Source organism: Pleurodeles waltl, chromosome 8, assembly GCF_031143425.1.
Source record: "Pleurodeles waltl isolate 20211129_DDA chromosome 8, aPleWal1.hap1.20221129, whole genome shotgun sequence".
In the NCBI taxonomy this organism is placed as follows: domain Eukaryota; kingdom Metazoa; phylum Chordata; class Amphibia; order Caudata; family Salamandridae; genus Pleurodeles; species Pleurodeles waltl.
Window position 1 is genome coordinate 428,641,465 of NC_090447.1, and position 144,179 is coordinate 428,785,643.

The window sequence follows — 144,179 nt, forward strand, 5'->3', positions numbered from 1 at the left end:
CAGAAACAAAAGAAATAAGGTAAGTGCTCACCTTATGTCCTGTTTACACCCCTAGTCCCATCACGGAGCCCCTCATCAAGGCTCTCCCTTTGCTGTAAACACTTGTTCATGAAGAAAATGCACACCCTTGGGGTCAACTCCCAAAACCTTAACTCTGCTCCTCTTGGGAAACAGTTTAGCTAGAACTGTCAGCCCAAGTTCTAACTGAACTGGAATATAAGCAACCCAGGACCAGTTTTGCCCATATTATGGGCTCATCAGCCAGGTATAACTTGATTCTAGTGTCACAGTGAGCGTGGACCCACATCTGGGCATTCCTGTCACACACAGGGCATCAAAAAACGAAGTGATGGACAGAATGCTGGAATTAATCTTAGCCACTGGTGTTCGCTTTGGGCTACATACAAATCCATTGTTTTTCACTCACCATGTCACTGAAGTTTGGACCCTGCCATATGCAAATCAACCTTCACGTGCTCTTCATGGGAACAGTGCAGCCAAAACTGCCGGTACAGTTACTCACTGAACTAGAATACAAGCAACGCAGGGCCATTTTCACTTTTACTATGGGCTCATCAGCCAGGTATAGCTTTATTCCAGTGGCACAGTGATCATGGGGCCCATGTTAGAGCATACCTGTCACACTCAGGGCATCAATAAAACAAAGTGATCAATGGAAGGTTTGAATTGATCACTGCCATTGGCAACTGCACAATGCGGCATCCCAATTCATTGTTTTTTGCCACCATGTCACCTCAGTTTGGACCCAACCATTTGCAAATCAGCCATCACCCTGCTCTTCATGGGAACCGTCCAGTACGGACTGCCAGGCCACATCCTCATTGAACCAGAATACAAACAACCTAAGACCAATTCCACCCTTAATATGGGCTCATCAGCCAGGTATGGCTTGATTGCAGGGGCACAGTGAGCACTGTACCCATGTCTGGGCTTACCGGTCACTATTAGTGTATCAAACAACTTTCACTATGTTAGGTTATTCCAATGCAATTTTCTTTTCACATTGTCCATGGACTATTGGTTTATTGTTTAGGAGTTGATTGTGTTTATTATTGTAGCTATATAGTGTAACCAAGCATTAACAAAGCCAATAAATCTGACCACTGTTGATATTATTTTTGTAATTTTCCTTAATGCAAGCTTATGCCACAAAATAAAATGAAAAACATGCAGCCACATAAATGTGTCTGCCACATGCCTGCAATAACATTTTTAGTATTAGAAAAACATTCACTCATGTAGTCACTTTACTAGTGATGTTTGTTTTAAATAACAACCCTTTCAGTTGTGCCATTCATTTTATTACTGGTATTTGTGAAGGAGGCTAGAATACACTTCCATCAAACCAAGCTCTCAAATTGAAGGCAACTACAATGTTACATTGTGTTTTAAACACTTTATTACAGTAACGTCCTGATTTAAGTTTCATGGGACGGGTTACCCCGTCACAACAATGACAGATATGCTGTCGGCCAAAATATCAATCTCATAGGAAATAATGGGATTTATATTTCGGCAGATGGGATATCCGTTACCGTTGTGACAGAGTAATCCGTCCATCAAAATCTAAATAAGGCCCTAAGTCTGAAAAAGAGATGTACTAAATTGGCACTCAAAATGCAGGCAAATTAAATTGTGGGTAGTCAAATTCAATATAAATAAAATAAAGCACACTCTGAACCAACTTTGTCACTGAATACAAAGGGTCTATTTTTAGGCAGATGTGAGTAATATGTACAGGCTTTGTGCAGTCACTTAAAGTGAAGGGAGGCAATGAGTAAAGTGGCTGACCCAGTGCCCCATCCAGTATACTATAAGTGGCAGAAGCAAAATCTGAATGATGGTTTAACATACCGAAAGAAAAAGCTCTCGGGCCAAAAGACCTTCCTTATATGTGTGTTATGTATGATTTTTGGGAAAATCAGTACTCTAGCGAGACAGCTGCAGCTGTCCAAAGGACCAGACCTTAAAAGGATTTTGAGGATTTTCTTTTACATTTCTGTTAAGTCAAAACACTCTGATTTAAATTGGTTATGTGAAACTGATTAAATATGCGCATTTATAAAATCTACATATATGTACAAATGAAATGAATGGAAATCATGCAACTGATAAGTGATACTGTGAAAAGGATTTCCCTTGTGCCACACGCAATTAGCTGTTAATTTGGAATTTGAATTAAATGTGCTTGACATTTACTTTTCTGCAATTGGCAAGCCCAACACAGGTGCGAATAATTATGGATATTGCACTACTAATTTTTTGACATGGAAATTTCTATGCTGCTTGTAATTTCTTCAATTACTTCATATTTATTTTTAATTCAATGCCAGTTTAATTTGATCTACTGAGAACCAGCTATTAATTTCACCTGAAGACAAGATAGCAGACGCATTTACACTAGTATGGATCCTATGGATGTATACTAATGATAAAAAGATGAAAAATGATCAGTAGGTCCTGCAATTTTTCTGCATCCCATAGTCAAACATCGTGCATGCCCCTCTTGTCCATTCATCTTCTTTTTCATTTAAAAAATTTCAAAACAGTCTTCCACTTATTCAAACTAAGGGGCTGATTATGACTTTGGCGGTCTCACCACAGGAACGCCAAAGCCGCGGGGAGGGGGCCATGGCAGTGATATTCCCTCCGGGCGTACTACAGTGTTCCCACCAGACTGACCAGCGGGAAAATTGTAATGCTGGGCTGACTGGTGGGAACAGTGCTACGATATTGGTCTCAGCTCACTTAAGGGAGCCAAGGCCAACATCGTAGCACTCCAGCACCCTCCCTCACAATGTGCACTGTCTGAAAAGCAAACAGTGCGCATTCTGACGGTGTTGGGCGGGGGGGCCTGCAGTGCCCATGCCATGGGCAGTGCATGGGCCCCCCCTGTGGACCCCTGCACTGGCTTTCTGACAGCCTTTTCATGGTAGGGTCCCTGATATGGAAAGGCTGGTAGAAAGTGGAGTTGTAATCAGCCATGTAGCACTGAGTTCAGCTCTGCCGAGGCTGGTTACAACACTGTCTGCCTCCCTGTAGGGAGGGCAGTCCCCTGGAGGGTCGGCCCTCCAAGGTTGTAATGTGGCAGTCAGACCTCCACATTTGTGGTGGTCTGACTGTCAGTGCGAGGCTGGCGGTCCTGGGACCGCCAGCCTCGTAATGAGGTCCTAATTGCTTCCAAATTCCTGAACTACAAGATTGCTTGTTCCAACTCAGTGCTACTTCCACTGACCCAGTTCCAGTCTCCATGGCCCTCTGCTGCCTCCTCCGGCATGGACCTATGCTCAGTGAAACATTGCCAGACATTGCTCCAGATTCAACATGGCCAATGTAGTCATGTAGTGTCTCTATATGCCAACATAACCTCTACACACCTGAGGTACGCTCCTAAGGTAGCATTTCACTACCCAGCTTAATAGCCCCCAGAAATTGGGGTAGCCTCCGCAACCTCCTGTAAGGACCTTTCTTACCTGTGACACTCCGATCTCTGCCATAATAGTGCTGCATCCAGGTTACAGACTGCAGTTGTGGACATGCTTCAGCCAGCAATGCAGGAACTGGCATGCAAGTACCACCAGTCACAGACCCAGCATATTGCTCAGAGTGACACTGTGTGGTGTAATATTCTTCCAGTGACAGGGGCCACTGCACAGGGCTGTATGTCAGAATATCATTGTCAAAAATGTCAACCTACAAAAGTTTCTATTGCAGAATATTCACAACAACTGCATCGTCAAGTTAAGTATAACAAGGTAGTATAGATTTACTATTCTTAAGTTCACATCTACTTATCTTGACAATGCTATGCATTGAAAAAATATGCAGACATGGAAATATAGGGCTTAATTAAGAGTTTGGCAGACGGGAAAGACCGTCTGTGAAACTCCCAACAGAGTAGCCACTGCCTTCTTGGTGACCAGACTGCCAGAGTAATTAAGAGTTTCCTGCTAAATCGGTGGGCTGAAACCTCAGTGTCCATCTGCTGTCCTAGCAGGAAACAGGCTACAGCATTGCTTCCGGCTCATAATCGAGCCAGCGGCAATGCTGTAGCCCACAGGGTGTACCAGTGACAGTGCCTGGCAGGGGGGCCGCTGCACCTGTTTTCCGCCATGAAAAGGCTGGCGCAGAACAAAGTCATAATCCACAGGGCAGTGCTGATCTCCGCCACCGCCAGGCCGCGTGATCATGGATCCTGGTGGTGCTGGTCATTCCCTGGCGGTCTAACTGCCAGGGTTTTAATGTGGCGGTCAGACCGCTGCAACAGCAGTAGTCCTGATCACCACCGTGAGTGTGGCAGTCTGAAGACTGCCACACTCATAATGAGGCCCATAGTGTCAAGGTAAGTATGTATTAAGTTAAACATAAGAAATCCATTCTTATCTACATATACTTACCTTTATGATCTAGTGGTAGGCAATATTGTGCAGTTGATATTCTTATAGGCCAATATTAGGAGCGCCTTATTGTCGTAAAGCACCATGCACATTCTTTCTCTTTCACACTCTGTTTACCTTATATTCTTCCAAATCAGTATGAAGCCCAATGACCAGAGGTAGTAACAAGTTCATTTACATAGAAGGGACACAGTATACTCGTCATCTTAATCAAACCAAGGGACAGTGGGTCTGCAATCCTTCGCAAAATTCTAGCAAACTCAGTTATAACACTCATGTGAGCCAAGAATGAAATTGAGACTCAGTGGTAAATAGTTAGAGATAAGGTGATCGTTGATGGTTACATTTAATAAAGCTGACTTTTAACCCCTTCGCTGTCCGGCATTTTCCTCCTCAGGTGCCAGGCCTTTTTTTGGCTATTTGGGACAGTTGACACTTAGACCCTCAAAACATTTTGTCCACATATGGACATGCCAAATTTGTGTCCTTTTTTTCCAACATCCTAGGGATTCTAGAGGTATCCAGAGTTTGTGGTTTGCCCTGGAGGAGACCAAGAAATTAGCCAAAATACAGCAAACATTTAGTTTCTTTTTCACAAATGGGAAAAAAGAGCTGCAGAAGAAGGCTTGTGGGGTTTGTCCCTAAAAATGGCATCAACAAAGGGTCCACGGTGCTAAAATTAAAATTTTCCCAGCTTTCAGGAACAGGCAGTCTTGAATCAGAAAACCACATTTTTCAACAAAATCTTGGCATTTTACTACGACATACCCAATTTTTACTATTTTTTTGTGCTTTTTGCCTCCTTCCAATTAGTGACAGAAATGGGAGTGAAACCAATGCTGGATCCTGGACAGCTAAACATTTCTAAAATGTAGACAAAATGCTGAATTCAGCAAGGGGTCATTTTGTAGATCCTACTAGGTTTTCCTACAGAAATGAACAGCTGAAATAAAACAATATTGTAATTGAGATGAAAAAAACAGCCATTTCTCTCCACGTTTTACTCTGTAGCTTTTCCCTGCCATGTCAGAATTTCAAAAGCAATAAACTGTTATGTCTACTGGACTCTTCTGGTTGTGGGGATATATAGAGCTTGTAGGCTCACCAAGAGCCCTAGGTACCCAGAGCCATTAAAGGAGCTGCAGCTTGCAATGGGTTTTCATTTTATACTGGGAATATATAAAGAGTGGAAAATAGGTATGAAGGAAACCTTTGTATTTCCAAAATGGGCACAAGATAAGGTGTTGAGAAGCAGTAGTTATTTGCACATCTCTGAATTCCAGGGTCCCCATACCAGCATGTGAATTACAGGGCATTTCTCAAACAGACGTCTTTTTTACACACTGTCTTACAATTTGAAGGAAACAATGTAGAGAAACACAAGGTGCATTAACAATTGTTCCTCTATTCTGTGTTTCCCCAAGTCTCCTGATAAAAGGGCTACTCACTTAAGTGAGTAGTCCTAATACCCACGACAGGAAATGCAACATGGACACATCACATTTTTACATTGAAATCTGACATATTTTTGGGATGGCTGTGGATTTTGGCCTCTAGCTCAGCCGGCACCTAGGGAAACCTACCAAACCTGTACATTTTTCAAAAACAGATACATAGGGGAATCCAGGATGGGGTGACTTGTGGGGCTCTCATCAAGTTCTGTTACCCATAATCCTTTGTAAACCTCGAAATTTGACAAAATGAAAATTTTCCCTCACATTTTGGTGATGGAGAGTTCTGGAATCTAAGAGGAGCCACAAATTTCCTTCCACCCAGCGTTCTCCCAGGTCTCCCAATAAAAATGGTACCTCAGTTGTGTGGGTAGGCCTAATAGCCAAGCAGGAAATGCCCCAAAACACAACGTGGATACATCAAAATGATCTATTACAAAACAACCTCTTTTTCTGGGGGGGGAGGTGTGGCGGCACCTGCGTTTTTGTTCCTGGGTGCAGCCTTTATCTAGGGAAACCTACCAAACCCAGATATTTTTGCAAACTAGATACGCGGGGGAGTCTAGGGAGTTGTGGCTTGCATGGATCCCCCAACATTTTCTTACTCAGACTCACCAACAAATACTCTGCACAGACACAGCAATCACCAATGATATCCAACTAAAAAGAAAAAAAAAGCAATTTAGACATAAGACAACATAAATATCACTGTGCACAAATCTAAGGACAATATCACACACAATCCTGCATTTAATACACCACCTACAAGCATGTCATTCATGCATGGCAACAATACTCCTTTGGAGTAAATTGTTTTTACTTACCTAAAACATGCAACTACGCAAACCACAGGTCAATCACTGTCAAAACCGGAAGGAGCCACAGCAAAGGAAGCAAAAGCTTTGAACCGGAACAAAAAGGAGACATAAACTGTCATAATCACAAATGAAAATACTTCGTCAGTTGACAAACACCCCGCCACCAAGCATTTAGAAATGTTCCCTGGTGCCTAAGTGGATTCCCGCCCCCCCCTTGGGGGTATATGGGCCTAACCAAATAGGCTGATCTGCCCCCAAGGGTGGCAGAACTGGCCAACAGTGCTTTGCCACCTTTGGGGGCAGCGACCCTTGCAAAAGGAGGCAACCCCAACACAAAAAAACAAAAGAAACAAAAAAAAAATCCCTGGCGTCTTGGTGGCTTCTTTCCCGCTTGGGGGAAGATGGGCCTGAAAAAAATAGGCCAATCTGCCCCCAAAGGTAGGGGGGGCATTATAGGTGTAAATAATATTGGCCCCACTTGGGGGAACGACCCTTGCCCAAGGGTCCACCCCCCCACATGAAGCACACACACACACAAGATCCCTGGCGCTAAGTGGATTCTGCCACCCTTGGGGGCAGATGGACCAACAAAAATATGCCAATCTGCCCCCAAGGAGGGCAGAACCGCCCAACAGTTCTTTACCCCCTTTGGGGGGGGTGACCCTTGCCCAATGAGCCGCCCCCACACAAAAAAAAGAGCAAAACATACTTGGCATCGCTGGGGCTTCTGCCCCCCTTGGGGCAGATTGGCCTAAAAATAATAAGCCGATTTGCCCCCAAGGGGGTAGAAATGGCATAAAACCTATTGCCCCCCTAAGGGGAGCAACCCTTGCCCAAGGAGCCATTCCCCGCAACATAAAACAAGCAAAACACAACATAAACAACAATCCCTGGTGTCTAGTGGGCATTCCTGCCACCCAATCGCATCGCGATCAGGCAGCAGGAATGCTGAAGAGACATTGAGGGAAAGGAAAACCCTTTCTTTCCCCCAATGCCTTTTTTAGAGGAATCCCCCCAGCCAGAGGAGAAACTTACCTCCTCTTTCCTCGATGCCCTGGAGGCAAAGGGCTTCCAGTGCGTCTGGCGGCCTCTAATGACATCAGCATGCGCTGACGTCATTAGATGGGTGGGTCGGGGTGGAGGGGAAAGCGATTCCCCTTCCATCCCTGCCCTGGAGAGGTGGGTGGGAGGCTCCCCCGTGAGCAGGTGGAGGACGAGCTGGTCTCGTCCTCGGCATACGGCGACCGTGGCCGAGGGCAAGACCAGCTTGTTCACAGCACCCAAGGGGTTAAAATGTTGACTACATTAAAGTCCAGTTAAAACTGTCGAGGTAATAAGGTTTTGTTCTTCCTTATTTACTATGACAGTTCCAAAAATGTTGATTTTTAAAAGATGATTCTGTTTCATTCATTGTTTAATTTATCTAACTGTAACCTCATATTCCCTCGGTTCCATTTAAAGCTACCCTTTCCTGAACCATAAAAATCCCTTATTACCCTTTAAGGCTACCCTTCCCTGAGCCCTAAAAACTGTTACTACTCCCTTACACTACCACCCAAACCCTAAAACCCTTATTACTCTTTAACACTCTTCTTCCTTGAACCCTAAGAACCCCTTACTACTCCTTCATGCTACCACCCAAACCCTAAAATCCTTATACCCCTTTAATACTATGCTTCCTTAAGCCCTAAGAACCCATTTTTAGTCCTCAACACTACCATGTCTGCACCCTAAAACAGCTCTTACAACTCATTAATGATATCCTTCCTTAAAGCTTAAAAACGCCTTACTACAATTAACACTTGCTTCCCTGTGCCACAAAAACACCATACTAAAGCTTAAGCTATAATTTGCTGAAGTCTGAAAAACCCTTAACTACCTCTCAATGCTGTCCTTTCCAGAACCTTGAAAACCTTAATGTTACCCTTCCCTGGACCTAAAAAAATCTTACTTCTCCTTACCGCTACCCTTCCCTAAAATGCCTTACTAACTCTTTCACTAACCACCCATAAAACCTGAAACCCATAAACCACCCTTTAATTCTACCCTTCCCTGGCACTGAAAAAATCTCTTGCTAGCTCTTAACACTACCCTTCCCAGAACCCTAAAAGCACATATGTTCCCCTTAACTCTACCAATCGCTACACTCTACTAGCCCCTTACTACCACTTGACGTTACTCTTTCCTGAATCCTAAAAAACTCTTATAAATCCCCACCTCCTTCCCCACCTCACAGTAAATGCTCCAGTCTCCTTTAGCAGGAGGCTGCAGAAGCCCCTACTTTCTGTTGACTTATCTTTGCCCATAATGCACAACATTTTTCAGTGCTTTTGTCGCCACTTTTTTCATTCTATTTATTCAGTAGGTGACAATTCTTAGACACCTTTTTAGTTTACTTTTTTCCCCAAAATTTCAGTTTTATTAGCCTTGGTGCTTTGATTATTTTACGGTCAGCCCATGGATGGGGCAATCAAAAGCCAGTAATGGTTTTGTTTCAGAAATGTATATACAGTATTTTGGAATAGAACCAGCATATTTAGAAATGTATCTGTTACTCCTTTATTCAGTCAATGTGTTTAAATCCTTGGGGACTAGATACAAGGGTCTTCAAGACTGGAAGTCTATATGTAGCTGGAATATTTTTATTATTTTGAAATAATTTGGATAAACGTACTGGGGAAGCCTTCCCTGCCTGGAGGCTGCTGTTGATTAATGCAGACACAGTGGTCAATGGGATGAACCCTGATACTTCTCAGAGGACCTATCCTTGAAGTTGGTGTATACCTTCAGTGCAGAAATTAGGCCGCTTTTGCAGTTTTCTAGTGGAAGACAGGAGCATGAAGGAACAAACTGGAAGTTATTACAGGTCCGTGCCATCCTCCCTCTTCAAGGGTCACTGTGAATAAGACTGCAACCAACCAGTGCATCAGGGCTTGGTAGGAGTGCAACCAGGATATGGATGTCTTTGTGTCTTAGAGTTAGTAAGTGCCAACCTAAGAAGCTCAAGAGAGTAGTATTAGAGAAAAACGTACAAGAGGTAGAACAAAAGCCACCTGTGTGACAGAAAGGTGACTTGGGCACATAAAAAGACAAACTTAAATGGTACTAGGTTAAAAGTCACAGGTAGTCACAGGTCAGTATAGAATGCGAAATAATCTGTAGTTTGTCGAATGTGGGATCGGGTTGGATCACACTGTCAAAGGGAGTCCACATCAGTGAAAAGAAGAGGGGGGCGGAGAAGGTTTACCGAGCTGTCAGGGAGTTGTGCAGCAATATCAACCCTGCACTCAGGCATCCGCATGAGGCTAAAAGCAGAATTGGCGTTTTAGCTCTTACCAACACCTTTTTTTATTTCTTTGACTGAGAGAGCAGGACTGGGCCCTCTGTGACAACAAATGGACATTGATCTGACTGTGCTTACTACTGAGATCCCAGAAGGATTCCTCTCGAGCAGAAATGCTACCCATTGAGAGTTGCTAATCTTCTGATTAATATAATGAGCTCAGTGAATCACTTTAGCTTTGCAAATAAGTCAGCACGCAGGGTCCCGAAGAGCGCTGTGGGTCTGAGCCAATCCCAAGAGAAGATAATTGACATCCGTGGAGGCTACTAGATCGCTTGGTTGGCCTGACATCTTTTCACACCTGCTCACTCGGACCCTGAGGAAATTCAGAGAGGCTGCAAAGACTCAAACGTTAATCATAAGCAGTAATCCCCTCTGCGATGGCGAAACAGCGTATGCTGCCTGTATGTGCATCGACACAAAAATGTTTGTATAAAACATGTTTAAATGAAGTGCTCGATCAAACCACAGCCCATATTGCTAAATTCAGCATGTAAAATGCTTTGGTTATTATTTACTAATGCTTACCTGCAGTGTCTCACCACAACAGTCATGACTACTGATACTGATAGTAATTAGTAAGTAAAAGCAGGCAAGAATTGAGACTTCATTTTGTTTGGGACTGTGACTAATGCAAAGGTTGTTTTAACTGTGTTTTATAAAATAGAAAGAAAAGTCGCGTTTTATTTTCCATTACATTTTATGAAGGGGAACGGCCTTTTATAGATAGTTTTTGTCTTACTCATAAGGCTGTGCAATTAGAATCACAATACAGCCTGGCATTTTCCCGCCGTTTCTTCAAGAAATAATGCCTGTGAATGATTGCAAAAATGGATCATGTGTGAATTTCCATAGGACATGAACACTTTTTCTCCATGACCTATTCTCACAGCTCCTTATTTCTAAACATTCTAGGCTACTTTATACAATGGGACATCTCACAGACATACAATGTGGTGAGTGTCTTCGAAGGTCTTTTCATTAACTTGTGTTTGAAAAGGCACGTTCATTTGGAACTGCAGCTATTTACATGTCTTGTGACATTTTGCAACCCTGGTACCTATGCACAAAGATAGATTTCTGAGTAAGTGTAGATTTATGAATAAGTGTGGTACTCCTGGATTACATACGAACGTCTGGACTACTACTAACAGTAAGTCACAACAAAATGTTTGTGAACTGAGACCTCTCATTTTTCAGGCTACAGTTCAACTGTGCTAATCGAATTTAGCGTAACATTCTGGTCAGATGCACTTAACTTGGTATTAGGGAGTCCCCGTTTGAATAAAAATATGAGGAAAGGCATAATTGAGGAAGCAGGAAAACAGAAGCAATATACACTATTGATGCCTAAAAAGCAACCATAGAAAGCAGTTGGACTACAATGGAATAGTGATTATGAAAAAGAAGAGTTAGATATAAATCTAAACACAGTTGGTAACGTGACGTGTATTTAACCACCTGCTCCCAAATCAACAGACAAGTTGAACATAATAGGGAGCAGCATGTCCTTAATCTCTCCAGTGACAAAGGAAAAGCAAATTCATGTCATACCCTCGCAATAATGGCTGTAAACCAAAAATGACTATTTTCAAGATGGTGACTGGCAGTAAACTACAGAACATAGGGCAGGATCCTTTATCCACAAACATTCAATGAAGAGATTAAAAATGTAGATCATTGGGAGCAAGATGAGCCTGGAAAATGCCCCTCTTTCATTGGATCTTCCATGAAGCAGAGCCCGCGGGATCTCCATTATTAAAGCTCATCTTCTAGTTGATCTGGCCATGGGATTCAATGGGCATGTGAACCCAGCAACGGGCCGAGGATGAAATTGAGTTTTCTGGGAAGATGTATCAGAGTTGAATCAGTGCTGGATTGCCATGCTTAACACATGGCTGCTCCCAGTGCTTACTGGTGAACCTAAATGGTGTAGAAGATGAAGGGCCTTTGATACTGCCTCCATGTTACAGAGAGATATGACAAGCTGCAAAGTTTTAAAAAGTGGCAGCGTGAGGAGATGCTTAGTCCTAGGGACATGTGGGGGTGGGTCTCAAAGCGGCACCCTTTTGATTGGCTATCCACAACATGGAAAACATGTTGAGGCATTGATTACAGAGCTCTGGGAAGTGGTCCCAATTGAAACTCATGTGGTGAAAGCCTATTTAAGAGGGAGCACATATAAAGGGCAATAACAGATTTTAGTCACAATATGTTGATGGTACAATATTTTCAGGAACTGTGATGTGTGTTTTCTAACGTGATTTTACCCTGTGGAAATGCTGATCCTGTGCTGGGATTTGATCAAACATATTTTGAGAGAAAACTGTTTTCTCTAGTGATTTTCCTATAGAAGGTATAGAAGGTGCTCCAGAGAGTAAAACTAGAGGATCTTTTATATAGGATCAGACTACATTTGTCAGCCATGTGAGAATAAAGTCTGATATTCTGAGTACAACTTACACTTCCAACAGCAGCAGCAGTCTGTAAGTTGATTCCCGGTGTTCTGCTGCAACTTCCAACAGTGTTTTAAAGAGCAACTAGAATGCTATCTTTATGTATGTATGACAAAACTGCGTTACACCTGAAGCCATTATGATGGAATTAAATCTGTAGAACTGAAAGCATTTCCTTTAGAAATGAAATACATTGACATGGTTTGTTTAGTCATTGAAATGATGTCTCATGCTCTAGAAAGGTAAAATGAGGATACATTTTCTAAGCATTCTCAAATATGTTCCTCATCCATGTCTGTAAAACATTCTGATATGCAGACTGAGACATACTTTCAGCACCAATCTGCCATTTCACTCCCTGGTGATCAACTGCCCCAACACAAAGTTCAAATGAGCAACTACAGCACTAGCATCCTCTCTTTAGGTAAAGAAAAAGTGGCACACTTGAATGCCATGTCGATAGAATTAAAGCTGTGAAACTGAATGCATTTCCTACATGGAAGACTTCAGTAAAGTAAAGAAATGAAAAGGTACTTTTTGTTTTAGAGATTCTTGTAAGAATCCTAAAAAAGATAAAACGAGGGCACATGTAGCTTCATCAAAGAGTTCTAATGGGCAGCTAGAGCCCTAACATTCTCCAATCATGATAATAGTGTGGCACACCTGAATTCCATCCTGATGGAATCGGTTAAACTGATAGGAATTTAATACAGACGATACTGTAGCAAATGAACAACATGAGAGGTTTCTTTTTTCGTAGAATTTATGGTTCGTGGTCTAGAAAGCAAAAAGGGACACACATTTTCTGTGCGTTCTCAGATACCTTCTTCATCTATTTCCATAAAACATGCTGATATGCAGGGTGAAACAAGTACTTCCGACACCATTAGAAGTCTGTCAGTTAACTCCCTTGTAATGAACTGGAGACGCTCTCTTTGAGTCTCCATGACACTCTGCCAACCTTATCATATGAGTTTTATTGTGATGAACTACTGAGCTACATGCTATTGATATCTTGATTGTCCACAGGTTCAGATATTATTCCATTATCCTTTTGGTTTGATGTGTAAACTGCTTTGACTACCGCATTATGGATTTTTAACTTAAATGAGCCCCGGCACTGAATTTTCCTCTGCCAATTAAGGATCGCAAATGGCTTCACCCGATCACATACTAGCATACTTATATGCTCATACCGTATTATAAAAATCCCTTTTTTCATTAGTTGTACTTTGGGAAATCATTGAATCTTGTGGTTTTGAATTTACGAAGATAAAAGACATATAATAGAATTCATTAAACTTCAATCCTGGATTTCTTCTTGACAATATTGAGCCTCAAAAACGTTGAGTGAAAACAATATAGAACAAAGAATTTTCCTCCAATGTGAACACATATGAAGTTATGTACACACCTTGAAAAAGTGACGGATGTCATGAAACATGTGTTGGCTGTACGAACATTAATGTATTTACCGTTTGAATATTTATTCTGTTCATTTTCCTTTATATTGGTAAACATAATCACTGCTACAGAAGGAAAAGCTGTCCCCATCTCAAATTAACTAGCTTTAAACTCTGCCTTACTACTATACTTAATTTTTACAACAACAACAAGACTTGAAATTTGGAACTGCATTCTGCATTTCTATAGGTGCCTCTCAAAACATTGTATTTATTTTTTATAACCAACTGCAGCATCACCATTGAGTACTTATCAACAACTAGAGTGCTAATATTTCAGAGTCAAGACAAAAGTGAGATACTCCTGAATGCCGTTTGATTGGATTCTGAGCCAATGTTAGGTAATGTAATGTAAAACCTTTCCTGAGGAGCAGCCCGAGTACTTGACCATAGAGATGTTAATTCAGGTATGAAAGCACTAAGTTAAAAACGTGAGGCGCTATGGGTTTTTAGTAATTTGAGCCGTAATATATTTTTAAAGGAGCTAAAAGTAGTTCAGGAGATGTCTGCATAAGTACAGCATCCCCTTTCTGCATCTGTTTACTTATCCTAATCATCTTCCCACTTTTTCAATCACTTAATAGTTTAATAATTTTAAAACAGTAACATTTTCGTATATATATGTACAATTAAAGAAATTAATTTAAATAGTTAAACATTTAAATAAATACGATTTCATTGTAAAGAATATAAAAATACTGCACATTTTTAATGTAATTAGCTAATATGTTAATAACATGTTTGCATTTAGCTAATAATGTAACAAGTAAATTACAAATATAGGTAATAGTGTTTTAGCATGTTTTTCTTTATCTCTACATGAAAAATAAATATGAATAATTTACATCAATATTTAACACAAAAATATTTTTACAAACTTTTTACACATTGAAAATATGTTTGAACTTTTGCCTATACTACACCCTGGTGAGATCTCGATCACCGGGGTGGAGATCTCAATATGGTAAAGTATCCAAAAAAATTCCAATTACTTTACCACACAGAAATCTCTGCCCCAACTGTGGAGATCTCCTTATGGTAAAATATAGGAATATTTCTGTGTATTTACATTACAAATCTCAGCCCTGGCTCAGAAGTACCTTTCTCTAAAATGGAGTACAGCTCCAAGCTATTAAGGAACATGTCTTTGCGGTATAAACTGGGGTAAAAAGCAACAAACATCAGAAATGAGGTGCTTTAGGTGCTTGTCTGCCAGGGAAATATGGAAATGCTCAAGACTTAAAATGTCTTTGCCATTGACGATTGATGAAGTGGTCAGGTCCCTCACTGCCCAGGATGTCAGCCATGTCAATCATTATTGTGTGATCTGAGCAAGATGTTACCTGATCTCATTGGGTCCCTCATACAGCTGGGCAACACTACTACCTTGATTGGGCAATGCGACTCAGATGTTGTTCAATCCCCTGATTTTCTAACCTGGGGAGGGCTTCTGCTTGGTGGGTCAGAGGATGGTTCCTGGATTTCCCAGTCCCAAATTTCACTCACCTGTCGTGGTAAAGAGCTGTCCCCATGCCAAAGACTGCTGAATCCCGAGGGGCAGAGCTGGCTGGACGAAGAAAATGGCCGCGTAGGCCAAGTGCTCCTCCGGTCAAGGACTTGATCCTCGATAATCCTGGTGTCCTAGACGCAACACACACTAGCCACGGCTCCCAGAATATCTCTTTGCACCATAGGCCCCCGCGGACAAGCATATGCCCTGAGACCAGGGCTATACTGCAGGCCCAAGAAGAGATGTGGGTGCCATCGGCCCCTGGAGGTATGGGGCCCAGGTCGGGGTCAGAGCTGGTGGAGCTGCCTGGGAGACGTGCGGTGCAGATCGGGACTGCTGGCTGCCGCAGTGGTGGGCAGGGCTGACGTCCACGTGTATTGAGAGATTCCACTCCCTGTCAGTTTGGAAGTGCTCGGCAGTTAATCGAGGCCTGCAGCCTGGGTTCAGCTGAGCCAGAGGAACGCCTGACACTTGCTGTGGTGGACCTGTTCGATATGACGAAGGAGCGTAGCGGAGAAGAGGGAAGTGCCTGCTTGGACAGCGAACGACCAATGGGACCTGGTGAGAGCAAGGTGCCGCCTGCTTTTTTTGTTGGCTGTCTTTGGATCAAGGTGTGCATAGTGGGCAGGTTGCTGGGCCTCACGGAGCCTCTGAAGCTCGATGGGTGGAGGCTCCTTGTGCTGGGGTAGTGTGAACTGTGAAAACACATGCATGATGCTGCCATGAACTGAAGCAGGACTTGCACTGCGCTCTTGGGGAGTGCCAATGTAGAGCTTTTGTGAGGCACACGGTTGCAACGAGATAGGCGACTGTGAGAACGGGAAATAGTCACAAACATGGGGAAAGTAGACAGGGTTCAGACTACACTGCAGTTTGACCAGCAGAAGACACCAAAGGCCCACGGTGAAGGGTCGCAGAACCCTGAGGAGACACTGGTGGAAGCTGCTGAGGGGTGGGATGCAGACTTAAAGCAAAAACTGGTTGCTATGTAGCACAGCCTAACAAAAATGGACAGGAAGATAGATGCTCTCACGTACAGGATAGGCGGCATGTCTGAGAGGATGGACAAGCAGGCGGAGAGACTCAATATGGTGGGACGGAGGGTGTCAGAGGCCGAAGATAAGCAGAATACGCTGGCAGCAGCACAGAAAACCACAGAAAAAGGCAGACAAATTACTCCTTGCAACACAGTCCAAAACAGAGAATTTGGCCGAGCGCTCCAGTAATGTGAGAATTGTAGGGGTGGCGGAGTCTACCCGCATCAACAACATGGAGCGATTTGTGGAACAATTACTGATTAACTTGTTGGGCAGCGACACCTTTTCGACTATATTTGTGGTGTTGCACTTGCACATCATTCCCTGGTGCCATGCCCGGTCCCTGGGGTCCCTCCGGTCCCTCCGTGCCCCATAGTTGTGAGATTGCTTGATTACAGGGACAGAGATGGGGCCCTTCGGAGGGCACAAATGTTGGGGACTTTGAGGCATGAGGGAGCAGAGATCTCGCTATTTCCAAACTTTACCCAACAGGCACAAGCGGAGAGGTGCCAATTTCTGCGGGGTAAAAAATGTCTCCGGGAGTTACATATTGAATATAACTTGCTGACCCCAGCTCGCCTCAAGGTACTGATAGATGGTAAAGCCTTGATTTTTGTGGAGCCAAAAAAACTACGGCAATTCCTCGTGAAAAGAGAGGTGCAGGGGTGGCTGCAGCCGCGGCAGCTGGGAGGAGGAGATGAGCAGGGTACAGCCATGGATGCCATAGAATAAGGCTACTGAGGTGCACTGGAGGGGGCTCTGTCTTCTCCTACACTAGGTGGTGGGAGGACCTTGATGGATACATCTCATTGTTGTTGGACTTCAATGGAGGTGATTTGTTCCCTTTATCCATGACTCAGCTATGAGTCATGCCAACGGCATGGGGCGCTTCTGGATTCTCCAGTGGCATCGTCTCAGTGTACGACACAGGATTGTACTGGGGGTATCATATTGGCCTGGGAGCCGTTGCATAATTTTGAACTGTTCTAAAAGCGGTCTAGGATGCAGTATAAGTGTATATATGTTCTTCTAGCCAGTGTATCACCTTTGAAAGGTATGGCATCTCGGCCCCCAAGTGTGAACCACTTTTTTTGCATATGAGTTTATTGTGGGGTGTTCAGCGTGGGCTAGGTGGAGTGTTTGCTAAGCTGCGCAAATTGTGGGTAGCGTACTGTGGGTGGGGAGAGGTTGTTTGGGCTATTGGATTTCAGCAGCATGTCCAATTACAGTAGTTGCATAGAGCGTACTGCCCACTGTTTGTTATGCAACACACATTACACATTACATGTCTCACAAGGTACCCCGGGATAGTTACAAATGAGTGGGTAAGGCTACAAAGGTATGTCTGATTACATGGAATGTCAGGGGGATAAATAAAGGCTGAAAGCCAGGAGGAGTGATGGCCTATTTGCAAAGACATATGGCAGATGTGGCCATATTGCAGGAGACTCACCCTGCTCCTGACTGCAAGGAATGGCTGAAACGGAGAGTGCAGGACCAACTATGTATGGCAGGGCTCACCTCACATGCAAGGGGATGCTTTCCTGGGCCACAAAGGGAGTAGGGATCCATTTGCGGGAGTTATGTGTGGATCAGAATGGGTGGTAAGTTGTTGCTGAGTGCAACATCAACGGGCAGTCAATGCCATTGGTGGGAATATATGGCCAAAATTATGACAAACACAGTTTTTACTTTGTGCTAAATGCTAAAATTAGTCAATGGGGCAATTTGCCCCAGTTATGAGGGATCTTAATTGTGTTCTTAATCCCGAATGGGAGAGATCAAAAGGCCATCTGAGACGGTGCTCGGTGGCAGCTCATGCTATTACTGACATTATACAGTGCAAGGATATGATAGATGTTTGGCCTCAAAGGTCTTTGGAGATATCAGGCTACACACACCATTTGACCACTCACGACATACTCACCCACACTAACTACTGGCTAATATCTCAAGGGTTGGCCTCGCGCATCAGGGAATGTGAAGTGCTCCCCCGTACATACTCAGACCATTCCCCTAATCTTATGGGAATGGATCGTGCTGTTTTCCCTCCTCCTTCTTTCTCTTGGCGGTTCCATCTGAATTCACTTCTAGATGAGGCCTTCCAGATTGAGCTGGACTGAGACATTGAAGAATTCTTCACATTAAATGTGGGTACAGTGGCAAAATTTGCCACAGTCTGGGAAGCCTTTAAAGTCTATATATGAGGTGTCACAGTCGCAAAACATGCTGGAGTGTTATAGTCGCTGCACATCCAGTTTGGCCACTTGGAGGCCGGAATAGCAGATTTGAAGTCTAGATTGAGGGGAGGGAAGTATGACGCTGTATAAAGCTCTCTCCAAAGCAAGTTTGTAGAATTCCATTAGACAGCACAGAATGAGGTGACACATACGGGAAAATAGGCAGTGGCATGGGTTTATGGAGAGGGTGAACAGCCGGGAGCTACACTTGTGGTGTTGTTGGATCCCAAAAGGGAAGACGAGGTAATCTTGCAGGTACAAGACGATACTGGTCAGCTTCTGAGTGGCAACGGAGAGGTGGTGAAGCAATTTTGCAGCTATTATGCAGACCTACATAGGTCATGATTACAGTTTGATGAGCCTGCAGTTACCGATTACCTCACGCACATAGCAGAGCCCTGGCTCTCTAACGACCAAACGGAGCATTTAATGACCCCGCTTGACTCCCTTGAGATCAAACATGGGCTGAAAGACATGCCATCCCGCAAGGTGCTGGGCCCTAATGGGTTGACCGTTGTCTTCTATAAAGCATATCAGGAGATACTTATCCCTCATTTAGTGGCCCTATTTGCGGAGATTGCAGCAGACGGTGCATGCCGAATACCAGGAGTGAGACGTTATTGGTTGTCCTGTTGAATCCAGGAAAGTCGACTGCCCAATGTTTGTTATATAGACCGTTTTATTTTATGAATGTAGACACCAAATTGTTTGGAAAAATCCTAGCAAACCGGCTGGCTCCTTTGCTGTCTGGCCTGGTCGGAGTGGAGCAAACAGGTTTGTGGCTGGGCTGAGTTTGTCCTTCAATCTTTGGACCCTCTTCGGCGCTATACAACACGTAGACTGAGAGACACAAGCGATCGTAGTCTTTCTCAATATAAAAAAAGCCTTTGACTCTGTGGAGTGGGGCTTCCTTGTAGCGGTTCTGCACCGAGTAGGAGATGGAGTCATGTTTCTTCAATTTGTTACGGTGCTCTATACAAGACCTGCGGTGCGCCTCCACCTGTATGGTCGGGTGACCACTCTCATTTCCATAGAAAAGGGGACCAGGTAGGGTTGCCCCTTCTTTCCCCTCCTGCATGCCCTGGTTTCCGAATCCCTGCCTGCGCACTGCAAGAATACCATTCACATTGTGCCTTATGCTTTCCTTTACATAAACTTTTAGTTTCAGCCTATGCAGATGACACACTGCTGTATATTAAAGATCCGGAGTGCAAATTGGCTCTGGTCCTGCAGGAAGTGGTGCTGTTTGGGAGACATGCTGGGCTCTGTGTCAGTTGGAGTAATGTTCCCCCTCACCCCCACTATGAAACCAATACAAATGGACTATCCACTACAGTGGACTGACGATTCTGTTTGTTTTCTGGGCATACTAATTCATACGAACCCAGAAATAGTATTGCGGGACAACTATGGGAAAGCGAAACAACGTTTCACTGAAGCCATGGAATATTGGATTAAACTGCCTCTTCCGCTCGCGGGGTGAGTAGCTATCATGAAAATGGTCGTGCTGCCTGTTTTTTATTGTTATTTCAGAAGGTCTTGATAATTCTCACAGGGCAGTATTTGTCAGTCTGTGGACTCTTATGTGCAGGTTGGAGTGGCGGGTGGACAACCCAGAGTGGGGTGGCAGACCCTAACTCTACCATAAGACATGGGAGGCTTTATTGTACCTGACCTGGAACTACATTATCTGGTGGCACAGGCTCAGTTTGCACAGTATTGGGTGCACGGTCCGCACAAGCTTCCACATGTCAGGTTGGACAGTGGGATGGAGGCATCATGCAGGATGCTTAGACTCCTCCTTGAGCACCCAATCCAGAAATATGGAGAGCTGGACTCTGAGTGCGACACTGTGCGCATGGAATAGGCTTCGCGATAGGCCAGTGGATTCTTTGCTATAGTCTCCTGAGGTGCCCTTGCATGGCTCCCATTGTCTAAAGAGCAGGGAACCATACTGGCGCTGAGAGAAATGGGAATCCATGTAGTAGGGCACATGTTTATGGATGAACATATGTGCAGGTGGGAGGAAATACAGATACAGGAGCTACATACCACTGACGCAATCCTACTACCACAGGGTACCGGCTGGGATGTGCACCCTTCTGGGTGATGAGTTGCTAGAGCCCCCCACTATTCCCTCCTTGACATCACTTCTACAAACCACTACACCTAGTCACTTTATTTTGCGACATTATGGTCATGCGCAGATGGCGGGGGCAGGAAGTGCCTGGTGCTAGACTGGCATGGCAGAGTGAGTTGGGAATGTTAATAGATGATAAGAAATGGATGTACTGCTGTTCAGTGACTAGGAGGATTTCTTTAAATAGCAGGAACAGATTAATCCATTTTAAGTACATTTATTGGGTGTATTATACCCCAGACCGTTTGCACAGGTTTGGACTTAGAGAGAGCGCGGCGTGCAATAGATGCTCAGAGGGGGAGCAGACTTCTTGCATTTGGCTTGGGACTGTCCTGGTGTACAAAGCTTTTGGCGAAGAATATTCAGGAAGCTAAGCACTATTGTAGGTGAATCATTGGTAACAACCCAAAGGTGGCGGTACTAAGTTATCATACAGATATACCGGCAACGGTGCGCAGATTGACTGCCACAGTACTCCTGCTGGCAAAGTGAAGGGCAGCGACACAATGGGTTTGGGGCCCCTTGCCAAAACTTAAAGATTGGGTAAGAGCTATGACATACTGTAATGTACAACCTGATATTTTTGGCGAACTCCTCCCTAGCAGCAGTTTCCCCCGTGATATTTGGGGCCCATTCCAAGCTTATCTTTTAGAGAAGGGGGCAGACAGGCAGGAGAGTGAAGGGGATGTCGTGGAGGATGAGGGGGTAGTGCGGGGTTGGGGGAAATACCAGTAATGACGTGCCTGACAGGGATTGATAGCTATTGGTCAAAATGAGGCCACTTGTACCTCTGCAACTGATTATCTGTGGACCCTAGCATGGCTCTATTGGTGATGTGAACCCTGTGGATATGGCAAAGCTGTCTAAGTGATTGGTTAATGTAAACTACTTATAGTGACATGCTGTCTGATTAAGTTTGTATAACTTGTATTTGTTGTGCTGAAAACCAAATAATAAATACAAAAATGAAAAAAATAAAAAAACTGCTGAATCCTGGCCTGTGATTCACCTGCCACGAGGCTCTAATATTGTGACTCTTCAGGACAGCACAAAGAAGTAGGTTTGGAGCATGTAATACCACATGATCCAATGAATTAACCCCTTCTGTGCCCAGGACGTAATGGTTACGTCCTGAGGCACAGTGCTGCTGTGCCCAGGACGTAACCATTACGTCCTGTGCACAGAGCCCAGAGGGAGCGCTCTCGCTCCCTCTGTGGGGTTCCCCCCCACCCCCCCAAGTCAGGGATGGAAGGGGAAGCCCTTCCCCTCCCACCCCACCCCGACCCCCCCCAACCCCCGCGCGCGCTGATTAGTCACAGGGTCTCCCCCATCGCGCTGGAAGCAGAGCTTCCAGCGCGATTGAAAAAGAAATGCTTTTGCATTTCTTTTTCAATCCCATGGGGGAGGCCCCGAGAGGCTTCAAAGGGAAGGAAATGTATTTCCTTCCCTTTGAAGTCTCTCACAGGTTTCAAAAGCCGGATTGCTTGCAATCCGGCTTTTGAAACCCCACTAGACACCAGGGATTTTTTTTTTTTTCAGTGAAATTGGCAAAAGGGAGCGACCCCTTGGGCAAGGGTCGCTCCGGGGGGGGGCATTTTTTTAGGAAGGCCTTTTCTGCCCCCCCTGGGGGCAGATTGGCCTATTATTAGGCCAATCTGCCCCCGGGGGGGGCAGAAACCTCTAGGCACCAGGGACATTTTTTTTTTTTTTTTTTTTTGTGATGATTTCTTTTTTTTTTTAGGTGGGGAGCGATCCCTTAGGCAAGGGTCGCTCCCCTACGGGGCAATATATATTTAGGCCATTTCTGCCTCCCTTGGGGGCAGATTGGCCTATTTTGATGAGGCCAATCTGCCCCCAAGGGGGGCAGAAACCATTAGACACCAGGGAGTTTGTTTTTGCGCGCTAATTTCACGCAACGGGAGCGACCCCTTTGGCAAGGGTCGCTCCCAGGGGGGGCATTTTTTTGGGAAGGCCTTTTCTGCCCCCCCTGGGGACAGATTGGCCTATTATTAGGCCGATCTGCCCCCGGGGGGGGCAGAAACCTCTAGGCACCAGGGATCTTTTTTTTTTTTTTTTTTTGTTATGTTTTCTTTTTTTTTTAGGTGGGGAGCGACCCCTTAGGCAAGGGTCGCTCCCCTAGGGGGCAAATTATATTTAGGCCATTTCTGCCCCCCTTGGGGGCAGATTGGCCTATTTTGATGAGGCCAATCTGCCCCCAAGGGGGGCAGAAACCATTAGACACCAGGGAGTTTTTTTTTTGCGTGAATTTCACGCAAGGGGAGCAACCCCTTAGGCAAGGGTCGCTCCCTGGGGGGGGGGATTATTTTAGGCCATTTCTGCCCCCCTTGGGGGGGGGTAGATCAGCCTATTTTGATTCGGCTGATCTGCCTCCAAGGGGGGCAGAAACCACTAGGCACCAGGGATTTTTTTGTTTTTCTGTTTTACAGATGGGGAGCGACCCCCTTGGACAAGGGTCGCTCCCCTGGGGGGGCAAATTGTATTTAGACCATTTCTGCCCCCCTTGGGGGCAGATTGGTCGATTTTAGGTCAATCTGCCCCAAGGGGGCAGAAACCACTAGGCACCGGGGATTTGTTTTTTGGCGCCAATGTCACGCAAGGGGAGCGACCCCGTAGGCAAGGGTCGCTCCGGGGGGTGGAGGCGGTGGGTGTTCGGGGGCAAATTTATTTTAGGCCATTTCTGCCCCCCCTGGGGGCAGATCGGCCTATTATTAGGCCGATCTGCCCCCAGGGGGGGGCAGAAACCTGTAGGTGCCAGGGCAATTTTTTGTTTTTTTTTTGTTTTTTTTTTTAGAGATGGGGAGCGACCCATCAGACAAGGGTCGCTCCCCTGGGGGGCAAACTGTGTTTAGACCATTTCTGCCCCCCTTGGGGGCAGATTGGTCGATTTTAGGTCAATGTGCCCCAAGGGGGCAGAAACCACTAGGCACCGGGATTTGTTTTTTGGCGCCAATGACACGCAGGGGGTGCGACCCCGTAGGCAATGGTCGCTCCGGGGGGGGGGGGGGGTTTCAGGGGGCAAATTTATTTTAGGCCATTTCTGCCCCCCCTGGGGGCAGATCGGCCTATTATTAGGCCGATCTGCCCCCAGGGGGCGCAGAAACCTCTTGTTGCCAGAGCAAATGTTTTTTTTTTTGTTTTTTTTTTTGTTTGTTTGTGTTTTTTTTAGAGATGGGGAGCGACCCATCAGACAAGGGTCGCTCCCCTGGGGGGCAAACTGTGTTTAGACCATTTCTGCCCCCCTTGGGGGCAGATTGGTCGATTTTAGGTCAATCTGCCCCTAGGGGGCAGAAACCACTAGGCACCGGGATTTGTTTTTTTGGCGCCAATGTCACGCAGGGGGAGCGACCCCGTAGGCAATGGTCGCTCCGGGGGGGGGGGGGGTTTCAGGGGGCAAATTTATTGTAGGCCATTTCTGCCCCCCCTGGGGGCAGATCGGCCTATTATTAGGCCGATCTGCCCCCAGGGGGGGCAGAAACCTCTTGTTGCAAGAGCAAATTTTTTTTTTTGTGTTTTTTTTTTGTTTGGTTGGTTTTTTTTAGAGATGGGGAGCGACCCATCAGACAAGGGTCGCTCCCCTGGGGGGCAAATTGTGTTTAGACCATTTCTGCCCCCCTTGGGGGCAGATTGGTCGATTTTAGGTCAATCTGCCCCAAGGGGGCAGAAACCACTAGGCACCGGGGATTTGTTTTTTGGCGCTAATTTCACGCAACGGGAGCGACCCCTTTGGCAAGGGGTCGCTCCCAGGGGGGGCATTTTTTTGGGAAGGCCTTTTCTGCCCCCCCCTGGGGACAGATTGGCCTATTATTAGGCCGATCTGCCCCCGGGGGGGGCAGAAACCTCTAGGCACCAGGGATCTTTTTTTTTTTTTTTCTTTTTGTTATGTTTTCTTTTTTTTTTAGGTGGGGAGCGACCCCTTAGGCAAGGGTCGCTCCCTAGGGGGCAAATTATATTTAGGCCATTTCTGCCCCCCTTGGGGGCAGATTGGCCTATTTTGATGAGGCCAATCTGCCCCCAAGGGGGGCAGAAACCATTAGACACCAGGGAGTTTTTTTTTTGCGTGAATTTCACGCAAGGGGAGCAACCCCTTAGGCAAGGGTCGCTCCCTGGGGGGGGGGATTATTTTAGGCCATTTCTGCCCCCCTTGGGGGGGGGTAGATCAGCCTATTTTGATTCGGCTGATCTGCCTCCAAGGGGGGCAGAAACCACTAGGCACCAGGGATTTTTTTGTTTTTCTGTTTTACAGATGGGGAGCGACCCCCTTGGACAAGGGTCGCTCCCCTGGGGGGGCAAATTGTATTTAGACCATTTCTGCCCCCCTTGGGGGCAGATTGGTCGATTTTAGGTCAATCTGCCCCAAGGGGGCAGAAACCACTAGGCACGCGGGATTTGTTTTTTGGCGCCAATGTCACGCAAGGGGAGCGACCCCGTAGGCAAGGGTCGCTCCGGGGGGTGGAGGCGGTGGGTGTTCGGGGGCAAATTTATTTTAGGCCATTTCTGCCCCCAGGGGGGGGCAGAAACCTGTAGGTGCCAGGGCAATTTTTTTTTTTTTTTTTTTTTTTTTTTTAGAGATGGGGAGCGACCCATCAGACAAGGGTCGCTCCCCTGGGGGGCAAACTGTGTTTAGACCATTTCTGCCCCCCTTGGGGGCAGATTGGTCGATTTTAGGTCAATGTGCCCCAAGGGGGCAGAAACCACTAGGCACCGGGATTTGTTTTTTGGCGCCAATGACACGCAGGGGGTGCGACCCCGTAGGCAATGGTCGCTCCGGGGGGGGGGGGGTTTCAGGGGGCAAATTTATTTTAGGCCATTTCTGCCCCCCCTGGGGGCAGATCGGCCTATTATTAGGCCGATCTGCCCCCAGGGGGCGCAGAAACCTCTTGTTGCCAGAGCAAATGTTTTTTTTTTTTTTTTTTTGTTTGTTTGTTTTTTTTTAGAGATGGGGAGCGACCCATCAGACAAGGGTCGCTCCCCTGGGGGGCAAACTGTGTTTAGACCATTTCTGCCCCCCTTGGGGGCAGATTGGTCGATTTTAGGTCAATCTGCCCCTAGGGGGCAGAAACCACTAGGCACCGGGATTTGTTTTTTGGCGCCAATGTCACGCAGGGGGAGCGACCCCGTAGGCAATGGTCGCTCCGGGGGGGGGGGGGGTTTCAGGGGGCAAATTTATTGTAGGCCATTTCTGCCCCCCCTGGGGGCAGATCGGCCTATTATTAGGCCGATCTGCCACCAGGGGGGGCAGAAACCTCTTGTTGCAAGAGCAAATTTTTTTTTTGTGTTTTTTTTTTTTTTGTTTGGTTTTTTTTTAGAGATGGGGAGCGACCCATCAGACAAGGGTCGCTCCCCTGGGGGGCAAATTGTGTTTAGACCATTTCTGCCCCCCTTGGGGGCAGATTGGTCGATTTTAGGTCAATCTGCCCCAAGGGGGCAGAAACCACTAGGCACCGGGGATTTGTTTTTTGGCGCCAATGACACGCAGGGGGAGCAACCCCGTAGGCAAGGGTCGCTCCGGGGGGAGAACGGGGGGGGGGTGTTCGGGGGGCAAATTTATTTTAGGCCATTTCTGCCCCCCCTGGCCGATCTGCCCCCAGGGGGGGCAGAAACCTGTTGTTGCCAGGGCAAATTTTTTTTTGTGTTTTTTTTTTAGTTTGTTTTTTTAGAGATGGGGAGCGACCCATCAGACAAGGGTCGCTCCCCTGGGGGGCAAACTATGTTTAGACCATTTCTGCCCCCCTTGGGGGCAGATTGGTCGATTTTAGGTCAATCTGCCCCCAAGGGGGCAGAAACCACTAGGCACCGGGAATTTGATTTTTGGCGCCAATGTCACGCAGGGGTAGCGACCCCGTAGGCAAGGGTCGCACCTGGGCAGGGGGGGTTTGGGGGGGTGGGGGGTCAAATTTATTTTAGGGCATTTCCCCCCCCCCCTGGGGCCGGCTGAGCTAGAGGCCAAAATCAACATGTAGGCACTTTGCAAAAAACACCTCTGTTTTCTGTGAAAAAATATGTTGTGTCCACGTTGTGTTTTGGGCCATTTCCTTTCGTGGGCGCTAGGCCTACCCACACAAGTGAGGTACCATTTTTATGGAGAGACTTAGGGGAACGCTGGGTGGAAGGAAATTTGTGGCTCCTCTCAGATTCCAGAACTTTCTGTCACCGAAATGAGAGGAAAAAGTGTTTTTTGGCCAGATTTTGATGTTTGCAAAGGATTCTGGGTAACAGAACCTGGTCAGAGCCCCGCAAATCACCCCATCTTGGATTCCCCTAGGTCTCTAGTTTTCAAAAATGCGCTGGTTTGCTAGGTTTCCCCAGGTGCCGGCTGAGCTAGAGGCCAAAATCCACACGTAGGCACTGTTTTCTATGAAAAAATGTGATGTGTCCACGTTGTGTTTTGGGCCATTTCCTTTCGCGAGCGCTAGGCCTACCCACAAAAGTGAAGTATCATTTTTATCGGGAGACGTGGGGGAACGCTGGGTGGAAGGAAATTTGTGGCTCCTCTCAGATTCCAGAACTTTCTGCCACAGAAATGTGAGGAACATGTGTTTTTTTAGCCAAATTTTGAGGTTTGCAAAGGATTCTGGGTAACAGAACCTGGTCCGAGCCACACAAATCACCCCATCTTGGATTCCCCTAGGTCTCTAGTTTTCAGAAATTCACAGGTTTGGTAGGTTTCCCTAGGTGGCGGCTGAGCTAGAGGCCAAAATCTACAGGTAGGCACTTTGCTAAAAACAGGTCTATTTTCTGTGATGTGTCCACGTTGCGCTTTGGGGCGTTTCCTGTCGCGGGCGCTAGGCCTACCCACACAAGTGAGGTATAATTGTTATCGGGAGACATGGGGGAACGCTGGGTGGAAGGAAATTTGTGGCTCCTCTCAGATTGTAGAACTTTCTGCCACAGAAATGTGAGGAACATGTGTTTTTTTTAGCCAAATTTTGAGGTTTGCAAAGGATTCTGGGTAACAGAACCTGGTCCGAGCCACACAAGTCACCCCATCTTGGATTCCCCTAGGTCTCTAGTTTTCAGAAATGCACAGGTTTGGTAGGTTTCCCTAGCTGGCGGCTGAGCTACAGGCCAAAATCCACAGGTAGGCACTTTGCTAAAAACAGGTCTGTTTTCTGTGATGTGTCCACGTTGCGCTTTGGGGCGTTTCCTGTCGCGGGCGCTAGGCCTACCCACACAAGTGAGGTATCATTTTTATCGGGAGACGTGGGGGAACGCTGGGTGGAAGGAAATTTGTGGCTCCTCTCAGATTCCAGAACTTTCTGCCACAGAAATGTGAGGAACATGTGTTTTTTTAGCCACATTTTGAGGTTTGCAAAGGATTCTGGGTAACAGAACCTGGTCCCAGCCACACAAGTCACCCCATCTTGGATTCCCCTAGGTCTCTAGTTTTCAGAAATGCACAGGTTTGGTAGGTTTCCCTAGGTGGCGGCTGAGATACAGGCCAAAATCTACAGGTAGGCACTTTGCAAAAAACACCTCTGTTTTCCTTCAAAAATTTGGTTGTGTCCACGTTGCGCTTTGGGGCGTTTCCTGTCGTGGGCGCTAGGCCTACCCACACAAGTGAGGTATCATTTTTATCGGGAGACGTGGGGGAACGCTGGGTGGAAGGAAATTTTTGGCTCCTCTCAGATTCCAGAACTTTCTGCCACAGAAATGTGAGGAACATGTGTTTTTTTAGCCAAATTTTGAGGTTTGCAAAGGATTCTGGGTAACAGAACCTGGTCCCAGCCACACAAGTCACCCCATCTTGGATTCCCCTAGGTCTCTAGTTGTCAGAAATGCACAGGTTTGGTAGGTTTCCCTAGGTGGCGGCTGAGCTACAGGCCAAAATCTACAGGTAGGCACTTTGCAAAAAACACCTCTGTTTTCCTTCAAAAATTTGGTTGTGTCCACGTTGCGCTTTGGGGCGTTTCCTGTCATGGGCGCTAGGCCTACCCACACAAGTGAGGTATCATTTTTATCGGGAGACGTGGGGGAACGCTGGGTGGAAGGAAATTTGTGGCTCCTCTCAGATTCCAGAACTTTCTGCCACAGAAATGTGAGGAACATGTGTTTTTTTAGCCAAATTTTGAGGTTTGCAAAGGATTCTGGGTAACAGAACCTGGTCCCAGCCACACAAGTCACCCCATCTTGAATTCCCCTAGGTCTCTAGTTTTCAGAAATGCACAGGTTTGGTAGGTTTCCCTAGGTGGCGGCTGAGCTACAGGCCAAAATCCACAGGTAGGCACTTTGCTGAAAACAGGTCTGTTTTCTGTGATGTGTCCACGTTGCGCTTTGGGGCGTTTCCTGTCGCGGGCGCTAGGCCTACCCACACAAGTGAGGTATCATTTTTATCGGGAGACGTGGGGGAACGCTGGGTGCAAGGAAATTTGTGGCTCCTCTCAGATTCCAGAACTTTCTGCCACAGAAATGTGAGGAACATGTGTTTTTTTAGCCACATTTTGAGGTTTGCAAAGGATTCTGGGTAACAGAACCTGGTCCCAGCCACACAAGTCACCCCATCTTGGATTCCCCTAGGTCTCTAGTTTTCAGAAATGCACAGGTTTGGTAGGTTTCCCTAGGTGGCGGCTGAGCTACAGGCCAAAATACACAGGTAGGCACTTTGCTAAAAACAGGTCTGTTTTCTGTGATGTGTCCACGTTGCGCTTTGGGGCGTTTCCTGTCGCGGGCGCTAGGCCTACCCACACAAGTGAGGTATCATTTTTATCGGGAGACGTGGGGGAACGCTGGGTGGAAGGAAATTTGTGGCTCCTCTCAGATTCCAGAACTTTCTGCCACAGAAATGTGAGGAGCATGTGTTTTTTAGCCACATTTTGAGGTTTGCAAAGAATTCTGGGTAACAGAACCTGGTCCCAGCCACACAAGTCACCCCATCTTGGATTCCCCTAGGTCTCTAGTTTTCAGAAATGCACAGGTTTGGTAGGTTTCCCTAGGTGGCGGCTGAGCTACAGGCCAAAATCTACAGGTAGGCACTTTGCAAAAAACACCTCTGTTTTCCTTCAAACATTTGGTTGTGTCCACGTTGCGCTTTGGGGCGTTTCCTGTCGTGGGCGCTAGGCCTACCCACACAAGTGAGGTATCATTTTTATCGGGAGACGTGGGGGAACGCTGGGTGGAAGGAAATTTGTGGCTCCTCTCAGATTCCAGAACTTTCTGCCACAGAAATGTGAGGAACATGTGTTTTTTTTAGCCAAATTTTGAGGTTTGCAAAGGATTCTGGGTAACAGAACCTGGTCCCAGCCACACAAGTCACCCCATCTTGGATTCCCCTAGGTCTCTAGTTTTCAGAAATGCACAGGTTTGGTAGGTTTCCCTAGGTGGCGGCTGAGCTACAGGCCAAAATCTACAGGTAGGCACTTTGCAAAAAACACCTCTGTTTTCCTTCAAAAATTTGGTTGTGTCCACGTTGCGCTTTGGGGCGTTTCCTGTCATGGGCGCTAGGCCTACCCACACAAGTGAGGTATCATTTTTATCGGGAGACGTGGGGGAACGCTGGGTGGAAGGAAATTTGTGGCTCCTCTCAGATTCCAGAACTTTCTGCCACAGAAATGTGAGGAGCATGTGTTTTTTAGCCACATTTTGAGGTTTGCAAAGAATTCTGGGTAACAGAACCTGGTCCCAGCCACACAAGTCACCCCATCTTGGATTCCCCTAGGTCTCTAGTTTTCAGAAATGCACAGGTTTGGTAGGTTTCCCTAGGTGGCGGCTGAGCTACAGGCCAAAATCTACAGGTAGGCACTTTGCAAAAAACACCTCTGTTTTCCTTCAAACATTTGGTTGTGTCCACGTTGCGCTTTGGGGCGTTTCCTGTCGTGGGCGCTAGGCCTACCCACACAAGTGAGGTATCATTTTTATCGGGAGACGTGGGGGAACGCTGGGTGGAAGGAAATTTGTGGCTCCTCTCAGATTCCAGAACTTTCTGCCACAGAAATGTGAGGAACATGTGTTTTTTTAGCCAAATTTTGAGGTTTGCAAAGGATTCTGGGTAACAGAACCTGGTCCCAGCCACACAAGTCACCCCATCTTGGATTCCCCTAGGTCTCTAGTTTTCAGAAATGCACAGGTTTGGTAGGTTTCCCTAGGTGGCGGCTGAGCTACAGGCCAAAATCTACAGGTAGGCACTTTGCAAAAAACACCTCTGTTTTCCTTCAAAAATTTGGTTGTGTCCACGTTGCGCTTTGGGGCGTTTCCTGTCATGGGCGCTAGGCCTACCCACACAAGTGAGGTATCATTTTTATCGGGAGACGTGGGGGAACGCTGGGTGGAAGGAAATTTGTGGCTCCTCTCAGATTCCAGAACTTTCTGCCACAGAAATGTGAGGAGCATGTGTTTTTTAGCCACATTTTGAGGTTTGCAAAGAATTCTGGGTAACAGAACCTGGTCCCAGCCACACAAGTCACCCCATCTTGGATTCCCCTAGGTCTCTAGTTTTCAGAAATGCACAGGTTTGGTAGGTTTCCCTAGGTGGCGGCTGAGCTACAGGCCAAAATCTACAGGTAGGCACTTTGCAAAAAAACACCTCTGTTTTCCTTCAAACATTTGGTTGTGTCCACGTTGCGCTTTGGGGCGTTTCCTGTCGTGGGCGCTAGGCCTACCCACACAAGTGAGGTATCATTTTTATCGGGAGACGTGGGGGAACGCTGGGTGGAAGGAAATTTGTGGCTCCTCTCAGATTCCAGAACTTTCTGCCACAGAAATGTGAGGAACATGTGTTTTTTTAGCCAAATTTTGAGGTTTGCAAAGGATTCTGGGTAACAGAACCTGGTCCCAGCCACACAAGTCACCCCATCTTGGATTCCCCTAGGTCTCTAGTTTTCAGAAATGCACAGGTTTGGTAGGTTTCCCTAGGTGGCGGCTGAGCTACAGGCCAAAATCTACAGGTAGGCACTTTGCAAAAAACACCTCTGTTTTCCTTCAAAAATTTGGTTGTGTCCACGTTGCGCTTTGGGGCGTTTCCTGTCATGGGCGCTAGGCCTACCCACACAAGTGAGGTATCATTTTTATCGGGAGACGTGGGGGAACGCTGGGTGGAAGGAAATTTGTGGCTCCTCTCAGATTCCAGAACTATCTGCCACAGAAATGTGAGGAGCATGTGTTTTTTAGCCACATTTTGAGGTTTGCAAAGAATTCTGGGTAACAGAACCTGGTCCCAGCCACACAAGTCACCCCATCTTGGATTCCCCTAGGTCTCTAGTTTTCAGAAATGCACAGGTTTGGTAGGTTTCCCTAGGTGGCGGCTGAGCTACAGGCCAAAATCTACAGGTAGGCACTTTGCAAAAAACACCTCTGTTTTCCTTCAAACATTTGGTTGTGTCCACGTTGCGCTTTGGGGCGTTTCCTGTCGTGGGCGCTAGGCCTACCCACACAAGTGAGGTATCATTTTTATCGGGAGACGTGGGGGAACGCTGGGTGGAAGGAAATTTGTGGCTCCTCTCAGATTCCAGAACTTTCTGCCACAGAAATGTGAGGAACATGTGTTTTTTTAGCCAAATTTTGAGGTTTGCAAAGGATTCTGGGTAACAGAACCTGGTCCCAGCCACACAAGTCACCCCATCTTGGATTCCCCTAGGTCTCTAGTTTTCAGAAATGCACAGGTTTGGTAGGTTTCCCTAGGTGGCGGCTGAGCTACAGGCCAAAATCCACAGGTAGGCACTTTGCTGAAAACAGGTCTGTTTTCTGTGATGTGTCCACGTTGCGCTTTGGGGCGTTTCCTGTCGCGGGCGCTAGGCCTACCCACACAAGTGAGGTATCATTTTTATCGGGAGACGTGGGGGAACGCTGGGTGCAAGGAAATTTGTGGCTCCTCTCAGATTCCAGAACTTTCTGCCACAGAAATGTGAGGAACATGTGTTTTTTTAGCCAAATTTTGAGGTTTGCAAAGGATTCTGGGTAACAGAACCTGGTCCCAGCCACACAAGTCACCCCATCTTGGATTCCCCTAGGTCTCTAGTTTTCAGAAATGCACAGGTTTGGTAGGTTTCCCTAGGTGGCGGCTGAGCTACAGGCCAAAATACACAGGTAGGCACTTTGCTAAAAACAGGTCTGTTTTCTGTGATGTGTCCACGTTGCGCTTTGGGGCGTTTCCTGTCGCGGGCGCTAGGCCTACCCACACAAGTGAGGTATCATTTTTATCGGGAGACGTGGGGGAACGCTGGGTGGAAGGAAATTTGTGGCTCCTCTCAGATTCCAGAACTTTCTGCCACAGAAATGTGAGGAGCATGTGTTTTTTAGCCACATTTTGAGGTTTGCAAAGAATTCTGGGTAACAGAACCTGGTCCCAGCCACACAAGTCACCCCATCTTGGATTCCCCTAGGTCTCTAGTTTTCAGAAATGCACAGGTTTGGTAGGTTTCCCTAGTTGGCGGCTGAGCTACAGGCCAAAATCTACAGGTAGGCACTTTGCAAAAAACACCTCTGTTTTCCTTCAAAAATTTGGTTGTGTCCACGTTGCGCTTTGGGGCGTTTCCTGTCGTGGGCGCTAGGCCTACCCACACAAGTGAGGTATCATTTTTATCGGGAGATGTGGGGGAACGCTGGGTGGAAGGAAATTTGTGGCTCCTCTCAGATTCCAGAACTTTCTGCCACAGAAATGTGAGGAACATGTGTTTTTTTAGCCAAATTTTGAGGTTTGCAAAGGATTCTGGGTAACAGAACCTGGTCCCAGCCACACAAGTCACCCCATCTTGGATTCCCCTAGGTCTCTAGTTTTCAGAAATGCACAGGTTTGGTAGGTTTCCCTAGGTGGCGGCTGAGCTACAGGCCAAAATCCACAGGTAGGCACTTTGCTGAAAACAGGTCTGTTTTCTGTGATGTGTCCACGTTGCGCTTTGGGGCGTTTCCTGTCGCGGGCGCTAGGCCTACCCACACAAGTGAGGTATCATTTTTATCGGGAGACGTGGGGGAACGCTGGGTGCAAGGAAATTTGTGGCTCCTCTCAGATTCCAGAACTTTCTGCCACAGAAATGTGAGGAACATGTGTTTTTTTAGCCAAATTTTGAGGTTTGCAAAGGATTCTGGGTAACAGAACCTGGTCCCAGCCACACAAGTCACCCCATCTTGGATTCCCCTAGGTCTCTAGTTTTCAGAAATGCACAGGTTTGGTAGGTTTCCCTAGGTGGCGGCTGAGCTACAGGCCAAAATACACAGGTAGGCACTTTGCTAAAAACAGGTCTGTTTTCTGTGATGTGTCCACGTTGCGCTTTGGGGCGTTTCCTGTCGCGGGCGCTAGGCCTACCCACACAAGTGAGGTATCATTTTTATCGGGAGACGTGGGGGAACGCTGGGTGGAAGGAAATTTGTGGCTCCTCTCAGATTCCAGAACTTTCTGCCACAGAAATGTGAGGAGCATGTGTTTTTTAGCCACATTTTGAGGTTTGCAAAGGATTCTGGGTAACAGAACCTGGTCCCAGCCACACAAGTCACCCCATCTTGGATTCCCCTAGGTCTCTAGTTTTCAGAAATGCACAGGTCTGGTAGGTTTCCCTAGGTGGCGGCTGAGCTACAGGCCAAAATCTACAGGTAGGCACTTTGCAAAAACCACCTCTGTTTTCCTTCAAAAATTTGGCTGTGTCCACGTTGCGCTTTGGGGCGTTTCCTGTCGCGGGCGCTAGGCCTACCCACACAAGTGAGGTATCATTTTTATCGGGAGACGTGGGGGAACGCTGCGTGGAAGGAAATGTGTGGCTCCTCTCAGATTCCAGAACTTTCTGCCACAGAAATGTGAGGAACATGTGATTTTTTAGCCAAATTTTGAGGTTTGCAAAGGATTCTGGGTAACAGAACCTGGTCCCAGCCACACAAGTCACCCCATCTTGGATTCCCCTAGGTCTCTAGTTTTCAGAAATGCACAGGTTTGGTAGGTTTCCCTAGGTGGCGGCTGAGCTACAGGCCAAAATCTACAGGTAGGCACTTTGCTAAAAACAGGTCTGTTTTCTGTGATGTGTCCACGTTGTGTTTTGGGGCGTATCCTGTCGCGGGCGCTAGGCCTACCCACACAAGTGAGGTATCATTTTTATCGGGAGACTTGGGGGAATATAGAATAGCAAAACAAGTGTTATTGCCCCTTGTCTTTCTCTACATTTTTCCCTTCCAAATGTAAGACAGTGTGTAAAAAAGACATCTATTTGAGAAATGCCCTGTAATTCACATGCTAGTATGGGCACCCTGGAATTCAGAGATGTGCAAATAACCACTGCTTTTCAACACCTTATCTTGTGCCCATTTTGGAAATACAAAGGTTTTCTTGATAGCTATTTTTTACTCTTTATATTTCAGCAAATTAATTGCTGTATACCCGGCATAGAATGAAAACCCACTGCAGGGTGCAGGTCATTTATTGGCTCTGGGTACCTAGACTTCTTGATGAACCTACAAGCCCTATATATCCCCGCAACCAGAAGAGTCCAGCAGACGTAACGGTATATTGCTTTCGAAAATCTGACATTGCAGGAAAAAATTACAGAGTAAAACTTAGAGAAAAATTGATGTTTTTTTCACCTCAATTTCAATATTTTTCTTTTTCAGTTGTTATTTTCTGTAGGAAACCCTTGTAGGATCTACACAAATTACCCCTTGCTGAATTCAGAATTTTGTCTACTTTTCAGAAATGTTGCGGTTTCCGGGATCCAGCATTGGTTTCATGCCCATTTCTGTCACTGACTGGAAGGAGGCTGAAAGCACAAAAAATCGTAAAAATGGGGTATGTCCCAGTAAAATGCCAAAATTGTGTTGAAAAATTGGGTTTTCTGATTCAAGTCTGCCTGTTCCTGAAAGCTGGGAAGCTGGTGATTTTATCACCGCAAACCCTTTGTTGATGCCCTTTTCAGGGAAAAAACCATAAGCCTTCTTCTGCAGCCCATTTTTCAATTTTTTTTTAAAAAAAACGAAATTTTCACTGTTTTTTGGCTAATTTCTTGGCCTCCTTCTGGGGAACCCACAAAGTCTGGGTACCTCTAGAATCCCTAGGATGTTGGAAAAAAAAGGACGCAAATTTGGCATGGGTAGCTTACGTGAACAAAAAGTTATGAGGGCCTAAGCGCGAACTGCTCCAAATAGCCAAAAAAAGGCTCGGCATAGGAGGGGGAAAAGGCCTGGCAGCGAAGGGGTTAAAAGCCGTAATTGTGCTGGTTGGAGGCCATTTATAGGGTATTCATATACAAGATGATGAAGGATCAGGACGGAGCAGTGTTAGGATGTATTTGACATCTTTGCTGCTCTGAGCACTCCCATCCTTCCAGAAGGAGGTTGCATTATATTAGGTTGTTACTAGAGGTCCCTTGAGTTAAATACGTGTTTTCTGTGGTATGCTGCTGTACCATAAACCATTACTAAAGGTCCCATAGACAGAACTTGGCCCTTTTCGCAACACTGCCACCTTAGGAAAGGTGCATGCTATAAACACTGCAAAGGTAGAGGCAAGTTAGGTATCTTAGGTTATGATGACAAATGGAAGCACACTCCTATATTTACAACTGTACAATTCAAACTGACTAGATCAACTAATGTATATATTTGTTTGTTCATATAAGTCACTTTGATCGTAACATTTTTGTATTTTGAATAAAGAATTGCACCCATCAGGAACTTTCTTTAGACACCAATAGCTTTGGTCAAAACAGGCCAGCTACTTTGGAAGAACAGGGACCTTCTCATTAGAGGGTTCAATTAGGAGAGATTGGGAAGACACAATCTCGCGTCAAGCAGACGATGTCCACCTTCCAACCCTTAGAACCCCTAGAACAATCCTCATTCATGTTTATATTAATGAATAAGGCAGACACTTTGGTGTGCAGGTAGATTGCCAAAATTCAGTCCTTTTCATCAATCATAAATGGGAGAAGAACCATCAAACTGACTGCCCTTTTCAGCTTGTGAATAATAAATTCCTATAGCTAAGTGTGGTTCTCACGAAACGTACTGACAACTTTTGTAACAAAAGTTACATAGCAGAGTTTATTAAGAAAGTGAATAATAAACCTCTAACCTGTTGAATAACACTATATCAAGGTTGTTTATATCGACCTAAAATAAATCACATCCACTATGTAGCCTACCACTACATCATTATGTAGGCATATATTTGCTTATCTTAATTCCAAAATAGACTTACCTTACAAGTTAGTAGTTATGTCGACTTGATGGATGCAATATTTTTATCATGGCGCATGCTCACTACTCTCTGAATCTTGCTGTAGGACTGAGAAGATACAAGTAATCGTCTTCGACTCACTACTCAAACTACACCCCATTACCTTAGAAATTTCTGTGAGGGAGAAATCATTCGGGGTTCAAGGATAGTCTCCAGCAGTCTGATGACCAACCACTCGCTCCCTAAACATGGCTCTGCAAGGGCACATACATATACTGAGCAGATTGAAATACTGAAGGGAATGGGGAATGGGATAGAAGCAGAAAACAGATAACAGCCTCGTCAATGTAATTTTTCTCTATGTTCTGTTTTTTAAGAATAATAATTTCACAGGCTTGTACTTTCACACAAATAGTGTATACTATAAGAAAAAATAAGTAAAATGGGATGTTAGCCCAGTAAATAACCAGATGTACGTTTTAATCTTGTTTGGAAAGAGTAACGTATTTTGCTTTCCGACTTCGGGATGGCAGGCTTCTATAAACCTAAGCCACAGACGTGAGAGGAAAACCACAGCAAGGAGATGTAACATGCTTAGGAAGGTAGTAGCTCTGAAAGGAAGGAATTAAAATGCAACCTCACAAAACAAAGCCAAAGCAATAGAGATGTGGAGTCAGAACTACATGCCAAGCAGATAAATGTTAAGGGGCAAAGTAAGAAATGTGTGGGACACTGCCAGTGATTGTATTAGGATGACGAGTGGTAAGGCTAACACAATACAGGAAGCTGCCATGCACCATCCTAGCGGAAATTACATCCTTAAGAACACTGCTGCTTACATTGTCCCAGACGTTCCACACTGTCAAACTGCCTAGCTACCTTGTGCCTCAGTTTCCATTGGTCAGCCTGGCATGACTTTACAGGGAGATGGTTCCTACTAAGATAATACTACTACGTATTAGGATGACAGTACTTCAGAATGTGAGGGACTGAGTCCTTTCACACCATCAGAGGCTGTTGGCCCAATTCCTGGTTAGCTCACAGTAGCACACCAAAACCCCTAAACCTACAATGGTGGAAGGTGACTATGGCAACCTAAATAGGACACTCTGATTTCCAAGGAAGTTGTGAAAACAGATCTTACTCTTTTGCTGTATTATTCATGTATGCCCAGGTGAAAAGTTATGAGATAAGTTTATTGAAACAATTGTATTCTTGCATAGAGAGAATTAGCTGCAATAATTAGGGAGATGAAACAAAACAAAGTGACCAGCACAGTGAACATGGTGAAGTTAATGAACAACCCAACCATGGAAAATGAGTTTGAGAAATTCTGGAGTTTCCCACCTAACCCTAATACTCAACTGAGAGCATGGGGGTTACCCTTCTGCCTTGCCTGATCTAAAGAATTAGCCTTTGCCCCGTATCTAGAAAAGGTGTTAGGAGTCAGCCTGTAGTGTGGATGGCAATTGTCTTGGGAAGCTGGTAGATTAGGTCCAACGGAGCTGTATGTTGAACACAGAACAATAATACTTACGGTCCAGAAAGGAGGCACCGATGAGTCACTATAATAGTAATTGAAGACCGGAAGCAGAACTGTGACCAAAGTTCTGTTTCCCTTTTTATGATTGAGATCGGGACTTCGTCTAGGCCCATTGCATCAGTAGACCGCTTTGCCCTAATCATAGTCTCAATCTCTCTTAAGAAGGGCAGACCATAGCTTGTTAGCATCAACTCAAAGTCAATGGGGAGGCGTTAACACCAGGATTGTCCTCATATAATTACCTAATAAAACTGCCCCGTACATTCTCACTAATGAAGGTGGGGGAGATCTCACTCTTGTCCTTCTACAGTCAATGATGACTTCCCAGAACGTTCACACATTATTCCTAAATGCAGCTTCTCTTAAGTTGATCCACAAACAGTTAAAATTTTGTTTCCTTAAATTAATCTTTAGGCCCGGTCTTCTCCTTTTAAGCAAAGATATTGACATGGCTCTTTCTTTTGAGAAGGAGACAAATTGAGTTCTAATGAATTTATTTATTCTTTGTTAAAGGTGAGGAGCAGCCAACAATGAACTATGGGAGGGGGTTTAGAGTGACTCTGGGAATAAGTATGAGGAATAAACTCCATAAACTCACTGGTGGTTGCATAAATCATCTTTCCAAAGGCCTATTACAATACCTTTCCTTTTCAATAAGTGTTTTAGGTTAGAAATCCTAGAAAGGGGCAATGACTTTAATCCATCAAATCTCCATGATCCTACTAACGAGATGCTGCAATTAACAGAAAATATCAGTGTTTTATGATAACTAAGCAGAGTATTTACAACTTTCAAATCTAATTTAAATTTACAGGTGGAGTACAAAGTGATAATTGTAGGAAAGTACCATCTTGCCTGGCATGTTACCCCAATATTTCACTGTATAAATGTTGTTTTAGTCTATGTGTCACTGGGACCCTGCCAGGCAGGGCCCCAGTGCTCATAAGTATGTGCCCTGTATGTGTTCCCTGTGTGATGCCTAACTGTCTCACTGAGGCTCTGTTAGCCAGAACCTCAGTGGTTATGCTCTCTCTGCTTTCCAGATTTGTCACTAATAGGCAAATGACTAAATTTACCAATTCACATTGGCATACTAGTACACCCATATAATTCCCTAGTATATGGTACTTAGGTACCCAGGGTATTGGGGTTCCAGGAGATCCCTATGGGCTGCAGCATTTCTTTTGCCACCCATAGGGAGCTCTGTCAATTCTTACAAAGGCCTGCCAGTGCAGCCTGTGTGAAATAACGTCCACGTTATTTCACAGCCATTTACCACTGCACTTAAGTAACTTATAAGTCACCTATATGTCTAACCTTCACTTGGTGACGGTTGGGTGCAAAGTTACTTAGTGTGTGGGCACCCTGGTACTAGCCAAGGTACCCCCACATCGTTCAGGGCAAATTCCCCGGACTTTGTGAGTGCGGGGACACCATTACACGCGTGCACTACACATAGGTCACTACCTATGTATAGCGTCACAATGGTAACTCCACACATGGCCATGTAACATGTCTAAGATCATGGAATTGTCACCCCAATACCATTCTGGTATTGGGGTGACAATTCCATGATCCCCCAGGTCTCTAGCACAGTACCCGGGTACTGCCAAACTGCCTTTCAGGGGTCTCCACTGCAGCTGCTGCCAACCCCTCAGACAGGTTTCTGCCCTCCTGGGGTCCAGGCAGCCCTGGCCCAGGAAGGCAGAACAAAGGATTTCCTCTGAGAGAGGGTGTTACACCCTCTCCCTTTGGAAATAGGAGTGAAGGCTGGGGAGGAGTAGCCTCCCCCAGCCTCTGGAAATGCTTTGATGGGCACAGATGGTGCCCATCTCTGCATAAGCCAGTCTACACCGGTTCAGGGATCCCCCAGCCCTGCTCTGGCGTGAAACAGGACAAAGGAAAGGGGAGTGACCACTCCCCTGACCTGCACCTCCCAGGAGAGGTGCCCAGAGCTCCTCCAGTGTGTCCCAGACCTCTGCCATCTTGGAAACAGAGGTGTTGGGGGCACACTGGACTGCTCTGAGAGGCCAGTGCCAGCAGGTGACGTCAGAGGCTCCTTCTGATAGGCTCTTACCTCTCTTGGTAGCCAATCCTCCTTCCTTGGTAGCCAAACCTCCTTTTCTGGCTATTTAGGGTCTCTGCTTTGGGGAATTCTTCAGATAACGAATGCCAGAGCTCACCAGAGTTCCTCTGCATCTCCCTCTTCACCTTCTACAAAAGGATCGACCGCTGACTGCTCAGGACACCTGCAAAACCGCAAAAAAGTAGCAGGAAGACTACTAGCAACAGTGTAGCGCCTCATCCTGCTGGCTTTCTTGACTGTTTCCATGTGGTGCATGCTCTGGGGGTAGCCTGCCTTCACCCTGCACTAGAAGCTCCGAAGAAATCTCCCATGGGTCGACGAAATCTTCCCCCTGCTAACGCAGGCACCGAAAGACTGCATCACTGGTCCTCTGGGTCCCCTCTCATCCTGACGAGCGTGAACCCTGGAACTCAGCAACTCTGTCCATGTGACTCCCAATGTCCAGTGACTCTTCAGTCCAAGTTTGGTGGAGGTAAGTCCTTGCCTCCCCATGCTAGACTGCATTGCTGGGCACCGCATGATTTGCAGCTGCTCCGGCTCCTGTGCACTCTTCCTGGATTTCCTTTGAGCACAGCCAGGCCTGGGTCCACGGCACTCCTTCGTGCAGTGCACAACCTTCTGAGTTGTCCTCCGGCGTCGTGGGACTCCCTTTTGTGACTTCGCGTGGACTCCGGTTCACTTTCCTTCCAAGTGCCTGTTCAGGTACGTTTGCGGGTGCTGCCTGCTTCTGTGAGGGCTCCCTGAGTTGCTGGGTGCCCCCTCTGTCTCCTCCTCCAAGTGGTGATATCCTGGTCCCTCCTGGGCCACAGCAACACCCAAAAACCTCTACCGCAACCCTTGCAGCTAGCAAGGCTTGTTTGTGGTCTTTCTGCGTGGGAACACCTCGCAAGCTTCATCGCGACATGGAACATCCATCTGCCAAAGGAGAAGTTCCTAGTCCTCTTCTTTCTTGTAGAACTCCAAGCTTCTTCCAACCAGTGGCAGCTTCCTTGCACCCTCAGCTGGCATTTCCTGGGCTCCTGCCCACTCTCGACACTGCCACGACTATTGTAATTGGTCCCCTTGTCTTATAGGTACTCAGGTCCGGAAATCCACTGTTGTTGCATTGCTGGTGTTTGTTCTTCCTGCAGAATCCCCCTATCACGACTTCTGTGCTCTCTGGGGGTAGTAGGTGCACTTTACACCTACCTTTCGGGGTCTTGGGGTGGGCTATTTTTCTAACCCTCACTGTTTTCTTACAGTCCCAGCGACCCTCTACAAGCTCACATAGGTTTGGGGTCCATTTGTGGTTCGCATTCCACTTTTGAAGTATATGGTTTGTGTTGCCCCATACCTATGTGCTCCTATTGCAATCTATTGTAATTCAATACTGTTTACATTACTTTTCTTGCTATTATTTACCTAATTTTGGTTTGTGTACATATATCTTGTATATATAACTTATCCTCATACTGAGGGTACTCACTGAGATACTTTTGGCAAATTGTCATAAAAATAAAGTACCTTTATTTTTAGTAACTCGGTGTATTGTGTTTTCTTATGATATTGTGCATATGACACCAGTGGTATAGTAGGAGCTTTACATGTCTCCTAGTTTAGCCTAAGCTGCTTTGCCATAGCTACCTTCTATCAGCCTAAGCTGCTAGAAACACCTCTTCTACACTAATAAGGGATAACTGGACCTGGCACAAGGTGAAAGTACCTCTGGTACCCACTACAAGCCAGGCCAGCCTCCTACATTGGTTGTGCAGCGGTGGGATAAGTACTTGTAACTACTTACCACTTTGTCATTGTGTACTTTTCATAAGAGAATAATATACAAAACAGTTCAGTGTATGTACACCTAACCAAAAAGTTTTGCTTTTCTCCTCTTAAACTTTTTACAAAGTTCTGAAAAGTTTTCTAAATCTTCTAAAAGTTTTCTAAAGTTAGACAAAGTTTTTTCTCTGTTCTTTAAAAAGTTCTGAAACTTTTTCTTTCTTCTCACTATCTCTAAACCTTTTGCTATCATGTCTGTGGTAGACTCTACTCTTAAAATGGTCAATACAACTTATGACAATTTAAATTACAAGAGCCTAAGGAGTCTCTGCTTAGATAGAGATTTAGTGATAGGAAAGAACCCTACAAAAGAGTTTCTGTTTAACATGCTTATTGTAAATGATGAGTCCCAAGCAGGCACATCAGATGAGAGGTTAATAGAAGGTTCCCATTCTGACTCAGGGGAGCACCTTGAGGAAGGTGGGGAGGGTTCTGATCAGGATCTGCCCCCTAGCAGAAGACCTAGTAATGTTGGTAGTAATAGAGGTTCCCATCACAGTAGGGAAGTCTTTATTCCTAGAGGTCAAGTTGCTAGGGTCGTGTCAGTGATGGACAGATCCCCCTCTGTTGTTTCCAATTTATCTTCTGTGTCCAAGCATTACCAACCCACCCACCTGTGGATAACTTGTTAGAAAGGGAACTCAAAAAGTTGAGGGTTGAAGAGACCAGACTGAAGCTTAAACAGCAACAGCTGGCCTTAGATAGGGAATCCCTAGACCTGGAGAAGGAAAGACAGAGATTGGGGTTTGGACCCCATGGTGGCAGCAGCAGTATTCCTGATAGTAATCCTGTTAGAGAGCATGATTCCAGGAATCTGCACAAGATAGTCCCCCCTTACAAGGAGGGGGATGACATCAAAAAGTGGTTTGCTGCACTTGAGAGGGCCTGTATGGTATAGGGGGTCCCTCAAAGGCAATGGTCTGCTATATTGTGGCTATATTTTACTGGAAAGGGTAGGGATAGGCTCCTTACTGTTAGAGAAAGTGATGCTAACAATTTTGCAGTTTTGAATGATGCACTCTTGGATGGATTTGGCTTAACCACTGAACAATACAGGATTAAGTTCAGAGACACCAGAAAATAGTCCTCACAAGACTGGACAGACTTTGTAGACTGTTCAGTGAAGGCCTTGGAGAGGTGGTTACATGGCAGTAAAGTATTTGACTATGAAAGCCTGTATAATCTTATTCTGAGAGAGCATATTCTGAATAACTGTGTGTCTGACTTGTTACACCAATATCTAGTGGACTCAGATCTGACCTCTCCCCAAGAATTGGGAAAGAAGGCAGACAAATGGGTCAGAACAAGAGTGAACAGAAAAATTCATACAGGGGGTGACAAGGATGGCAAGAAGAAGGATGGTAAGTCTTCTGACAAGGGTGGGGACAAAAGTAAAACTGAGTCTTCATCAGGCCCACAAAAATCCTTTGGTGGGGGTGGTGGGTCAAAATCCTCCTCCAATATTCAACCTAAAAAGCCTTGGTGTTCTTTGTGTAAAGTCAAAGGCCATTGGACAACAGATGCCAGTTGTCCAAAGAAAAACACCAAACCTCCCACTACCACAACCCCTGCTGTAAATTCTAGTGCCCCTAGTAATAGCAGTGGTGATGGGAGCAAACCTACAAATAGCCAATCCAAGGGAGTAGCTGGGCTCACTATTGGTAATGTAGTTGGGGTTGGTCTTGTTAGGGAGACTACAGAGGCTGTGTTAGTCTCTGAAGGAACCCACCTTTCAGGGTCTTGGGGTGGGCTATTTTTCTAACCCTCACTGTTTTCTAACAGTCCCAGCGACCTTCTACAAGCTCACATAGGTTTGGGGTCCATTCGTGGTTCGCATTCCACTTTTGGAGTATATGGTTTGTGTTGCCCCTATACCTATGTGCTCCTATTGCAATCCATTGTAATTATACAATGTTTGCATTACTTTTCTTGCAATTACTTACCTAATTTTGGTTTGTGTACATATATCTTGTGTATATAACTTATCTTCATACTGAGGGTACTCACTGAGATACTTTTGGCATATTGTCATAAAAATAAAGTACCTTTATTTTTAGTAACTCTGTGTATTGTGTTTTCTTATGATAATGTGCATATGATACCAGCGGTATAGTAGGAGCTTTACATGTCTCCTAGTTCAGCCTAAGCTGCTTTGCCATAGCTACCTTCTATCAGCCTAAGCTGCTAGAAACACCTCTTCTACACTAATAAGGGATAACTGGACCTGGCACAAGGTGTAAGTACCTCTGGTACCCACTACAAGCCAGGCCAGCCTCCTACAATAATGTAATCAATTACAGGGAGGCTCAGTGGGTATTTATGGGTATATTGAGGGGGGAATTGAGAGAAAATCTACCATTTAGGATAACACAGTTGTTGTTTCTTGAAAGAGTGAGGAGTTAATGACCTCTTTTATCTGTTTTTATTTTTGGTGGAAAGATCATATGTAGCATTTCAGTTTTGGTATTTTGGAACAGATTAATAGAGTGATTTGAGACTTTAGTGGTCATTACAACCCTGGCGGACGGTGTTAAAGCGGCGGTAAGAGCGCCAAGAGGCTGGCGGTAAATATTTTGGAATTACGACCGTGGCGGAAACCGCCAACAAAGACAGCCACTTTAACACTCCGACCGCCACAGCGGTACAAACAATCAGAGCGGCGGTCACCGCCAACAGACAGGCGGAGGACAATGTACCGCCCACACTATTATGACTGGCCAATCCGCCACCTTTTCCAGGGCGGATTCACCGCGGATAAAAACACGGCGGAATCAGGATTTCGAAGGGAAAACGCTCACCTCTACACACTCCATGAGGAAGGAGGACACCATGGACCCGGAACTCCAAATCCTACCTGCGATAGTCTTCCTGCTCCTGTACCAGGAGCACCAACGCCGGCGGCGAAGACCACAGTGAGTACTGCACCTACGACACAGGGGAGGGGGGAGGCAAAAAACAGGCACACACACACGCAACACCCCCACATCCACCCTCACCCACTACAACACATACTCTAATACATATCTATACATTATAGTTACACCCCCCAACCCCCCCAGAAGAAGGCAAAGACAAAAGGAAATGAGTGTAATCATTGTAATATATTAAAATGCAGTACGGAAAAATATACATATATACACCATTAACAAAATATACACCAAGAGTAGTAGTCCAGGTATTGCACCATTCATAGTCCATGGACCACTGGGCCCAAAATGCATGGGCGAGGCCCACACTCGATGCCAGATCAAAACAGAGAGAACACTGCAGGGGCATCAGATAGAAATACAACAGGCACCTCAGGGGGAAGGGATGGGGGGGCACCAAGCCGGATGAGTGCACCATGCCAGATCCACGAGGGGGCGCCATGCCAACTGCTGTATCCTGGGGAGTGCAAAGCCACAGTCTCTCAAGTCTCTACAGTGGGTGGTTTGCCCACTGCCATATCCAGGGGAGTGCAAAGCCACAGTCTCTCAAGTCTCCACAGTGGGTGGTTTGCCCACTGCTGCATCCTGGGGAGTGCAAAGCCACAGTCTCTCAAGTCACTACAGTGGGTGGTTTGCCCACTGCTGCATCCTGGGGAGTGCAAAGCCACAGTCCCTCAAGTCTCTCCAGTGGGTGGGTTGCCCACTGCTTTATCCTGGGGAGTGCAAATCCACAGTCTCTCAAGTGGATAACAGTCTCCACTGGTTCTGGAGGGGGACTGGTGCCCAGAGTGCTTCATCCTGTGAAGGACAGAGGTAGTGGATGCATGTCTCCACTGGTTCTGGAGGGGGACTGGTGCCCAGAGTGCTTCATCCTGTTAAGGACAGAGGTAGTGGATGCATGTCTCCACTGGTTCTGGAGGGGGGCTGGTGCCCAGAGTGCTTCATCCTGTGAAGGACAGAGGTAGTGGGTGCATGTCTCCACTGGTTCTGGAGGGGGACTGGTGCCCAGAGTACTTCATCCTGTGAAGGACAGAGGTAGTGGATGCATGTCTCCACTGGTTCTGGAGGGGGACTGGTGCCCAGAGTGCATCACTCACCCCGTGACGGTCCCAGTTGCATCAGTGCCCCAGCCACTTATGGGATAGCGGTGCTTGAGTTGGCGGTGCCCTGTTCAGCGGTGCTTGCCCTGTTCAGCGGTGCTTGAGTTGGCGGTGCCCTGTTCAGCAGTGCTTGAGTTGGTGGTGCCCTGTTCAGCGGTGCTTGAGTTGGCGGTGCCCTGTTCAGCGGTGCTTGCCCTGTTCAGCGGTGCTTGAGTTGGCGGTCCTTCATGGCCCAGCGCGTCTTGTGCTGGCGGTCCTTCATGGCCCAGCTGGACTGGCGGTCCTTGCCCTGTTCAGTGGTGCTTGAGTTGGCGGTGCCCTGTTCAGCGGTGCCTGTCCTGTTCAACGGTGCTTGAGTTGGCGGTGCCCTGTTCAGCGGTGCTTGAGTTGGGGGTTCCCTATTCAGCGGTGCCTGCCCTGTTCAGCGGTGCTTGAGTTGGCGGTGCCCTGTTCAGTGGTGCTTGAGTTGGCGGGGCCCTGTTCAGCAGTGCTTGCCCTGTTCAGTGGTGCTTGAGTTGGCGGTCCTTCATGGCCCAGCGGGTCTTGTGCTGGCGGTCCTTCATGGCCCAGCTGGGCTGTGGCTGGCGGGGCCCTCCTGGGCAGCTGGGCTGGGGCCCTCCTGGGCAGCTGGGCTGTGGCTGGCGGTGGCCTCCTGGGCACCTGGGCTGTGGCTCCGTGCCACACTGGCTGTCCTGGTGGCCGGTGCACTCCACATACCTGTGACTACAGGCACCACTGGTCCCGGAGATGTTGTTGCTGAGGTGCTAGTATGGGACCTATGACATGGACGGGGTGGGGGAGGTGTGGGAAAGAGGTCAAGGCTGGACAGGAAAAGTCTTTTGGACACACTGGGACGGGTAGCTGGAGGGGGTTTGGGAGTGGAGGAAGAGGTGGTGGTAGTAGGAGGTGTACGTTTGGTGACTTTGGGTGCAGGTGCATGCGCTGGAGGCTGTCGTGAGGTGGATGGCTGTTGGGTGGGTGTGTGCCTGCGTTTGTGTATCTTCGGAGGGGGCATCACAGACACACTGGGAGAGGACACAGGGGACGTGTGAATGGTAGTGGTGGTGGTGACTGCACGTGAGCGGGGTGTGCTGGTGGGTGTGCTGGTGAGGGACGTAGTGGCTGTAGAGGTAGTGCATGCAGGTGTGTGTGTAGACAAGACTGGAAGGGAGGAGGGAGACGACGAGGAGGGGGACACAGTGGAGGCAGTGGATGTTGGTGTGTCTGTATGTGTGTGATGCTTGCGTGAGTGCCTGTGGGATCTGTGGTGCTTATGTTTGCCTGAGCTTCTCTTGTGTGGTGAGGTGTGTGCAGGCTGGTCTGATGGTGTGGTTGGGATAGGCTGAGGTACAGGGGATTGGGTCTGGGTGGAGGAAGTTGGAGGGGGGAGGCTTGACACAGGGACAATGGCTGCCATCAGTGCTGAGGCCAGAGTTTGAAAGGCTCGGTGAAGGGCCGCCTGACCAGAATGAATGCCCTCCAGGAATGCATTAGTTTGTTGCAATTGCCTTTCTACACCCTGGATGGCATTCAAAATGGTAGACTGCCCAACAGTGAGTGACCTGAGGAGGTCAATGGCCTCCTCACTGAGGGCAGCAGGGGTGACTGGGGCAGGGCCTGAGGTGCCTGGGGCGAAGGTGATGCCCACCCTCCTGGGTGAGCGGGCACGGGGGGAAGGCTGAGGGGCTGCTGGGAGGGTGGTTCTGGTAGGGGGGATGGCGGCTGTACCTGTAGATGCGGGGGGCACAGATGTTGCCGCCACCACAAGGGAGCTCCCATCAGAGGACGAGTCCGTGTCGCTGGTCTCAGCTCCTGTCCCCGCCGTGGAGCGCCCCTCGCCCTCCGTCCCACTGGTGAATTCTGAGTCCATAGTGTGGCCCTCCATGGCCATGTGGGATGCAGCTCCCTCGTGCTCTGGTGCCAGTGCTCCTTTGCCTGATGATGCTAATGCACACAAGAACAGGGAGACCACAAAAAGGGGAGGGAAACAGAAGAAAGACATGTTGAGTGCATGGATTACCGCTACCGTTGGCGGACAAGACAGACACAGAAGCCTCCTGCACTACGCCGCGCTCTTGGGCTCTACAGTGCAATTCCTGGGAAATGGCCTACAAGGCTATGGACGACATCTGCACACATAGATGACACACGGGCATGAATAGCTGTACTTGGCACTCTACAGAGGTAGGGTGGGGAGGCCACAGGGCCATGCCTTACGGAGGGGCCTAGCCTACTAAACTCGCCCTGGCCTAGGGAAACCCACAGCCCTCCTCCCCCACCCAGACAACTACACTGCGCGCAAAGTCAGCAGAATGATAGTGTACTCACCCCCTTGTGTCTGCTGTGATGCTCTCAAGCGCCCATCCAACTCCGGGTAGGCCACAGCCAGGATCCTGAACATCAGGGGGGTCATGGTTCGACGGGCACCCCTCCCACGTTGGGAGGCCATCCCCAGCTGAGCCTCTGCCGTCTTCTTGCTCCAGCGGCGAATGTCCTCCCATCTTTTCCGGCAGTGGGTGCTCCGTCTGTGGTAGACCTCCAGGGTCCGGACGTCCTTGGTGATGGCACGCCAAATATCTTTCTTCTGGTGGGCGCTGACCTACATGAAATGTACAGGGCAAGTAGAGAAGTCATTACCAACTGCACCGTCAAAGTGAGTGGCCCCATCCCTACCCGTGCCATGTGGCACATGCACCCACCGTCTTTCATGCACGCAGAACTCTGCCCCCTTCCTTCTTACATCCAGCCCTCTCCACACAGACATAGCCCATACAACATGCTCCCTGTGTACTTACCTGTTTGTCTGGAGGACTGTAGAGTAGCGTGTACTGGGGAGGACCCCATCGACGAGCTTCTCCAACTCCTCTGATGTGAAGGCAGGGGCCCTTTCCCCAGATGCACAAGCCATTGTCTCTTCCGAGGTCACAGCAGCCCTTGCAGTGTAGGTCCTCTCCTGTCGAAGATCAGGTATCGAGTGATTAAACAGATAGAAAATGGCAGTCACGTCCGCAGCGGTGCGTACCATCACCGCCGGCGTACATCGTCATTGGCTCCTGGGACCCATAGGGTCCAATGTTAACCAATGCAGCATTGTGCCGCGGTCTCCGACCGCCTACCGCGACGGTGTACAACGCCAGCGCAGTTACCTCACATCCCATTGTCCCACTTTAGAGGTCAGGCAGCCGCCATTTCAGGGGCCCACATGGCCTCATTTCCAACTGCGTCACACATACCTAGGCCTAGTCTCAACACACATACAGGCCACATTTTGTGTAAGATTGGTGTTCTGTATAAACTGTGGGTATGTACCTCTGAGTTGGTTAACTCTATGGTCGCTGTTGTCCTTCATAGGCACCGTCCGCTGGGACGTGAGGAGATGGCGGAATCCTCCGGTGTACTGACCGCTGGTGGATCTGTCGACAATGGAGGAAAGACAGTTGATCATCACCTACAGGTTTGACCGTGCCACAATCCAGGAACTGTGTACCCAGTTGGAGCCAGACCTGATGTCAGCAATCCGCCATCCCACAGGAATCCCCCCTCAAGTGCAGGTGCTATCAGTGCTCCATTTCCTTGCAAGTGGGTCTTTTCAAACAACTGTGGCCATGGCATTAGGGATGTCCCAGCCTATGTTTTCAAACGTATTGTCCAGAGTGTTGTCTGCCCTGCTGAAACACATGCGGTGCTACATCGTTTTCCCTCAGGTGGAGGATTTGCCTACAGTGAAAGGTGACTTCTATGCCCTTGGACATATCCCCATCATCATAGGTGCCATTGATGGGACCCATGCGGCTTTGGTCACCCCCCCACAGGAGTGAACAGGTGTACAGAAACTGGAAGAGTTATCATTCCATGAATGTACAGATGGTATGTTTGGCAGACCAGTACATCTCCCATGTGAATGCCATGTTCCCTGGCTCAGTGCATGACGCCTACATCCTGCGGAATAGCAGCATCCCTTATGTGATGGGTCAACTCCAGAGGCACTGTGTGCGGCTCTTAGGTGAGCCCCTGGAAGCAAGACAGTGGGAATGGTTGTCTGGGGTTGTCCCTACAGGTTAGTGTGTATCTAACAGTTGTCCCTCGCCATTTGCAGGTGACTCTGGGTACCCCAACCTGTCATGGCTACTGACCCCAGTGAGGAATACCAGGGCAGAGGAACGCTACAATGAGGCCCCTGGGCGAACTAGGAGGGTGATCGAGCCGACCTTTGGCCTCCTGAAGGCCAGGTTCAGGTGCCTGCATATGACAGGTGGATCCCTATTCTACTCACCAAGGAAGGTGTTCCAGATCATCGTGGCCTGCTGTATGCTTCACAACTTGGCTTTGTGACGACAGGTACCTTTTCTGCAGGAGGATGGTCCGGATGGCGGTGTTGTGGCAGCTGTGGAGCCTGTGGACAGTGATGAGGATGAAGCAGAGGAAGAAGACATGCAGAACAGGGACTCAGTGATCCTGCAATATTTCCAGTGAAACACAGGTGAGAATGCATTCCTGCCTACTACATGTACTTTTACACTACTACCTCTATCCTGTCTGTCATTTTCACCCAGTGTATGGTCACTGAGTTGTCACTTTCCCTTACGGTTTCACAGGTGTGGGTCCCAACGTGTGTCATCTGCTTAGATTCCTCATGGACTAGAACTGTGTGACATAGGTATGTTGACATTACTATTTCAAGAACATTTTGTCACTGTAATTGCAAATACACTATTTCGAAATCACAGACAGACTCCAGATCTTTTTGTGCTTTAGGTGTGTTTATTTAAATGCTAAATATTGGAGGGGGAAGTTAAATGGTGAGGGGTGATGGCGGAGGAGTGTCCATGGCAGAGTCCAGTCTATTAGTCTCACAGGTGCATTGCCCATATGGGCATAGGAAGTGGAGCTGGGGCAGTTTAAATATGGACAGGGTGACAAAGTGGGACAGTGGGATGACAATCAGGGTGGTCTCATTTCTTGGCGGGGTCTTGGCATCGTGCTCTGTCTTGTTCCTGGATCTCAGGGACCGTTTGCGGTGTGGTTCTCCGTCTGCAGGGGTTGGGGTGCCGGTGTGGTGGTCCTGTGGCGGGGCGTCCTGTCCACTAGCGCCGGCGGAGGTGGTGGGCAGTTCATCGTCCATGCTAGTGTCAGGGGCCCCTTGTAGTGCCACAGTGTCCCTCCTGGTGTTGAGTACTTCCATCAGCACCCCTACGATGGTGCCCAGAGTGGAGCTGATGGTTCTGAGTTCCTCCCTGAAGCCCAAATACTGTTCCTCCTGCATGTGCTGGTCTCCTGAAACTTGGCCAGGAGAGTTGCCATCGTCTCCTGGGAGTGGTGGTATGCTCCCATGATGGAGGAGAGGGCCTCGTGGAGAGTGATTTCCCTTGGCCTGTCCGCCCCCTGTCGCATGGCAGCCCTCCCAGTTCCCCTGTGATCCTTGGCCTCCGTCCCCTGGACAGTGTGCCCACTGCCACTGCCCCCAGGTCCCTGTTGTTGTTGGGGTGGTGGGTTATCCTGGGTTCCCTGTAGTGGTGGACACACAGCTGATTGACGTGTCCTGGGGACGGAGGTATGGGCTCGCTGGGTGGGTGCTGTGCTGGTGTTTCCAGAGGGGGGAAGGTCTGTGGTGGCCTACGCCTGTGTGAGGGGAACCGACTGTCCCGAGGCCCACGATGGTCCGGGCTGGTCATCTAGATCCAGTTGGACAGAGGTGCTGTCATCACTGTGGGCCTCTTCTGTGGGTGAAGTGGACATGTCTGGACCCTCCTGTCTGGTGACGATGGGTAGTGGTCCTGCAGGGGTGGAAAGGCATGATTATTGCATCTGTGTGTGGCATGGTGTGCAATGGGTGGGTGATTGTGTACCCCAGAGGTTGCATTGCTGTGTGTGAGCCTGTGTGATGATGGTTCAGAAGGGTGTATGGGTATGTGCAGTGGGCATGCTTTAGTGATGGGTGTCCATGCTTTGTTGTTGCATGCAGGGCTTGGTGTTGGGATGTGTGGTTTGTGATATTGGTATATTTGTGAGGAGTTGGAGTGATAGGGGTGAGGGCGAGGGTGGGGGTATGTGATAGCATGCAGGTAGGGTGGGGGATGTAATAGTTAAGATTTGACTTACCAGAGTCCATTCCTCCACCAACTCCTGCGAGGCCCTCAGGATGCAGAATCGCCAAGACCTGCTCCTCCCATGTTGTTAGTTGTGGGTGAGGAGTTGGGGGTCCGCCGCCAGTCCGTTGAACCGCCTGGTGGTGTCTTGAGACCACGGAACGCACCTTCCCCTATAGGTCGTTCCACCTTTTCCTGATGTCCTCCCGATTTCTTGGGTGTTGTCCCACTGCGTTGACCCTGTCGACTATTCTTCGCCATAGCTCCATCTTCCTTGCAATTGAGGTGTGCTGCACCTGGGATCCAAATAGGTGTGGCTCTACCCGTACGATTTCCTCCACCATGACCCTGAGCTCCACCTCCGAGAACCTGGGCTGTCTTTGCCGTGCCATGGGGTGGTGTAGGTGATGTGTGGGGTGGTGTGTGTGGTGATAAGTGTGGTGATATGTAGTGGTGTGTTGTGTGAGGTGCGTGGAAGTTGTGTGGGTGATGGTGTTGTGTGCCTGTGGATGCTAGTTTGTTGATGGTGGTGTCTCTCTCTGGCCTTCGGTCGTGAATTTTGGTCGTAGGGGTTTGTGGGTGATGTGGGTGTGTGTTTTATATTGTACTGGGTGTGTGGGAGTGGTGTGTGTATGTGTATCAGGTGTGTGTATTTCAAATTGTCCAATGTGGTAGTGTTTTGTAAAAGTGTGTGTATTTTGAGCGCGGCGGTGTGTACCGTCAATGGAATACCGCGGTTGAAAGACCGCCGCGTGGATTCGTGTGTCGTGATAGTGTGGGCGTATTTCTGTTGGCGTGACGGTGTCCGTTTTGTTTTTGCCAGTTTATCACTGACCTTTGGTGTGGCGGACTTGTGTGGGTGTCTGAATTTTGGCAGATTCCGGGCAGTGGGTCATAATGACCGTGGCGGAATTCCGCGGCCGATGCGGTGTGTTGGCGGTCTTCTGCACGGCGGTAAGCGGCTTTTTCCGCCAATGTTGTAATGACCGCCTTTATTATTTAAATATCCAACTAAGACAAACAGGGCATCCACTTCCTGGGCAAAAAACTTGCTTATAAAGAAAAAAGGCAATTTAACAGTGTATTACAGTGAGGTTCTGGAGTAATATGCCCATTTAATATTAAGATATGATTGCTCACATTCTTACCCAAAGTGGGTAAAATAATTATGGCTTGGAAGAGATTAACGGGATCCATAAAGCTACTATACTTCTATTTAAACCTATTAGGTAGCAACATGGCAATCCCTCCTTTCCCTTCTAGTAAGAAGTGAGAGGAAGACCAGGGCTCCTGGATGCAGATTATATCAGCCTTCAAACTATTTATAAAATCAAGCTTCTCTGCCATAATCATCAGGCCTCCTGCATTCAGGAAGCCACTGTTAAATTAACATGAACTATGCAGTTTAAATAGAGAACCCGCTTTGTAGGCAACAGTTAACGAACCAGCCAGCCAACCCCATTTGGAATCCTCATTCTCCTTTAGAGATGCTGTAGGACCCCGTTTCCCATAATTGACTATTTGCCTCCCCCCATCCACTACTGACACCTGTCGGAACTTTAGGTTTTCACAAGATAACTTTTTTGTAGCCAAATTAATGAAAGAAAGAATGACTTGAGTTAACAAGAGGTTGGTTGTAATGAAAGAAAGAAAGAATGATTTGAGTTAACAAGAGGTTGGTTGTACTTTTTACCCTCTTACAGTACAAAAATTACATCAACTATCTAGATCGAAGTGAATCACTGCTCTGTCACTAACTTAGACTGAAACAAAACCCTTATTTTACTCGCTAATCAGGAGTGCAATAACGATACAAGAGAGATATTACTGCTTCGGAGCATCTTTAAGTTTGGTATATCTGCAAAACAAGATAATCAATGCAAGTGGTTCAGAACCATATCATGATTAAATAGAGCTACAAAGTCTAACGTAGATGTTACTATTGTCGAGGGGTATAAAGAGTCGTTATGATCCCAGTCCCCAGTAGAGGATTGGTGTGCAAAGGATCAGCATGAAAGGGTTCTGCAGCTGGGTTGAGTTTGACTGACCAGGGGATTAAAGACTGAGTGGCGGTTGGAGCCCCTGCTGAAACAAAGGGTGCACCTACTGCCCTGGTGTTGACAGAGGGTAAATATGACATTGCGGAGTGAGCCTTGATGGCCAGTAGAGCATTGCTGTTTTTGATAACAGATATATTTGCTGCAACCTCCTTAGGAAAATCATTCTGGTTGCTTGAAAATTTTGTTTTTTTTTACCCTTTTTTGAAATCCTTTGTTTATTTTTTATTTTTTCACAGATGAAGCATTATATTTTTGGGTTTCCCTATAGACTGGGAAGATCCTGATGTTACATCCATGGTCATTCTTTGCCAGCTCTTTAAACCTAAAAATTGGAAAAGCATTGGACACCATGCAAGCGGATTTGTCCATGGGACGGGAAGCTCTAAGGTTCGGGGAGCCTGAATTAAAAGGATTTTTATATAGTGTATCAGACTTTCTTCACTCATCTGTGACCTGGGGCTCCCTAAAGGACTTGTAGTTTTAAGTTTAACTACTTGGGAACCCCAGCTTTTATACTTATCTTTCACCTCCAAGAGCTGTAAGGGAATCTCACCACCTGCAGAATATATCTTCTTGTACTTCTCATCCTTTAATCCTGGCATTACCTGCGGTGTATGATGAAGTGGCTTCTCATTACTCATTGCCTGAGATGCCAGATGCAAGGGGCCTCCTCATTTTTATAACCCAGCAAAGCTTTCAATCAAAGCTAAAGTCTCTTGAATGTGATCAGCATTTTAAATATTTTTTCAAGACCGAGCTAAGATGGAAGTAAAAATTCTTTCATTTGTTAGATACAAGGCATTTAAGAAATTTGGAGACTTGCACATATTGGCCTGGGACACTGCAGCATGAATTCATTGCCCCCTCCATGACTGGAGGATCTGAATTCCCCAAGCCTGCTGAGGAGAGTCCAGATAAGGTACCACTAAAAAGACTCATCGCCGGAGACTTGGGCTGGCTGTGGGAGGATGACTGGGAGCTTTTCTCATTCAGGGAGTGATTTTTCATCGCTACAGTGTTATGTCTTATTATTAAGTATTGCCTGCTCTGGGCAATGCTACATTTGCTATGTTTTAAAGTTATGGAACTCTTTTTGCGTATGTTCTGGATTGGAAGTAGATGGTGGGGAAAGACAGTGAGTATTGTCATTACTGGGATGATCAATAAAGAGGAGATGGGGTGGCTATCATTCTGAAATCTTCCTTCACATAGCTGACCAAGTCTTATCTACTACCTGATTGTGAAACTCTAGCATTCTCTATTTCTTTCTCTGCTGCCTATACATTTTCTGGTGTATTGATTTACTGACCACCAGGAAAGGGCAAGGAATTTATAAATGCCCTTCTCAGGATGATTGCCAATTTTGTAGCTTCAAAATCAAGTTTCACACTTTTAGGTGATCTAAAGTTTCATTTTGGGTATTTGGCAGACAAGCAGCCGCTGCGATAAATCAAGATCTTTTGGCATGCAGGCTTGCTCAGAGGGTGTCCGAGATAACACACTCAAAAGGTCACTTGCTTTACCCTATTTTCTCTAAAGAGGACAGCTTAGTAAGCGTAAAATCTGTGCCAGTTATTTGGTCGGACTACTTGCTACTTCCTTTTAGGATTACCTGTCCTCAGCAGCCCCCCCCATGGTCACGTCCTCTAAGCAAAGATGGTCAAAGCTTTATGTTGACAATTTAACCTTTGCTTTTAAAAATACTAGATTTGATATGAATACAGACCCTTCCCAAGCCGATGCAGAGTTCAATCACTGGCTCACGAAATCTCTGGATTTAGTGTGTTCCACCACTAATCAATCCACACATCAGCGTGCAAGCTCAGCTCTTTGGTATACTCCTCAACTTAGAATTTTAAAACAAGCCTGTAAAAGAGCTGAGACACACTGGAGAAGGGACTACTCACCGACAGCGAAGGCCAAATATAGGGGAAGTTGTTAGGAAGTACAATGGGAAAATCCTGACCATTAAAGCGGCAGACTATGATAGTAAAATACAGACGGCTCCGAATGGGCCGAGAGAGATATTCCAGATTATAAAATCTCTTCTAAAACCTGTCTGTAACTCTCCAATTCAAGCATCCTTGACCCTGCATTGTAATAATATCATCAAGCTTTTCAAGGAAAAGATAGATGATATTTACTCCTCACTCCTAGGTATAGACTCAGCCCCGGAACCAAGGTTCACAGTAAGGCCCAGTTAAATGACAAGGTGATACTCTCAGGCTTCCCAGATATCACTATAAAAACACTTTCTTGGCTCCTTAATAAGCTGAAGTCAGGCTCGCCACTCGTTCCCGATCATCCTTCTGTCTTATTATAGATGTGGTTGGACCTTGCTTTTTAGCAGTTCTAAATCTGTCGTTGGCTAAGGGAATGCTGGCAGTTGCATGGAAGCATGGAATGATAAGAGCCCTATTAAAAAAGCCCAATCTAGAATCAATGTAGCCTAGGAATTATAGGCTGATTTCACTCTTGCCTGGGCCAAGTAAAATCCTTGAGGAATATGTAAATAAACAGCTTTTGATTTTTCTTGAGGAATATGACTCATTTCATCCTGCTCAAACAGGATTTAGACATCACCATGGTACAGAAACTGCCCATTTGGAAGCAGTGGAAGAAGAATAAAGATTTCTAGATCAAGGATGTGTAGTTGCTATCATCCTCCTGGACCTTGGTGCTCCCTTTGACACAGTAAAGTATAAGATCTTCTTGGAGAGGCTCCAAAATGTTGGAGTAACTGGACAGGCTCTTCTCTGGCTTAAATCATTCCTCAATCAGGGAACGTTCCAAGTATTCAATGGTGACTGTAGATCAGATCCCAGACGACTCAACTGTGGGGTCCCTCAGGGATCCTTGCTGAGCCCCACCCTTTTTAATGTTTATATACCTTCTTTGGCTGAGGTCGTCCTTACACATGGTATCTCTGTATGCTGATGATACCTGACTTATTTTTTGGTGAGCCATGTAAAGGACGGTCAACCTCCCTCTCTTGATACCTGCCTCCTGCGTTACGGATGTAGCTAATTGGATGAGCCGTTCAGCTCTGAATCCCAATGGGGAGAAAACAGAGCTTCTGATCCTAGATATCCCCTCTCCAAATTGATAAATCTGGGATCGTCTAATGACTTAAGCGCCCCACCATCAAAGCTGGGGGTAAAAAGTCTAGGCATTTGGCTGGACAAAGGCTTGACCATAAACACCCAAGGAACAAAAGTGACTGCTACCTGCTTTGGGATATTGAGAGCTTTTAGGAAAATGTTATACCTTCTACCATCCATGTCCAAAAGACTAGCAGTCCAAGCACTCATTATTACAAGACTGGGCTATGGAAATGCACTATATTTGGGCACCGCCAAATCAACAGTTTACAAATTACAAGTGGTGCAGAATGCTGCTGCCCGTCATCTATGTAACATCTCCAAATTTCACTCTACCCGACAAGCTCTAAATTCGCTACACTGGCTGCCAGTTACTCAAAGAATTACAGTTAAATTCCTGTACATTGCTCGCAGATCACTCACCCAGATGGGTCCCAAGATTGGGAATGCACGGATCACTTTTTATATCCCTACAGGAAGCTTGCATTCTTTTAATGCCTGCCTAGCTACGGTTCTGCCAACACAGAGAGTGAGAAGAGGTGGTTGATCTTGCGGTACAATGTGTCCAAGCTATGGAATTCTCTGCCTACTACCTTGCAGACTGCTAAATTGGAATTGCCGTTCCGCAAACAGCTAAAAACGTGGGTATTTGCACAGACTTGGTGATCGCCTGGCTCTGATGACAGATGTTTAACATCGTGACAGATGTATAATGTGTAGTACACTATAGCGCTCAGATGCCCTAGGGTAGCTATGTGCTCTATTCGTGCCTAATACAAAATAATATAATCTGAGAGGAGGGGTACTGTGCTGCAGGAAATAAAGATAGCTTTAACTTCACTTCATCATATTTGAAATAAATTCCAAGAAGTGGTGATGAGCAGGAGAAACTCTTGTTATTACGCAGCACAGGGGCAGTGTTTTCTCCTTGGAACCTGTTATTTCCATTTTCTACCACATTTGTATACATGGACAAGAGGACTGTCAGTGGGGTTTCTAGATGTGTGGTAATGTACAATTTCTGAGATTGTTTTTAATGCTGAAACTGAGCTTTAAAGGTGCAGTTCCTTTCTGAACTGCTGTTCATGTTAGTTCACACCACAAGCGTAGGATTTAAAAAATGCGACACTCATGCCTAATAGTAAAAGGTAGCTGTGGTGCGAACTATGTCATCTCAGGAGAAATTTGAATGATGCTACGCTCATCATACTTCTTAATATGCCACGGAAGCCATGCTGCAGTACCACTCATGCAGATCCCTCGAGCACAGTGGATGCGCAATTATTAATAAAACATACCTGATTTTTGCTGCATGGATGCTGCTCCCTCCTCTTCCTCTTACTGCACTGAAAGTTACCTGTATGACAAATGCAGTATTTCTAAAGGTCATGTGATGTATAAAAACAAAAGGAGAGAAAGAAAGAGGACTCTGTGTTTTCTTCGCTTCACAGTTAGCGATTTGCACGCTAGTACCAGTTAGAGTGCAGATCAAATAAAAATATATTTATTACTGTATGCTACAGCAATTTGCATGCTTATGACAATTAATGTGCACATTATAGATACATTTTGTATGTTATTTACTGGGCAAGCAGGGAGCACCAGTTCCAATACACGAGGCAATGTGTTAGGAAAGACTATGACAAGCATGATAAGTTGAGAAGATTGCAAGCTGTCGTTGTGGCAGCACAAGCCATATTGCGTCATCTGCTAATTGTCCTGCATTAGGCAAAGAATGTAAAAAAATGTGGCTGGGTTGGTCACTTTGCTCGTGTAGGGATTTGAGAAAAGGATATGCCACTATAAAGGATAAGGTGGCATATGTGTAGCAATGCAAGGTCTAGTGAGTGTGGACACAAGTGTGAGGGTAAGGACGACAGTGAAATAGGTATGGTATTGTCACTTAAAAACAACGATGAGAAGGATGAGGATGGTGAGATTAAAGGCCCTCCCAAATGAAAAGTATGGATAAGGGATACTGAGCTAAAACATGTGGCTGACTCTGGATCTCCCTGGACAATTGTTTTCAAAAGTTATTTTGTTCAAAAGTTTGAGAAAGCTTGGAACATAGACAATTTAAAGATGTCAAACATTACAGCTGAAAGTTTTGATGGCACAGTAATTGATATCATAGGTTATGTGGAAATTGAGGTCAAATTTAAAGGTGTGAGACCTAAAATTGTTTGTTGCAGTGAAAGGGGTAAATGTAGTAGGCTGGAAGGACCAATGGAAGCTATGTATAATATTGAACCCAAAAAGTTGTGAAACGGTGTTGGCAGTAGAAAATGGTGAGTAGAAAGAATGGATAGTATCCAAATTCCCATAAGTATTCACTGATAAACTGGGAAAACTGGAAGGGTACAGTCACAAGATTAAAGTCAAAGCTAACGCTAAACCAGATGTACAAAAACTTAGAAATGTACCCATTAGTGTGGGGGAAGAACTGAAGCATATGTTGTCAGAGATGATTAAGGAAGATGTTATAGAGGAGACAGAGGGGGTCATTCTGACCTCGGCGGTAAAAGTCGCTTACCGCCGGCCAGAAGGCCGCCATAACACCGGCGTGGCCGCGGTAAACCGCCACGGTCATTCTGACCTGCAACTGGCAAACCGCCAAAAACCAGACATCCACAAAAGTCCGCCACACCAAAGGTCAGCGGGAAACTGGCGATGACCAAACCTCCACCGTCACGCCAACAGAAATACGCCCATACCATTCCGACCCACAAATCCCTGCAGCGGTCTTTCAACCGCGGTATTCCATTGGCGGTACACACCGCTGCGGTGAAAATACACACACCTTTACAAAACACTACCACATTGGATAATTCAAAATACACACACCTGAGACACATACACACACCACTCCCACACACCCAATTAAATATAAAACACACACCCACATCACCCACAAACCCCTACGACCACAATTGCGAGTGAACGACAGAGAGAGAGAGCACAGCATAGAGTACACCATCACACAGAGGCAAATCACAACATCACCCACACAATTTCCACGCACAAAACACCATACACCACCACACTCACCACACTCTACAACACACACACACCACCCCTCACCTCATCCACACCAACCCATGGCACCCCAAAGACACCCCAGGTTCTCTGACGCAGAACTCAGGGTCATGGTGGAGGAAATAGTTTGTGTAGAGCCCCAGCTCTTCGGGGCACAGGTGCAGCACACCACCATTGCCAGGAAGATGGAGCTATGGCAAAGGATAGTGGACAGGGTCAACGCTGTGGGACAGCATCCACGCAATCGGGACGACATCAGGAAGCGGTGGAACGAACTACGGGGGAAGGTGCGTTCCATGGTATCAAGGCACAACATTGCGGTGCAGAAGACTGGCGGCGGACCCCCACCTACTCCCCCAGAATTCACAGCATGGGAGGAGGAAGTCTTGCACATCCTGCATCCTGAGGGCCTCGCAGGAGTAGGCGGAGGAATGGACTCTGGTAAGTCAAATCTTCACTACTCCATTCCCCCCACCCCACCTGCATGCCAAATCATACCCCCACCCTCACTCCCACCCCCATCACACCAACTCCTTGCAAATGGCTCACCATCACATCCCACCCATCCCAAAACCTAGCCCTGCGTGCGTCCCAAAGCATGGACGCCCATCACCAAAGCATGCCCACTGCACACACCCATCACCCACACAAGCCACCGTCACAAAAGCCCCCACAAGGGAATGCCAGCACTGGGGGACACGGCCACCCACCCATTACACGAAATGCCACACACAGAAGCAATAACCATACTCTTATACCCCTGCAGGACCCGAACGCCAACACACCGCCACGGAGGGTCCAGAGATGTCCATCCCACCCCCAGAAGAGGCCCCCAGTGATGACAGCAGCTCTGTCTCCCTGGACCCTGATGACCAGCCTGGCCCATCGGGGACCTCGGGACAGTCGGTTCCCCACAGACAGCCACAGGCTACACCAGACCTAACCCCCTCTGGGAACACCAGCACAGCTCCCACCCAGCGGGCCCATGCCTCTGTCTCCAGGACACGTCAATCAGCGGTGTGTCCACCACTACAGGGCACCCAGGTTGACCCACCACCCCAACAACAACAGGGACCTGGGGGCAGTGGAAGTGGGCACACCGTCCAGGGGACAGAGGCCCAGGGAAACAGGGGAACTGGGAGGGCTGCTGTGCGACAGGGGGGGGACAGGCCCAGGGAACCGACTCTCCAAGAGGCCCTCTCCTCCATCATGGGAGCATACCACCACTCCCAGGAGACGATGGCTACGGTACTGGCCAGGTTCCAGGAGATCCAGGTCATGCAGGAGCAACAGTACATGGGGTTCAGAGAGGAACTGAGGAACATTAGTTCCGCAATGGGGACCATCATCGTGGCCCTAACCCAGATAGTCACCACATTGCGGGACCATGTGGCACCACAAAGGGCCCCTGTCACTAGCCTGGACCAGGAACAGCCTACCACCTCCGCCGGCGCTAGTGGACAGGAGGCCCCCACACAACGACAGGCCACCAGAACCCCACCTCCTGCAGAAGAAGAACCACCCCGCAAGCGGAACCTGAGATCTCACAAGAAGACAGAGTAGAATTGCAAGACCCCCGCCAGCAAACGATACCCCCTGATGTCATCAAACTGTCCCACATTGTCACCCTGTCCAACCTTGAACTTCCCCTGCTCCATCCTTCCACAGGCATATGGACAATGCACCTGTGCGACTGAGAACTGGACTCTGCCATGGACATTACTCCACCATCACCCATCCCCGTTTTACAATCATGTTCCTTATATTTAGCACTTGAATTAAATCACTTCTTGCACTAAAAAAATCTGGAGTCTGCTTGTATTTTGAACAAATGTATTAGACATAACGGTGCCAAAATGTGCAGTTACATTGTGATGACAACATACCACTGTCACACAGCTGTAGTCCATGGGCAAACAAAGCAGAGGTCACGCAGTGGGGCCCACAGCTCTGAAAACGGAAGGGAAAGTCACAACTCAGTTAACAGGAACTGGGGGGAAACTCAGACAGTAGAGAGGCAGGAGACTTTAAGTAAATGTAAAATGGCATGGTTGATTCGTACCTGTGTGCTACTGAAAATACTGTTGTATCACTGTGTCCCTGTTGTCTGTGTCGTCCCCGTCGTCTTCCTCCTCTTCACTCTCCACAGGCTCCACAGCTGCTACAACACCACCATCTGGACCATCCTCCTGCAGGAAAGGCACCTGGCGTCGCAAAGCCAGGTTGTGAAGCATACAGCAGGCCACGATGATATGGCACACCTTCTTTGGTGAGTACATTAGGGATCCCCCTGTCATATGCAGGCACCTAAACCTGGCCTTCAGGACGCCGAAGGTTCTTTCTATAATCCTCCTAGTTCGCCCATGGGCCTCATTGTAGCGTTCCTCTGCCCTTGTCCTGGGATTCCTCACTGGGGTCAGTACCACGACAGGTTGGGTTAACCAGAGTCACCAATTAGCCACACACGGTGTCTCTGTAGCTGTTCCATAACATAAGGGATGCTGCTATTTCGCATGATGTACGCGTCATGCACTGACCCAGGGAACTTGGCATTTACATGGGAGATGTACTGGTCAGCCAAACAGACCACCTGGACATTCATAGAATGATAACTTTTTCTGTTCCTGTACACCTGCTCACTTCCACTGGGGGGAACCAAGGCCACATGGGTCCCATCAATGGCAGCAATGATGTTGGGGATATGTCCAAAGGCATAGAAATCACCCTTCACTGTAGCCAAATCGGCCACCTCAGGGAAAACAATGTAGCTCCGCATGTATTTCATCAGGGCAGACAACACTCTGGACAAAACCTTAGAAAACATAGGCTGAGACATCCCTGATGATATGGCCACTGTTGTTTGGAATGATCCACTTGCCAAAAAATGGAGTACTGACAGAACCTGCACCAGAGGGGGAATCCCTGTGGGTTGGCGAATGGGGGACATCAGGTCTGGCTCCAGCTGGGCACACAGTTCCTGTATAGTGGCTCGGTCAAGTCTGTATGTAAGTATGACATGTCTTTCTTCCATTGTCGACAGGTCCACCAGTGGTCTGTACACGGGAGGATTCCTCCATCTCCTCGCAAGTCCCAGCGGACGGTGCCTAGGAAGGACAACATGGAGCACAGAGTCAAGCAACCCACAGGTACGTAACCACAGCTTGCACAGAACACGATTCGCTATGCATTGAATGGCTTGTATGAGTGGCAATGCAAGGCCTAGGCCTGTGTGACGCCGTAGAAATTCAGCCATGTGGGCCCTTGAAATGGCGGCTGCCTGACCTGTGAAGTGTGACAATGGGATGTGAGGTCAATGCGCTGGCGCAGCACACCGTGGCGGTAGGCGGTTGAAGCCCGCGGCGCAAAGCAGCATTGGTTAACATTGAACCCTAAGGGTCTCAGCAGCCAATGACGATGTGCGCCGGCGGTACGCACCGCCGTGGTACGCACCGCCGCAGGCGTGACCGCCATTTTCTACTTGCTTAATCACTCGAGACCTGATCATCCCCAGGAGAGGACCTATACTGCAAGTGCTGCTGTGAACTCGGTCTGGAAGAGACAATGGCTGCTGCGACTGGGGAAAGGGCCCCTGCCTTCACATCTGAGGAATTGGATAAACTTGTTGATGGGGTCCTCCCCCAGTATGCGCTACTCTACGGTCCTCCAGACCAACAGGTAAGTACACTGGGAGCACGTAGTATGGGCTATGCCTGTGTTGAGTGGGGTGGATGTAAGATGGTGGGGAGGGGAGCGAATGAGGAGTGCAACGCACGACAGATGAGAGCATGTGCCACATGGCAAGGTTGTGGAGGGGGGGCCGCGCACATCGACCATGCAGAAAAGTGATGATATTTATTTTTCAACCCTGTACATGTCACATAGGTCACGCCCATCAGAAGATCGACATTTGGCGTGCCATCGCCAAGGACGTCCGGGCCCTGGGGGTCCACAACAGACGGGGCACCCACTGCCGCAAGAGGTGGGAGGACATCCGCCGCGGGAGCAGAAAGACCGCCGAGGCTCTGCTGGGGATGGCCTCCCAACGTAGGAGGGGTGCCAGTCGTCAATTGACCCCCCCTGATGTCCGGGATCCTGGCGGTGGCCTACCCCGATTTGGATGGGCGCGTGAGGACATCACAGCAGACATAAGGGGGTGAGTATCAGCACATTCCGCTATATTAGCGCACAGTGGAGGCGTCTGGGTGGGGGAGGAGGGCTGTGGCTATCTCTAGGCCAGGGCGGTTTCTGTAGGCTAGGCCCCTCCGTTAGACATGGCCCTGTGCCTCGCCCCCCACCTCTGTAGGGTGCTAAGTACAGCTATCCATGGGCCGGGCTCACCTATGTGTGCATTTGTCGTCCATAGACTTGTAGGCCAAGTCACTAGAATTGAGTAGTGTAACCCGAGTGCGCGACGTAGTGCATGGGGCTTCTGTGTCTGTCCTCTCCGCCAACGGTGCCGCCAATGCATGCACTCACCATGTCTTTCTTTCTTCTCCCCCCCCCTTTTTTTTGGTTTTCCTGTTCATGTGTGCATTAGCATCATCAGGCGGAGGAGAAGTGGCATCGGCGCATGAGGGAGCTGCATCTCACATGGCCCCGGAGGGCCCTGCAACAGACTCAGACTTAACCAGTGAGACGGAGGGCGAGGGGGGCTCCACAACGGGGACCCGTGGAGACGTCAGCGACACCGACACGTCCTCGGAAGGGAGATCCCTTGTCGTGGCGGCACCATCCGTGCCCACCGCAACAACAGGTACAGCTGCCACCCAGCACACCAGCTCCGCCCTCCCAGCAGCCCCTCAGCTTTCGCCCCGTGCCCGCTCGGCCAGGAAGCCGGCCATCTCCTTTGCCCCTGGCACCTCAGGTCCTGCCCCAGTTACCCCTGCTGCCCTCAGTGCGGAGATCATTGACCTCCTCCAGACGCTCATTTTTGGGCAGTCTACCCTTTTGAATGCCATCCAGGGGGTAGAAAGGGAGGTGCATCGGAGCAATGCATACCTGGAGGGCATTCATTCGGGTCAGGCTGCCCATCAGCTATCGTTCAACGCTCTGGCCTCAGCACTGATGGCAGCAATTGTCCCTGTGTCTAGCCTCCCCCCTCCAACTTCCTCAACCCAGTCCCACTCCCCTGTTCCTCTGCCTATCCCAGACACACCTACAGACCAGCCTGCACACACCTCAACACCCAAGGGCAGCTCATCCAGACATAAGCACCACAGATCACACAAGCATTCACCCAAGCAACATCCACATGCAGACACAGCAACACCCACTGCCTCCACTGTGTCCCCCTCCTCCTCGTCTCCCTCGTCCCTCCCTGTCACGTCTCCACTCACACCTGCATGCACACCACCATCAGCCAGTACGTCCATCACCACCACACCCACCAGAACAGTCCGCACACGTGCAGTCACCACCCCCACTACCATTTACACGTCCCCTGTGTCCTCTCCCAGTGTGTCTGTCACCCCCTCTTCCAAACCACACAAACGCAGGCAGCCACCCACCCAGCAGCCATCCACCTCACGACAGCCTCCGTCACAAGCACCTGCACCCAAAGACAGCACACTTGACTCTCCTACAACCACATCCTCTTCCTCCACTCCCATACCCACTACAACTACCCGTCCCTGTCTTTCTAAATTGATTTTCCTTTCCAACCTTGACCTCTTTCCAACAACTGACCCACCGCCTCCATCTCGTAAGACTCCAACCAGCACCTCAGCCACCACAAGCTCTGCACCTACTAGGACCATCGTTCAGGGCTATTGGAGTCCACCAGCTCCTAGGGCAGGAACATCGGCCAGCAGCATGGGGACAGCCAGCCCACCCCCTGGGAAAAGAAGCAAAAAAGGCAAGGGCCGGCGCCACAGGCCTGAGACGGGTGCCCCCAAGGACACCAGCCTTGCACCGTCACCTGGCCCATCCACCAAGGGAGGCAAGGGCCCCAGAGATTCTTCCAAGGAGGGCAAGGGTCCCAGAGATTCATCCAAGGGAGGCAAGGGCCCCTGGGATTCTTCAAAGGGAGGCAAGGGCCCCAGAGATTCTCCCAAGGAGGGCAAGGGCAGCAGAGCGAAGAAGTCCGGCAGCAGGCGAGCTGCCCAGGAGGGCCCCACCAGCCCTATTTGGGGTGTGACGGAGGACACCCCCGGGCCCAGGAGTCCAGCACAGGAGGGCCCTGCAAGCGATAGGACGGATGGCGACTGAGCGGGAATGATTGCCCAGATCTGGTTCCCTAGGAACACAAGACAAGCACCGCTGAACAGGGCCCTGCCGTGAGAAGCACCGCTGAACAGGGCCCCGCCAAGAGAAGCACCGCTGAACAGGGCCCCGCCAAGAGAAGCACTGCTGAACAGGGCCCCGCCGTGAAAAGCACCGCTGAACAGGGCCCCGCCGTCTCTGCACCGCTCCGCTGGGCCCTTCCTGTCAAGCACTGCTCCGCTGGGCCCTTCATCTCAAGCACCGCTCCGCTGGGCCCTTCCTGTCAAGCACCGCTCCGCTGGGCCCTTCATCTCAAGCACCGCTCCGCTGGGCCCTTCCTGTCAAGCACCGCTCCGCTGGGCCCCGCCGTCTCTGCACCGCTCCGCTGGGCCCTTCATCTCAAGCACCGCTACGCTGGGCCCGCTGTCTCTGCACCGCTCCCCTGGGTCCTTTCTGTCAAGCACCGCTCTGCTGGGCCCTTCATCTCAAGCACCGCTCCGCTGGGCCCCGCCGTCTCTGCACCGCTCCGCTGGGCCCTTCCTGTCAAGCACCGCTCCGCTGGGCCCCGCCGTCTCTGCACCGCTCCGCTGGGCCCTTCATCTCAAGCACCGCTCCGCTGGGCCCCGCCGTCTCTGCACCTCTCCGCTGGGCCCTTCATCTCAAGCACCGCTCCGCTGGGCCCCGCCGTCTCCGCACCGCTTTGCTGGGCCCTTCCTGTCAAGCACCGCTCCGCTGGGCCCCGCCGTCTCTGCACCGCTCCGCTGGGCCCTTCATCTCAAGCACCGCTCCGCTGGGCCCCGCCGTCTCTGCACCGCTCTGCTGGGCCCTTCCTGTCAAGCACCGCTCCGCTGGGCCCCGACGTCTCTGCACCGCTCCGCTGGGCCCTTCATCTCAAGCACCGCTCCGCTGGGCCCCGCCGTCTCTGCACCGCTCCGCTGGGCCCTTCCTGTCAAGCACCGCTCCGCTGGGCCCCGCCGTCTCTGCACCGCTCCGCTGGGCCCTTCATCACAAGCACCGCTCCGCTGGGCCCTTCCTGTCAAGCACTGCTCCGCTGGGCCCTTCCTGTCAAGCACCGCTCCGCTGGGCCCTTCCTGTCAAGCACCGCTCCGCTGGGCCCTTCATCTCAAGCACCGCTCCGCTGGGCCCCGCCGTCTCTGCACCGCTCCGCTGGGCCCTTCCTGTCAAGCACCGCTCCACTGGGCCCTTCATCTCAAGCACCGCTCCGCTGGGCCCTTCCTGTCAAGCACCGCTCCGCTGGGCCCTTCCTGTCAAGCACCGCTCCGCTGGGCCCTTCATCTCAAGCACAGCTCCGCTGGGCCCTTCATCTCAAGCACAGCTCCGCTGGGCCCTTCCTGTCAAGCACCGCTCCGCTGGGCCCTTCATCTCAAGCACCGCTGGCCCATTGGCAGGGCCGGATCTGTGTCGGGCAGGGCTTCACGAAGCACTCTGACCACCATGCCTCCTCCATAACCAGTGGAGTCTGTAATCCACCAGATGGACTGTGGCTTTGCACTCCCCAGGATGGTACAGTGGGCAATCCACCCACTGAAAAGACTTGTGAGACTGTGGCTTTGCACTCCCCAGGATGGTACAGTGGGCAATCCACCCACTGTAGAGACTTGAGAGACTGTGGCTTTGCACTCCCCAGGATGGTACAGTGGGCAATCCACCCACTGTAGAGACTTGTGAGACTGTGGCTTTGCACTCCCCAGGATGGTACAGTGGGCAATCCACCCACTGTAGAGACTTGAGAGACTGTGGCTTTGCACTCCCCAGGATGGTACAGTGGGCAATCCACCCACTGTAGAGACTTGAGAGACTGTGGCTTTGCACTCCCCAGGATGGTACAGTGGGCATGGAGGCCCCTCGAGGATATGGCGTCGTGGACTCATGTGGCTGAGGTGCCCCCCCTTCCCTTCCCCCTGAGGTGCCTGTGGTTTTATTATCTGATGCCCCAGCAGTGTTCTCTCCAATGGAATCGGGTCTCGTGTGTGGGCTTTGCCCATGTGTTTATGCACATTGGCCCACGAACAATGGCATGTAGCCAATATGTGCCGGACTTTTGGACTATGTATACATGGTTCATGTTGTGATTTATTTGTTTAAAAAATCTCATATTTCACTTAAGTTCAAATATGCTTTAATATACTTCTATTTTAATGATCATTTTATTTTGTCTTTGAATTATTCCAGTGGGTTTGGGGGGTGTAAATCTGACTTGTTGCTCTGCATTGGTGTGTGGGGATTTGGGGGGGGGTGGGTGTGTCGCGTATGTGCCCGTAATCTTTTCTCCTCCCCCCTCCCCTGTGTCATAGGTGCAGTACTCACCGTTGTCTCCTGCGGCGGCGTTCGTGCTCCTGGTAGAGGAGCAGGTAGACAATCGCTGGTAGGATGTTTAATTCGGGTTCCATGCTGTCCAGATTCCTCGTGGAGTGTATAGAGGTGAGTGTTTTCCCGTTCGTGGTCTGTTTCCGCCGTGTTTTTATCGGCGGGGCTCCCGCCCCGGAAAAGGTGGCGGATTGGTGGGTCGTGATAGGGTGGGCGGTACATTGTCTGCCGCCTGTCTGTTGGCGGTGACCGCCGCGCTGTTTGTTTGCCCCGCCGTGGCGGTCGGAGTTTTAAAGTGGCGGGCTGTATTGACGGTTCCCGCCAGGGTCAGAATTCCATTTTTTTTACCGCCTGCCTGTTGGCGGGTTGGCCGCCGCTTTAACACCGACCGCCGAGGTCAGAATGACCCCCAGAGTCCTCAGAATGGGTCTCTCTGATAGTTTTGGCGGGAAGGCAGACAAATCTTTGACATTCGAGCTGTGAATGCAAATATTGTAGTGAGCTGTTATCCTCTACCTAACATAAATGAGGTACTTAGCATGCTTGTTAGAGTCAAGATATTTTCCACCTTGGATTTGAGGTTGGCGTACCACCAAATTGAACTGACAAAAGATTTTCACCATCTCACAGCATTCATCACACCACAGAGACTATTCCAGTTCAAGAGAATGCCTGTTGGATTGGCAACTGGCAGATCGGTATTTCAAAGGACAATGTTTCTTTATTCAAAGACATAGAAAACTATGCAAAGTGTTTCAAAGAGATGTTTTGATATTCTCTAGAAATGAAAGGGAACATATGGAGCATATTAAAAGTATGTGTGAACTCTTGAAGAAAAGTGGTTTGACTTTAAAAGAGACAAACTGTCAATTCTTTTTTAAATCAGTAGAGTCTTTGGGACACACATTGTCAGGAGAGGGAGTAGTACCAAAAAATAAACTAGTGGATGCCATAATCAATGTTCCTGATAATCATGAGAAGTTGTTTTCCTTTGCTGGGCTCAGTGAATACTATAGTAAGTTTATCGCAAATGTTACCACAAAAATGGAACCACTTAGAGAGCTTACATGAAAAGGAGTTGAATATGTCTGGACTGATAGATAAAAATCTGCTTTTGAAATGATAAAAAAGGAAATTGCCAAAGCACCTACTTTGAAGCCTTTCACAGGTGGTGTACAATGTATTGTAACTGTAAATGCCAGCATGTATGGAATTGGAGCAGTATTAACCCAAAAATACAGAAGTGAGATATGGAATGTCACATTTGCATCTTGTACTCTCACAGATACTGAAAGGTGATATTCAGTTACAGAAAAAGAGTAATTGGCATGTATCTGGGCAATTCAGCATTTCAGCAATTATATATGGGCCTCAAGCTTTGTACTAAAAACTGATCATAAGCCTTTGGTGGGAATTCTTTACTGGGGGTGGATGGAATGCAACAGCTCGAATTGCCAGATTAATTTCAAGATTTCAAGAGTACTGTTATACTGTGTGGTATATATACCAGGGAGAAGTAATACAATGGCTGATTGTCTATCATGACTTCCCCAAGAGAATGTAAAGAATGTTAAGATGAACCAGACTGATATGGAAATTGATGTTGTGTCTGTAGTATCTGAATATATGACTGATGAATTTAAATGCATAGAAGAAAAAGAATAGATGGAGTGTGAAGGAAATATTTGGTCTTAATAAATAAAAAACATTATGCAAGGATGGCCCAACAAATGAAGCATACCTGCATATTTACCATCATTTGACAAAGTAATGGATGAGTTGGAAGTGGAAGGTGGCCTTGTGCTCAAAAAAGGAAAATGTATTCCATCTAAGGGCATGCAGGAGGTTATTCTATGATTAGCACATGAGGGGCATCCAGGGATGTATTCTGTGAAGAGCCAGGGCTGGATAGAATGCCAGACAGAGTTGTCAGAGAATGTAAAGTGTGTGTAAACAGTCAAAACAAGTTGAAACAAGTTGAAACCTGTACCTGCTCCTCTCCAGCTGATGCCTTGGGCAGATTCGCCATGGCAGAAATTAGGAGTTGATATATCGGGACCATTTTATACATTACCCAGTGAAGCTCATTACGCTTTGGTCCTGGTGCATTATCATTCTAAATGGTCAGAAGTGAATTTAGTCCTTCCAGCTACTTCTGGTGTTATTATTGAATTTTTCAAATATATTTTTGCAAGGGAAAGCACATCCAGAAATATTGATATCTGACAACGGGGTTCAGCTAATGGCAAGGGAAGTGCAGAGTTTCTTGAAATATAGTAACATTAAGCATGTTATCCCAGCATTATATGAACCACAGGGTAATGGACAGGTCAAGAAGTTTAATCGTGTCCTTAAGGATAGCATTAGCTGGGCACGTGGATTTGGTGGACAATAGAAGGAAACGTTAAGGGAGAGACTATGATGCTCTTGTATTACTCTCCAGAGTACCACAGAGGTTAGTCCTTTCAGGTTGTTGAAGAAGAAGTAATCTGAAGACCAGGATAAACTGTGTGTGGAGCAGGTTAAAGAGAGGGTGAGGAGGAAGCAGGAGAGAGTCAAGGAATTCTATGACATCAAGTGGAAGGTCAAAGACCCAACTTGTTTGATAGGATATTGGGATAGAGTGCAGAAGCCAGTATTTGTGAGGAAAGGGACATCCAAATTTGGGAAAGTCTTAAGATTAATAAAAGTGTATAACAAAAATATGATTAAACAGGATGGCAAGGTTTGGAATGTGAGAAGATTGGGTAAGTGCAACGCAGGAAGCGAATGCTCTCATGATTGTGGTGGGGAAGGATCTTTGGAGAGAATAGGAACTAAGTGTGATTCGTATTTTATGCCATCATTGGAGCAGCAAAGAAGTAATGACGATCCAAACAAAACCATGTACTGTAGCGATTCTACAGGTGATGAGAATATGCCAGGAATGACTAGTAATGAAAACAACATGACAAAAGATAATGGGGGTGATTCTAACTTCGGCGGGCGGCGGAGGCCGCCCGTCGAAGTTCCCCCACCAAAATACCGCTCCGCGGTCTAAAGACCGCTGAGGGTATTTTGGGATTTGCCCTGGGCTGGCGGGCGGCCGCCAAAAGGCCGCCCGCCAGCCCAGGGCAAATCAACCTTCCACGAGGACGCCGGCTCAGAATTGAGCCGGCATAGTGGGAAGGTGCGACGGGTGCAGTGGCACCCGTCGCGTATTTCAGTGTCTGCCTAGCAGACACTGAAATACTTTGTGGGGCCCTCTTATGGGGGCCCCTGCAGTGCCCATGCCATGGGCATGGGCACTGCAGGGGCCCCCAGGGGCCCCGCGGCACCCCTTACCGCCATCCTGTTCCTGGCGGGAGACCCGCCAGGAACAGGATGGCGGTAGGGGGTGTCAGAATCCCCATGGCGGCGGAGCGCGCTCCGCCGCCATGGAGGATTCTGCAGGGCAGCGGGAAACCGGCGGGAGACCGCCGGTTTCCCGCATCTGACCGCGGCCGAACCGCCGCGGTCAGAATGCCCTGCGGGGCACCGCCAGTCTGTCGGCGGTGCTCCCGCCGACCCTGGCCCCGGCGGTCTCTGACCGCCGGGGTCAGAATGACCCCCAATGAGTCCATAACTTCATGTGCCAAATCAAGTGCTCGTGAAAGACATACCAGCTAAACTGGGAGACTTTGTATATTATTTTGCTTATGGCTGTGCTAAGCCTGGCATAAAATAATGGCACAGTGCTATTCTCTGATCATTCTTAAGCACTCAATTGTTTTGCTTTGTTATCATGATAATGTGTTGTTAGAATTATAGCTTTTTTAGTTTACAAAGTAAAGATGTGCCAGCAGGCTTCCCTAAACATTTAATGAAAAGAATGACCTTTTGTCTAAAACGCATCTACCACACAATATTTGTGGTGCAAGGCTTTGAATGTAAACTTCATCTTCTGTCTTTATTACATAACACTCTACTTGGCCCTCATTACGAGTGGCCCAGACAATGGCTTTGAAGTTTCCCACATCTAGAAATTACAGATCCCCAGGCAACTCTAAGGATGGGGAACATCCAGGCCTTTACAGTTTGAACTCTTAGGCTCTCATTTATGAGAATCTGGGGTAGGGCAGCGCAGCAAGTCACCTTGCTGCACAGCCCTACGCCAAAGAGAAAAGACAGGAATGCACTGTATTTTTGCAATAGAGAGCATTCCTGTCCTTTTCCCCTGCTCTGGCACCATTTTGGGAGCCTAGCGTCGATGCCGACACCGTTGCATTATAGTGCAAGGGAGCCTGTGTTAATGGCAGGATTGTTTTTGTGCAGGAAGGGACACACATGGAAAGTGAAAAACATAAGGAGATATAATGTAATTTCTCAGTGTTAGACCTCACCTCAGGAGGTGTAAGGTTTTGACACATCCCCAGATTTCTGGGGAAGCGTCAGAATCCATGAATGCCTCTTGAGCCCAGAGTGAGGCATCTCAGTGATTTGCGCTGCCTTGACTTACTTCATATCTATGAGGCCATTCAAAGCCACGCAGATATGGCCTCATATTTATGATTTTGTAGTCTGTAGTCTGTGCCGGTCCGGCGGAGCAAGGGGCTCATAAGTATTAGTGTCTCCTTAGAAATGAGGAATTAATGGTGGAATCAGCAATTTCAGAGCCTGTTCCCATGGCAATTCCTCATTTTCCCCATTATTCACACTGAGTTTTTCTTTGATTTTAGCAGCCAAAATATGTTAATAAACAGTTCCCCGGGAACATTATGCTCCTATAATTCTGAAGGGGCTGTTACCGGCCCCATAAGATTTAAGAGGCCACTCGTAATACGGGCCTTAGAGGACTGAGCTTATCTCTGCTAATACAGTCTGTCCAGCAAAGGGGACCATTATCATTATTACTATTATAGTAGTAGTAATGGTTATAGTGGTCATTGTAGTAGTGGTAGTAGTATCAGTGTAAGAAATTGGGTTACTGGTTGAGGGGTATGAAACCCGTCTCAAGAAGCAATCACAATTCTTGTCAGGGAAAAATACAAACAACCCGTAAAATAACCTTTGCTTAACCTCTGGTAGATTGACACAAAAACAGTCAGGCTTAACTTAGAGACAAATTGGAAGGTACTTATGCAGCACCTCATACAGTAATAAAGTGAAAACACAGCACAAGGAAAATCCGACATTAATTTAGAAAAATAGAATTAAACTTAATAAATTATTTCAGAGCAGCATGACAAAAATCCAATTAGCAGAACCGGAGATATGCAATTTTAGAGATTTAAGTGAAAATGCCAACTGTGTTTATCTGGTCGCACCTGACTGGGGCAAAGTGATAAGTTCAAGCCAACCCTGATGGAGCGCAGGAAAGATACAGGAGCAAATTTAGACCCACTGAACAAAGTACCTTAAATCCAGGTTGCCGAACTTTTGCGATGTCCTGTGCAGAGGTTGCATCGTGCAGCAACAGTTCCGAAGGACTGCAGGGCTGAAATACATTGGGATATGTCATACAGTGGCAGTTCAAATGAGCTGTGAGACTTCAATGCGAGATTGTGCATCGTGATGCCTCTAGTAGCTTTGATTACAAGGAGCTGTGGGGCTGCAATGAGAGGTCCTGTATCAAGATGTGTCCTGCAGCAGCAGTTCCGCAGAGCTGTGGGGCTGTGATACGAGGTCCTGCATCGAGATACATCATGCAGCAGCTGTTCCAACATGCTGCAGGACGATGCATCTCACTGCGTCAATTCTGCAGGGACCACATCTGGGCTGGAAGAGCACCTTCAGGTCCAATTCCAAAAGGTCCAGGACTGGGGTGGCACAACTTAGGGGCAAGACTTGCAGCAGTCAGAATCCAGGTGCTGGGGTCAATCTAGAAAGAGACTTTTCTTTCTCTAAGGCTCTGATCAGGAGGCCAGCCAAATAACCCTTAGAGTCACTCCGGTGGTCTTGGCTTCAAGATACAGGTCCCCTCCTTCTCACTCAGGCAGAAGGGCAGCCAAGTAGTTCTTCTTGAAGAGCAGCACAACAGTCCTTCTGAGTCTTCCACAGGTCCAAAGGTGTACAAAAGAGGTGGGTCTGAGGGTCCAATATCTACACCTATTGCCACTTTGAAGAAGGACACATTTCTAGAGGTTTTCACCACAAGAGGTAGTTGGAATTTTCCTGCCACCTTGCCCTGGCCCCAGCTTGTCTGGGGTCACGAAAAAATAGTGGCAAACCCTTTGTGAGTGTGCTCAGGCAGAGGCTTTGTGGTGTGTAAGTGTGGTAGGTGACAGCTCTTTCCCCTATCAAGTAAGAGATGGCTCATCCTGCCAACACCTATTCCTCCTTTGTCTCACTGTCTGGGAGCATTACACAAAGATCAACTGCCAGCTACACCTAGTAACATCACCCAGGATACAGGTTGCAGGCACTAAATGGTTGGGACCAGGAAATTGCAACTTTCTAAAAGTGGCATTTTCAGAATTGTGACTTAAAATGGAATTTACCGCCAAAGAGGGATTTACATTACAATTCCATAATCTGAAATTCCTACCTGATTCCAACTGAAAGTTGTTAGAAATTGAGTCTCTTGTTGGCAGAAGTATGCATCCTGTCCAAGTAGGGTCACAATCCTATTCAGGGTGAGTCAGTTACACTCACTAAATTAACATGTGCTCACCCTCTGGTAGTTTGGCACAAAACAGTCAGGCTTAACTTAAGAGGCAATGTGTGAAGTATTTGTGAATCACTTAAAGTACAGTAACACAGTGAAAGACACCACAAAAAAGATCTATCTGATTAAAACGAGACCAAAATGATAAAGATCCAATCAGTACTTTGTAAGTTTTAGAATTTTCAAATATGCAGGTAATATCAAAGTGCTGAAAGAAACATTTTCATTCCTCATGGGGTAATTAAGGTGGTGTTCAGATGAGAGTGATAGATTAGCACAAGTGATCAATGAGTCATTGTTTTCTAACTAGACCGGGGTGATTGACAGGGATCCCACATGGGATTAACAAGTATGTGCATATTAATAGGCAAACGTACAGATGCACCTCAATGAGGAATGAGCCACAGGTCCATAGCCCCCAATAGATGAAAGTTACTTGGCTGCAGTGCGTGCGTGTGATGAACACAGCTGTTATTGCGGGTCCTGGCAATGAACACTGTACCTCTTGGTGGAGGAGCGGTCCTCCTGGTCCAAGCGATGCAGCATCGAGCTGTGTAGAGCTATACTCAGGAGGTCGAGGCAGGCTCGGCAAAGTCACGCTGGTCTCCTCTATGGTGTACAGTGTGGACTCTGCTGATGCGTCATCACAATGCGGCGGGCATGCAGGCAGGCTTGCCTCCATTCTACGGTGTCGGGTAGGGCCAAAGGCAGAGATATTAGTCAGCGTGGATCGCTAATCTTGGTTCTTTCAAAACGAGAGTGCTGGAATCTGGTGAAAGTGTGGCACTTGATCTTTGCAACAAAGTCCTTCCTTATGCAGAGCAGAGCACTAGGGATGTGCTGGTATTTGTAGAATGGCTCTTCAGCAGAATAATAAAAAGAAGGATGCAAAGTCTTTGATGGCGCTGAGATTTTGAGAACGAGGGCAAACCCACAAACACTTGTAGTTACTGAGGGTTTTAAAGGTTGTAGAGTAGATTGCAGCCCTTCTCACTGCCAGTGGCAGCATGCAGCGGGCTAGCACAGCAGAACAAGTTGCAAAGTGGTAGCCCTCCTGCAGCACAGCAATCAGCAGGCAGCAGGTCAACACAGCAAAGCAAATAGCAAATTGGCAGTCCCTCCTGGCAGCATGGCTCCTCCCCTTGGCAGAGAATTTCCTCAGGACCCCAAAGAGAACTGAATTGGGTGGGTTTGGGGTTCAGTGCTTATACCCAAATATGTCTTTAAAGTGGGGGGAACTTCAAAGAGGCCTTTGATGATAACAAGGTCCCTTCCCTTCCTTCCATGGCTCCAGACACTCTATAGGAGGGTATGCAGCCTTTTGATTGAGGTGAGGCATAGCCCTATTCAGGTGTAAGTGTTGGCTCCTCCCTCCCATCTAGCCCAGGAAGATCCAGAAGCATGGTGATGTGCCATCTGGATGTAAATACCACAGCCCAGCTCCCTCTGTGTGCGAGACCATCCAGAAGAGATGCACAAAACTCAGCTGTCATCTTCCCCAGGCGTGTATTCAGGGACAGGGAAAGGCACAAAATGAAGAAAGTAAGAAAATAGCAACTTTCTAAAACTGGAATTTCCAGATCTGCAATTTAATTGAAAAAACAACTTTTATAAAATATGTGTTGTTAAATTGAGAGTCCAGAGACACCAGACTCCAATTTTCTATCTGCTCTCAATGGAAAATTACACTTAAAGGATGTAGTAAGGCTATACACATTTTAATCTTTGGTAGAGAAAGTAGTGAAAAGCAAATTGTCTCAGGAGCTCTCATTATGCTAATGAGCCTCCTGGATTTAGCGACCGTGTCACCTGAATTGTGGGGAACTGGGTCCAATCCCACACCATGTGACAACTGTCAGCCTAATCCGTTTCCATCCAACTAGCAGCCCCTCATCTCTGCCCAAGAGCAGGGATGATTTGTGGCAACTGGGAGCATGACAAGAATGACTTCTCAAGGAAATCGTGGTGGATCAGATCTCATCCTTTTCTCTCAGTTACATTAGTTTCACACATGCAAAGACAAGCAGAGGCAGAAAATGGTTCAATAAGATTTATTGAAGTAGCTGTGTCTTAGATAAAATAGCATGAATTGCAATAATTAGAATGATGAAACATAATAGAAGCAAAAAAGTGACAAAGAAAGTGAAACACAAGAAAAGTCCCACCATACTGTCACTATGCGTAATGTATGCGGTTCCTCCCTAAGCTATGTTGGAGCACAGCATGATAAGCCCTAATCCGCCCTTCAGTATTCTCCCCTGGGAAGACCTCATCCCCCATACCTGAGCAAGGAAGCCTGTTGTCTAGAGAGAGACCATCCCCATGTGGGCCAGGGAACTGGTAGTCTCAACAAGCAGCTGTAGCAAAGTCCATCAGCATGCGGTTGTGGTCATCTGGCTGGAATTTCCCTTTAACGTGCATGGGACAGAGAAGTGTTTTTATAATAAAACAAATGATATTCTAAGAAAATGTCCCAACATAAGGATGTGTATGTTTCTGTGAATATTGGAAATGCAGTGTACTACTTTGCCCTCTCTCGCTGCAGCCTTGAGGAAAGAACAAAGTGAAAAGAATGTCTTGCTCTGAAACGCAATGCTTTCCTAGGCGAAAGAACAACTAAATAAATAAAATAAAACAGGACCACAAATGTGACTGCCTCTAAAATAATAAAAAAGCAGCAGAACAAAATGTAACTGGGCTAAAGGGCACAAGTGGCAGGCCTAGTTGCCAAAATAACGTTCCCAGAGACATCACTAAATTTGGCTACAGAACGAAATTTGGTAGTTTTTCACTACCTGGACATGATAAACTTAAAAGTACATGTCCAACTTTTTAAATACACTACACCCTGTCCTTGGGACCAACCAGGGCCTACCTTAGGGATAACTTAGGTAATAAAAAGAAGGTTTGGCCTGGCAAGTGGGTGTATGTGGCAGGTCGAAATGGTAGTTTAAAACTATCCGCACAGGCTCTGCAGTGGAAGGCCAGAGACATGTTTGAAGAGCAACTGTAGTGGGTGGCACAATGAGTGCTGCAAGCCCACTAGAAGCAATTAATTTACATGCCCTGGGCACATACAGTGCCCTTTACTAATGACTTAAAAGTAAATTAACTATGCCAATCGTGGATAAGCCAATGTACCATGTACAGAACACTTGGACTTTAACACTGGTCTGCAGAGCTCAGAATTAAATACAGCAAAAATGAAGTCAGAAAAACAGACGGCCAGAGGGCAAAAAAAGTTAGGGAAAACCACGCCAAGGGTGCCAGGTCTAACAAAAGTTATCAAATTATTATATGTAATAAGGGAACACAATGTTATCCAATGATAGAGGTAGCCTTCTCACAGTAAAAAACGAAATTAAGAGTTTTTCACTACCAAGACATGTGGAACTTAAAAGTGCATGTCCACCTCTTTAAATACACTGTGCCCTGCTCTCTGGACAGTGTAGTACCTACCCTAAGGGTGACTTATATGTCTTTAAAAAAGGAGTTTGCGTCTGGCAAGAGGTTTTTTTGCCAGGTCGAAACAACAGTTTAAAACTGCACACACAGGCTGCAGTGGCAGGCCTGAGGCATGTTTAAAAGTAATACTTAAGTGGGTGCAGGCCCTCTAGTAGCACTTATGTTACAGGCCCTGGGTATATCTAGTACCAATTTACTAGGGGCTTACAAGCAAATTAAATGTGCCAATTAGGCGTAAGACAATTTTACCATGTTTAAAGGCGAGAGCACAACCACTTTGCACTAGTTAAAGGTGGTAAATTGTGCAGAGTCCGAAGGCAAAAAAAAACACAAATTCAGCACAAACAGGAGGAGTAAGGCAAAAGGTTTAGTGGAAGACCGCCCTAAGCCTTACACGTCTAACAAGTAGAAGTAGTAGTAAGGAGAACACCTACATGCAATTTTATCAATAAACTATTCCTTTTCTTATCCTAGAAGTCTGGGTTTGAAAACGATTTCTCCATCTTATTAGCTCTATTTCATATTGTATTTTAGGCCACATAAAAGATTTTCCTTTTGTCTATGCAGTGGTATATATTTTTATTTCCTTTACACAGCATTTGTTCCTAAGGTTTCCCTAATCAGTTTCTTCTTACTGTTAAACATTGGCTCTTAAATAAATGAATACATAAATATTACTAAAACTACAAACATGAAGCACGTTTTTCTACTGAGAATAGCATGATAATGTGAAGCATTTGCTGGAATAATGCCTTTAATCTTCAGATTCTGGAACCATAATCGCACATTAGTCATGGTTTTCTCAATGGAAATAAAACGTTCCCTTTGTAGACGAAATGTGATATATTAAGACAGTTGGCATGACTGACTTACAGCCTGGCACATAAGACGCTGCTATCTGGTATTGTTAGTTGATGTTGCAGATCTAACGTGATCCAAACAAAACATTCAGCACAGACAGGAAGTGAACAGGTGCATGATGTACAGTAAGGCCGTATTTCATAGAGAAACCCAAGACTGATGCTGGGCCAGGCTTCTTTAAAAAAGACAAAGCTGGAGGTTTTAGGACATCATTACACCACTTCCAATTATCATTAAAGTGAGTAAATTTGTGGTGTAGTTAACAATTTACTCCCATTTAATCGGGAATGTTAACACATTAAGGATATTTGCACGTCCATTGGCGACTGCTCATTGTATGTGATCAGAAAGAAGGCTAATTACCAGCATCTATATCTCCTCGCACCGCACCTGGCCTGGATTCCAGGAAAATGAATTTGTCAGCCATATATGTTTACCTCACAACCTGCGGCAACTTTTAACAAGTGAAATACTATGATTTCAACTGTGCAACATAGCTTGGCTCGGATATCAGCTCTTCTGTACACCATTAGAACACAAATTGTTCCATTCAGAAAAGTAGTTTGATAAAGCAGAGCATGCGGCCTAAGGGCCAGAGCTGCCGATCTTAGACCTGTGGACCAAGGTACCAGTCTTGGCATCGGCTCAACATCCTGTGATTTTGAGCAAATAACTTAGGGCCTGATTTAGAGTTTGGCAGGGGGAGTTACTCCATCACAGACATGACGGATATACCGTCCGCGGTATTACGATCCCATAATAGCCTATGGAGATCGTAATAGGGCTGACGGGATATCCGTCACGTTTGTGATGGAGTAACCCATCCATCGAACTCTAAATCAGGTCCTTAATCTCCCCGTGTCCTTGTGTAAAGTAACTGGTGTTCATGTAAAGCTCTCCAATACCTTCTAATCGAGTTCATGTGAGTTAAAAAATTGCAAAAAAAGATGGAAATATAGGGGGTCATTCTGACCTTGGCGGTCCATGACCGCCATGGCGGAGTGCGGCGGAAGCACCGCCAACAGGCTGGCGGTGCTTCCTGGGCGATTCTGACCGCGGCGGTAAAGCCGCGGTCAGAAAAGGGGGGCCGGCGGTTTCCCGCCGGTTTCCCGCTGGCCCAGGGAACCCGCCATGGCGGCGCTGCTTGCAGCACCGCCATGGGGATTCCGACCCCCTTCCCGCCAGCCTGTTTCCGGCGGTGTCCACCGCCAGAACCAGGATGGCGGGAACGGGTGCTGTGGGGCCCCTGGGGGCCCCTGCACTGCCCACGCCACTGGCATGGGCAGTGCAGGGGCCCCTGAACAGGCCCCCACAAAGATTTTCACTGTCTGCTGTGCAGACAGTGAAAATCGTGACGGGTGCCACTGCACCCGTCGCACCCCTTCAACTCCGCCGGCTCCATTCCGAGCCGGTTTCATTGTTGAAGGGGCTGTCCCGCTGGGCCGGCCGGCGGTCTTCTGGCGGTCGCCCGCCGGCCCAGCGGGAAAGCCGGAATGGCCGCTGCGGTCTTTCGGCGGGAACCGCTTGGCGGGCGGCGACCGCCGACTGCCGCGGTCAGAATGACCGCCATAGGGTCTTCTTCACAGAAGTCATTTAAAGTACATAAAGTAGTACGCTTTTACATACGTTTACATGCCTTTGTGAATATGCTCCCAAAAAATGTAAACTGGGAATACAATAAGAACATTTGGGTCATATTGATACACATTAGTGAAAATTACAGTAGTGTGCCCTCATTCGCTTTTATTCAGTTAGATTTTGGTGTTTCAAGGGCTGAGTCACCAAGGCATGTGCATAAAAGAGTGCTCCTGTAGTAGTTTTACCCATCCAAAAAATGCTTCTGTGACTTGGCCCCAAAGAATGTAATTACTTGAAGGACAGCAATCCCCTCAAACTGCGGACACACATGCCATTTTGCTTATGTTTGACTTTTTCTCACGTATACTTTCATCCAGTAACTTTAACACCTTTGACAGCACTCAAGGTATTCCATAACGCTACTTTGCACACCCAGTATAGTTCTAGACTCCTGCACAGCGGGTATACCCTAAATGCATCTCCTCCTATATTAGAGATTTGCATATTCCCTCTCAACAGGCTATGAGGAGCCTGACTTTTTTGGCTCAGCCTTCAAACCCAAACCAGCACCATGACCAGGAATCAACTACATGGCAAGATATCAACTACGTCTTGTTTGGGGAATACACCACCGCATTTCTGAGCAAGACCGGAAATCTCTTGCTCAGTCACTGGTTCTCTCTAGATTCGACTATTGTAGCTCCCTGTTAATGGGTCTCTTCAAGACTCATCTAACCCCATCAGTTTGACATTCAGCAGCAGGCTTCGCGTGTGTGCCGGGGGGGATGGAAACAACCATAACTCACTAATGCTTTTCACTCTTCGCTGGCTCCCCATGGAAGCCAGTCTGATTTATAAGACTACCTGTATAACCCACAAGGCTTTGCATACATCCACTCCTCACTGCCTAGTGAACAAATAGAAGCTTTCAGGGGACACCAGGACATCTCGAGATGCAGAAGCTATGTTGTTAGAGCCTCCGACCTTTACAAAGGAACGAATCATGGCACAATCTTTCTCGGGTACTGTTACTAGAATATGGAACTTCTTAGCCCCGAATTTACATACCACCAACTCATTGCTAATTTTCAAAACAAAGCCAAAAGCCCTTCTCCTACAAAGACATTTTGGCCAGTTGTTTTCCTAGCCAACCACCCCTAAGATATTACACTCTACTGATACTAACTGCATTACTCCTGTATCACCTAACCTAACCTTGCTGCTACTACCTATACCACCCACCTCCTCTTATAATCTGCATATAATCCATGCCTTTGTAATGACCCAACTAAGCAAATATCCCTAAATTCTCAACCTGCTGCTTTTTGCCTTTTGTCACGCTCATAACTAGCAACTATAATGAAACCTGTTTTATTGTGGAACCCTCTAACACCTTTGGGTAATGTCTGTACTAAATAAGAATGCATAAATAAAAAAGCCATATTTAGTCGTGGATAAGTGGTATAGGGCTCCACAATCTTTTATTTATTAACCATCTTGCTGAAAATATGTTTGTTCTGTCTTTACTGGGACATTTCAATGCCTCTGAGTGCCTGGATGTGTTAGTGTTTGTGATTAATTTCGGGATATGTAGAGAACACTAATGTATGAACTGTTTCCGCTAAGAAGATTAACTGAATGTGAAACATGAAGACATGAATTTGAGAAGCACTATTACCATTTCAAAAGCAGGACCCTTTTCCTGACATCTTTCCTTAAACATATTTTGAACAACTAAGCATGCATTGAAAACATTATGGATGCCTGGAGAAGCCTTTGAAGATGAAGTGATACTTCTTCCATCCATGTTTTCTATTTGCTTATCAGAGGGTACCAAAAGAAGAAGGCTTCACCCTCAGTTTGTTGAGGTACTGGAAAGGCAGTGGCTTCTAATCTTTTGACTTCAGTGGAACCCCACAGAATCATTATTGGAATCCGGGAACCTCCACTGAGTCTATACTGGAATTCAGGGACCCCATCCTAAGCAATTTCAATTATATGAACTGCAACCCAATACAAAAACAAATATTAATCAAAGAAATACACAAATAATGAAAGATTTAATTGAAAAACAAATATAAAAAATCAGAATTTTCTTTTTAATGGGATAATTGAAGCATTTCAAAATCCAATCGAAGTCACCCTTTGTCCGCACTATTTTCTGTTTGATGCATTTTCACTGCTCCACAAATCAATCTTAGGATTCCAACTTGATTTTTAGCACCATTTTCAAATTTCTTCACATTTTCAGAAAATTTCAAAAATGTAAATTTTACATTTTACTTCTTTATTTATATACTGTTAGACTTCTCATCCTTGACATGGTCTCCCTTAATTTTGTGCCTCTGTTTCCCAGGTTGTTGATGTGTACTGGACTCTGTTTTTGATGTTTTTTATTACTCTAGGCACTTTACCACTGCTAACCAGTGCTAACGTGCAAGTGCTCCGATACAAAATGTGTATGTAATTGGTTCATCCATGATTGGCATATTTGATTTACTGGTAAGTCCCTAGTACAGTGCCCTAGAGGTGCCCAGGGCCTGTAAGTCAAATGCTACTAGTGTGCCACCCACATTAGTCGCTCTGTAATCATGTCTCAGACCTGCCACTGCAGTGTCTGTGTGTGCAGTTTTAACCTGCCAATTCGACTTGGCAAGTGTACTCACTTGCCAGGCTTAAACCTTCCCTTTTCTTACATGTAAGGCACCCCTATGGTAGGCCCTAGGTAGCCCCATGTGCAGTGTATGTTTAAGGTAGGACATATACTAATGTGTTTTATATGCCCTAACAGTGAAATACTGCTAAATTCATTTTTTACTGTTGCAAGGCCTGTCCCTCTCATAGGTTAACATGGGGGCTGCCTTTAAGTATGATTAAAGTGTAGATGCCCTTTGGGAGCAGATAGACATGTGGAATTTGGGTCTCTGAGCTCACAATTTAAAAGTACACCTTTTAGTAAAGTTGATTTTAAGATTGTGTGTTTGAAAATGCTACTTTTAGAAAGCACGGAGACGCCGGTTTTCTTTTAGCAACGAGCCTGTAAACGGGCTTGTGGACGGACACAGCCTGTTTATGAGCCGTGCATTACTATGTTCACTACTGGGACAAGATTCTAAGATTTGGATAATTTGATTGGTGTATTATATATTGTGACCGGATTTATTAGGATGGACAGAATTACCAGTTTACGTTGGATTTTGATGGATAGTAAGCCCTGAAGAAGTCGTTTGGGATGAAAAATTTCCCAAGACGAAACACGTGTTGGCTTGAAATGTATCTCTATGGATCAATGGCTGCTTGATGTGAAGATTTGACTCAATAAATCACTGGATTGCACCAGACGTTTTTGGAATTCTGTTTAATGCTGAATGAACTGTTTCTTCAATTGAGTTAACATACATCTCAATTTGTAATTGTTAAAATGTGGGGAGCCTCATTTTGTTTTTCTTAATTTGTCGGGTTTATCTTAAACCTTTAAGGGATGGGTGTTTTCCCTTGTGAGGGAGCCTCATAGAGCATTGTACAAGGGCAGATTTGATTCCAGAGCGCCTGATTCCCTCATTAATACACCCCATTAGCTGAATCACTTTTAGAAAGTGAGCCTTTTCTTGCTTAAACAATTCTGTGACTCTGCCTGTTTCTGGATTCCCTGTCCTGGTCAGTTTGACAGTTGGGCTGTTTGCACCTCTCTCTAGACAGTGACACAAAGGGAGCTGGGGTGTAGCCTGCGTATCCTGATGAGCCATCTGTGCTAAGAGGGAGGGAAGGAGTGGTCACTCACAAACAAGAGAGACTTTTCTTTGAACTAAGCCTACTTCAAAGGGCAAAATGGGTATAAGAGGGGCACCCAAAACCACAGACTTTAGATCACTTCTGGAAACCAAGAAGAACGTCTGCCTGGAGAAGAGCTGAAGAGCTGCCCTGCCTGTGACTGTGCTTTGAGGAGCTATCCTGCAGTTGCTGCTTCTGCCTGTGCAAGACGACAAAGACTGGACTTTGTGTGCCTTCCTGCTTGTGAAGAACTCTCCAAGGGCTTGAAACTGAGTTTGCCCCCTGTTGTTAGTCTCAGGGAAAGCAAAGACCTTTCTCTGCCAGCACCTGGAGCCTCTGCTGAGACTCCTGCCCTGCCAAGTGGTGCCCTATCCAGTTCCTGGGGCTTTGACAGGTGAAGCTGGTGGACCAAGGTTGGAATCCGTGCACAGATCGCCGTGCGGGGAAATTTCCGACGCAACCTTCGAGAGCGGCTGAAGAAACGATGCGCTGTCTGCTGCTTACCTGAAATCGATGAAGCGCGGCTATGGGATTGACACACGTGGCTGGAGAAACAACGCTCTGCATCGCTGACGGAGGCTGCAACAACGCACAACACTGAGCACAGAAAAACAACGCAAGCCTGCCTGGACCCAAGGTGCTTTGTCTGGATCAACGGCATCTCTCTCCTGCGGGGAAAGAAACAACGCAAGCCAATCGGACCAGAGAAGGAGAAATTATGCACGACCTCGCTTGTGGGTGAGAAATCAACGCACCGCTTACCTTTTTCCATGCACACTCATCCGTGCGGGTTATTTTGATACAACCCCAGGTACATTTTTCATGCTAACAGCGTTAGCTTTGTGTTTAAAAGGACATGAAGACTCTAATTGCATTTTAACTGATAACTTGACTTGTGTATTGGGGATTTTTGTCGTTTTGGTCTTGATTTGTTTAGATAAATATTCTCTATTTTTCTAAACCTGTGTTGTGTCATTTTATAGTGTTTTCATTGTGTGTGTTGCTACAAATACTTTACACCTAGCACTCTGAAGTTAAGCCTGCCTGCTCGTGCCAAGCTACCAAGGGGGTGAGCGGGGGTTAGCTGAAGGTGATTCTCTTTTACCCTGACTAGAGTGAGGGTCCTTGCTTGGACAGGGGGTAACCTGACTGCCAACCAAAGACCCCATTTCTCACATTGGTGATCAGCTGTTGGATTGGACTTGTATTTGTACTTGACATACAGTGATTAAGTGTACACTACTGTTTTCAGTTCAGACCACTACATGACCACATACTGCTTGTCTTGTGATTTTTGCTTTCTCTTTGGGACTTCTTTTTGTTCTACTTCATGCTGATCCCTTGATTGACTTTTTGTTCAAACTTCATTTGGGAACTTGTTTTTCTGCCTTTGGAACTTTGCACTTTTTTAAAAACTCTTCATCATGTCTCAATCTAGAGATGCATCAGCTGGAGCTGCTTTTCACATAGAGAAATTGGAAAGCTACACAGTGGCTCAGTTGAAGCAGGTCTGTAAGGATTTTGTCTGTCCCATTAAGAGCTCATCCAAGTAGGATGAGCTGCAAAAGGCGCTGCGGGCCTGGGTGGCAGCCAAACAAGCTGAGGGGCACACAGAGGAAGAGCAGGAAAGGGAGGAAGGGGTGCAAGTCAATCACAATGATGTAGAGGTGGGCCTGTTATGACCAGGGAGAGAGTCTCCAGGGCAGGTAGCAGTGTGTCATCCAAGGGTCTGACTCCTGAAGAGTTACAGGACAGACAGACAGAGAGAGAGTACCAACTTGAGCTGGAGAAGCTCAAACTCAAGATGGAGAGCGAGAGGGAGGACAGAAGGATGGCCATTGAGGAAAAGAAGATACTGCTGGCTCATGAGCTTAGCTTGAGGAAGCTAGATCAGAGCAGCCAGTCCAGTAGAGACGGTGGCAGCAACAGCACAGTGTAGCCTGAGAGAAGGGTACACATTCCAAAAGACCTAGTGAAGGATTACAACAGGGAGGATGACATATACTTGTGGTTCAAGGGGATGAGTCTGCTCTCCACATGAATCTGGTCCCTAAAGCTCATTGGGGGTGGGTCTGTGGAAGCACTTTAAGGTAGAGGGTAGGGATACTCTGACATCCTTAGGGGATTCTCAGGGGCTCACTTACTCTATCATGAAGGATGCCCTACTCACAAGATATGGTCTCACTCCTGAGCAGTATAAGGACAAGTTTAGGTCCTATAGGAAGAAGGAATCCCAAACATGGTTGTAGTGTGTAGATTCATTCTGCAGATCACTGGATGGTTGGGTGAAGAGCAATGAGGTAACAAAATATGAGGGGCTTTACAATTTGATTGCATGGGAGCACTTGTACAGTTTATGTTTTCCAGAGCTACGCCAGCACCTAATTGACAGCAAGCTGACTGGTCCCAGGGAGAGCACCAGGGTCCTCAAGAGGTATGGGGGAGACCACACCAAGGATGGGCAGGGTCCCTCTCAGAAGAAAGGGGGTAAGAGTAAACGGGGGAGTTCTCTAAAGGGCCCAATCTGATTCCCAGGGTAAGGATTCCCAACCTCCCAGTGAGAAGAAGCCATGGTTCTCCAAAGGGAAGCCAGTGGCAGGGGGACCCCCACGTAAGTGTTATGCATGTGACCAAGTGGGTCATGTGATGGGGGGGCCCCAAATGCCCCAAGAGTACACCGGCACCCACTGGTGTGCCGTCCCAGTGTTTGGCTAGTGTAGTGCTTGTGGAGGAGTTGGTTCCAGGTGGGTGGGAACCAGTTGAGATGACCCTTGTCTCACTAGGGGACAGTGAGATGGTCCAGAGAACCCTCATGCCTGAGAACACTAAAAAGTACAGGTAGTGGGTGACCATCAATGGACAGAAGGTGGAGGCTCTGAGAGACACAGGAACAAGTATGACTGCAGTGAGGAGTCACCTGGTGTCTGAAGAGCAGATTGATCCCCATTTACTTCACCAAGTAGTTGCAGTGGACAACTCAGAGTGCCTGTGTAGAACAGCGCAGGTTCCCTTTGAATGGGGGGTCCTCAGGTTCCTTGAAAGTAGCTGTGAGTCCAACCATGCCTGTAGATTGTTTGTTTGGCAATGACCTGGATGATTCCCCTTGGAAGGAGGTGGAACACAGGTCACACTTGGAGATGTTGGGTCTGCCTGGGTGGGTATGCGTATCCACCAGGTCAATGGCAGCCCGTCAGGGAGGTCAAGAGCCTCTGGAGCCTGAAACAGTGGCACAGGGGACCTCCAAAAAGAGGAAGGGCAGGAGGTGTGGGAAACCGACCCCAGAAGTTCCCACGGTCCAGGAGGAGGCGGAGCCTGAGGGTGACGCCCCAGAGCCTACAGGGGAACAGGTGGCTGAACTGGGGGAGGTCCCTGAGCTGTCGCAGTGGCAGCAGGAAGGGGGACCCAGCAGGGAAGCATTCTGTGTAGCAAAGAAGACATGCCCTACTCTGGAGGGTTTGTGGCAGTAGGCTGCGGACCAGGCGGCTGGCAAGGAGCCACGATCTCACCTAATCTATTGGGAGGACGACCTCCTGTATAGTGAGAGTAAGGTTCATGAGCCTGGGTCAGCCCATGTGCTGGTGGTACCCCAATGCTTCAGGGCCTTCCTTCTGGGGTTGGCTCATAATGTGCCTTTAGCTGGACATTTGGGGCAGGACAAGACCTTTGATGCACATTGCAGGTCTTGCCAAACTTGTCAGGCAAGTGGCAAGAGTCGGGGGAAATGTAAGGCTCCCCTCCAACCTTTTCCTGTTGTTAGTATCCCCTTTGAAAGGGTTGGTATTGACATTGTGGGGCCTCTGGATCCCAAGACAGCCATGGGCAACAGGTTTATCCTGGTCTTGGTTGACCATGCCACTCAGTACCCTGAAGCCATTCCTCTGAGGTCAATCACTCCCCCTGTGGTGCGTAGGCTTTGATGGGGGTTTTTACCCGCATGGGGTTCCCCAAGAAAATGGTATCTGATAGGGGTACCAACTTCATATTCACATATATGAAGTCTCCGTGGAAGGAGTGTGGGGTAACCTACAAGTTCACCACCCCTTACCACCCCCAAAGTAATGGACTGGTTGAGAGATTCAACTGCACCTTGAAAGGCATGATCATGGGCCTGTCAGAGCCCTTGAGGCGGAAGTGGGACGTCCTCTTGCCATGCCTTCTGTTTGCTTACAGGGAGGTGCCTCAAAAGGGACTTGGGTTTAGTCCCCTTGAGCTAATCTATGGGGGGACCTTTAAGTCTGCTGAAGGAGGCTTCAGAAAAAGCTCCTAGTAAACTCCCCCAGGATATATTTAGCTACATTCTGTCTCTGAGAAACCAGCCTGCCTGCTTCAGGAAGTCTCGCACAGGAGAACCTGGAAGCAAGCCAGGAGGATATGAAACGGTGGTATGACCGGAATGCCACTCTGGTCGAGTTTCAACCTGGTCAGAAAGTGTGGCTGATGGCACCAGTGGACTGGGCTTTATGAGGTGGTGGAGCGCAAGAGTGAAGTCACCTATCTGGTGGACTTGCAGACTCCCAGGAACCCTTCAAGCGTCCTGCATGTTAACCGCCTCAAACCTCACTTTGAGCGGACTGAACTGTCCATGCTCCTTGCAACAGAACATGGGGTGGAGGAGGAGAGTGAGCCTCTTCCTGACCTCCTGTCTGCAGGAGAAAGAGATGGGTCTGTGGAGGGAGTGATCCTTTCCCCCTCCCTGACTGCAGAGCAGCAGAGGGACTGTCGCCCGGTGTTGGGACAGTTCACCTCACTGTTTTCCTTGATCCCAGGGGTCACACACTTGTGCACACATGATGTGGACACTGGGGACAGTCCACCCATTAAACAGAAGGTTTACAGGGTGTCTGATAGGGTCAGGGCTAGCAATAAGGATGAGGTATCCAAAATGTTCACCCTAGCCGTTATTGAGCATTCCAACAGTCCTTGGGCCAGCCCAGTGGTATTGGTCCCAAAGGCTGCTGCACCTTGTGCCACTCCAGAACTCAGGTTCTGTGTGGACTACCGGGGACTCAATGCGGTCTGCAAGACTGACGCACACCCCATTCCCCAAGCTAATGAGCTCAGTGACCGGTTTGGGAACTGCCTCCTACCTCAGCACGTTTGACTTAGCATCTAGATATTGGCAGATTGCCTTGACTGAGGGGGCCAAGGAGAGGTCTGCAGTTTCTACCCCAGATGGGCACTTTCATTTTAAAGTGATGCCATTTGGGATCAAGAAATGCCCCTGCCACCTTTCAGAGGTTGGTTAACCAAGTGTTGGCTGGGCTGGATGAGTTCAGTGTCACCTACCTGGCGGACATTGCTGTGTTTAGTTCCACATGGGAAGAACATCTGCAACACCTCCGCAGAGTGTTGGAGGCCCTGCAGAAGGCAGGCCTCACTATTAAGGCAAGCAAGTGCCAAATAGGGCAGGGTTCTGTGGTGTACTTGGGACACCAGGTAGGGAGTGGTCAGGTGGCAACCCTACAGCCAAGAATTGACACCATTCTGGCTTGGGAGCCTCCCAAAACCCAGACTGAGGTGAGAGCCTTTTTAGGTCTCACTGGTGTTGAAGCAGATATGCTAATTAAGAAAATTATTAATGATTTATATGTTGTTACTAATGAGGAAATGCGTAGAGATATTAATCATAGAAAAATAATGTGCATGTTTGAAAAATATGCCCTCGGGGTACGGTTACCATGTGCACTAAAACGACTGAAAATTTGCAAAATAATGAAAATATATGAGAAAAATGTAGTAATATGTTATAATGAGATGCATAACTTCTGTTTAGTATTATTAAGTTAGCTGAACTAGAGGCCTAGTTCCACTGGGCCTCGCACACTCTGAACATGGAGAAACTGGACGCCTTGCAAAGGACTGGAAATCGTGGACTGCAGCCTTGACCCATGCGAAGTTCAAGCTAATTAGCTAGAATTTTCTGCAATGTACTGGTGGACAGGAGATGATGAAGACAATGTCATACAATTATGTGTAGAGCAGGCTAAATGTACTTTCCCAGGATTCGAACAATAGAGGCACTGACTGGAGAGCCATATGTAATAATTTTGATACCTGAAGGGCCGGATGATGAGGGCATCGCATGAAGAACCAATCCATTTCTTGTGACTTGGAATTTATGAAAATTAGTAGATTCGGTAAACAAAAACTATATGTTAAAGTCATATCTGCTGACTGACTGACCAATTAGCAATTAGGGGGATGGACTGGGAGACCCTAATAAAAAGTCATGATAAGGGCCGAGTAATCAGAACTGTGGGGAGAACATTATTGACGGCAAGAGATGCTGTCTAAGGTGCTGATATTGGGTGTGAGCCTGATCTGTAGCTGACTGATTGATGACCTGAAGATGAAGACTGACTTGTTGCTGATCCATCCTGGATAGGTAGCTATAAAAATGTGACTGATGATTTTTATGCCTTTTTTTCTAGTTACCAACTGCGCTGTTTATAGAGATTCTCACTTAGGTAGATTTTTCCAAATTAATGTTTTCTCTAAAAAAAAATCGCATGAAGACCCACATGCTAATGCTAATCTTGGTGAGGTAGGCTGGTAGGGGTGACGTTGATGGTGACAAATGACTGATTAATTGCTGAATTACATTATGAATGTTGGTATTCATAGCTTATGGTATTACATTGTCGCATATGTCTTCTTTAAGAAATAATGTCTTTTAACTAATAAATTAATAAAGAGTTGATTTGAATAAAGTTGAACTAACATATGATTTAGAATTGTAAGCAATAGGGAAATAAAAATTGTTAACTCTTAGTCGGAGTAGTGGTTATTTTTGATTAGTATGGTTTAACGTTGTGTTTTCATAGAGTGTTTTCCTGATTATTGATGTTAGTTATTGATTCAATGGTCACTGCATGACTAGGATACTTCATGCGATTCAGAAGATTCATCGACCTATACGCGTCCCCTTGTAAGTTTACTTACTAAGGACCAGGCGCGCTAACACTGACTACTACAGGAAGTTTGTCAAGAGGTATGGTACCATTGTTACCCCCTTGACTGAGATGACTTCTAAGAAGCAACCTAAGAAGGTGATCTGGACAGAGGGTTACCAGACCGCTTTTGATGCCCTGAAGGCTTCCATGTGCACAGCACCTGTGCTGAAGGCACCTGACTACTCCAAGGAGTTTGCTGTGCAAACAGACACCTCAGAGCATGGTATTGGAGCAGTACTGTCACAGCTTAATGAAGAGGGCCTAGAACAATCCATAGCCTTCATTAGCAGGAGGTTACTTCCCAGGGAACGTAGGTGGAGTACCATAGAACGTGAAGCGTTTACCGTGGTCTGGGCACTGAAGAAGCTAAGACCCTACTTGTTTGGGACTCACTTCTGTGTTTAGACAGACCACAGGCCCCTCGAATGGTAAATGAAGATGAGGGCTGAGAATCCAAAACTGTTAAGGTGGTCCATTTCCCTACAGGGGATGGACTTTACGGTGGAACACCGCCCTTGTACAGAACATGCCATTGCTGATGGTCTGTCCAGATTCGTCCACCTTAGTGATGAGAACTCCCATGAGGTTGGGTAGTTTCTCCCCACTTTTAGCTGAGGGGGACACGTGTTAGACTTTTCATCCTTGGTGTGGTCTCCCTTAACGTATTGCCTCTGTTTCCCAGGTTGTTGATGTGTGCTGGACTCTGTTTTTGCTGTTTTTGTTAATCCAGGCACTTTACCACTGCTAACCAGTGCTAAAGTGCAAGTGCTCCTATTCAAAATGTGTATGTATTTGGTTCATCCATGATTGGCATATTTGATTTACTGGTAAGTCCCTAGTACAGTGCCCTAGAGGTGCCCAGGGCCTGTAAGTCAAATGCTACTAGTGGACCTGAAGCACTGGTTCTCCCACCCACATTAGTAGCTCTGTAATCATGTTTCAGACCTGCCACTGCAGTGTCTGTGCAGTTTTAACCTGCCAATCGACTTGGCAAGTATACCCACTTGCCTGGCTTAAACCTTCCCTTTTCTTGCATGTAAGGTACCCCTAAGGTAGGCCCTAGGTAGCCCCATGCGCAGGGTGCAGTGTATGTTTAAGGTAGGACATATACTAATGTGTTTTATATGTCCTAACAGTGAAATACTGCTAAATTCGTTTTTCACTGTTGCAAGGCCTATACCTCTCATAGGTTAACATGGGGGCTGCCATTAAATATGATTAAAGTGTAGATTCCCTTTGGGAGTGGGAAGACATGTGGAATTTGGTGTCTCTGAGCTTACAATTTAAAAATACATCTTTTAGTAAAGTTGATTTTGAGATTGTGTGTTTGAAAATGCCACTTTTAGAAAGTGAGCATTTTCTTGCTTAAACCATTCTGTGACTCTGCCTGTTTGTGGATTCCCTGTCTGGGTCAGTTTGACAGTTGGGCTGTTTGCACCTCTCTCTAGACAGTGACACAAAGGGAGATGGGGTGCAGCCTGCATATCCTGATGAGCCTTCTGTGCTAGGAGGGAGGGGAGGAGTGGTCACTCACACCTGAAAGGGCTGTGCCTGCCCTCACACAATGCAGTCTGCAACCCCCTGGTGTGTGTCTGGGGCCTGGCCTGGGCAAGGCAGGGTCTCACAAACAAGAGAGGCTTTTCTTTGAAGTAAGCCTACTTCAAAGGGCAAAATGGGTATAAGAAGGGCACCCAAAACCACAGACTTTAGATCACTTCTGGAAACCAAGAGGAACCTGCAGTTGCTGCTTCTGCCTGTGCAAGAGGACAAAGACTGGACTTTGTGTCCCTTCCTGCTTGTGAAGAACTCTCCAAGGGCATGAAACTGAGCTTGCCTCCTGTTGTTGAAGTCTCAGGGACCGCAAAGACTTCTCTCTGCCAGTACCCGAGCCTCTGCTGAGACTCCTGCCCAGCCAAGTGGTTCCCTATCCAGTTCCCGGGGCCTTGACAGGTGAAGCTGGTGGACCAAGGTTGGAAATCCACGCACAGATCACCATGTGGGGAAATTTCCGACGCAACCTCCGAGAGCGGCTAAAGAAACAATGCACCGCCGGCTACGCCGCTGAAATCGACACAGAGCTTGCAGTGCGGCTGTGAAATCGACACACGTGGCTGGAGAAACAAAGCTCGGCATCGCTGACAAAGGCTGCAATGACGCAACATCGCTAGGCGCAGAAAAACAACACAAGCCTGCCCGGACCCGAGGTGCTTTGTCCGGATCGACATGTCTCTCCTGCGGGGAAAGAAACATTGCACGCTGATCGGACCGGAAAATAAAAAAAAGGACGACGCACGACCTTGCTCGCGTGTGAGAAATCAACGCACCACTTACCTTTTTCTACGCACACTCGCCCGTGAGGGTTATTTTGATGCAACCCAGGTACATTTTTCACGCTAACAGCGTTAGCATTGTGTTTAAAAGGACATGAAGACTCTTTCTGCATTTTAACTGATAACTTGACTTGTGTATGGTTGATTTTTGTTGTTTTGGTCTTGATTTGTTTAGATAAATATTCTCTATTTTTCTAAACCTGTGTTGTGTCACTTTGTAGTGTTTTCATTAAGTTACTGTGTGTGTTGGTACAACTACTTTACAACTAGCACTTTTAAGCCTGCCTGCTCGTGCCAAGCTACCAAGAAAGTGAGCGGGGGTTAGCTGATTGTCTTGCACCCTGACTAGAGTGAGGTTCCTTGCTTGGACAGGGGGTAACCGGACTGCCAACCAAAGACTCCATTTCTAACATTGGTGATCAGCGGTTGGGATTGGACTTGTATATATACTTGACATACAGTGATTAAGTGTACACTACTGTTTTCAGTGCAGACCACTACGTGACCACATACTGCTTGTCTTTTGATTTTTGCTTTCTCTTTGAGACTTCTTTTTGTTCTACTTCTTGCTGACCCCTTGATTGACTTTTTGTTCAAAATTAATTTGGGAACTTGTTTTTCTGCCTTTGGAACTTTGCACTTTTTTTAAACTCTTCATCATGTCTCAATCTGGAGATGCATCAGCTGGAGCTTCTTTTGACATAGAGAAATTGGAGAGCTACCCAGTGGCTCAGCTGAAGCAGTTCTGTAAGGATTTTGCCTGTCCTATTAAGAACACATCCAAGAAGGAGGAGCTGAAAAAGGCGCTGAGGGTCTGGGTGACAGCCAACCAAGCTGAGGGGCACAGGGGGAGGAGCAGGAAGGGGATGAAGGGGTGCAAGTCACTCACAATGATGTAGTGGGTGGGCCTGTTATGTCCAGAGAAACAGTCTCCAGGGCAGGTAGCAGTGTGTCATCCAAGGGTCTGACTCCTGAAGAGTTACAAGACAGAGAGGCAGAGAGAGAGTACCAATTGGAGCTGGAGAAGCTGAAACTCAAGATGGAGAGGGAGAGGGAGGACAGAAGGATGGCCATTGAGGAAAAGAAGATACTGCTGGCTCATGAGCTTAGCTTGAGGAAGCTAGATCAGAGGAGGCAGTCTAGTAGAGACGGTGGCAGCAACAGCACAGTGCTGCCTGAGAGAAGGGTACACATTACAAAAGTCCTGGTGAAGTGTTACAGGAGGGAGGATGACATATACTTGTGGTTCAAGGGGTATAAGTCTGCTCTCCACATGAATCTGGTCCCTGAAGCTCATTGGGGGTGGGTCTGTGGAAGCACTTTGATGTACAGTGGAGGGATACTCTGATATCCTTAGGGGATTCTCAGGGGCTCATTTACTCTATCATGAAGGATGCCCTACTCAAAAGATATGGTCTCACCCCTGAGCAGTATGAGGACAAGTTTAAGTCCTAACATGGTTGGAATGTGTTGATTCATTCTGCAGGTCACTGGATGGTTGGGTGAAGGGCAGTAAGGTAACAACGTATGAGAGGTTTTAAAATTTGATTGCTTGGGAGCACTTGTACAGTTTATGTTTTCCAGATCTGCGCCAGCACCTAAATGACAGCAAGCTGACTGATCCCAGGATTCCCAGGGTAAGGATTCACAGCCTCCCAGTGAGAAAAAGCCATGGTTCTCCAAAGGAAAGCCAGTGGCAGGGGGACCCCCACGTAAGTGTTATGCATGTGACCAAGTAGGTCATGTGAGGAGGGACCCCAAATGCCCTAAGAGTACACCGCACCCACTGGTGTGCCATCCCAGGGTTTGGGTAGTGTAGCGTTCAGGGAGGAGTTGGTTCCAGGTGGGTGGGAGCCAGCTGAGATGACCTTTGTCTCACTAGGGGACAGTGAGATGGTCCAGAGAAACCTCATGCCTGAGAACATTCAAAAGTACAGGCAGTGGGTGACCATCAATGGACAGAGGGCGAAGGCTCTGAGAGACACAGGAGCCAGTGTGACTACAGTGAGGAGTCACCTGGTGTCTGAAGAGCAAATTGATCCCTGTGTACTTTACCAACTAGTTGCAGTGGACAACTCAGAGCACCTGTGTAGAGTGTACTTTTAGGCATATACAGGTGGAGAATTACTTCTTAATATTGTTAAAGTACTTAGGGCCTCATTCCAACCGAGGCGGGCCGCGGTCGCCGCCCGCGTGGCTGGAACCGCCAGATGACCACTCCGCGGTCAAAAGACCGCGGATGCCATTCTGGCTTTCCCGCTGGGCCGGCGGGTGCCCGCCAAAGGAGCGCCCGCCGGCCCAGCGGGAAAGGCCCTGCAACGAGGAAGCCGGCTCCGAATGGAGCCGGCGGAGTTGCAGGGGTGCGACGGGTGCAGTGCCACCCGTCGCGATTTTCACTGTCTGCAAAGCAGATAGTGAAAATCTTCATGGGGCCCTGTTAGGGGGCCCCTGCACTGCCCATGCCAGTGGCATGGGCAGTGCAGGGGCCCCAGGGGCCCCACAACACCCGTTCCCGCCATCCTGTTTCTGGCGGTGAAAACCGCCAGAAACAGGCTGGCGGGAAGGGGGTCGGAATCCCCATGGCGGCATGGATTCCCTGGGCCTGGGGAAAACCGGCAGGAAACCGCCGGTTTCCCTTTTCTGACCGCGGCTTTACCGCCGCGGTCAGAATGGCCCTGGAAGCACTGCCAGCCTGTTGGCGGTGCTTCCGTGGTCCCCGGCCCTGGCGGTCATGGACCGCCAGGGTCGGAATGACCCCCTTAGTCCTCCATTTGTAAATGCTCTTTTGCCTTTTACTTTTTGAATGCATGTTTTTTTCATCCACTTATGATTATTAATAATGAGCACGCTTGCAATATATAGACTTTACTTACTTCTTATGGTAATTGGTATTAATTATTGAGACGTTTCTTTCCCACTCTTTGCATGAGAAATGTATAAAATCACATTTTGATGAATGATTTAGGTGGTCATTACAACCCTGGCGGACGGTGTTAAAGCGGCGGTAGGACCACCAACAGGCCGGCTGTAAAAATGTTGGTATTACGACCGTGGTGGAAACCGCCAACAAAGACAGCCACTTTAACACTCCGACTGCCACGGCGGTACAAACAAACAGCGCAGCGGTCACCGCCAACAGACAGGCGGAAGACAATGTACTCACCGGGGATAAAAACACGGCGGAAACAGGCATTTCGAAGGGAAAACGCTCACCTCTACACACTCCACGAGGAACGACGACACCATGGAGCCGGAACTCCATATTCTTCCTGCGCTAGTCTTCCTGCTCCTGTACCAAGAGCACCAACGCCGGCGGCGAAGACCAAGGTGAGTACTGCACCTACGACATAGGGGAGGCAAAAAACAGGGACACACACACGCAACACCCAAACCCCCACACCCACCCTCACCCACTACAAAACACACACCAATGCATATCCAAACATTACAGTAACACCCCCCAACCCCCCTGGAAGAATGCAAAGACAAAAGGAAATGAGTGTAACCATTGTAATATATCAAAATAGAGTAAGCAAAAATATACATATATACACTATTAACAAAATATACACCACGAATAGTAGTCCAGGTAATGCACCATTCATAATCCGTGGACCACTGGGCCCAAAATGCATGGGCGAGGCCCACACAAGATATCCGAACATGACGGAGAGAACACTGCAGGGGCATCAGATAGAAATACAACAGGCACCTCAGGGGGAAGGGAAGGGGGGGCACCCCAGCCGATGAGTGCACGACGCCAGATCCACGAGGGGGATCCATGCCCATTGATGTATCCTGGGGAATGCAAAGCCACAGTCTCTCAAGTCTCTACAGTGGGTTGTTTGCCCACTGTACATCCTGGGGAGTGCAAAGCCACAGTCTCTCAAGTCTCTACAGTGGGTGGTTTGCCCACTGCTTCATCCTGGGGAGTGCAAAGCCACAGTCTCTCAAGTCTCTACAGTGGGTGGGTTGCCCATTCTACCATCCTGGGGAGTGCAAAGCCACAGTCTCTCAAGTCTCTACAGTGGGTGGTTTGCCCACTGCTTCATCCTGGGGAGTGCAAAGCCACAGTCTCTCAAGTCTCTACAATGGGTGGGTTGCCTACTGTACCATCCTGGGGAGTGCAAAGCCACAGTCTCTCAAGTCTCTACAGTGGGTGGGTTGCCCACTGCTTTATCCTGGGGAGTGCAAAGCCACAGTCTCTCAAGTCTCTACAGTGGGTGGTTTGCCCACTGTACCATCCTGGGGAGTGCAAAGCCACAGTCTCTCAAGTCTCTACAGTGGGTGGTTTGCCCACTGCTTTATCCTGGGGAGTGCAAAGCCACAATCTCTCAAGTGGATAACAGTCTCCACTGGTTCTGGATGGGGCTTTGTGCCCAGAGTGCTTCATCCTGTGCAGGACAGACGGAGTGGATGCATGTCTCCACTGGTTCTGGAGGGGGACTGGTGCCCAGAGTGCTTCATCCTGTGCAGGACAGATGGAGTGGATGCATGTCTCCACTGGTTCTGGAGGGGGACTGGTGTCCAGAGTGCATCACTCACCCCATGACGGTCCCTGTTGCGTCACTGCCCCTGCCGCTCATGGGCTAGCGGTGCTTGACTTGGCGGTCCTTGCCCTGTTCAGCGGTGCTTGCCCTGTTCAGCGGTGCTTGACTTAGCGGTCCTTGCCCTGTTCAGCGGTGCTTGCCCTGTACAGCGGTGCTTGACTTGGCGGTCCTTGCCCTGTTCAGCAGTGCTTGCCCTGTAACGCGATGCTTGATTTGGCGGTCCTTGCCCTGTTCAGCGGTGCTTGCCCTGTTCAGCGGTGCTTGACTTGGCGGTCCTTGCCCTGTTCAGCGGTGCTTGACTTGGCGGTCCTTGCCCTGTTCAGCGGTGCTTGCCCTGTTCAGCGGTGCTTGACTTGGCGGTCCTTGCCCTTTTCAGCGGTGCTTGCCCTGTACAGCGGTGCTTGACTTGGCGGTCCTTGCCCTGTTCAGCGGTGCTTGCCCTGTAACGCGATGCTTGACTTGGCGGTCCTTGCCCTGTTCAGCGGTGCTTACCCTGTTCAGCGGTGCTTGACTTGGCGGTCCTTGCCCTGTTCAGCGGTGCTTGACTTGGCGGTCCTTGCCCTGTTCAGCGGTGCTTGCCCTGTTCAGCGGTGCTTGACTTGGCGGTCCTTGCCCTGTTCAGGGGTGCTTGCCCTGTTCAGCGGTGCTTGACTTGGCGGTCCTTGCCCTGTTCAGCGGTGCTTGCCCTGTTCAGCGGTGCTTGCCCTGTTCAGCGGTGCTTGACTTGGCGGTCCTTGCCCTGTTCAGCGGTGCTTGCCCTGTTCAGCGGTGCTTGACTTGGCGGTCCTTGCCCTGTTCAGCAGTGCTTGACTTGGCAGTCCTTCATTGCCCAGCTGGGCTGTGGCTGGTGGTCCTTCATTGTCCAGCTGGGCTGTGGCTGGCGGGCCCTCCTGGACAGCGATGATGGGGCTGGCGGTGGCCTCCTGGCCAGCGGGGATGATGGCGGTCTTCTCCGCCGTGCTGGTCCACCCAGACTTTGCAGGTTTCTTCTGCCCCTTCCCCACCTTGGGAGGAGTCACAGCTGAGTCCACACTCCCCCCGGGACCCCTGAGAGCGGCTTGGGTGGCTGGAGTCTTCCCCCTCTCCCGCCGGGCACTGGCCAAGGTCTGGTGCTTCACAGGGGGGGGACTGGCTGTGCTCTGGCTCCGTAATACACTGGCTGGCCTGGTGGCCGGTGCACTCCACATACCTGACAACAGGCACCACTGGTCCCGGTGATTTTGTGGCTGAGCTGCTAGTACAGGACCTATGATTTGGACAGGGGGGTGGTGGGAAATAGGTTAAGGGTGGACATGAAACGTTTTTTGGCGACACTGGGACGGGTAGCTGGAGGGGGTTTGGGTGTGGAGGAAGAGGTGGTGGTTGTAGGAGGTGTAACTTTTATGGATTTGGGTGCAGGTGCATGCGCTGGAGGCTGTTGTGAGGTGGATGGCTGTTGGGTGGGTGTGTGCCTGCGTTTGTGCATCTTGGGAGGGGGCGTCACAGACACACTGGGAGAGGACACAGGGGACGTGTGAATGGTAGTGGGGGTGGTGAGTGCACGTGAGCGGGGTGTGGTGGTGGGTGTACTGGAGAGGGACGTAGTGGCTGTAGTGGTAGTGCAGGCAGGTGTAGGCGAGACTGGGAGGGAGGAAGGAGACGACGAGGAGGGGGACACAGTGGAGGCAGTGGATGTTGGTGTGTCTGTATGTGTGTGATGCTTGCATGAGTGCCTGTGGGATGTGTGGTGCTTATGTTTGCCTGAGCTTCCCTTGTGTGGTGAGGTGTGTGCAGGGTGGTCTGATGGTGTGCTTGGGATAGGCAGAGGTACAGGGGATTGGGTCTGGGTGGAGGAAGTTGGAGGGGGGAGGCTAGACACAGGGACAATGGCTGCCATCAGTGCTGAGGCCAGAGTTTGAAGGGTTCGATGAAGGGCAGCCTGACCAGAATGAATGCCCTCCAGGAATGCATTTGTGTGTTGCAACTCCCTTTTTACACCCTGGATGGCATTCAAAATGGTAGACTGCCCAACAGTGAGGGACCTGAGGAGGTCAATGGCTTCCTCACTGAGGGCATCAGAGGTGACAGGGGCTGAGGTGCCTGGGGCAAAGGTGATGCCCTCCCTCCTGGGTGAGCGGGCACGGGTCGAAGGCTGGGAGGGCGGTGCTGGTAGGGGGGGTGGCGGCTGTACCTGTTGAAGTGGGGGGCACAGATGTTGCCACCACCACAAGGGAGCTCCCATCGGAGGATGAGTCTGTGTCGCTGGTTGCAGATCCTGTGACCGCTGTGGTGCTCCCCTCGCCCTCCGTCCCACTGGTGTATTCAGAGTCCGTAGTGTGGGCCTCCATGCCCATGTGGGATGCAGCTCCCTCGTGCTCCGGTGCCACTGCACCTCCGCCTGATGATGCTAATGCACACAAGAACAGGGAGACTGCAAAAAAAGGGGGGGGAACAGAAGAAAGTGCATGGCTTACTGCTACAGTTGGCGGACAAGGCAGACACAGCAGCCCCCTGCACTACGTCGCGCTGTTGGGCTCTACAGTGCAATTCCTGGGAAATGGCCTAAAAGTCTATGGACGACATCTGCACACATAGATGACACAGGTGAATGAATAGCTGTACTTGGCACTCTACAGAGGTGGGGTGGGGGGCCACAGGGCCATGCCTTACGAAGGGGCCTAGCCTACGGAACTCGCCCTGGCCTAGGGAAACCCACAGCCCTCCTCCCCCACCCAGACCCCTTGACTGCACGCAAAGTCAGCAGAATGAGAGTGTACTCACCCCCTTTGTGTCTGCTGTGATGCCCTCAAGCGCCCATCCAACTCAGGGTAGGCCACCGCCAGGATCCGGAACATCAGGGGGGTCATGATTCGACGGGCACCCCTCCCACGTTGGGAGACCATCCCCAGCTGAGCCTCCACCGTCTTCTTGCTCCAGCGGCGAATGTCCTCCCATCTCTTCCGGCAGTGGGTGCTCCGTCTGTGGTGGACCCCCGAGGTCCGGACGTCCTTGGCGATGGCACGCCAAATATCCTTCTTCTGGTGGGCGCTGACCTACATGAAATGTACAGGGGAAGAAGAGAAGTCATTAACAACTGCACCGTCAAAGTGAGTGGCCCCCATCCCTACCATTGCCATGTGGCACATGCCCCCACCGTCTTTCATGCACGCAGAACTCTGCCCCATTCCTTCTTACAACCAGCCCTCTCCACACAGGCATAGCCCATACAACATGCTCCCTGTGTACTTACCTGTTGGTCTGGAGGATCGTATAGTAGCGTGTACTTGGGGAGGACCCGGTCAACGAGCTTCTCCAACTCCTCCAATGTGAAGGCATGGGCCCTTTCCCCAGACGCACAAGCCATTGTCTCTTCCAGACCAAGGTCACAGCAGCACTTGCAGTGTAGGTCCTCTCCTGTCGAAGATCAGGAATCGAGTGATTCAACAGCTAGAAAATGGCGGTCACGTCCGCGGAGGTCACGTCCGCAGCGGTGCATACCATCACAGCCAGCGTACATCGTCATTGGCTCATGGGACCCATAGGGTCCAATGTTAACCAATGCACAGCATTGCGCCGCGGTCTTTGACCGCCTACCGCGACGGTGTACAATGCCAGCGCAGTTACCTCACATCCCATTGTCCCGCTTTAGAGGTCAGGCAGCCGCCATTTCAGGGGCCCACATGGCCTAATTACCAACTGCGTCACACATACCTAGGCCTACTCTCACCACACATACAGGCCAGATTTTGTGTATGAATCGTGTTCTGTGTAGACTGTGGGTACATAACTCTGAGTTGTTTGAATCTGTGCTCGCTGTTGTCCTTCATAGGCACCGTCCGCTGGGACATGTGAGGAGATGGCGAAATCCTCCGGTGTACCGACCGCTGGTGGACCTGTTGACAATGGAGGAAAGAAATTTGATCATCACCTACAGGTTTGACCGTGCCACAATCCAGGAACTGTGTACCCAGTTGGAGCCAGACCTGATGTCAGCAATCCTCCATCCCACAGGAATCCCCCCTCAAGTGCAGGTGCTATCAGTGCTCCATTTCCTTGCAAGTGGGTCTTTTCAAACAACTGTGGCCATGGCATCAGGGATGTCCCAGCCTATGTTTTCCAACGTGTTGTCCAGAGTGTTGTCTGCCCTGCTGAAACACATGCGGAGCTACATCGTTTTCCCTCAGGTGGAGGACTTGCCTACAGTGAAAGGTGACTTCTATGCCCTTGGACAAATCCCCAACATCATAGGTGCCATTGATGGGACCCATGTGGCTTTGGTCCCCCGCACAGGAGTGAACAGGTGTACAGGAACCGGAAGAGTTATCATTCAATGAATGTACAGATGGTATGTTTGGCAGACCAGTACATCTCCCATGTGAATGCCATGTTCCCTGGCTCAGTGCATGACGCCTTCATCATGCGGAATAGCAGAATTCCTTATGTGATGGGTCAACTACAGAGGCACTGGGTGTGGCTATTAGGTGACTCTGGTTACCCCAACCTGTCATGGCTACTGACCCCAGTGAGGAATCCCAGGACCAGGGCAGAGGAAGGCTACAATGAGGCCTATGGGCGGACTAGGAGGGTGATCAAACGCACATTCGGCCTCCTGAAGGCCAGGTTTAGGTGCCTCCATATGACAGATGGATCCCTATTCTACTCACCAAAGAAGGTGTGTCAGATCATCGTGGCCTGCTGTATGCTTCATAACTTGGCTTTGCGACGACAGGTGCCTTTTCTGCAGGAGGATGGTCCAGATGGCGGTGTTGTGGCAGCTGTGGAGCCTGTGGACAGTGATGAGGAGGAAGCAGAGGAAGAAGACATTGACAAGAGGGACTCAGTCATCCAGCAATATTGCCAGTGAAACACAGGTGAGAATACATTCCTGCCTACTACAAGTACTTTTACACTTCTACCTCTATCCTGTCTGTCGATTTCACCCAGTGTATGGTCACTGAGTTGTCACTTTCCCTTACGGTTTCACAGGTGTGGGTCCCAACGTGTGTCATGTGCTTAGATTCCTCATGGACTAGAGCTGTGTGACATAGGTATGTTGACATTACTATTTCCTGGAAATTTTGTCACTGTAATTGCAAATACACTATTTCAAAATCACAGACACACTCCAGATCTTTTGGTGCTTTAGGTGTGTTTATTTACATGCAAAATATTGGAGGGGGAAGTTAAATGGTGTGGCGTGATGGCGGAGGAGTGTCCATGGCAGAGTCCAGTCTATTTGTCTCATAGGTGCATTGCCCATATGGGCATAGGAAGTGGAGCTGGGGCAGTTCCAATATGGACAGGGTGACAAAGTGGGACAGTGGGTTGACAATCAGGGTGGTCTCATTTCTTGGCGGGGGTCTTGGCATCGTGCTCTGTCTTGTTCCTGGATCTCAGGGACCGCTTGCGGGGTGGTTCTCCATCTGCAGGGGGTGGGGCGCTGGTGTGGTGGTCCTGTGGCGGTGCCTCCTGTCCACTAGCACTGGCGGAGATGGTGGGCAGTTCATCGTCCATGCTAGTGTCAGGGGCCCCTTGGAGTGCCACAGTGTCCCTCCTGGTGTTGAGTATTTCCTTCAGCACCCCTACGATGGTGCTCAGGGCAGAGCTGATGGTTCTGAGTTCCTCCCTGAACCCCAAATACTGTTCCTCCTGCATGCGCTGGGTCTCCTTAAACTTGGCCAGGACCGTTGCCATTGTCTCCTGGGAGTGGTGGTATGCTCCCATGATGGAGAAGAGGGCCTCATGGAGAGTGGGCTCCCTTGGCCTGTCCTCCCCCTGTCGCACAGCAGCCCTCCCAGTTCCCCTGTGTTCCTAGGCCTCCGTCCCCTGGACCGTGTGCCCACTACCACTGCCCCCAGGTCCCTGTTGTTGTTGGGGTGGTGAGTTATCCTGGGTTCCCTGTAGTGGTGGACACACAGCGGATTGACTTGTCCTGGGGACGGAGGTATGGGCCCGCTGGGTGGGTGCTGTGCTGGTGTTACCAGAGGGTGGAAGGTCTGTGGTGGCCTGTGCCTGTGTGATGGGGAACCGACTGTCCCGAGGCCCACGATGGTCCGGGCTGGTCATCTAGATCCAGTTGGACAGAGCTGCTGTCATCACTGTGGGCCTCTTCTGTGGGTGGGGTGGAGATGTCTGGACCCTCCTGTCTGGTGACGTTGGGTAGTGGTCCTGCAGGGGTGGAAAAGCATGATTATTGCATCTGTGTGTGTCATGGTGTGCAATGGGTGGGTGACCGTGTACCCCAGTGCTTTCATTCCTACGTGGGGGCTTGTGTGATGATGGTTTAGGGGGGGTATGGGTATGTGCAGTGGGCATGCTTTAGTGATGGGTGTCCATGCGTTGGTGTTGCATGCAGGGCTTGGTGTTGGGATGTGTGGTTTGTGATATTGGTACATTTGTGAGGAGTTGGAGCGATAGGGGAGGGGGCAAGGGTGGGGGTATGTGATAGCATGCAGGTAGGGTGGGGGATATGGTAGTTAAAGGTTTGACTTACTAGAGTCCATTCCTCCACCGACTCCTGCGAGGCCCTCAGGATGCAGAATCGCCAAGACCTGCTCCTCCCATGTTGTTAGTTGTGGGTGAGGAGGTTGGGGTCTGCCGCCAGTCCGCCGAACCGGCAGGTGGTGTCTGGAGACCACGGAACGCACCTTCCCCCGTAGGTCGTTCCACCTCTTCCTGATGTCGTCCCGATTTCTTGGGTGTTGTCCCACTGCGTTGACCCTGTCGACTATTCTTCGCCATAGCTCCATCTTCCTTGCAATTGAGGTGTGCTGCACCTGTGCTCCAAATAACTGTGGCTCTACCCGGACGATTTCCTCCACCATGACCCTGAGCTCCTCCTCCGAGAACCTGGGGTGTCTTTGCCGTGTCATGGGGTGGTGTAGGTGATGTGTGGGGTGGTGTGTGTGGTGATAAGTGTGGTGATATGTAGTGGTGTGTGGTGTTTTGTGCGTGGAAGTTGTGTGGGTGATGGTGTTGAGTGCCTGTGGATGCTAGTTTGTGGATGGTGGTGTCTCTCTCTGGCCTTCTCTCTGTAATAGTGGTCGTAGGGGTTTGTGGGTGATGTGGGTGTGTGTTTTATATTGTAATGGGTGTGTGGGAGTGGTGTATGTATGTGTATCAGGTGTGTGTATTTGGAATTGTCCAATGTGGCGGTGTTTTGTAGAAGTGTGTGTATTTTGAGCGCAGCGGTGTGTACCGCCAATGGAATACCGCTGTTGAAAGACGGCCGCGTGGATTCGTGGGTCGTGATAGCGTGGGCGTATTTCTGTTGGCGTGACGGTGGAGGTTTTTTTTTCGGCAGTTTATCACTGACCTTTGGTGTGGCGGACTTGTGTGGGTGTCTGAATTTTATCAGATTTCGAGATGTGGGTCATAATAGCTGTGGCGGAATCCCGCGGCGGTGTGTTGGCGGTCTTCTGCACGGCGGTAAGCGGCTTTTACCGCCAATGTTGTAATGACTGCCTTAGTGTTTTGTAAGGGCTGCATAGACAATGTATTATATATGTATAATTACAGCCCTGATGAAGTCATGGGGTACACCCCTGACGAAACACGTGTTGGCATGGAATTTGGTGAGTTCTGGTAGCAACTGAAAATTAACGGCTGGAAATTGAAGATCTGAAGAACAAGGATATGCCATGTTTGTTTTCGAATTGAGGAATAAAGACATGAACATTGATCTCTAATGGACTTCATGTTGGATGTGTGCCTACCTTAAGGGTGCCTCACAGGTATGAAAAGGGAAGGTTAGGCCTGGCAAGTGGGTACACTTGTCAAGTGTAATTGGCAGCTTACAATTGCATACACAGACACTGCAGTGGCAGGTCTGAGCCATGTTTACAGGGCTACTCATGTGGGTGGCACAACTAGTGCTGTAGGCTCATTAGTAGCTTTTGATTTACAGGCCATAGGCACCTTTAGTGCACTTTACTAGGGACGTACTACTAAATCAAATATGCCAATCAGGAATAAACCAATCAACAATACAATCTACACATAGAGCATATGCACTTTAGCACAGGTTTAGCAGTGGTAAAGTCCCCAGAGTCCTAAAGCCAACAACAACAGGTCAGAAACAAATAGGAGGAAGGACGCAAAAAGATTGTGGATGACCCTGCAAAAAGGGCCTAGTCCAACACAACCCCCCACCAGCTTAAAGCAAGGGGAGACTAATTAATACCTTGATAGACTTCCCTGTTTGGGAAGATAGAACAGGGACCAAGGCCTACAACAGCAGGGGCATATTCCAGTTCTATGCCTTCCTGACTCTAGTTGGATCCCTCTGTCCATACTCTCGGGCCCAGTAAGCTAACCATGGGGATTCCTTCTCCTCTCCTGCAGATACCATCTGTGCAGCACCTAACCTTACTTGGCTCCCAGATGTATCCCAGGGGGCAGAGAGTACCACCAGGGCCAACACAGTGGTGTGGCCCACTCCACCCCTGTGGTGTGACTCCTGCCCCCCCCGGGGCAACTCTGTCTACCAGGACAGCATGCCACAGTGGCTACTGACAGATATCAGGGATGAAAGCCTGGCCCCATGCCTTTTAAGACTCTCCAATCACTGTGACTATGGAGAGTGGGGGTAGTAGCCCCAGGTGCCTGGCACCCTTTGACCACTCTCCCTTCCACCAGGTTAGGAATGACAGCCTGACACTGGTCCTCCCCACTGGGGCTCTGTGCCCTTACCCTAGGAGCGGCACCCCCAAAGTCCAGAATTGTAAGGCTACTTGTGGAAGGAGTGCTGCACAATTCTCCCACCAGTGCAGGGATGTTAACCTGCAACTGGTTGCCAACCTGGGGTCTGTACCTTCAGGTTGGAAAAGGGGTGAGGCTTCTTTCCCCCTGCCCTCCCTTCTGGGGTCCTGCACGCCCTCCCCCCCCAACTAGGAGTGGTGCCCCCAGAATGTAACACGGTAGGGGCACTGTTAGCAGTAGCCCCTCCATCCAGGTCAGGGGGGATACCCTGAATCTGGCCCTTCAACCCAGGGTTTGTACCCTTGGATTGAACTAGGGTCAGAGGTGAGTCTCTCTCTCCCCTGTCCTTACTCCCAAGGTTCTGAACCCCCCATCATGAAAAGTACCCCTAGAAGTCATACAGGGGTGGTGATTGGGCAAACTACCCCCATCAGGTCAGGGTTTACACCCTGCATGTGACCCTCCAGCCTGGGGTCTGTACCCTCAGACTGGACCATTGCCTGGCAATCCAGGACTTCTTGGGGAGCACACCTACTCCCCATCAGGTCAGAGCTTACCCCCTGAACCTGACCATCCAACCCAGAGTCACCACCCTCAGGCTGGACTACTGCCTGGCAAGCCAGGACTTCCTGGGGAGAAAACCTATTCCCCACAAGGGAAACACCTTCCCTAAGGGCTTCATGAGAGTCTGGCTGGCACTGATTCCCTGACCTCTGCCCACCTGGCAGAGCCTGGTTCCCCCCCAGCCCAGAAATGGTATCACCAAGGTCATGACTCGGGGGGCTCTGACCTTAGAGCTAACCCTTGATCCTCCAGGTTCTCCACTGGGGTCCGCAACCCCCTCTCACCCCTCTGTCTAGACTTCTGTACCCCCTCATTAGGAGTGGTACTGCTAGACACCAGAAGTGGCAGGACGCTCGCTAAAGCCACCCCCCAAGTTCTCCTGACAATATGGGATCTCCCTTAGCAGATGACCCTACGGTACAGGCTTGGCTCCCCGCCTGGTGTTCACTCATGGAACCCTCCAGGACCTGGGAATGGATCTCGGGCACTCTCGGACTCAGTCCCTATCCTCTGAGACTGGACATGGACATTCCTCACTCATCCCTCTACACTGGGACACTGCAATCCTTTCCCACCTCACCTGGTTGGGAAAAAACATCTCCATCCTAAACTTCTCTAATTCCAACTGGTGAGCCCTCTCTGCCTGTCTGTCCCGTAACTCCGCAGGAGTCAGAGCCTCAGAGGACATACTACTACATATCCAAGAGACCCTCCTCCCAGGTGTAACATCCACTACACCTTTGTGTATACTCTTCACTTCCCCATTCTCATCCTCCTCCTCCTCCTCTGTGTGCCCCCCAGCCTCCTTGGCTGTCACCCAGGCCCTCAGTGCCTTTTGCAGCTCCTCCTTCCTGGTGGAGCTCCTAATGAGAAAGACAAGATCCTTACAGAACTGTTTCAATTGAGCAACTGTGTAACTTTCCAGTTTCCCTAACTCAAAAAGTTCCAAGGCAGAAAATTAATTCCCAATCAGAAGTTCAAGAATCAATAAAAGATCATCACAAATATGAAAGCAAGAAAAAAGTCCAAAAGGAGCAAAAGCAAAAACAAGCTATATGTGGTCACGTAATGGTCTGCACAGAAAACAGTAGTGTACACTTAATCACTGTATGTCAAGTACAAATACAAGTTCAAGTCCCCCCGCTGCCACCAATGTTAGAAATGGGGTCTTTAGTTGGCATTCAGGATACCCCCTGTCCAAGCAAGGACCCTCACTCTAGTGAGTTTCCGCCTGCTGGCCTAGCAGGAAACAGCCTACAGCATTGTCTCCTGCTCGTAATCGAGCCTGCGCCAATGCTGTAGAGTGAAGGATGCAAACATACAGTGAACATTGCAATGATGCTGGCCAGGAGGGGCCCTGTACTGCTCATGCCAAGTGCATGAGCAGTGCAGGGCTCCCCCTGGGTCCCCCTGCACCTGTTCTCCGCCAGCCTTTTCATGGTGGTGGTACCGCCGTGAAACTGCTGGTGAATAAAGGGGCCGTAATGAGGCCCTAAGTATCCTAAGTGTCCTAAGTTTCATGTTGCATGATTCAAACTTTTATTCAGAGAAATACATTTATTCAGAAAAATACATTTTATCTAAGGGAACACTCTAACCTCCTAAATAACTACTCTAGTTCATTTTGTCAGCAACAACCTTTGTCTGTAGCAGAAACCACATTCTTATCAATACACTGTATAACTTTGAAGCTGCTTCTCACCGTTCATTTGCCTCAAGAAATTGAATTTTTATGTTCAGCTTCTACATTAACTCATTCATTTACCAAACTCTTATTCATTTATTTTACCATGATCTTTGTTTATGTGGCAACATTGTCAGGGTTAAATTTCAACAATTTATTAAATTTAATACATTTTATGTAACATATGCCTATGATAAGGTCAGGAAATAATACATTTCATATTCTTGAACTAGGTCTGTTTGTCAGTAAAATGCAGCTTTAACTATTCAAACTAAATACATACAACTATGACTGTCTTGCACTTTTTAATTCTCTGCATTTTAAAAGCATTCATTTTTTTGTGCAGCCTACTTGTTAATTATGCACGCTATTAATGTTAAATGCATTGTTTTCTTAATTTTATAAAATCTGCTCATTCACTAGCTACTCCCTTGCCTCACAGATTGTTCTAAGAGTGATCCTCATCTCATTCCATTGAATGGATGCTAGGTTAAAAACGGTGAAGTATCTTAGCGCATTTGATTTAACCAGAAAATATTCAGACTTTTCCTTTGCCAATACTAGCAAGAGTAAAACAGTATTCCTCTTTCAATTCAAGGTTATAACTTTTGGGATACGAAGTAATTTTGCAACAAGGCCCACAAACTGAGAAAGTGTCATAAACTCAAAGTTTCTGCATTTCTCCATCTTCCTGCAAGGGATGCACTAAACAATTGACTACAAGGTAGGGGCTTCACATGTGAATGTTAACTGGCTTTGAAGAAGGTTTTTAACATGATATGACTGTGAATCTGGTTTAAGCAAACACTCTTCCTTCTGATTTAGAAAGAGTGTGGAAGGGCTGTCAGAAGGAAGGCCCATACACTATGTAGAGAGCAGTGCCATACTGCCATTTCCTTGCTTGTCTGAGATAGCCTGGGTGTGTATTATTCTGAGTGGCTTGGAAATTGTTAACACTATCGGAGGTGCTCCACAATAAAAAAAAGCAACTGCCCACTTATCAGGCTACTGAGAGACTGATGGTTGATAACTGGTATGCAGTGGCACAGGCCATTTTACATTTATCCCTGGAAGAGGTATTTACTTGCTTTCTTGGTGAAAACATGTTCTGTGCCAAATAATTTAAACTCTCAAACTTACCCTATATACCCTATGTGCAGTGTAGTTGTGATTATAGAGAGTCCATGTACTATGTTATTGTCTTCATTAAACAATAACATTTGCCCACAATGGAGACTGCTGTATTAGGGGTAAGACCTGCCCAAAACCCTCATCCACTAATACCCCCGTAGCAGCAGTGATGTAACAAAGGCCCCCGGAGCCTCTGTCTGCAGGGGGGGGGGCTTGGTCCAGTACCCTGGCCTGAGAGCTCCTGAGTGAGTCCAGATGGGTCCCCTCCATATACTTTGCAGAGGGCCCCCTGAAGTTTTGTTATGTCTGTGCATAGCAGTTTCAACATTGCTTGATCTCCGGACTGACCTCCGGACTGCAACACACTTAACCTGAACACTTGCCAAGCAAAAACACCTTGCTCTCCTTTGTGCCTGCATGGGATAAGTACTGGTCTGCTCAAAATAGGCCTGACAAAATAGGGAATGTCTGGCTCTTGGCCTTCCTTATACCTGACATTGTCATTCCTATGAGACAAGCCATAGATTGTAATAGTAGAAATCCCCTTGCTGTGCTTGGCTAGGGCACTACATTTGAAAGAAGACACATTATTTATTTTGGCTTCCAGCCTCGGGTCCCAGTTTCAGAAACATGACCCAATGGAGTCCGAACCTTATACTCATATGAACTTCATCATGTAGCTCTATAGAACTAGGTGAGATATCATAGATTCCAGGAAAGGTGCATTCATTTAGCATTCTCCTCAATGCTAGGACTAAGCTTCAGAGTTGAAGGCAAGATACAAACTGCTGCACTTGGCTTACAAATAAAGAGCTCCACTGCAATAAGAGTAATAATGGACCTGTCCTAACAAGAAGAAGTCAGAGTCATGAGTTGTTTCCTGACCTGCCAAGAGAACCAATTTGAGAGCCTGCACTTGGAGCCACAAGGTTCTACATCTAACTGACTTGTATTGACAACTGATCAAACAGAAACACAAGAGGGTCAGAGATGTGCTCGTAATACTGTACTGCCTCATTAAAGTATTGCCTTGGGCACCCTCCCCCCCAGCCTAGTAGGGTGCACTGGTGTTAATGATGGCTTAGAACCTTTTCTGAACCTGCTGGGGTATCTTACTCTATATATTATTTCTAAGCTCCAAATTAACACCAAGGTTTCCTTGTGTATTAAGGATTCTTTCAGATAGAGGCATCAGTCATGTAAGCTGGTCATACTAAACTCAAGACCATTTCACACATTGCCCTGTATTACCATACCTGTAAGTTGGGGCATTTTCCTAACTTTCACAGAATGCCACAGTTGGCAGCTGGGTTTTTGGTTGAGAAAGTGCAATCCTCCTCAAGCAACAAAGACAATCTCTGTCAGGGTGAACCACAAATAAGTCACTAAATTAATCTGTGCTTAACACTGTGGTAGCTTGGCACAAAAGCAGTCGGGCATAACTTAGAGGCAAAGTGTAAATTATTTATGCAGCACTTAACCAGCATTAAAGGGAAAACACACAAGAAAAACCCCACATAATTTAGAAAAAGATAGTAAAATGTAATAAATTATTTGACACCAATATGAGAGTAATCCAGTCAGTAGAACCAGAGTGAATTTTAAATTTTTACAAAAAAATAGCACCTAAAAGGATCAAATTGCCAGCCATGGACATCTAGTCACATAAAACCGGTGCAAAGTCTAAAGTTATGGCCGAGTGTGAGGAAGCACGGTTCCGGTGAATCAGATTGGGTCCGGTTTCAATGTACCTTAGGACTTTGAAGATTTTTTTGAAGAAAATGTCTGAGAAGGTAAAGTTCAGTGGGGCACGCAGCCAACTGTCCGAGGAGGAACCATTGACATCGCCCGGGACCTGCTGGACGAAGTCACAGTGAAAATTTCTACATTCAGTCTTACTCTCTTTTTGGGAAAAGGAAGTTCTCCAGGGAGACGAAGCTGCAGGCTGTAGCTGATGAGGGTTCTACAATGGTGGAGCCTCTGAATGGGACTTGCTGCTGTGAAGAGAACTTAGAGGGAATTACCGCAAAGTCAGGTCTACTGGCGATGCACCTTGGGTCTCTTGCGGTCCTCAGGACACTTTTTGTCCAAGGTTTTGGCTTTAGGCTGTTTGGGCACTTCTTGCACCACTTCCAAGGGTTAAGCACCGAGTGGGCACCACTTGGAGGCAGGTGTCACTTCCGGCAGGATCTAGGTGCAGGGTTATAGTTGTTGAAGCTTTTTGTGTCCTTGTAGCTCAGAAAAGGAGGCCTGCCCACTAGCACTTGGAAACACTCTGGTAGTCCTGATTCAAGGAGAAATGCAGTCCTCCAGCAACAGGGCAATCCTCCAAAGGGTTCAAGGCAAGCTTCAAGTAGAAGAACTATCCTCTGAAGTTCAATGCAGGACTCAAACAGCAAGTCAGTCATCTTAAGTGCAGTGCTGGCCTTCTGACTGCCCTCTGCAAGTCCAGAAGGGAACTGAAAAGTGGGTCTTAGGGTCCTATTTTTACACCTGGTGTCAGTCTTAAGGTGGAAGAAACTTATGAAATGTTCCTCCTGTGGATTGGTCTGGAATTTCCTTCCCCTCTGCCCTGGTCTCAGGATGTCTGGGGACACAAAAGGCTACCGTGAAGTCTTTTGTGAGCGTGGTGAGGCATTCCCTTTGAAATATAAGTGGACGTTTGCACTGCTTCCTTCCTCCTAGGAGCAGGGGAGTAGGCAAAACATTTTGGGGAAGACCATCCTAAGGCTGACAGGCCTAACAGCCACCTTTTTCCATTATTTGGCATTATGTTCAATGAGTTCCCTCTTACCCTGGGTGCCACCTTAGCTGAAAAATCCTGACAACATCTGACCATTTCATATGTATGAGCCATTGAAGTATATGAGAACCCTTGGGTGTCAAGCACTGGCACTATTCAATTTCCAAGCATTTTGGTAGCCTGGGCAGTGACTAGTTGAAGAAGCCTTTGGTTCCCAGAACTGTGCCCAATATTCGTTTCACCATAGCCAGGAGACTTTGGTACATCAGGCACCCAGTTTTTGAGAAATGTACCGTTTGGTGCATCACCAGCAGTTTCCCTTTCAGTTTTTTTGTGTCCCATTAACACTTTAGGGTTGTGGTTTTTGGGTTTGGCACATATTAGCTGCAGTTTTGACTCAAACCCATTGAGCTATCACCCTGTGATCTCCTGAGCAGGAGAACTAGGGCAAAAGACAGGCATGGGTTGCAGTGTTATATCCCAGTCTGGCATGCAAACTAAATAATTAGACTATGGGGACTGAAACAAACACTAAACCAGACCGCTGTTAAAGCTCCCAGGATGTCAGGGTAGTTTTTATTTTTCAGAACAAACTTCTGCTTTCTGTGTTTGTTTCTTAAAAAGTTAATAGTTAGGCGAAAGCCATCAAAATGAATGATGGCCATTCACCAAATTTCTGTTTTATCTTCAAGGAAAATGCTGTGACAATGGTTCCTTTCAAGGTCGAGGGATGACCACTGAGCTGATGGTCGGTTCTAAATTTGACAACCAGTCTACTGTCATGATGGTAGTATTAATAGTCTCCTCCAACCCTAAATCAGGCCCTATCTCTTGGCTACTTGCTCAAGATACCACTGACACCAAGAGTACATGTCTAATCAGTGTAGTTGGACTGCAGAAGTGCCCAATGCCCTGGAATATCAATGACAAATACAAAATTCCTCTGATACTCTTTAGTAGCAACTTGTGGTCCAAGGACCCAGAGAAAATGGCTCAGAACCACCAGCAGACAATTGCACTACTTAGCCTCACAAACCTTGTTAGTGATAGAAGCGTACAATGTAGATGATTGATGGGAAACCAAAATTGATGAACAGAAAAACTGTGTGCATTGTAACCTAAAGACAAATGTGAATAGGACTAGAAATAAATTAGAGTTGCTCTGTGACACAATGCTTGCTTCCATTTAAAACGTAATATTGTCTCAAACTTTCTAACATGCTTCAAGTTAACTGCCACTCCAGGCAAGCTAACTGAGCTTCCCAAAATACCAGAAATCTATGTGGTGATTCAATGCTGGAACGTCTTCAGTGAAGATGCCTCAACAAGTGTGGTTCAGTTTGCATAATTGCATTATAAATGTATTACACCAACTGTCTCAGTGATAAATGTGATACTTACATTGTTTATAACTGCTTCTTTTCTGTGCTGATGCTACCTTCTCGTTATTTGGCAAACTCTGAGGTTGCCAATATTTCACCTAATGGCTTAAGTACATTTACTTTTATGCCTATATATCACCCCCGATAATCGGTAATTTGTCACTGTGCATCAACGATTTTACTGATACCATTGGTTGATTGGTTATTTAGTTATTTATTTATTTATTTTATAGAGTGTGAGCAGATACCCAAAGGACATCCTAATGGTGGAAAAACAATTTGCTGAGACAGAAGTGATCATTAGGCATTTCCTAAAAAAAAAATGTCGATCCAGGATGGCTCTGAGATCCACCGGCAGTGAATCCAGACCTACCAACTCACACAGTGCCAACGTGTGACACACTGTATTGGCTCCCATCACACGGTCACATGGTGATGGGCCAATATCACTCACTGGCAGGGAAAATGAGTTTAAAACTACTGTTAACAGTGGTTTTCAGGTAATGTTTGGAGGCTTTTAACTTCTGACATCCATTAATGGGTGACAAAACACCCAGGACATCGGCAGCAGCCTCTGCAAACTTTGTTTTTTTTGGAGGGGGTTTATGGGTGGGATGGGGGCCAAAGTGACACTCAGGTACTTCTCAGTACAAGGCCCCGTCCTGCCAAGGCCCCATCACCTCCTTACACTGTGAGATTCTTCTTCAAGTTAGCAGGTGCAGACCAAAAGATTTTGCCTCTCCGCCCCTCCCAGAGTACTTTAGAAAACTGGGGAGCAACTAACAAATGTAAAGATATTGAACCTAAAGTTTCTGCAGGAGTGTAAGGCTTTAACAATTCTTTTGAATAGTTAGAGTGGGCCAAGGAGCGGTGAATGGTTTTGTGACAAAGAATCAGTGCTTTGAACAGACAGTGACTTTAATGGGAATCTTGTGTAAAGATTTTAACTGACCTGAGGTATATGAGTATTTATTGAGACCAAATTGTTCCATAGGCAGACACATTCTGAACACACTGTAGTCTTGCAAATAGATAAACAGGGAGCCCCACATAAAGTAAATTACAGTAGTCCAGGCACAAGATAGCTGCCTGGACAACAGACCTTCTATTCTGCTCTGGTAGCAATGGTAGGATCTTTCTCATGGTGTGGTAGTCACAAAACCAATTAACTGATAGTTCATTGATCTGACTTTTAAATGAGGGATTTAAATAAAAAGTTATTCTAAGATTATTTTAAGCATTTACAGGGACTGGTAATAGGCCCAGTTTGGCAGCCCACCTGCAGGAGAAACAGTAAGGAGTGCAGAAAAGTAATAGTATGCTTTTGTCTATATTTGGACAAAGTGAGTTTGTGGTCTTCCAAGTCATGCTTGAGACAGTCTTTAAGTTTGTGGCCTTTGCCTTTATCGGAGACGTCAAGTCAGACACCTAGCTGGTTATTATCACCATAAGAGAAAAAGAAAATCCCATCAAAGTAGTTTAGTGTGATAGATGTTAAACAAGGTAAGACTTAGAGTGACCACTGTGCCAGTCACCAGTCCACTCCTTTAAAGTATGTTGCAAAGGAGTGAATAGACCCAGCTTGAGCCCTTTGTGCCAAAAAGAACTTCAGCCAACTATAGTACAGTCTCTGATGCCATTGGATTAGTGTCTAGTGAGACATTGGGTTGAAGGCAGCAGACAATTCCAGTAATATTAATGGAGCACTACCGTTATTGTCCAAGGTCTTACGAACCTGGTGAATCACTGAAAATAAAATTACTTTCAGTGTTGTAAGAGGCATGGAAACTGGACTGAGTGCAGTCCAGTACCTTATTGTCCACCATAAATGTCAGCAGTTGACAAACTATTCCACCTCTACCTCATGTAGCAGCATTTAGTAAACTGGACCACTGTAACAGTCCGCTAATAGATCTTCTCCAGTGTTCTTTCATCCCATGAGACAAGGTCTGAAATGTTACCACTAGAACATTACGTAATCATCCTATACATTCTCACATATCACCCTACGATAGCTACCAAGCTGGCTGGCAATTTAAAAAAACACAAGGATCTTTGCACATACTGCTGATACTAGTATTTAGAACTATGATTTATTAAACCCTTATACTGTCATCCAGAGTCTATGATCTGCCAAAGGAAGCCTTCTGGTCTTGCATAAACCACCTTACAGTGCATCCAGGTTCTGGTCCTCTTATCTTTTAGAATTCCTAGGGATTTGGTCAGTGCTATTAGAACACAAGAAATTATTAATATCTGAGGCAGACCGAAAAAGGGGCAAATATATATGTTTGTTTGCGTTTCTCAGTGCATATGTGTAAAAATGTAGATTATTTGTTGAAGTGGGTGGTAACCCAGTTCAAACAATATTCACGGTCCTCTTTAGAGTGAATCAGAAAAAGTCACTAAATAAACCCATGCTTTACCCTCTGACAGACTGGCAAAAAAGCAGTCAGGTTTCCCTTAGAGACAATATGTAATATTTATGTAGTACTGGAACAGTAGCAAAGTTAAACCACAAAACAAGAAAAATCACAAATCAATTTAGAAAAATAGAGGATATTTTAATAAGTAAAATGACACCAAAATGACAAAGAAAATCCAACCAGTAGAACCAGAATTCTGAATTTGTATACTTTAAAGTGAAAAATTCATGCCAAAAAGAATCAAGCACCAACCGCAGTCATCTGGTCATGCTAGACTGGGTCAAAGTTCAAAGTTAGGGCTGACCGAGAAGAAGCACAGGTCGATTACAGGGACCGGGTCCATCCCAGGGGAAAGTTGATCTTCAGACTTTCAAAGTTGTATGGAGAAAGGTTGTCGGCTTGACAAGCTGCAAGTTAGAGCCGAGGAATGTTTAAATGCTGAGCTGCTGAGCAAGGTCTCGGAGCTGTTGGCATTGATGATCTGCTTCAAATTTGGCACAGCTTGTAGTAAGGCATGAAGCAGTACACTCTGACCCCAAGCAAAGGTCCCGGACCTTGGAGACAGAACTTCGGGGATCAGAACTCATTCCCACATAGGCCATCAGATGGGATCAGGTCAGGTACAGTAGGGATTTTGATCAGCTGGGAAGCAGGATAATGCCTCTGGAATCTTGTTGTGTCCCTGTAGCTCAAACAGGTGTTCACCAAACGCACCCGAGAAGTCACTTCTGGGTCCTGAATTCAAGGCAAGCGGTCCAGTTTTCCTTCAGGTTTTTCAGACAGCAGAACAGTCCTTTTGAACTACACAGGGCCAGGAGTGTTCAGATTTCAGGTTCTGGGGATGCCACTTCTATGCTCAGTGCCACCCTGTGGGTGAAAACTGGTTCTGGTCAGTAACTCTCCTGTGCCTGGGTTTGACTTCAGCCTGGCTAGTGAAGCAAAGGGCAGGCAGGCCCAGGTTCGTCCTGCATCTGCCAGTGACAGGGTAGGCTTCTTCTGAAGTCAGGAACGGGCTGGATACAGTCCTCACACTAACCTTTAAGGTACAATCAGGGCAGGGGCACAGCTCCTCCCCAGCCAGCATGTCAATGAGACCCACACCTCCCCACACACAGGTCCTTTTTTGACTGTCTGGGAATGATACACCTCACACCACAGGAGAGACATTAACAGTCAGGTGTCCATGGGCACTGGCAGAAAAGCACTTCTGGCTTAGGCAGGAAAATTGTAACTTTCTTAAAGTGAGATTTTCAAAATAGTAATTTAACATCTGCCTTGACCATTAGGTTGGATCTTTAATTCTTATTCCAGTGAGTCCCTGAATCATTTTTTCCAGCTAGTCCCAAATTGAAGTTAAGCATTATGACAGTACCCGTGCTTCTCTGTAGGAGAGTCAGCCTTGTTGCAGTAAAAAGCAACTTTATAGGTTGTCCACTGCTGGACATGAAAATGTAAAACATCCGTGGTCTACTTTTAAAATACCATGCATGCAGCTCTATGGGCATTTGGGACCTATATTAAGAGTGAGTTATGAGTATTAAAAAGAAAGGTTTAGGCCTAGCAAATGGTTTATTTTGCTAGGTCAAAATAGCAGATTAAAACTACAAGCATAGGATGAAAGGGTAGGTCTGTAGACATATTTTACAGTGATATTTTAGTTAGTAGCACAATGAGTGTGCCGTCCACTTGTAGCAATTGTTACATTTAGAACCAATGTTTGAAAGGGAGAACACAAGCACTTTATCACTTTTTAGCAGGAGTAAAGTAAGCAGAGTACCATGGCCAGCAAAAATAGGTTCAGATGAAAAATGAAAAAAAACTTGGGGGCAAACTACGCAACAGGTGGTCATTTCCTGCATTATGGATAAGTATGGAAATGATTGTCTGTTTTAACCGTCAATGGTCACGTAACAGGGCTTATGAACCATAGAGTATCTCAATCACTCACTTTGTGCATATACCCCCCCCACAACTGCCCAGAGCGTTAGAGACCATTATTGTTCTTTTGTACAATATTTTTGTTTGAAAGATTATGTAGCTAAATAAAAAATGTTCCCTCCTTGGCATATGTGAGTTTAAAATGTTTACCTTCATTTTTGTACGACTGGAGCCATTCCACAAATTCAGAAAATGCCCAGCCATTTAAAGGACTTTTCTGATTCAAATAGAAACATTTCGTCCCATATTTATACTTTTTTAGCGCTGCATGTGCGCCGCTTTTTGACGCAAAAGCGGAGCACACTTACAAAATACAATTGTATTTTGCAAGTTTGAGCCGCTTTTGCATCAAAAACTGACGCAAATGCGGCGCTAAAAAAGTATAAATATGGGCCGCGTTTTCTTAGAATTCGCTTAGTGGCTGTTGCTATGTTCTAACGCAATACATAACATTGAAGGTATGGCTGCGTTATCGTGAGAAACAGTTTCCCAAACAAAATATTATTAAACTAAGAATTTGTGATACACTGCCAAAACTAAATGCTCGTGGCATTTTGTTTCCATGGATATCGTTTAATTCATTTGGAAGATATGCAGGAATGTATAAACTGAGTTTAAAGGTAATCGTTGTGCTTGTTTCCAAAAATAGCGGGTGAGCAGATGGCTTGAATTGCAATGTTTCCTCTTTTTACTAAATCGAAAACATTAAAACAACCATTATAAATATCCCAAAAAAAACTTGGCTTAATCGACACAATTATTTTTTTTCTGTTGAAAAAATGAATGAATGCTGAATGAACGAAGAACAAATTGTAAATGCATTTTAAAGGTGAAGACTGCGTCGATCCATAACTGATACTAAAAAAATGAGATGAAAATACAGAGATAGGCCTCAACGTAACGGATTTCATAACAACAGTAAATTACTATTCCAACAGGTTGTGGTCTACTGAGACTGCAACATGAACACAACACGTTGAAAAAAACAAGGACGTTCTTGAATGTGCAAAGCAAGGGTGGACAATAAGTGACACTGTTACCTCAGACAAAATGGCACTCACAAAAATATCATACAGTCAGGGGCGTAGTTCTAATGGTGCATCCGGGTCGATGCACCGGGACCTGAGCCAGGAGGGGCCCTACTGCGAAGGCTGTTTCCTTCACTTCAGTCAATGTAGTGCCAAGGCAAGGCATGTGCTCTTACATGCTGAGTCCTCAGCCTCGTAGGTATCTCGGGACAAACATACAGTGACACTCCTTTTTAGTGTAAAAGGTCATTTATTTAGGACAGGATTTAAACACAAACATCAATTAACATTTTAACTGCACATCAAACTTTTAACCAGACCTTAACTTGTACTCTTCCTTTCCCTTCATTCTTTCCTCAAATAGTTCCCTTCAATTCTCCTACCGTATACGCTCCCCTATTCCTCCCAAGCCTTCCTAGCTTGTAAACCTACCCTCCCCGTTCTGATCCTTCAACTCCTTGTTTTTCCCCCTGGAAGGGTGGACAAGCCCGCATCTGGCTCTCCACCCTCCCCCATCTCCTGCCACCCAGTAAAACCCATGAGGCGTTTTGCTGCCCCCCCCCCCAAAGAAACCTATATCCCTATCCTATGCATGTCTACCTCCCCCTTTAAAATCCTTCTTCCCTTGTTTCTTAATTTTGCTGTCTAATGCACAAATTCACCCCCCACACACTTTCTAAGATCATCCTCAGTTCTGTTATGTAGAAAGCATTCCCTATCTGGGATAAATGAACCCCATCGTCGCGAAACAAGGCCTTCTCTTGCTCTTTTATTTCCTCGTGCCTTAAAACCTTTATCCCCTGAGCCCAACAGAAAACTCTCATGGCTCTATTTAACTTCTTCCGAGCCCGCTCAATGGCTCCGTGGTTAATCGCCCCTCTCCATGCCCTTCTTGGCACAAATTCCGTCCATACCAAGCATGTTCCACATAGTTTCTGTTTCAAGAGTTCCAAATCTCTCTGCATCATCTGCATCAGAGTGAGCCCCGATAGCTTCACTAAGTCATTCTCCCCCAGATGGATCAACAAAAGGTCCGGGCATCCCCACTGAGGCAAGTTACTTGTGATAAATGGTAGCAAACTGCTCCATCTCATACCACTCTTGCCCCACCAAAGCACTTCATGCTGTCTGCTGGGCAGTCCCAATGATCTGCCGTAAACTTGCTTCTCCGCAAATTTTGCCGCCCAATGAACGAACGAATGGCCGACCAACCACGTCGTCATCTTGTCCGCTTGCGGCCCAGCCACACATCCTGCAAGGAAAAAACACTGTAAAAACTGTATTGTTGCGCTTAAAAACCCTTCCCACCCTCTGCCCTGTTATCTTCAGGGCCTGACATACCTCTCACAGCACCTAGATTTCCATCTCCCTATCGCCTTAATCTTAGCCCAATCCCAACCTAAATGAGCTGCCGCCGTCGCCGTGCCAATCCTAAATGAATGCGTTCCATATTCCCCTGAACACCGCCCTATCCTTCCAAGTGCCGTTCTCATCACTTGCAGCAGCTGATAGCTGGTCATCTTCCTTCCTGATGCATGACTGAAAACCCCTGACTCACGTACCCCGGGGCATCTTGACTTGAAACTGATCCACTCCACTACCGGGCATGCCACTTCCACGCCCCCTTTTTCCAGCCATACCCACTTGCCCTTGCCAAGCTGATCCGTCTTTGACCTTCTGAGCCATATCCCCAGCCTGTCCTTATGCAAGCACACCTCCTTCCTTCTTACTCCAATCTCTTTCCCCACCCCCAACAGTTCCGAAACTCGAAACGCGCCGAAAAACATCCACACCATGCACAGCCGAAACAAACCCCCTTCGTACTCGTCCGTGCAACACACCGGTAGCACCTGTAACAGTTCCAGCAATATTTCGAATGTGATGGGTGCTCTCGCTGGTCTATCCCCGCCGGACCTAAACCTGCCCCAACCTTTCAACATTTTCCCCAACAAATCATTTCTCGCAGGATCAAAACCAAAAAACAGTTTCCCATAAAAAGAAACGCCTGCTAGTTTTCCCCCTATAGTAGCCGGAGATAAACCCTCCTTGATCAGAAAAAGCACAAAACGTAACGCCCTTGCTTCTAAAACCTGCAAGCCCTGCGCCCAGAAATTCACACCACACGGCTCAAAAGATTGAAACTCCAACCATGCCAGCCTGTAACTTCTCCGTATGGACACCACTAATGACATCTCCACCAGCCCTGTGATCATCATGCCCCCCACTCCCAAATGTCTGCCGGGACCATGGTCTTGCTCCGTTCCGCTCCAGGTGCCAGTTCGCGAAAACGCCGCCACTGTGAACGAGATAGGGAGTCTGCAATCTCGTTGTGAACCCCGGGTATATGCACCGCTTTAAATATAACATTCAAAGATAAACATTTCAGCATAAACTGGCGCAACAAGCGCAAAACTCTAAGATCCCTCGCTCTCTGTCTGTTGACTAGCTCTACCACGGCCATGTTGTCGATTTGAAATATCACCGTCCTGTTGGCTAGTTCCTGTCCCCACACCGCCAGTGCCACTAGAAGAGGAAAGAATTCCAGAAATGCAATACTTCTCCCTTGTTGCAGCCAACTTACCGGCCATGTCTCCGCACACCACCTCCCATCCCAGTATAGTCCGAAACCTGTTGCTCCCGCTGCATCTGAAAAAATTTGCACCTGCCATACCGTGTCTTGCTCGCCGAAAGACATTGGTGCCCCATTGAAATCCTTCAAAAATGTCTCCCAAATTCTGATGTCCTCCCGCAAGGCCAGCGATACCCGAATTCTATGGTGTGGAAGCACTGCACCAGACATGGCCAACCCCAAGCGTCTACAAAAAGTCCTACCTCCCCTCACTACCCTACACGCAAAATTGAGATATCCTAGCAGCCTTTGTGCCGTCCGTAAATCTATCTTACGTACTGTCCGCACCTCAGCTAGGAAAGCCAGTATTTCCTTCACCTTTGATACAGGTAACCTGGCCACCAACTCCTTTGTATCCAACTCAATGCCCAAAAATGTCAAGGTCTGCAGCGGACCTTCAGTCTTCTCTGGGGCCAAAGGTACTCCTGCCTGCTGGGTTAATTTCTGAAAACTGCCTAAAGCCCGCTCACACTGCCCTGATGAGGCTGTTCCCACAAATAGAAAATCGTCCAAATAGTGAGTCACCAAACGATGCCCACTTGATCGTACGAAAACCCATTGTAAAAACGTACTGAAAGTCTCAAAAAGCGCACAGGATATCGCACAACCCATGGGTAAAACCCTATCCACATATATGGCACCATCGAGCTGCATGCCCAGCAAGTCAAAATCTACTGGATGGATAGGAAGCAGTCTGAAAGCTGATTGGATGTCGCATTTTGCCATTTCTGCATTCCGTCCACACTTCAGTACTAACTTCACTGCATCATCTACTGACGCATATTCTACCTTTGAATCCTCTTGTGCAATGAAATCGTTAACTGACGTGCCTTCAGGCCATGACAGGTGGTGAATCAAACGAAACTCTCCCTGCGCTTTCTTGGGCACCACTCCTAAAGGAGATATCATCAGTGAGTCGCTTGGCCATTCGAAAAATGGGCCGGCTATTCTACCCAGGTCTACCTCTTTCATCAATTTGTCGCGCACTATCTGAGGCTGTTCTCTGGCAGACCGCAAGTTGTCTGCCCACCTTCTCTCTCTAGGACCCTGATAACCTACTCTAAAACCTTCCCTAAAACCCCACTCTAATATTCGCGCTTTGTCCGTGTCTGGATATATGCGCAACCAAGGCAGCAAGAATTCCAGTTTAACTGGTGTAGGACCCTTTTGGCGCAGGAGCGCCATGCGATCCCCTGCCTCTTGCCGCTCTCCACTGTTCTGCGGGGCTAGAGAGGGTGAAACATTGGATAACCGGGTGACGGCCCCCGCACTTGGAGCAGTCATGCTTAAACCTACATTGCGCTCTGGAGCAAAAGCCTTTGTTAAAATTCCAGCATGCCCCAGAAGTTGAACCTGTATGTTTTGTGTTTGCACCCGCCCCCCCCGGGACGGGGCGTGCCTGAAAGGGTTTATATAGAACTGGTAAACCGCTCGCCGTATGCGTGGAAGCCGCTGTCTGAGCTGATGCCATCCATTGCATCCACAGCTCTGGGTCTACATCCCCCCAGGGCTTTTCTGGATTTACACTCACCCGGGCTCTAAACTCCTCATCGTAACTGAGCCATGCAAAACCTCCAAAATGCATTTGAGCCTTTCTGATAATGTCCATGTACTTAAAAAGTGCGATTGCCATATCCGGGTATTTTTCGCAGTATATACTGGCGAATATCAAAAAGGCGGACGTCCAATTGTCCATCGTGATGGGGACCCTGGGCCTGCGCGCCAATTCCCATTCCTCTTCCTTGGAGCCCTCCTTGGCCTGTATATCCCTATGTAGTAGTTTGAAAACGTCTACGTATTCGTGTTTCCATATCTTAGTTTTTGTTTTCTCGGATATGTGTGACCCAAGTGGCATAGCTAAACCCATATATGGAAGGCGTTTCTTGTGCCCTCCCCCTTCCTTTTCTGCTGCTGCTTCCGCCCCCGCCGTCTTGCTGTTAGCTGTTGTGTCAACTGGCGCAGCGCTTTCTTTTCCTGTGCTCTCCACCGTTCCTTGACCTGTTATAGAAGGTGGTGTGTCTAAAACTGAACCATCCCCTACGCCAATAGATCTACTCGTGCTTGTCTCCTTCGGCGTCCCCCCAGCCTCCCCCCATACTGACCACCATTTCTTACCTCCTGCATTCTCTCCAATGCTCCTCAGAACTCTCCTTGGGTTCCTACCGCGCGGTGCGGCTTGTCGACCTCCCGTAGGCCCATCAGTTATGATCGTATCCTGTAATGCATAAAACGAAGAAGAGGTTGCGCCGCCTCTGCGCCCTCGCCCTCCCCCTCTCGGGATGGCGCTCACCGTATCCCGAATCTCGCCATCCTCCCATTCATCCCCTTCATCCTCGTAATCCAGTTCCAAACAATCATCTCCTCCCCAGTAGCCCGAATGTTGGGCATAGCCTCTAGTTTTGGTTGGAGCCGTTTCCGACTCCTCCGTGCCCGCATGGCGCACACCAATTCTGCGTCCCCCGCGCTCCCCCGGGGTGGAAAAGGCCGCTGCTGACCCTTCCAGTGCTTCGTTCCAACGTGATTGGGCCGTGCTGCACCCAGTTGGCGTGGCCCTTTTCCTGCCAACCTCCGTCGCTGGCATTGTGTTTCTGCTGTCCCCTTGACCGTGTGCGTCACCAGGGTTCCCCGCGCCAACTTGCCCCTCGGCCGCACCAGCCTCTTGTCTCTGATTCCCTTCTACCTGCGGAACCCAAACCCAGGTGCCCCCCCCCGCCCCTGGCGGTTGTGCCCGTTTTTCATCCCTAACTGTTTTGGCCCTTACGCCCGCTTCACTGCGCGCGCTCTCCTCTTCTCTTTCCCTGCACAGTTGTGCACACCTGGCCTCTGTCTCCAAAACGGCCCTGCGCTGTTCTCGGATCCTGGCCTCCAGGTCCCAGGCCTCTGCCTGGTCCCATTTTCCTTGTGGTGGTGGGTCAGGGGCCCCTGTGGGCCCCGCCCCATCTGTTACCGTGTTTTGAGCCCCTCTAGCCTGACGTGTGGTTGTCTTGGCTCTGGCTGCCCCCCCTCTAACCTTTCCCGTGTATTTACCTTTTTTCCTTACTGGGGCCCCTGAGGCCCCCAAGCTATGGCCCTCGTCCTTGTAGTATGACAAATCTAATGGCGCGGCCTCTCCGCTAGGGCCGGGCCGGGGCTGCTCAGACTCTACTCCCCCGTGCCGCTGTTCCCCTTTGTCGGGGGTTTGTCCTGCCTCTCCCTGAGGTGCCGCCCCTAGTGGTGCGCCGCCTGCCTCTGCGTCCCCTGGCAGTGGATCTTGTGTGCCTTGCGCCTCCCCACTAAACATCAATGGGCTATGCATGCTGCGGAGCTTTTGGTGGGTACCTACCACGTCGCCGGGATCCACTGGATCCCCGTCCGAGTCCTGCGACTCACATGCCGCAATTGCCGCCGCAACCCGGCTGGATGCAGCCCTCGTCGGGCGTGACATTCCCACCCACGCCTGATGTAAAACCCCTGGCCTAAGCAGGTCCGCCCGGCCGGCCTCCCCAAGAACGCGTAGCGCCGCCCTGACCGCCTCCGCATCATGACTGGTTGCCATGGCAGCCTTATCACGGGAATTCTCCTATGCTATATATATTTTTTTTTTTTGAGGGCCCCCTGGGTTTATTATGTGTAACTACCACAAGAGGGGGGGGGGGGTAAGAATTTTTTTATTATTATATTTATTATTATTTACTTTTTTTATTTTTTTGGGGTGCCCCTTTCTACTACCTGAGGTTGGTGCTGTGTCCCTTAATAAGTACCTGGCACTCTTATCCCGGCCAGACTATTCAGGTTGCCCTTCTATCAATATTCGATTTTCCTATGTGTTTTTTTTTTTTTTTTTTTTTTTACATTTCGGGGCCTCCCTGGCCTGTTGCCGGCTGCACGTGTCCTGGGCCCCCCTGCCCCTTTACCAGCCTAAAAACGGGAGCCCGGTCCCCTGCTGGCTTGAAGCTGCGCTTCCGCGGTTTGCGAGCGTGCCCCACGTGGCCGCTCCTAAACCTGTTCGCTTTCCGCCACACCGCGCTGCGCACAGCTCCCAGCGGGGGCTCTCCCCGACTGGCGCCGCCCTCTGACAATGGCCGCGGGGCCCGCCAGCCGGCACTGGAGCCGCGGGGTTGGAGTTGCCCTACCTGGTGCCTGGCCTGCCTTTTTACGCTGGATCGCCTCGCGCGCCTCCTACCGAAATGGAAATCTGCCTCTCAAAAAACTGCCTACGTCTAAACTCCCACCGTTGGCGCGGACAGAGGCCGACCCCACCCCTCCACCCCCCTTTTAAACCCTGTCCTAAACCCTCCCCCACTTACCTGACTACCAATAGGGCGCCTCCGCGCCACTTCCTGCGTCCCGAAAAGCCCACGGAGAGACTAGACCGGGTCTCTCTCTCTGCGGGCCCCTCCATCCGGGTCCTCAGTGTTTCGAAAAGCACATACAGAAACCCGCATTGGTGTATTTTTCAAATGCAAGTGATGGTATTGTCCATGTCAATTGTCAGTGTACCGGTCACATAAACATACATGACAACATTTTAAAAGCAGAAAGTGAGAGATTTTAAAAAATAATCCGAAAAAAATATTTCTCCGGTTGACTTCTATTGAAGCAGAGGCATTTCCGGCGGAAGACAGACAAAATAAAGCTTTAAAAAAATCGGAATTCTCCCGCCTGAATCGGGATTATTCGGGGGCGTAACTTGATCAGTAAGATTGTGGGGGGGTTAACTTCAGATATTCCAACAATCACACAGGCACATAATGTTAAAATACCTTGTGCCAAATTTAAGAAAAGTGGCGCTGCATCCAATGTAGAGCCACTTTTCTTGCACATCCCTGCACCCCCAATGCCACCATGTGTGCGCCGTATTTATGATACAGCGCACCAAAGCAGTATTAGGACCAATAGCGTCAATATTTTCGACGTTATTGTGTTGCTTTGCTTCACTAGTGTCAAAAAGTTTGGTGCTAGTGGAGCAAAGTGCAAGGAGGCCCATTGATTACAATGGGAGCATCCTTTTGAATACTACTTTCAGCAGGCATTAAAAATGAAGCCAAAAATGGTGCAATGAAATCTTGTAGATTTAATTGTGCCTTTTTTTGAGCATCCTTGTGCCGGAATGCCCCTTTGCATACATTATGCATGCGCATGCATGATGTGGTGCAAAGTGTTACAAAGTGGTGCAATGCATGCATTGTGCCACTTTGCAAATATGGCGCAGGGAAAAGGCCACCTTAGCGCCACCTTAGCGTCAAAACAATGATGCTAAGGTGGTGCCAAAGTGGTGCAAGGGGCTCTTAAATCAGCCCCCTTATATCACAAGCACAAGAGGGACTTAAGGGGTAGCGGAAAGAGAGAGGAATGCGGATTGGTAGGGGTACTAAGTGAGAGAAAGCACATTATTTTGCAAAATAACCAGCATTTTTTAAGGCTTTCCTAACTGAGAGAGGTAGAGAGTGTGTGTGTGATTTTGTCTGTGTGTGAAAAAATCCTGGTGAATTGGAACAAACACTGCATTACATCCTAATGAAAGCACCTGTACCCAACTATTCATCACAAAAAACATTTATTAAGGGGGTGCAGCACCCCAAACATCCCCTGAAGCTAATCCCTAGGATCTATTGGCATGTATGCTTGAATGAAGGGTCTGCATTGTGCATGTTCACATTTCCTAAACAAAAGTATGCTGTCTGTCTGTTGGAAAATTAACATATTATGTAGAGTCACAGCTGAAACTACCAGGCAAAAGGAGTGATTCCCCAAAGGGATAGTACTGGCTTCATGGTTACAAGTTCATCACATATAATAACCAAGAGAGAACATGTGGTCAATCAAAAGGTATCTAGGGGAATATAGGAAGGAATGATAGGATGCATCCTCCCACCATCAATAAATCAATACAAAACAGTGACCTATTTTTATAAAGTTCTGGGCTAAACCCTTCACAAATCCACAATCTTGATTGTTTCTTAGGTAGACCCTCACAAACCCTATTGGTGTCATGCCTCATCATCAGGTTTCATCCTGGTCCATAAAAAACTGGATGGGCGAAACCATATTCTATAACAAACTCAGAGTGTGGATTTGTGAATGGTTAAGCTTAGAACTTTATAAAAGTAGGATTCTGTTTGGTATTGATTTATAAATGGTTAAGAGGTTTCATTGAATTCACTGATGGCCCTAAAGTTTCAGAGCATACCAGCAACATATTTGTTTCAAATTGCTTATGTCTGTCTTGGTGTACTGAGTCAATCTTTTTGTTTCTGATCTCTGAACAGTGGCAGCTGATATCTGTGGTACTAAAGTTATTTTCATAGAACATATTGAAGCATTTGATCACATTGAACATAGTTTTTTCTGAAATTCTTCAAACAACAAGCAGGAATATAATAGTCCACCATCAGGTTTATGATGATTATGGCATGGCTGTTAGGGAGTCAGGCACTGCAGTTTACATCAGGGAAAGACTTTACGTGGGTCCAATCCCTCTGGGTCTCGACCCAGTAGTAATTTAAAATGGAAATTGAAATTAGGATCTTCCAGGCCCTCTATTCATGTCCTTAACTTTTCATGCAAACACAACAATTGTTTTTTTTATTATGAGTATAAAACAGTGTAGTACACTTGTCAGGTGCATAATTTGAATTGAGTTACATCCAAATGTTTATAACAAGCACAATTGAGTTGTGATTGAAGGCAGTGCAAGTTTTTCTCAGTGCCTGTCAGTGGGGCAATAAGGTGTTCAGAATACATGATCATCCAAACCTTGGCCACTATGCAAAGCATACAGAGCAATGGTTACATATGCCAGTTGCAGGGTTGTTTTTGGTCCTCAATCCACAGCCAGTAGTTTAATTCTCTTCTTGAAGAGCGAAACTTGACACCATCTCCAGATCTTAGCTGACTATAGCCACTCAGTAATAATAGTCTATTCATACCAATATTCCTCTCAGCATAGCAACAGGATAATCATTGGACCGTTATGGCAGTATTACACCAACTTATAAAGGGGAGCCACCTTTTCTCAGACTCTCTCTTGCTGCGGGCTACATACCTTTGACAGTACAGACAAGGTGCTGTCACCCAGTCCCACTTGGAAGGGGGGGATCCAGTGATAACCAGTTTTTGCAGATTTCTCTCCTTGCTATCAGCATTAAAAAAAAAAAAAATCTGTCCCTTATTTAAAACACTGACCTCGCTCCAAAAGCTGCCCACAGCTTGGTATCCCACAAACATGTGCTTGTCATCTGCATCTGCAACACTGCATTTCTTTCACCTAGATGTTCCTCGTGCAAACTTGGCCACCATCTCTTGGGGGGTCCAGTAGTCTCTATGAAGTATAAAGAGATGGTTGTACTTTAACAGAGTTGGCTTCAATGTCTTATAAAAAAAGTCAAAAGTTACTTGCCATAAGTCCTGGTGTGCCAGCTCTGGCAAGTCTTTCTTTCAGATCTGATAAGACTCTGTGCATTTCGAGTCTTCTGCAGCAACCATATCCAATATCACAAAGACACTTCTTTATTGATGGTTCTGGGCTCCCCTAGAAGAGCTTCTTGATCCCTATTACTCCTCTTTGTCAATCTCTGCACAGTTTACCATGAACATAGCTGAAAATATTTGATTTTCACCACTTCCCTACCTGTCCAAACTGATAAGTCCTGCCAGGCGATCAGGGCTTTTCCAACTTTAAAATCCCCCCATTTTTTAAAGTTTGCCCTCTGTAATGTTCATCCAAGGCTATCCTTTAACCATTTCAGAGTTCCAGGGGAGTCCCAGATAGAGGGCGGATCTGAGTAATAATGTATTCCCAACATTTTCCTTACTGAGACCTCGGATGTGAGTGCGGATTGAAGGACCCTTAGGCAAACATGTTTAAAAATGTAGGGTCACAAAACTTATACAAAATATTTTACTGGCCGAAGTCAAAGAGCATAGTGGTATACAACATCCCCAAGTGGCTGGCATAGGGGGTCCTTGTTATGATATGGAAATGTTTAACCTGAAAAGCATTGCAAAATGTTTGAAAGTCAGGCAGGGCCAGTCTCTGTTTCAGCTGCTATCCTACCTTCTTCCAGGCAATTCCTGCCCCCTTGGATGCCCATATGAAACTAGGGGCCTGATTTATACTTTTTTAGTGCTGCATTTGTGTCATTTTTTGACAAAAAAGTGGTGCAAACTTACAAAATTAAATTATATTTTGTAAGTTTGTGCCGCTTTTGCATCAAAAAATGATGCAAATCGGGTGCTAAAACATTATAAATTAGGCTCTAGGGCCCGTATTTATACTTTTTGATGCTAAACTGCGCTAACGCAGTTTAGCGTCAAAAATTTTTGCACCGGCTAACGCCATTCTGAAGCGCCATGCGGGCGCCGTATTTATTGAATGGCGTTAGCCGGCGCTAGCAGACCGGCACTGCCTGGTGTGCGTGGAAAAAAACCACGTACACCAGGCAGCGCCGGCGTAGGGAAAAATGGCGTTAGGGCGTCTTAAAAATGGTGCAAGTCAGGTTGACGCAAAAAAATCGCCTCCACCCGATTTGCGCCATTTTTAACGACGCCCAGACGCCATTTACATGACTCCTGTCTTAGTAAAGACAGGAGTCATGCCCCCTTGCCCAATGGCCATGCCCAGGGGACTTATGTCCCCTGGGCATGGTCATTGGGCATTGTGGCATGTAGGGGGGCACAAATCAGGCCCCCCTATGCCAAAAAAAAAATATAAAAAATAAATAAATTATACTTACCTGAACTTACCTGAATGTCCCTGGGGTGGGTCCCTCCATCCTTGGGTATCCTCCTGGGGTGGGCAAGGGTGGCAGGGGGGGTCCCTGGGGGCATGGGAGGGCAGCTGTGGGCTCATTTTGAGCCCACAGGTCCCTTAACGCCTGCCCTGACCCAGGCGTTAAAAAGAGGTGCAAATGCGGGGTTTTTTGACCCGCCCACTCCCGGGCTTGATTTTTGCCCAGGAGTATAAATACGACGCATTTGCGTCGCAGTCATTTTTTTGGACGGGAACGCCTACCTTGCATCTCATTAACGCAAGGAAGGCGTTCACGCAAAAAAATGAATCTCTTTACTCATACTTTGGCGCTAGACGCGTCTAACGCCAAAGTATAAATATGGCGTTAGTTTTGCGCCGAATTTGCGTCGAAAAAAACAACGCAAATTTGGCGCAAACGGAGTATAAATATGCCCCTAGATGTCTTACACTGCTGCCTCCCAATCTGCTTTTACTGGAAACTGCAATAGTATGTGTTGTTAATATTTTATTTGTTCTTATGTGTTTTTATGGTGGTTGATAAACAATCAAATAAAGTATTTTACTACTAACAATAGTATGGTATTAAACAGAAAAGTCACTTTCAGGAGAATCATCATCTTTAAGAGATTTACCCTACCATTTATGCCTAACAACAGATTTTCCTACCTTCTCAGTAGCCTATTTCCTTACATTTTTTGGCAAGGTTTTGTCCACGTAGTTCATCCAGATTATGAGTCTGACCCTCAGATATCTAACCTGGACCTTTAATTGAAAGTTCATGCTTGTGCTTGCCCACTCCATGACCTCCGTTTTGTCCTTATTGATCATGCACACCGATAACTGTGTAAATCTTTTGAGGATGTTGCTCAGGCTGTGGGACTGAATGTTCTGGATGAGCCATGTATAAGATTAAGTCGCCCACAAATAAAAAGGCACCCTTGATGGAAAACCCATGATGCCTGAAGGGGAGCACAGACTGATTTTATCTGATTGCCTGAGCCAGGGGTTCAATGTAAAGGTTGAAGAGCAGTGGTGAGAAATGGCACCCTTGCCTACTGCCACTCATAAGCGGGAAGGGGGGGGGGGAGTTCCCTGTTCACCAACACCCTAGCTGTAGGGGCCTTGTATAGCATTTGAATGGCCTTCACCAAATTTGAGGTGATCCAAAACCCCTCCAACACCTCTCAAAGATATGTTCATTAACTTGGTCAAACGCTTTTCCTACGTCCACTGTGGCCACTGTGAATGAGGAGTTGCAGGTTTCTGCTAAATCATTAGCCCCTAAAATCAAGTGAGTTAACTAATGAAAGTGTCTACCTGGAACAAAGGCCCTTATTATGATTTTGGCGGTCTTTACCGAAGCCTGCTGTGCTGGCAGCTGCCAAAAGACCACAGTGGCGGCAGTAATCCACCCACCCTATTACGATTCACAAAAACAAAGTTGCCAGAATACAGCCACAAATCTGACACTGCCAGGATGAACAAAGGTGGCAGAGAGGCAGTCCCACCACCCACACCGCTATGCCAGAAAAAGCTCTCCCTCCTTATTACGACCCACAAATCAGCACAGAGGTCTTAGCGCAGCAGTAATCCATTGGTGATCTGGACTGAGGCGGTTGAAATGGAACCTCCACTACAACACAACACCAATTGGGTAATTTGAATACCCCACACCTGATACATATACACACACCACCCCTCCCACACACCACTATAAAACACGCACACACAACCCACAGTCCTTTGCTACAACAAACAACTACCGTACATTGCACAACCACTCCAAAGATCGCACTGCACACAGACATCACAGACACCTGCACACCTCTCATGCCTCACACTTCACTTAAAATAATTTTCACCACACACACATCACACTCACTATGTCCCGACAAAGCCAACCCCGTTTCACTGATGCTGAATTAAGGACCTGTTGGTATTCTTACAATACATTTGTTGAGTCTTTTTGTTTACAGGTAAGATTCCATATATTTATTATGTGCTGTACAATGTGCATTTTTACGCTTTTTGTTTATTCAAGATCACTGTTATTTCTTGTATTTGGGCACTGTATGCTTTGTGGTGTATTTGTATTGGTTAGTGATATTGGTGTGGTTGTGTAGTTTTAATCCGGGGTGTGTGTATGTGACTTGTGTTTGGTGTGGCTGTGTTTTGTGTGTGTGTGTGTGTCTTGAAATGAATGTTGTATAGCGTGTGTGAGCGTGTGTGAGCGTTGGAGTCTGTGCATGGTGTGTATGTTGTCTGTGGGTGTGTAACTCTACCCTTCCCCCCTTGTGTGCTCTGCAGGTGTACTCACCGATGGGGTCTTCATCGGTGATGGTGGTCATGGAGGAGGAGGGCGAAGAACAGCACTGGAAGGACTTCAAGGTGGTGTTTCATGGCTTCCGCTGAGTCGTCTGTGTCCCTGTAGGTGAGTGAGTCCTTTTATCCTTGCTGTTTCCGCCAGGCTTCGGGTGGTGTTCATAACACCCTAGAAATCGTGGTGGTCTGCAGAGTCAAAATAGGGTGGGCGGTGAAGTGGTTGCTGCTGGGCTGAAGATGACAACCGCCGTCGTCAGCGGTCAGACCGCAGTGGCGGCAAACTGGCTATGTTTCAGTGGGAAGACGTCCGTGGTCGTAATCTGGTAGTCTGCACCGCCGGCCTGGTGGAGGTCTCACTGTCATCAGTGGTGTGGTGGGACCGTGACCATCAAAGTCGTAATGAGGCCCAAGGCCTTTTTGATCCATGCTGACCACTGTATGGATAACTTTAGACAGTCTTTGGGCACCAATTCCTGCACTAATCTTATAATCGCAATTCAATAGCGATATTGGTCTATAGGACTCTGCATTTTAGGGACCTCTTTGTTGCCTAAATAAAACTGATTAAATAGGGATTTCCAAACAAGGATCAAGTTCTCAACCAGACATTATGCAGATAGCACATCAGGACCCACTTCCTTGCCATTCTTCATACTATCTTTTTGGTGCCTAATTTCCACCTCACTAATCTCAGCCTATAAGTATTCTCTGTGCTCCTAAGAAAACCTGGGTAACCCCTTAATTGATAACCAGTCCTTGATATCTCAGGGTCCAGATCTAGATCTTCATGTTAAACCACACTCAAAGTTCTTAACAACTCTGCTGCAAGATCTTGCTCAGCCTTCAATACCCTTCCTGTTTCTGTTTTCACCAAAGTGTCTATTCGATTCCTGACCAGCTCTGTCTATGTTTTCCACGCCAAAAGCACTCCACTCTTTTCCCCATACTCAAAATGTGAAATCCTGCTTGGATTCCACCTATCCCACACTCTTTCCTCAAGGCTGGCCTTTAAATGACCTTCTAACTTCTGTAGCTTATTCTTAAGGGTTGATATATATATGCCCTGTCAACAACTGAGCTGAGGCCTGGATTTCGCTTTTCTCCTGCCCAATTCTGTCTATCATCTCTGCCAGTCACTTTCTTGAGTCTGAGCATTATGCATGCACTACCTTAATTATGAGCGCCCTCAAAAATACTTTATCTCCATCCCATACCTATCTGCTCATTAGTTGACCCACTATTGTTCTGAAACAGGTCCAGGACTCTTGAGATAAGCCTGCTATATTTTCACTATCTTGTAGTAGTGCTCTGTCTAAGGTCCATCTGCCCTTGCTTTGTCATTGGTAACTCTATTTTCAAGTGCACTTCGGCACGATCAGAAATCATGGCTGGGATATGGATACTAACTTAAAATACTGACCCAAAGACCTATCCAGAAGTAAATAGTCTATGCAAGAGTGGTGCCCATATTTTTTGCTATAGAATGTATTCTCTCTTTGTTTACCTACCTATTCCTGCCATATAACCAGCAAACCCCAGTCTTGCATCAAATCTCTGACCCTAACCTTCACTTTTTGTATGTTCATATACTTGGCCTTAGATGTTCCGCCCAATCCAGTATCAACAGCTACATTGAAGTCACTGCCTACAAAATATGGGGAGCTGATGTTCTAGGACATTCAAATAGGTAGGGTCGCCACAGTTGGGTCTGCAAAACCCTGCACACGAACACCCAAAATCTCCCTTTTCTTAGGTAGCCAATTTAATTCCAAAGTTCTTCTTAACAAGTATGGCCACCCCCATAGCATTACAAGCTTGATCCGAGGAAACTACCTCTTGCACCCATGAACATCTCAAGAAAGTCTGCAAACACTCTAGTTTACTTAGGTGGGACCTGCAGTACAATGACCTGGACCTTAGCATCCTTTAATATATCCTGTATCAATCGTAAATTTTTCCTAACTCTTAAGCCAATTACGTTCCAACTTATTACTTCTACCTCTGACCCCCTGCATCTATATTGCTTATTCATTTTTCTCAACTTGCTCAGCCTCACTCATAACATTTTACTGGGAATTATGTCTTTTAGTGGACTAAGGACAATTATGTTTTAGTTTTTTCCCCACATGATCCCTGCCCATACGTACCCTCCTTGAGGAACCCTCTCAACGACATCTTGCGTTTGTCATCACGCCTTTAGAGCCTTCCCTGGAAAAACCCAAGAACCCACTAACGCTCACTCTATTCTGTCTCCAAAACCCCTTCCACCTCATGATAACTATGCAGTGCCTTTTAGTGTGCTGCATCTAACTCCTCCTTATCTCCAACCCTATAGCCCCTGCTATATCTGGGAAAGCACTTCAAGACTAATACTAGGGATGAGCACGTTTTCAGAATTTAATAACTTGTTAGATTTTTAAACATTACCATCTACTATTAGGCGCTTGCAACAGCTTTAATATTCTTTATTAAATCATATGCTTCATTGATTTCCCTCTCATTGTACATCTCATTCCTCCACATCACTTTTAAAGCTGCTGGGAACTAAACTGAACTGTGGAACCAAGACTTCTCAACTTGCTCATCTTCCCTCCAAGTTACCACTTCCACTGTGCTGTAAGCCTTGCAATGTCTGATCTGATTAAATTTGTGAATATATTGAAGGACAGTGATATTTGTTGCAAGCAGCTTATGGGAGTAATTCCTTTAAGGCATAGGTTTGGAAATTAACCGGAATCTTCCTAAGGGATTTGTGACTAGAGTTCCACCTAAAGGGGTCTTGATGCAGCCTCTGGATGTTGGACTCCAAATTAACATCTGGTCTATCCTTAAGGAATCCCCCCTCAATAGATGAACCACAAACATCTTAATGTCAGCTCCTTCAGCCTGCCTCAGGGATATTCAACAGTCGTAAGTTATTCCTCCCAGAGTGGATTTAGCCTTTGAACATCCTCTCTCTACTGCTTATTCTGGTGCTTTAAGATTCCAATTTCCCCTGTGTTGATTGGTAGAATTTATTTAACCTGGGCTACTCCCTCTTTGAGGAGATCATTCAGATGAGCTAACACACACATCTTATCACCCAGTGCCTGGAAGTACCCCACGTCTCCTTTTGGTTATGTTTTGAGGTCTCAAATTTCTGCATCCTATCAGCTTTCAAAGAAAGTAGTAGTTCCTACAACGAAGACCCCTCAGTCTGCTGACAGCACCCCTTCAGCCCCAACTAGCTTCTGATGAGCAGCTGGTTGATACTTCCATACTAGACATGTTGAAGTACCCCAGAGTCTGTGAAGGTTGCATGGATTTCTCCCCACCTCCCAAAGTCCCTTCCTCCTGTATTCCACCTATGGAATCTGTTAGGACATGGAACCTGTTTGCCAGAAGAATGCGTATGTCTAACCCAGTTTGGATTGGACCCAGAGTCTGTGTGGAACATTGCTGCTTTTTCTACAGTGGGTAAATAACCCCTGTCTTCCTCTGATCCCACCCTTCCTCCAGCACCAGGTCCAGAGGTCTTCATTTAAATTGTCGCAGGCTTCACCAGGGCACCCTTGTACATTTTCTCCATTAAAAGGAGTTCAGAGGGAGAAACCCTAATTTGAGAATATCTTAAAATTGGCTCTGAAATCTACATGCACCCATGTTTGACACGTTTAGACAGAGGGGACACTTCCTCAGAGATCTCATCTCTGTGCTGCTATCAAACCAATTTAAAATGTTGCTGCCCCTTTCTCCTTAAAAGGCCTGACAGAAAATCTGCTTTTCTCAGCTTCTTTAAATGACCTAGATGTAACTTTCAGATCCGCAAACATGGGGGCCAAGCACTGGACCTAAAAGGTGGCTTCCTGAATTTCCTGAATGTGTTCTCTCCACCATTTACAGGTCCCCAGCAGCCTTTGTTCTCTTACTGCCCCCCTTCATGTTGTACCCATATCTTATTAGGAGTGCTGAGTATGAGGCTCCGTTTCATGCTAGACAATACACAGTCTGCCCTCACCGTGGTGTCCACCTGCAGTGGTGCTTCGTGCACACGAGAACTGCCACTCCTACTGGCACTACCTGTCGTGACCCATAAGCCGACCTGAGCCGCAGCTGCATGTCTCTGCAGCAGCCAGAGAGGAGCGCATCAAAAAGGTGAAAAAAAAAACACGCACCACCATCCACTCCTCTGAACACGAGAATCCAGGTAAGTGGGGGCAGGGGGTTTATGATCCAAAATACAAAGCACAATGGGCACAGTAGATGGAAATTATTTAAATAATGTGGAATGTATGGGCTGGGGAACAACTGGGCCCCAAGAACCACAGGGCTATTCCTGCAACTGGTGTCAGCCTGCCACCATGTATGCCAGCTGCAGTTGTGATGATATGCAAATATGTGGGTAGGGTGGAACCCTATTGAAATTTTAGTTTATGGGCCTGATTCTCAAAGATAAAGTTACACCTTTGTGTACATTTATGATTATTTGCTAATCACAATGGGATTTAAGAGTAGTATCTTTAGGAGTGCATGGTGTCCACACATAAAAAAGACTTAAGTTTTATGTGTGGAGACTCCGGACTTGTAAATCTCGTAAATCCCTTTGTGAATACCAAACAATCATAAAGTTACACAAACATGTAAGTTTACCTTTGTGAATCAAGCTCAGAATGCTTAAGCCATGTTCTTAATTATATAGGCCCCACCCCTTTCAGGTACCCCCTACGTTTTTCATCGCACTGGTCAGGGGTGGACTGGAACCACATTTTTTTTGTTAAAATGCTTTATTGGTACACGCAACAGAGAAACATTACAGGTAGTAATCTTCAAATAAAAATAGTTAATGTATATAAATTCTGATTAAAATATGAATATTTACATATTGTAACAAATGACAAAAAAGGTGAATAATCTGTCATGTAGCTAGAAACATATTACTAAGAGCATTTTTAGTATTAGAAAAGAGCGTAAACAAGGGCAATGGGAAAAGGGACATTTTCTGAGATATTGCATTTCCATCAGAAGAATAAATGTGACAAAAACATTTCCTGAAATAAAACTTAGCGAATATCTTTTGATTAAATATTTTAATATGAAAAGTCAGTAAAACATATTGAAGACAAAATATAGTTTAAGACCTCTTTAAAGGACTATAAGCATTCAAGGAGGTTCAAAGACCTCAGTAGTGTTTTGTATTCTATTACCTGAGTATGACAATAAGATGTTAAGGGCAATCAAAAAAAATGCCCTATTTATTTGCTATATATATTGTTGGAAGGTGTGTTCTTTCCAACCTATGGTTATTGCAAACGAAATTCCACAATCCCATAAAAGGTATTTTATATGCGCTTTTCCAGTTTGATGTTATAACTTCTAAAGCAATGGAAATGTAGAGATTTACATATTTAGCTTTCAGACTGCTATTTAATTAGGATCATAGAATAGCTGAAACAAAAATATTGTGTGGACAGAATATCATGTCAAAAATATAGAGGACAAGAATAGCGAGAAGGTAAGTGCAAACAGGCAAGTGTAAATATACTATTTTTAACTCAAGATCTACATACCTTAAAGATATATATATCATCAATGTACATGTATGTGGAATTATCTGTAGCAAAATCTTACTTACCCAATATTCTTGTCCTCAATGTTTTTGACATGTTATTCTGCCCACAATATTTGTGCTTCTGATATTTCGTCCAAACAACATTTAACTAAACATCAAGTCCCCCGAAAAAAATAAGCACTTGGTTAGATGTTTATTTAAGCAAGCAAATTTTCATTATCTTATTCCAAACTTGTGACCAGAAGGCTTTAAACATAGGGTATCAAAAACATGTGTAAGAAATTACTGTTGGATTGACCACTAGACCAAAAACTGTGATTTAAGAGTTTTTTTTATATAAGGACATAGGTCTTAAAAATAATAAGTCCCCCGGAAAAATAAACACTTTGTTTGATGTTTATTTAACCAAACACATTTCCATTATCTTTTTCCAAACTTGTGACCAGAAGGCTTTAACCATAGGGCGTCAAAAAACATGTGTAAGAAATCACTGTTGGATTGACCACTAGACAACAAACTGTGATTTAAGAGGTTTTGTTTATATAAGGATATAGGTGTTAAAAATAATAAGTTATAAAAAAAAGTGGTTGAGTTGCAGTGGATCAATGGAATGTAGAGTCAATTTTTGTTCAAACGTTCTCCCACGTAGACATCAGAAATATAAGGCCTGATTCAAGTAGATAAATGTATACTTGTGGGTAAGTTTACTATTTTTTGCTGTACACAAACTACAAGTTAATAGTAAGTTTATGACAGTGAAGGGTCCTCAGTCAGGGGTTGAGAATTCTGCATATTCTGCATAAAAAGATAGGTCTGTTCTATCTTTTTATGTGCAGAGTTCTCATTCCAAGTGCGGCCTCTTTGCAGTCCTAAACTTACTATAATTTGTACTTTATGAATAGCACAAAAATAATAAAGTTGCACAAAAGTGTAAGCTTACCTTTGTGAACTGAGCCCATGAAATCTAAATTCTGCTCCCACTGCAATCTTTCTTTTAGACCTAATAACCAAATGCATAATAATCCTACGATCTATTGTATAAGGAAAGCTTTAACAGCAATACTAAAATCCAGATAGTGACTGGGAAAGACTAAGGCCTAGCAATTTTAATTTAATAGATCAGAAAAAGTGTTTGTAATAGAAAGGACTAACATTTAGGGGGTCATTACGACCCCGGCGGTCGGCGATAATATGGCGGTAAGTACTGCCAACAGGCTGGCGGTACTTACCGCCATAATATGACATTAGCGGATTGGCTGAAGCCAACCTGCTAATGTACCACTCCGACCGCCACGGCGGTATCAGCTGCTGGGCTAGAGATATCTGTCTCCAGCCCAGTGGCCATCACTGTTCCGCCTGCGGGATTATGACCCCGCCTACCGCTATGGTTTTTGTGGCTTTCTTAACACCGTGAAAACCATGGCGGTAGGCACACTCAGTCACAGGGAACTCCTCCTCCTCCTCCAGATACCCCCCACATCTCCAAAGCCCGCTCCACCGCCCCTGCATTCACGCTCCCCCTTCACACACACATACCCATTCCCACATGCATCCACGCATGCATACATCCTTTCACACACACATCCGCACACACTTTCATACATGCACGCAGACACACATTCACAGAGCACAACATACATGCACTCACACCTCCATACATGCACACACGCATTCAACATGCAACACCCACCCGCATACACGCACACACAAACATTCACACACACACCCCCACACACACAACACCCCCAGCCCCTGCCCCTGTCTGTGCCCCTGTCTGAGACCCGACTTACCTGTGTTTAGGGGGCCCTCCAGCAGGAGACGGGATGGGGCACTGCTGCCACCAGCAGCGCCCGCCAGCAGAACACCGACAGGCTGTATTATTTCTCATAATACGGCTGGTGGCGGTCTCCTGGCGTGACGCTGCTGGTGGCAGCAGCGCCACCTTACCGCCATCTGCCGGCATGGCCACAGCAGGATTTCTGCCATTTTTCCGGCAGAAATCCAGTAGTGGTCGTGAAACAGCAGAAGGCTGGTAGCTGCGGCGACGGTCTTTTGGCAGCTGTCACCATGGTGTTAGGCAGTTGTTACCACCAGTATAAAAATGAGGGCCTTAATATTTTGATTTAAAGGTGCTAGAAATAATATATTTATGTTGGAATTCTTGAAAAGGAAAGATACATTATTCTTGAATAGTTTATAAATATTTCTAATCCCATTGTTAATCCAATCACTTTAATGTAGCTACTTTGGTATTAATATGAATGTTTTTATTATACCAAAGGTTGGGGGGTAACAAAAACTCCTGAGAATACAATACTGTGTGAAAGAACAAAATGTAACCAACAAACAGGAATAATAAGAAATAGGGGACATGTACCATTTAGATTTTTTTAAATAAAAACAATATATTTAAAATGAAAAGGGTGAAATAAAGAACATTCTGTTCTGTGTCATATATTTTTGGAAGCACGAGATTCACAGATAAAATAGTCAATATATTTTTGAAAGTAAAAGCCAGCAGATAGTTCTGCAAACCAGAGCTATTGAACCCACCAAGTTTTTTAGGCTGTTGAGGTGTACTTGGTGAAATGCAAGTTTTTTCTCACTCTATAAGAATTTTGACAGTAATCTATCAGTAGATCTAAAGACATTCGAGGACATTTGATCGGGAGCACAAATACATAAAAATTAATAGTCGGCAGATACATCATTTTAATCATGTCTAACCCACCCCACCATGTTAGAAAAAGAAGGGAACCATTTTCAGTGAGAATACTAAATTTAATTTTAAGTTCATCAATGTTTATTTGCAGGGTTTACTGAACAGAATTAGAATATCACATGCCTAAACATTTTAGATGTTATTAGGTCTTCAAGTTAATCCAGATTTGTATAATGTTATTTAAAGTAATGTTTACTTAATGACATGACTTCCAATTTGCCAATAACTAATCTGGAACTGGAAACATTAGAAAACTATTGTAGTTCTTTGAAAAAAGCTGAAACAAAAGATTGTGAATTTGAAATAAATAACAAAAAATCATCCATTTAGCTACAAAACATTACTTTTCCTGTGTTATGCATATATCTTGAAAAGTTATTTGACTTACAATTTTTTACAAAACAAGGTCTAGAGATAAAAAAGGTAAATGAGGGGCAGCCCTCTTGTGTCCCTCTATTAAGGAAACAATATGAGGATTGTATATTGCAATTGAACATATTGTAAAATATTTTGACAAAATCTGTGCTTTTGTAAACCTTTAATCAGAAAATCAAAATTGACTCTATAAAAGGTCGTCTCAACACCACATGTAACGGCTGCTATGAGATCAATAAGTTTGGAAGCACAGTGAGTTACATTTAACAGTGTTTTAGCATTATCAGTTATGTAATGGCCTTTCACAAACCCAGATTGTTTGATGCATATTTAGTTGTGGTATATATTAATTTATACATTTTGCCAGACTTTTAGCAAAACGTTTACAATCTGTTTCCAAGAGATAGGTCTATAGTTCTTACAAAATGACAGGTCACAGACGTTCTTGGGGATAACACAAAGCATAGCCTCTGGAAATTAGTCTCTTGCGTATTCTGAGGGGCAAAGGCACTGAAAAGAGAGAAAGGTTTAGGGAACTAAAGTTTAGAAAATTGTAAGTGGAAATTAATGGGAAATCCATTCTGATCTGGGACTTTTATGTTTGGAGACTTCATATTCTATTTTAAATAAAGTTACTATCTATAAGACAAACAACTATTTTTGGGGTATGGAATTCAAATCTATAGCACACCTCAGTAGATAGGATGCTTGAAGGAGTATCTAAATCTTTACAGAAGTTAAAACAATGTTTTATATATCTGAATCAATGTGTCATATATTACCTGAATTAGCCATGATAAAATCTATATGAGATTTTTGCTTTTTAATTTTAAATAATTGTCTAACAATTTCCCCCCATTGGTCTTACCATTTTAGT